Below are 115,552 nucleotides of genomic sequence, written 5' to 3'. Positions count from 1 at the left end.
GAGCAAAGCCTGACATAGAGATTCTTATCCAAATGACTTATTTTTGAGGGTGTGCTCTTAGAAGGAGTGAAGAAATCTGTATTAGTTTTCTAGATCTTCCTTAACCAAGTCCCACAATCTTTGTGGCTTAAAATAACAGACATTCTCCCACAGTTCTAGAGGCCAAATGTCCAAAATCAAGGTGTCAACAGGACTGTGCTCTAGGTGAGACTCTGTTCCGTGGCTTTTTCTTAGCTTCTAGTGTTTCTGGCAATCCTTGGTGCCCCTTGGCCTGCAGATGCATTGCTCCAATCTATGTCTATCATTACACCATGTTCTCCCTGTGTGTCTGTATCTTCATGTGGCTTTCCCCTCTCTGTGTGTCTGCCTCTGTCTCTTCTCACTTCTTATAAGCATGTCAGTCATACTGGATCAAGGGCCCACCATGACCTCATTTCATTTACATCTTAATTACATCTTCACAGACCCTACTTTCGGATAAGTTCACATTCCATGGGTACCAGGGCTTAGAACTTCATCTCTTTTTTGGGGGACACAACAGAAGCCTAGGGTAACCATTCTGGTTTGTGCATTGAAATTTGCCTCCTGGCAAACTCTTTAGTGTCAGGAAACTGAGATGGTTGGTCACCCTGAAAGCAGGACAGGGCAGGGTAAGGAATGGAGAGTGCTAAACAAGATAGTGGTCTTGGTTAGGGTCAGTTTCCTGTAATCCAGTAAGGAAGCACTGGGGGCTTCACAGATCTGAATTGCCTTGAGGCAAAGCAAGGGTCAGCCTTTTATACCCTATGCCAGTCAGTCTTTGGCTGAGCTCTGTCCCCAGCTGCTGTGTGGGAGGCTCCATCACCAAGGGTAGTGTTCCAAGATGGAGGCAGCTGTGCTCCATTAGCTGCCAATACTCAAAATGGCCGGACAAGTGGGCTGACCACCAAAGGGATCTGGACAGAGCCCCAGCTGCCTCCAGGATGCCACCCACAGGCGCACACACATCCACTTGTACCCTTGGTAGATGGTCCACCTTTCTACTTACCCACCTGGATAAATGCACATCTAGACACCAGTTCACCTTGGTAAATGCACACCTGTCCATTCAGGTTAAGTGGCCCAACCATCCACTTGTGCACCTTGTTAAATGTTCACCTACCACAGAGCCATCCAATCCTCAAAGTGAGTGAGCCTGGGCAGAGGCAGCAGTGATCTCTACAAACACAAATCCAATCATAGTGCGCCCTGGCTTCAAATCTCAGGATAAGAGGATCCTGATGATTAGTCCCCTGGTCTCTGTGGTCTTTCAGCCTCTGGACTCTGCCACTTCTGTCCATCTGCCCCATTGGCCTCTCCCTGCTCTCCTGCTGCCCAGGCTCCAGGTCAGCTCCTCCAACAAGCCGAGCACACAGCCAGCTTGGCCTCTCTCAGCTCCACCCTGGGGCTCAGAGGGGCCCTTCCTGCTCACCCCACCTGCAACACTGGAGACCTCAGGTCCCCTTCCTCTGCACATGCTCCATCAACAATCCTAGACGACACTGGATGCTCTCACTTCTGTTTTCCACACTGAAGAGCAGACCCGGCTGCTTCCAGGACTGGTCAAAGCTGGTCAGTGCAAAAAGAGAAGGGCAGTTGGGGGAGCAGGGCCTTTGGGGGGTCGGGAGGTGTTGAAGGAGTATCAGGGGCCATGGGAGGAATAGATCTGCAGATGAGCTGTGAGAGATCATTGGCCTTGGACAGTCAGAGACTGGAGTACAAACAGGCCTAGCAAGGTCCAGGGTGGGCTTGGGAGTTAGGTTTCAGCAAGTGCAAAGATGGTGTGGTGTCAGAGGGGAGGGAGTATGCGGTGGCTCAGCATCCAGCAGAGATGGCAGCCAGGGTGGAAGCAGGGAGGGGGTCCTCAGCACAGCTCAGGGCTGGGGAAGGCAGACTCAGAATGGAGGTCAGGAGTCTGGCTCCTTGAGGCAGTACCCCTCTCTCTTTCTCCAGCCTTTCCTCCTACCACCCCTCCCCTTCCAGGACCCCCTTTCTTGCCTCCCTCTCAGGCCAGGCAGACAAGGCCATCAGGATTCCCCTGATTGCTTTCTTTCATCCCGGTGCCTTTCTCTGCAGCAAACGCCGCTAATGCCTCCTTTATCACGGAATTAGGGGATTTAGGGCCGATGGCACAAAGAGGCCCTCGATAGCGGCCGTAATCAAACGCCAATCGGCCTGATCTTGAGCGGGATGGGGAAGAAAGCGAGCGCCGGGGATTAGCGCGGGACCGAGGCCGGGCCGGTTAAGATAGTATCGGCACGGCCACGGGGCTGAAGCCGCAGGGAGGGCCTGGCCGTGGCCGAGGAGAAAGGCCGGCTTAGCTGCTCCGCGCCAGGGATTCTGAAGCCATTAGCGGGGATTAGCGCCTGGGTTAATCTGCTTTGGCAGCTCAATTGTCAGCAGGGAGCGCGAGAGTGGTGGAGGACACCTTTGGCTGGAGTGGCCACGGGACCTCTGCAGTCCAGGCCCAGAGGCTGGTCTTGGTTTCCCCAGCTGACTGAGCTAAGCTTGGTTCTGAGGACCAGAGGGAAAGATGCACACCCCATCAGGACAAAGGGCTGATGCATGGACCTGGCTCACTTGGTGTAAGTGGAGCCAGGCTTTTGGCTCCAGCCTTTGCCTTTTCCAGGCCTCTTGGGAAACCAGGCGACACAGTCCCTGACCATCCTTTCCTCCCTGGCCACCCTTCCCTTCTGTCCTTCCATCTTGTTTGCTGCCTCCGCCATCCCTCAACCTCTGGCCTTGATCACCCCTTGGGAGCCCTGGGTGACAGCTTCCCCACTGAGTTTGGGTTCCTTAGAAAAGCACCCTACCCATCATGCATGGCCAGGAAGCAGGTCAGACTGTGCTGATGGAGACAGGTGAGGAGCCACTGCTTGCAGACCTTCCATCTTTCCTTTAGGGGTCCCTTCTCAAGGTATGGATCCCTGAGGGGCTTATTTGCTGATTTAGTCATGACTGATGTGATGCCACCTGCTGCCTCCCCACAGCTTATCTCCAGCCCCTTCTCACTAGCTGAGGCAGGGTGGGACTGTGTAGGCGTGGGCCTCCATAGATCAGTCCTTTGTCTCTGCTGGGGTTTTCCCCTCTGAGAAACAGGGCTGACTGAGAAGAGGAAAGGTCTGGCTAGGAGGCATCACTGTACAGTTGTGCAGCCTGTACTCACAGGTTCCTTCTGTGAGGAGCCCCCCCCCCCCCATGCCCCTTCCTGGGTTGCTAATGAACAGGCCCCTGGAGTGGGAGACTCAGAGGAGTGTCTCTGACCATAGGCCTCTTCCTCCTCCATGGGGATGCGGCAAGGACGCTGTCTTATAGGAGTCCATGGCTGGCAACAGATAGCTGGTCTGAAGCTGGCCAGGCAGGCAGGATGGGGAGGGAGGTAGCAGTGGAGAGGCTGGTGGAGCCCTCTTGGTCCCATCCCCTGACCCTATCCCCTTTCTCATGGCTGAGAATGGGGCATTGAAGTAAAAAGATGCAGAGGGAGGAAAACACAGTCGAAAGTCCTTTCTTCCTTCACTTGGCAGACATCTCACCAGCCCAGGCTGTGTGGAGTGGACACGGGTGAGCCACATGGGACTTCCTCACGCGCTACTATGTCAGCAGCCCTGGGCAGCGTCCAGCGTGGGCAGTCGGTGGTGGCCGGGTCTGGCGCTTCAGTGACTCGGGAGTGGACGACGGTGGTTGGGCTATTCTCACGCCTAGTGTTGGGGGGCTGCAGGAGAGGTTAGGGCAATGGCAGTGAAATACAAGGGCCAGGGACTGGTGGCAGTGACCTCGATCCGCCTCCCGATCCGCCACCCTGGCGGCTCAGACAGCACAGCCGACAGAAGCCGCTGGCACGTGCCGCGCCCCCCCGGGGAACGCGTGCGCGAGCCTACGCCAGCAGGGAGTGCGCCCGTGACGCCATCAGTAAGAGCCGCACTGATTTCCGGACGCGGGTGTTCCCGGCCTCCGGCAGCCTCGGCTCCTCTTTGGGCGCGTGTGGCGTACCCTGCTCTCACTGCCTGTCCTCGGGAAACCTCCTGGGTACTTTTTGCGCCCAGAGGCCCCTGTTCCCGGACCTCCCAATGAGGAGTGCTGAGAGAGGCCCTGATGGGTCTGCGGCCTTTAGCAGCCTGCCCGGGACGCAAACGAGTGGCCATGAGTGTGGACCTTCCTCTCGGCCCTGGCAAGCACAGCCGCTTTCCCGTGACCTGGTCTGACCGGCCAGATAAGCCTCCGAGTCACAATTGTGGGCAGTTTATTTACCTTGACCCCATCACAGCCCTGGGGCGGGGCGGGGCGGGGGTGGGCAGGTCCTCGCCAGGTCACGGCGGCGTGGGTGGGAAAGGCGCTGCGGGCTTCGGTCAGCCTGTGTAAGGGTACCCAGGGACAGACAAACAGACTGGCCAGAGAGCTTCGGCGACCCCAACCCGATCAGCGTGGGAAAACTGCCCAAAGCCCCAGTGTCTTCAGTGCTTTTCAGCCAGGGGTTGGGTGGCAGGCTACATTTGAGCACCGCTTAGGAGCAGAGGGGGTGGGATGGCTTATCCCTTGAAGTCATTTCAAGGAGAAGACACCCCTGTGGCCGAGCCTCCCAGGTCAGGCCTACTTAGTGTAGGATTAAGTGGGAGGTGGGTGTGGCCTGCCGGGAGACAAAAGTGACAGCGGTTGGGGAGGGTCAGGGCCTGACCCAATCTGAGCCGGGAAGTTTGCCCTCAGGGATATTTGCCAGATAGGAGGGGAGATACAAGGCCACACCAGGGGCCACCAGGTTTTCCTTGGGTCACGCACATTGTTGGTCTAGGTCGAATTCATTTACAGTCCTGAGTGTCGTCTGTGGCCCTCCCATTGTTCTTTCAGGCATTTCTTCATTGTGCATGCATCTCTGTCCTTGTCCCTGGGGTGTTCAGTCCCTGTTCCCAGATTTTGATGTGGCAGGAGCTTCTTAGACCCCCTGATTCTGTGCCCCTTACCAAAGACCCTCGTCCAAGGAATCTGCAAATATGTAGGAAGTAAAAGGACAAGAAAATACTCTGGCATCCTCAACTGAGATTGTGTTTGCTAAAAAGGCTAAGGGCACACCCTGAAAAAACAGAATTCTCTTTGTTGGGTAAAAGGAGACAGACCTATTTGTCAGTAGTGACTGGCTTTTTTTGTGTACTAAACTCTGATTGCCATTCATCACCTACACAAGGACATGGAAAAATCCAGGGGATGCCTGTGCAGTAGTGGCAGGGGTGGCTGGTGGGTTCAAGGAAGCAGGGAGCAGGGAAGACAGCTGCTTGAGGGCCTCTGACTAAAGGGTGCAGAACACCCATCTTCAGTCTCACAGTGGTGAGGACAGTGCTAGAGGTTGGCCAAACCTTGCCCCAGGAGTAGCCACCACCTCAACCTCTTGCTCCCTTGCCTGGTCTCTGAGGCCATTGTCCCTCCTGGACACATTACATTATGATCCCAGGCTTGAGGCCATTGTAGATGGTGAAGGCTGCCTGTGGCTTCCAGCCAGGCACAGAGGCTCTGGCTGTGGATGGGATATGGAGGAGTCTCCACACTCCTCAGCTTATCTCTCTGATATGCAGACCCAGCCACCTCCTGGGGTTCCCTCCCCCCCACACCGCTGGTCTGTGCGTCTATGTTTGTGGAGGGCCAGGCTGGAAGTTGAGTCTGTTCTACCTCCCAGTTACTTGGAAGATCTGTACACATCTCTGCCCCTTTGCCCCCATTACCACAAGGGCAAGGGGCAGCTGCCATCAGCCTCCTCTCTGCAACTTATGAGGTCTTGGTTAAATGCAGCTGGGCTCCTTCCAGGTCCCTGCCTGCCTATTCAGCTGCTCTCTGCCTGCTCACTTCCCTCTAGCCTTGCTGGCCTTCTCTCAGCCTGGACACCACAAGCACTTTCCTGCACACAGGATACCCCTCCCCTCCTGTTCCCCTTCCCTCAGGTCTTTGCTCCAAGAACTGAGGCTGCCTACTAATTCAGGTGATAAATGAAGGGGGTGGGGTTGCCTCCACCAGGGTGGGTGGCTCTTTTGTAATCACAGCCCCTGGGGACTCAGATCCAGTTTAGTCTTTTCTGGCTGGGCTACCTGCTGTCCATGTAGTGCTGTGTGACACAGGAGAGGAGACTTGGACGATTGTTCATGGGTGGGAGTCCACATGCCCTACTGTCAGTGCAGCCTCAGCCCCATCCTCTCCGTGAAGGGTGAAGGGGACAGGCCTCTGGGATGCTGGTGTGCAGTCAGTGAATGGATACCATTCCTGGAGGTCACTATTGAGGTCACCGAGTCCCCTCAGGGCTCAGCTGCTGGGCTTGGCCTGCTCTAGAAACTCCTGGAACTTCTGCAAATAACTTCCTGTAACCCCAAGAAAAAAAAGCTACATGTTCAAGGGTTTACGGTGTTAGACATTGTTCTAAGCACCTTATGGGGATAGGGTGGGTTCTTCTGTCAACCCAGTTCATATTAGGAAACTGAGGTTAGGTGACTTGCCCAAAGTCGCATAGTGACGAAATGAGAAGCCAGGGGTCTTTCTGTTCCCTACCACTGCCCAAAGATGCTGCCTGCTGTATATCTTCCTAGCCTTGGTGGCCTGTGCCACAGGCCAGCACTACCCATCACAACAGCAAAGTTCCTGAGGCCAAGAGCCAGTGGCTTATGGCTGAGCTTGCATGCCCTGTGTGTAGGGGAGACAGCCTGTGGCCCCCGTGGGCAGGCAAGCTTTGCTGTGGGGCCCTTTCTCCTCAGTGGCGGCCAAGATTGGTTTCTCCTGAGAGCATTGAGTGTGCACAGCCAGTCCTTCAAAACTGTTTCCCTTGTGCCCCCTAAGCCCACAACTGGCCCTCAATCTGTCCCAGATCTCCTGTATCCCCAGAGTCCAGGGATCTGGGTGTTGTGTAGATTGTGGGGGTGGGACACTCTCCCCTTAAAGGAGCAGCTCTAGAGACCAGACCTGCTTACTGACAGTCTCTGTTGGCAAGTTATTTCCCAGTCTGAGCCAAACCCTTGAATGACTCTTACCCATGGATCATTTGGACAGGAAAGTGCCTTCTACCCCCACACAGCCAGGGGCCCTGGTTTATCCCATCCTACTGTAGGGTCAGCCAGGGTAAAGGAGTGAGGAAAGGCCCCCTGCTCAGAGACTCAGGGGACCAGAAATTGGATGCCCCAAGCACTTCCCCAGAAACAGACCACTTCACAGAGAAACCATGGCGGGGGTGGGGGGTGGGGCGGGGGTGGGGTGGGGTAGCGCGCCTAGCAGCACTCTCTCCCAGACTCAAACCCTGGTGTGGGGCAGTTCACTCTGCCCACTCAGTGCTGCCTTCCAGGTGACCCTGAGGGCATGCCCACCTGCTGACCCTGCAGGACCTAGCTCACAGGCCACAAACATGGCCTGGACAGAGTCTAAATGTTTCTTGGTTTGATGGTGCCAGGTCTCTTGGGGGCTAACACTGGCCATAGCTGGCTTACCCACCGGCCTGCCTGCTGCCCTGCTTCCTTGTCAGTGTCCTCAGGTGAGGGGGTATGCCTGCTCTTTGCAGAGGCAAGGCCGTCATTATTCACCTGTGCACAGATGGGCCCACACAGGGACAGGAAGCTACAACAGGATCCGGTTTATTCGGCCTTGGGAGGGTGGTCCTGAGAGTGGCGGGTGCCACCCTGTCCCGGGCAGAGGGAGGGCCCAAGGGCCAGTTAAGGCCAGTGGCGGGAGAAGCAGGGGGCACATAGCCCCTGGAATGCGGCGAGGCCAGGCTGAGGCCCGGAGGCAGCTGTGGTAGGCCGGGACAGGTGCCCCTGCTGCCCAGGGTGGAAGGCACCGGGCTGGGACCGGGCCATGGCTACAGGGCCGTGGACCCAAGCCACATGGGCACCCCGGGGAAGCGGGGCACAGGGTCACATGACACAGAACATGAAACACAGGCACACGGCTCATGAGTAAGCACATGGACAAGTGGGCACAGATTCACAGGCCAGAGGGTCACCCAGCCTTGGCCAGACACATGGACTCAATGGTGGTGTCATACACACCACAGGGGACACACGGCACTAAGGGACATGTGGACTCAATGGCTACAGGGTACAGACCCAGGCCACGGAGTGCAAGGAATAGGGAAAAGGGGCCTTTTGGCACGACTGCACTGGAATCGTGAGACGAGGGCAGTGGGGACTGGTCTGGAGGTGCCTGGGGGCAACCCCCATGCAGACCCCCTAAGGGACTCAGTCTGTCTTCCACACTTTGTTGAGAAGCTTCACCACTTCATCATAGATGACAAACACGATGGCCACATCCAGGCAGACCCGGCCCAGGCGGGGGATGGTGCCCTTGTAGAATCTGGGGTTGGGGGGAGGTAGGAGGTGAGGAGGCAGAGGAAGTACAGCGTGCCCGGCCAGTGAGGGTGGGTCCTGACATTGGAGGGACAAGGGCAGGTGCCTAAAGGTAAGGAGCCCTAGGGGATAGCCTGGGGCTAGCAGCAGGAATGGGGTGAGGCCCGCTTAGAAGGCCAGGGAGGGTCTGGGGTGGGGACCACAGCCCTGCCCCTCCCCCACTCACGCCTTGAGCCCCTCATTCCTCAGGATCTGCAAGCCACAGTCCCATGTGTTCCGGTATTTGTGTGCCTCCAGGCCCTGCAGGACAGTAGCACAGCACAGGGCTCAGTGGCTAGCCCAGCCCCTCGTAGCAAACCCTCCACCCCCTTCGTGGTCCCACCCCCACCTGCATCCGGGTCTTGATCACATCCAGAGGAGTGTTCCCGAAGACACTGGCTGCGCCAGCAACAGCTCCAAACACTCCGGTGATCAGTGGGTTCATGGGCTTGTTGGGGTTGTCCCCTGGATGTGGGTGGGGGTTGCAATCAGAAAATGATGGGAGGGCAAAAGGGAGGGTTCTTCAGGGCTGGGAGGAGCATGGACCAGAGCCAATGAACATGGGCGCCCCAGGAGGCAGGGTCCTGGCAGAGAGGACTGAAGAGGAAGAGCCTAATTCAGAGTGGTTGGAGGTGGAGTCTTGGGGCAGCGGACCCAACAGATACATACCTCTGTACCAGTTGCGCAGGGAGGTCATGACGAAGAAGCGGATGGCCTGGTTAGACCCCTGCTTCAGCACAGTGGCTGTGAGGCCCTGGTAGGTCCCCTTCAGCCCTAGGGGCAGGTAGGCATGGGAGTCACACTGGGGCCTTCGTGGGGGAGTGGCACACCAGAGCACCAAAGCAGGAAGGGGAAGTGCAGGCTGGCCTGGCCAAGGTACCTGACCCTACCTGAGGAGGAAGACATTACAGCTCACCTTGTTCCCGAATAATCTCCCTGACCCCATGGAAGAATCCTCTGTACTTAGGGTTTGGGGAGGTCTGGTCGTGGATGAACTTCACCTGTGAGAGGGAAGCAAAGGCACTGGCTTCTAGGACGCCACTGAAGGGCATACCTGGCCCATTGGCTTGTGGGCCCAGGGCCCCCAGAGATCAGACCAGGGCTGGCGATGCAGCTCTTCACCTGGAGAGAGCCACCCAAAGCCACCGAGGGACACAAGGCCCCAGGAAACAAGAGGGTTGGCCTTACTAAAGAGTCTCTGCAGTTATGTTTGCTGGTATTTGCCACAGCTTAGGCAGTAAACATGTGTTATCTTATGCTTTCTGTTTATAAAAGCTTTTTAAAAACCCTAACGTCAGTTGTCCCATTGCCTTCAGGACAGAGTCCAGTCTCCACAGGAGGCCCTTCCTGCACACTCTGCCCAGCTTCTGCAGGGCACTCTCTACCTCGATGGTCTTCATGGAGGACTAGGGCAGGATGGTCCCCGCCACCCCATCACCCCTCTGCACACCTTATCACCTGCTGAGACCCTCCCCACCTTGATGGTCTCCATAGGGCACACGACCACCACGGCTTCAGCCACACCGGCACCCAGGCCGCACAGCAGCCCCCGTGTGCTGTCCAGGCGTCCCTGGGGATCTCGCATGTGGTTGCTGAGGAACTCAAACATCCCGAACCTGGGAATGGGAGGCAGTGGGATGAGAAGGGCCGCAGTCGCCGGGATGCCCTCCCTCGGCCACCGGAGACCACCTCACCTGACGGCCGCTTTGGGGATGGAGCCGTAGAGCAGGGAGCTGAGGCCTCGGTACAGGCCCAGGACGCCATGGCTGCGGACCGTCTGCCGCACGCAGTCCCCTGGAGGAGGGGGCATTCAGCGACCCTCTACCGCCCTAGAGACAACCTTTCGCACCTCCCCACAGCCCGCCTCGTTTGCCCCCCGAGCGCAGGGCCTGGCCGTGCCCTCCGGGTGCCAGCCCTCTCGGTGCCGTCCCCTGCCAGCAGCCCTCTACTCACCGATGCCCCGGTACCTCGGCGGGTGCGAGCGCTCGTCCAGCTGCAGCTGTGTCTTTACATATTCGGTGGGGAAGGTGATGCAAATCTCGATGCCGCCCGCCAGGCCGCCTGCGGGGACCAGAGACCCGGACCCTGAGACCACCGTCTGGCGGTCGGACTGCCCCGCCCACCGCTGCTGGCGCCTCGGCCCCTCCCCCGCCCCGGACTTTGTCCGGCTCCTCTGGTGTAGGGGAGGCCCGGCAGCCTCCCCCACCCCACCCACGTTGTCCTGGCTAGGCTCGGCGGGACGACCCGCAGGCTGAGTCCCCACGCTCTGGCTGAGGACCGGGGCCGCGCCCCCCGCCCGACCCGGAAGTGAGGCGGGGCCTCGGCGTCCAGGGCCCACCCGGAAGCGCGGCGGGGCCGATGGAGTGGGCAAGCCGGGGGTCCGCGTCCCGGAGGGGCCCACCTGCCAAGATCGCCTTCCCTGGGTGCGTCAGCTTGGCTTTCCCAGACGCGGGCGCGGCGGCCGCCAGAGCGCGGGGCGCGGCCATGGCAGGCGGGGAGGCGGGGCGCCCGGCGTCGGCTTCGGGTCCGAGCCTCCGGCTCCCGGCGTTCGGTCGGCGGCGGCGGCGACGACGACGACAAACGGTTATGGCCCGGGGGGCGGGGCGGTCGCGTCAGCTCCCGGGCTCCGCCTCGCGTGGTCCGAGCCGGGCCCCGCCTCCAGCCCGCCCCGTTTTGCCGGCCGGGAAACTGAGGCCGGGGCGGGGCAAGCGAGGCAGGCGCCTGGGCGGGGTTGACAGCCCAGCCAATAGCGGAGCCCAGGGTCCTTGGGAGGCGGTGCTGTGCCGGGCCTGGAGCTGTGGGTCAAGGTGCAGTTTCTAAAACCCGCCCCGGCATCAGGCAGAATCCGGCACGAGAGGGAGCAGGTCTCATTGCATCTGCCTGAACGACCGGATCCCCAGTTGGGGGTGGAGAGAAGGGCCGACCCACCCCCGGGGACACAAGGAGCTAGCCCCATCCCTGAAGTTTGGCATTCCCACACCCGACGGTCTGTGAGGCTACCACTCCCGCTACGGGATTTGGAGCTCCGTGCAGAGCTCGCAGGAAAAGACCCCCAATATACCCTGGCTATCTCCCCCTGGGCAGACGCAGGTTCTCATCCCCAAAGAGGCCCAGCCAATCTTTTGTCCCCTGCTACCCACACCAGCACCAAGCAGGGAAGCTTTGCCTTGATAAACCGACTTTAATATTCATGATCAGTAGGAGGCTCAGAGCTAGTTAGAAGGTTCGTTCAGTTGGGTCTGCAGAGTGGCCTGGAGGGGGCAATTCTGCCAGTGCTGAGTGAAGACCAGGTGTCCCTCCCACCAAGGGCAAGAAATCCTCGGGGAGAACGCCCCAGGAATGCCTGGCTCCAGCCAGAGGACCTGGAGGCAGAAGTCCACCCAAGTTGGTCTTCTTGGGCAGTGTCTCCCCTGGCCTCCTCAGGGTATTCCGGATGGCTCAGAGGCGGCCATCCCTGGGCCTCAGCAAAAATAAATAACTTCCAGGTGTCCCTGCCTCCCATCAGGGTCCTCTGTGCTTCTGCAGTGACATGCTCCTTGAGGTTAATAACCCCATAGAGGCATGTTGCCGCTGAGCGCCCACTACACGCTGAAGCCGTACACAGGAGGCTGGGCGAAGGCAGGTGCAGCAGCATATCCATAGGGGAAGCCAGCAGGGGCAGGGCCTGCAGCAGGGCCTGCTGTCAGCATCAGCTGCTGGCCTGCAGAGGGAGAAGCAGAGGGTGAGCAGAGCTCCTGCTGCCCAGGAGAGGACAGGGGCCCAAGGAGCAGCGTGGCAGACCAGCCCTGACCACCCAAGGTTCAGGCACTGGAGAACAGGTGCCTGGGGGCAAGGACAGTGGGAGTTGCTGTTGTGGGGCCAGCCACAGAGGCTGGCCAGGCTAGAGGGTAAGCTAGTCCCAAAATGGGACACTTACTTAGCTCAACTGGCTGGGTCTCAATCATGCCCATCAAAATCTAAAAAAACCAGATTGACATTAATGGTGGTGGTGATAGGGGCACAATGACCCTGAAGAAGACACAGTTGGCAGGAGACTTAGAGACCAGGCTCACATGCTGTGTGCTCACCACACCCTCAGGCCTTTGTTAGTCCTGCAATGCACTCCAGAACCCAAAGCGCCTTGGTGCAGTGGACACCAACCAATTTGTCTGCTCAACAGCCAGGGCATCCAGGCAGGCTCTCAAGTCAAAGCCACCAGCAGCCTTGCTGCCTGGGACCAGGCAGAGCAGCACACAGCAGCGGCTCAGAGTTGGGCAGTTGCTAGGCACAAGGAACAGGCAAGGGCACCCTCACAGAAGGCAGGTGCCCTCAGAAAATGGAGGACAATGGCCATGCTTCTTCAACATTCCTGGATACACTGACCTTCCCCACACCCAGCAGCCATGTGGTCCTTCTATCCCCCACCCTGTCCATCCCCTCTCTGATCTGAAGCCCAGTCAGGGAATCACTTTCCCTACTCTTCCCTCCCTAGGAACAGGGGACTAGGGGCAATGGGGTGCTACCTACCAAACAAGAGAGGGGCGGGCTCCACCACATGTTCCTCTTGCTTGCGTAGGCTCTCCGAGGCATCCAGTCTGTCTACCTGCAAAGAGGCAAGAGCACTCGAGTGCCTGCCTGACAGGCTGCCTGCAGTCTGGGCCAGGAGGTGAATGTGGGGCCGGGAGGCAAATACACAGCCTCCAGGAAAGTCAGAGCTGAGGGTGGTTACAGGGCAGATGCTCTATCTGCAGTGACCCCTGATCCACAGGGTGAAGCCTCTGTAACTGGGTAGACATGGAGTGCCCACTGGGGCCCTGGTGACCCCTAACTGCTATTCCAGCCCAGTGCTTTCCAAGTGGGCACCTGGCTGCTTGGTGCACCAGAGCAATGGCCAGTGACTGCAGGCTGCACATGCAGCACAGCTCACAGGGCTAGGTTCTCCTCTGGATACAGGGGCACTGCCAAGACAATGTAGCACTTCTTACATCCAGCTAGTCCAGGCTGCCCACCCCTTCAGAGGAGACCAGTCACCTGATATCTGGGACATCCCACCTGGCAGGGAGGATGTGTCACCTTAGAGGTGGGGGCAGGGACAGCCATCAGAGATCAGGCTGCCTCCCTGCTCTTCCTCAAGGCTTCACAAGGGGCTGTCCTACGTGGTACCCACAGGCTGAAGCAGACACATGGATGGAGAGGGAACAGAGCAAAGTGGTGCCAGGGACCTGAGGAGCAAACAGCACTATGTGAGTGGGGGCAACAGCAACTGTGTGTCTGGGACTCCCCTAAACAAGCACTCAAGTCAGAAAGAAGAAAAAAATTATGTGCCCTGTGTACACTCAGGCCTGGGAGAGATCAGGCTAGGCACCAGAACCCTAACAGAACAGCCCTGTCACTGGCCCTGTGCGCTCCCTTTCCCTCCCTTTCCCTCCTTGGGACCAGAGCTGAGGTGAGGAAGGAACAAGACAGTGCAATGGACTTGCAATCTATACTCTCTGCCTTCAGTTGGCTGACACTCAGGCTGAGGTCTAAGCTAGGCCTGTACCCTCCACTGGGAGAGCCAGGGGGTTTGGGCATGTGAGTTTTTCTCAGACGGATGGCCCTCAAGCTTCCCAAATGAATCAAGAGGCCCTGGGTGAAGTTTTCCAGTCAGGAAGGGGTGTGGTCTTCTTGTCTGGGCCCTTCCACCTCCGAGCAGTCTAGTCTGTCGGGCCCCAGCCCAGATCCCAGAGCTGCCTAAGAAACCCATATTGAGCCCATCCTATCCCCAACATGATAGGCACCAAGCCTGGTGCTGGTCGAGAGGCATGTGGGGCAGCAGTGAGACCAAGCGCCACAGTAGCTCTTGCCTTCAAGGACTAGGGGATATGTCTGGGGACCCTGGGCCAGGGAGCAGGTCCTTCCAGCAGGAAGGCAGCTTTAGACCAAATACACTGTCCCATTCTGAATTAGCTATGCAGTCACAGTGTTGACCAAGGTGACACGGTTGCCAGGATGACCTCCATCACTACAGAGAGGGAGTGTGTTCCCCCCAAGTCCTTGGGGCTCCCTGGAGGTCCCAACCCCTGCAGCAATGAAGGTCTGAGTGGCACAAGTTCCTCTTATGTTAACTCATGGGCCTTGACTCTAGGAAGAGACTCAAGCCATACGCATCCTTCTTTATTCTGGAGCACAGCAGACAAACTGCTTCCAGGTTAAGACAACTTCTGGATGGGAAAAGCAGAAACCATGCAGCACTTTCTGAAGGCAAGCTCCAACACAGCACAGACACTTCCTTTAAGGAGCTGCCATCCACTGTAGTTGAGGAACGAGGGACTCTTGTAAATCCAACCAGTCTATGTCCCCTAGTAGCCTGAAGATGGTCAGCACATGGTCAGCACTATCTCTCCCCATCCCCTGAAGAGTCCTGGGAGACCTCCCACTCAGATGTGCTGTGTAAATGGGACTAGGACACACTCTGGCATTCCCTCCTCCAGCAGCAGGGAGATGGCCTTGCATCCCTTGACAGGGGCTGGGCAGCTCCCAGGAGGCTCTGCAGGTGGCAGACAGAGTAAGCCCTTATAGGCCAAAGCTGGCAGCCAGACCCCACCACCACCCCACACCTGTGCTTCTTGTTTCTTCCATAAACCCCACACTAACTCCTAGAGGCCACTCCCCTCCCTCACACTACTGAAAGAGGCCCTAGCCTAGTGGCTTCTTGGCATCGTGGGGTGTTCTTGTGGCTAGAAGGAGGATAGGTGTATGGCTGCATGGGCCAGTAGGTGCTGCTGAGTGTCAGCTTTTCTGCAGCCTTAGAAACAAACCAGATTAGGTGACAAGGGTCTCTGGACAGTGCCTCAGCTAGGTCCCAGACAAGGACCTAGGGCTTCAACACACAGGGAGAGTTAAAATCAGATACTCTCATCTTGTTAAACAGCTCATCAACCTGCAAAGAAAGCCAGAGTGGGCCACCAAGGCCACCAACTGACATCTAGAGTGGCAGAAGCAACAAAGTAAGACATGAATATGGCCTCAGGACCAGGGAGACGTGGGTATAAGCCCATGTCTTCATCTATCAGCTTTGGATCCGAACCCACATCTGCAGTCATAGAGGGGATGACTACCTACCCGTCAAGGTGTTAACATTCCTACTAAGTGCTTGGCAAAAGGGGGGTTACCACGACAGGTCTGCCAATGAATGCACCCCAAACTCCACTGGAGGCATGCTGAGAGGTAAACAGACCACACAGAGCCCATGGACCGTGTGCTGGAGCTCTGCCAGCTGGTGCCTCACTGTTCTCACCCCACAGAGCCCTGGTCTGTGGGCGAACACACCCACTGTGTGCCCTGGCAGTGTGCGGGAGACCTGATGCAAGTCCCCTGTGGGGAGGGGCTCAGTTCTACCCAGAGCCCCCAAGGTGATTTTCTAGAAGAGGTTAATATTAGGCACAAAACACTCAACTGTGAAGGCACGAGGCATCTCTCAAAGGTGGACAGGGCTGGTTGGACAACCTGGACTGGTCCCCCAGAGGCCACGGGCCATCAGAGGACCTCTATAGACCTGAGCTAGAGTCATAGCTGTGCCACATGGTGGCAAGGGAGCCACAGCAGAGCCCACACTTACTTTGCTAAGGTACTCTCTCATCACCTGGATGAAGTAGGGCATGGCCAGGTCAACGAGGTTGTGTCTCCAGGCCAGCTCCAGCACCACATCCGGAGGAAGCAGGTCGTAGCAGGTGAAGAGAGAGGCCGCGAAGCACTCCCGCTTGCCCTCTTCCAGGAACCACTGCAGCAACTTCTCGGCCAGCTCGGCATCTCTAGACTCTGCAGCATGCTGCATGGCATCCTGCAACCAAGGCAGACGCACAGCTCAGGTCCACTCTGCCTTGTGCTACCTGAGGCACTTTCTGAGTTGGTAGGACACGGAATGGTGCCAGGCCCCACAAAGGACATCCTCGCCTGCAGAGGGGTCCCTGTGCTTCGGCTGCCCTCTGGTAGGCTGGAGTACCAGCTCCAGGAGAGCCATGGAGGGCACCAAGTGTACTCCTGGCAGCAGACTCTCACAGACCTGCCGAAATACCAAGAGGGAGGTGGCACACACGGGTGCAGGTGCCCTGGGAGACAGGTTCTGGCCTTGCAGCCCTACTGGCATGCAGAGGGGGTGCATGGGGTTGCCCATTGAAAGGGGATGGTAACAGAGCTAGCAAGGCTTCCAGTAAAGGCCGGGGTTATTATGCTTGGGTCAACAACTAGCGCTACCCTTCTGGACTCAACATGCAGCAGCTACAAGGGATAAAGCCAGTGCTCAAGAAATAGCAATTTTCCCTTTCTTCCTGACATAAAAAAAGTACCTTCAAAAGTCCCTAATCGCTTTCACATTTGCAGATTTGTCTAAAACATAATCATACCGCCTAGTGATAGCCATCAGTAAATTAGTAATTTCTATTTTCTAGCCACAATGGTGAGAAATCAATGACCTAAACTCTGCCAGTGCACGCGTTAGCTCTCTACCTCATCTCCATCCCTCAACCTCCTTCCCAAACCACTGGCAGCACTTGCCAGGGCTCTGCTCCAGGTCCTTGCCCTGCCCTTCACTATCCCTAGCCTGTGACTATACCTCTGCAGAGTGTTCTTCACTCATGGGCATGAGGGCCCCCTAACCCTCACTTTCCCATGTCCTGATATGTTCCCTCATGCCCCTCTAGTCTTGTGGCTCCTCAACAGTCCCAGCCTCCCACATGCAGTTACTCTGCCAGCTCCTCAGGTAGAGTGCACACTCTCCAAGGTGGCTGCCCTGATGGCTGAGTGACCACTGGGCTTTTACACCCAACCTCTGCAATCTGGAAAGCATGCTTATTGTCTTACAGCTGTCCTAGAAGCCAGCACCGGCCACTCACTAACCCCCCAGGTGGCACACTGTGAACCACCCATCCTCCCAGGACTTCCATGCAGGGTGGGCTCTGCTGCCAAGGCATGGCTGACACTTGTGTGTAGGGTCGGGGCCTGTGCATCATAGGCTCTGTAGCACCACCTTGGCCTCCACCTACTAGATGTAGTACCACACCCTCACATGTGACAACCAATCCCCTGGGGGTCAGAGTCACCCTTGCTGAGAACAAGGGTATTGGAATGTATGCTAACATTTTTCTGCCTGTGGCTTTGTCCTTGTGGATTCTCTTCGTGGCACACGTTGCTCGGAGTGGGACTGGTTTGGAAGAGGACAAATGCCCTTTTGGCAGTTCTCACACACTGCTCACTTGCTCATTGTCCGATTGATAGGGGTCATGCACTCAAGATGCTGGCGTGCACACTGGCAGGTTGGGGCAGCTGGGACCCCCTACCTGGGGGCAGCTTCCCTCTGGTGTGTTGGAGCCCTGCTGCCACCTCCCAGAGTCAGCGTCTGAGTACCCTGATGAGCTGTCTGTGAGCTCCCTCTGCAGGGTCCTGTAAGCACCCCACGAAGGACCACGAGCACTGTCACGAAAAGTGAAGAGACGTTACCTAACAGTCCCAAACTGGAGGTAACAACTTGGGATGAAGCCTGACATGCCCCTGATGTCCAGAGTTCTCTGGCCTCAGCCCATGTGCTATGAGAGAGAGATGCATGCCCACATCCTAGGAAGGTACTCAGGGATGCCAAGGACAGTTCTGGGATTAACACCTTTAGGTGAAGCTCGTGGCCTTGAGAAAAGGCTTCGCAGGGGAAACAGCACATGGAACCCTTGGAAATCAGCTTAGCCGCACAGCACATTACAACAATGGCCCTCTTGTGCAACTGCACTTTACCCCACTGGGGAGATGTTGAGGTCAGGTGGAACGAAGGTAATGCCTTCAAGGGCCTGGGATCTCTCCAAGCAGCCCACCCTGGCTTTCAGATGCCCAGATCCAGATCCAGACCTGAGGATGGTACTTAGCCACTGCTTAAGGGCAGACACAAGTATTTTGAATTTGATTTTCACTTTGGTGTTTTTATTCCCCACATATGGATTGATCAAAAACAAAATAGGTGCCAAGGGAATGCTGCCACACTGTTTGGGACAGAGAAACTCACAAACAACTGCCAGGAAAGATTCAACTCCATGGGAGCTATTCTTTTGATCCAAATACCATTTTTAAAAAATGTTATTTATTTTTAGAGACAGTGAGCAAGAGAGAGCACATGTGCATCCGTATACACAAGCAGTGGAGGGGTACAGAGAGAGGGATGAGAGAATTCCAAGCAGGCTCTGCGCTGACACGGGGCTCGAACTCAAGAACCATGAAATCATGACCTGAGCCAAAAACCAAGAGATGGAAGCTTAACCAGTGGAGCCACCTGGGCGCTCCTTAATCCAAATAACTTTAAAGAAGCTCTATATTAATGACAGATAAGGATCCTTAGTCTGTGTTCTAAAAACACTTCCTCCTTAACATAATCCTCCCTGTCGCCCCACAAATGTCTCCTGGTAGGGGGCTGTGACCATATCACACCCCCCAAAACATCAGGAAGCACACAGGGTGGGGAGGTCATTGGGACACCAACCTTGTAGAGATGGTCCTTCTTGCAGAGCTCCACGCTCTGGGCCCACCGGTTGTTGCCCTTGTATAGATAAGCTGCAATGCGCCTGAACTCAATCAGCTGGTGCTTCTCCAACCTCTGTGCCAGGGCAATGTTGTCAAAGTTGTCGTAGGCATCGATAGATGCCCTCAAACCCTAGAAAGATGTGGCCTTTCCGTGGGTGAGGGACATAGTGGAACAGGCAACCAGGAATTACTCACTGGCCTCAGCAAGGCCCCTCCCCATCCATCCGTGGGGCCTATGGGGCCCACAACCCTTCCTCTGCAAGGTCAGCCCTCTGAGAAGAGGGCTGGTACAGAGAAGGGCTCTCTAGTCCCCGAGTGCCCAACACTAGCTGCATGGGTCCCTGAGGCACAGGAGGAGCTGCAACTTCCCTCTGATAGAACACACACCCCACACCCACCTGGTAATCCTCCTCTTCTGTCAGTAGGTGGTTGAGGGCCTCATTCACACTCTTGTTGTTGTGGCTCTGGACTGACCGCAGGTAAGGCTTCACTAGGGGCAACTGGCCTGCCTGACGAGTCAGGAGAATGGTTAGGGCACTTGGGTAAGTCATCAGGGCACTAAGCTTGGGGCCCCAAGGCACACTGATGGACCAGTGTGTACAGCCCAGTTCCAGGTCTCCTGGACACCTACAACTGGCATGCTCTACACACACTAACACATGAAGAGCTGCCTGGGTTACTGAGTAAATTTCAATTTCATTTATGAACATTTTGGCTGAAATACAAAGCTAGATCTGAAACCTAAAAGCAATTTGATACATTTAATATTTACATTTGCTGGGGACTGATTTAAAAAATTGATTATTAAGGTACTATCATTCACATGACCTTGGCCCAACACACCCTTCTCTGGCCCTGGGATGCTGGCTGACTCACCTTTGAAAAGAAGCCAACAGTCCGGGTATGGTCCAGCCGGGGTGCAAGCACAAGCAACAGGTCATTTATGAGCAGAGGTTTGTAATCCAAATAGAACTGCAGGGCTTTATAGTAGAGCTCCACATTAGCAACCTGCAGGTCAGGGAAGAGCTGAGGGTCAGCCCATGTCAATCCCCAGGTTGCCCCACTCACCTAAGATGCCGTACAATCCACCAGAACTGGTTTTTGCCCAGGTGCACTTTATTAGTGAGGCTGGACTGCCCCTTTTAAGACCAAATGTGCCCCTTTTCCCATCTCTGTGACATTTTTCTCCTCAGCACTTGCATCTCAATGACCTAAGAGGCTGGCCTTTGTTTCCTGATTCATTGCAGTATCTGACGTGGGGTTGATGCTCAGCTAGTATCTGATGAGTGAATGCATGAGGGGTAACAAGCCAGGATAAACCCAAACACCAAAACATGGTTTTATCCAAGCAAGATTCCCCCAGTCCTCCCTGGGAAGCTCAGGCTGAGCAGCAGCAAATCCTGTTATGTTTCCACTGTTCTCAGACAAGACACCACGATGTTCAGACCAGATACCCTGGTAGGCAGAGGAGGGCTGAGTCTCTCCAGGCTGACCCTGTGCCCCCAGGAAGGCCACCCTCCCAGGCTTGCTGACTGTAGGGCCTTGTGTTCAGAGGAGAGCAAGTGACTCCTGCCTCCAGAAGGACTGTGCCAGGTTAGTGGTGATGAGCATGTCCAAAGGAACATACAAAGGTGCAGGGGTACACACAGGGCATGGCAACACTAGAGCCATACTGGGTGGAGGGGGTGGGCGCATGGGAGCTCTCTAGCAATACCAGGTCCAGGTGAGCTAGCAGCAATGTGGGCCCGTGACATCTGCAGACCAAATGGTGGAGGAAGATGACTGTCCATAGCTCTGCCCATTACTGGTACTCTTGCTGGTTACTGACTTTACCCTCCTCTCCCCTCAGAGCAGAGCAGTCACTGTCACTACAGATTCTGACCTAGAATGGCCTCAGGGTCCCTGGTGCTGCCCTTGTGGGTGCAAAGGAGAGCAGTGCCCCCCACCCCCTCCCCTGGGCATACTGCATCAGAGCTCTCGAACTGCTAATCTTCCGGCCAGGCCCTTTTACTCAGTGGTATCTGGACCCGATCAATGGTCGCCAGCCAGACTAAATGTCTAATAAGCAGAAAGGACCGTGGGGACATAAGGTGGGGTGGATGGGCAAGGGCACACTGGATAACTTTCCTTGACTTTTGATCAAGTCCTTGCAGCCTTCATTAAAGCATGACCAGAGTGTCCCATATCGTTCTGGTTGGATGGCTTAAGACAGAGCACAATTGGCCATGCTCTTCCCCCACTGCAGTGACTGTGAAGCTGGACAAGAGCCGGCCCCACCACTCTGGGTGTGGATCAATGGACATGTGTTGTGTTGGACCGAACTGCTGATCTGGAGGCATCTGGCACCCTCTAAAGAATCCACTGCTCCCATCTAGGGCACTGGCATCTGCATGGCACCCTCCTGTGGAGCCATGTACCAGGATGAGAGCACCAACACAGCCATACCCACTTGTGCAGTTTGTAAGGATGGCTACTACTACCCAAGGCCTAGGGACAGGGCATTATTCCTATTTTGAAGAAAAGAAAACTGAGGCTCAAGGGTGACCAGCTAGGGTGCGCTGGTTCCTGACACTGCGCTACCTGTGAGAGGCACCTGCTGTTGGCTGGGCACTTGCCACTGAACACTTGGCAGGCAGGAAACATGTCCATTTTATGGATGGAGTCACCGAGGTTGATAGTGATGACACCAGCTCAAAGTGACAGAGATAGCAAATGGCTGAGCCGGGATGTAACCCTGGTCTATGTCACCCCTGCTTGGCCCTCCACCACTCAGTCCTGTGGCCAGGCTATTCTAAAGCTCTCCTGTTGTGTACCCACAGTACCAACAATGTCCTCTCTGGCAGGCCACCATGCCTGCTGGTGTCCTCCACCTCCTTTCTCTCCTCCACATGTTGAGCTCATAGGAGTCTCCCACATGGCAGACAGGCAGAGGCACTGGTATTGTACTAAGAACAGAACTCAGCTGTCACCTGCATGAACACCGTTTTCCCACAAGACACAGTCTTGTCCATCAGCATGTGACCTGGGACCCAAGACGCCATGCTGACCTCCATCTCTCTTTAGGAATCTGCTGATCCTGACCACCATCAGGGTAGATTGCACTTGGGTCATGGGCCACATCAGCTGCCTGGACAACTCCAACACTCCAGACACCACTAAGAAACAAAAAGCACTGCCACCTCAACCATGGCACATCATCAACTTTAAAATGCACCCTGATAGCATTCAAGTTATGTGAGAAAAGCACACCTAGAACTGATCAGGTATGTGTTTTCCAGCATGTTATTCATGTGTGCTAGGGCCTTCTCTTCTATTAGCCTGCCCTTCCATTAGCAACCTGCAGACCCTGTACAGGGTAGGATGTGTGTCAAGTGGCCAGTGATCTCACTGATTATGCTGAATAGCACTGATGTGTGTGACCTCAGATGCTAAGACCTGGGTAGGTACCCCACCTGTCACCCACACCTCCACTCAGAAGTCATATGTGGAACAGAAGACAGATGGCCCTCTGATCCAGATGTAAGGAGCCGTGCCCCCACCTTGGGAGCAACACGACAGAGACATGGTCAGAATGCTGTCTTTCACTGACAGCAAACGGGAGACCTGTGGGCAAGTTATTCATGAAAAGCCACTGGAACAAAATGAGAACACTCAAAGCAAAAGACCCAGAGACTGATGACAGAAAGCTTCACCTCCTAGGCTTCTAATATACACACAGAGCTCACAAAGAAGGAGAGGCTTGGAGGCAAGGCCCACTCTGATCCCAGAAACAAAACAGCAGAGGCCCGCTTGGTGCATGTCCCCAGACCTGACCTCTTCCAACAGTATCTGGCAGCTAGTGAAATAGCTTGGCAAGCACCCTGGTTTAGCATGACTAGACTATGGGAGGATAGAGGCTCCTAGGAAGAGTGGGGACCCAGAGGCCAGTAGATCTGGGCTCATGACTCCACCTCTGTCAGGAGCCTGTGTTCTCTGGAGCTGGAAGTTTTGGAGGGGGAGATATAAAGAAAAAATAGGCCATAAGGTAGAAAATATGAAACAATATGATAGGAAATGATACAGACCGGGTCTCGAGGTGGGAGTCCCTCCAGAGGGCAGAAGGAAGAGCAAACGCCAGGGTCTGGCTGTCCAGGACCCTGTGTGAGAGCAGGGTGGGGAGAATGGTCCTGGACCTCACCCCCTGCCTGTTGCCTAGCTGTGGGGCCCTAGGCCAGTCACTACCCACCCTAAGCATCTGTTCCCTGTTCCCTTTGTGCAGATGGAATCACCACCACCTGCACAGAGGGCAGTGAGACTCTGACAAGATGATGGCAACATGCCCTGAGGCACACACACTGGCATTTGGCCCACCCGCCCCCAGGACAGGCTGGGCAACAGCAGGCAGGAGCTGATGCTTGGGCACTCTCTTACCTTGGCAATGACATCCTTGAATTGCCCTTCCCTCCAGGCATCAGTAGGGTGATTGATCATGGTAAGGACGGCATTATCGTACTCTTCGTACTTGTCATAGAGGAACACCAGCTCTGCCCAGAGGTGCGCCTGCTCTGCAGCTCTCAGCACCTGCAGGGACAGCCATGGGTTGGGCTTGTGCCACACATGCACATGGCAGCTAGAACCCCGAGGATGGCTAGATTACCTTTGGGATGTTGACTCGGGACCAGAAGAGCTCCAGGTGCTCTGGCATCTTCTGAGGCTTGAATTTGGAGTAGAGGATGGCCAGTTCTGTGAACATGCCCATGTGGGCCCGCTCCAAGCCCAGGGCTGCCTCCAGCAGGGAGATCAGTTCCTCAAAGTAGCCCCGATCCTGACAGACCAACAGATATGCTTGGGGTAGGGGTAAATGCACCTGGGGTGGCCAGCCTTGCTCCCTCTCAGTTATACACTCTGGTTCCAGCCTGCCAACATGCCTGAGCTCAGTCTGGCTGGTTCCCATCACATTAATGCCGGAAAACCTCAAGGGTCATCCCCAGAGGGCTATTTCACACCCTCCTCACTCCCTGTCTTCACTCTGTGGATAACCTTGTTCCTGCTTCACTGAGAAATGGAAGCCATCAGAAGCAAAAGCCTATGTTGACCCTATTAGCATCTGCACCTGTTTGTGTTCCTGCTTAGGATCCAGCCAGCCTGGAACCCAGGCCCCAGCTCCTGCCACCTACTGGGGCTGCTAGGCCAGCAATGGTCTTCTTTTCCTCTTGGCATCAGCTTCTCCCTCCACAGCTTGCCTTTAGCAAACATCCTGCTAATTCTCCCATCCAGAAATAATCTTTTTTAACCCCATGGTCCCTACCAGTGCCATCCCATTTTTCTACTCCCTTTTGTAGCAAGTTCCTCAGCAGGACCCTGTCTGGCTAACTGTCCCTCCCTCCTGTGCACAGCTACTCAGATGCCTTGTTCTCTGGATCTTCTTCTTACTTTATCCCAACCCATGCTGGAGGGCCCTGGACTCGCTTTCTGCTATTCTTTATCTGCTATCACCCCTCATGACCTCACTTAGTTGTGTGTCTTTATGTCCCATTTGTGTGTCCTATTTCATTTCTCTAGCTGGGTTTCTTCTCTAAATACCAGGCCCTGTTTCCATCTCCCACCTCTGGCACCTCTATATGAACATCCAATTGGCAGTTCAAACTTGGTATGTCCAAAACTTAATCCCTGTCCTTCCCTTCCACCAGCCTCTGCCTTTAGTCTTCCCCATGTCCACTGGTGAGAACTCTATCTCTAGTTGTTCAGGCCCGAAATAAATGGAGTCATCCTGGACTTTTCTCTCTCACCCACACACAATCCACTAACATATCAACTTGGCTGCACACTTAAAACACCCCCCAAACCTGATCGCCTGAGCACTTCTAACCCCACATCACCTGCCCCAGTGTTCTCCCGGCTGCCACCTGCCCCCTCCCCCTTTCTCCCTGCCCCAGGAAAAGTCTATTCTCAACATGCAAGCCAGAATGGCCCCTTACCTTCAGGTCCTATGTCCTGCTGTGAGTCCTTCATGATGATCTGTGTCCCCCAGGGCCCTTCCTCAAATACCTGGCACATTCCTGCCTCTGGACAATAAGGACTGGAGGGAACTTAGTGAGTCACAGGGTTCAAGGGGCCTGTGAGCTTGTGAGCGTGGGTACCACTGGAGTCTAAAATGCCAAGCTAGGGACGCCTGGGTGAGTCCTGCTGTGAGTCCTTCATGATGATCTGTGTCCCCCAGGGCCCTTCCTCAAATACCTGGCACATTCCTGCCTCTGTACTCTGCCCTGGCTGCTGACCCTTCCGCTCAAATATCCCCATGACCAGACCCCTCAATTTCTCCAGGTCTCTGTTCAGTTTTGGCCTCTCAGTTAGTATGACCTTGACGGCCCCTTCATGAAGTTCTACCCAGGCACTCCACTGTCGCTGTTACTCATCACTTCCAAACATGACGTTTGTTGCCTGTCAACCTCACTGAATGTAAATTCAACTGAATGTGGGTTTTTCTGTTATGTACACTGATACCATTATCTAGAATAATGCCCAGCACATGGCAGGTACTCCACCATTTGCTGAACAAATCAAGTATTCTGTAAGCCACCAAACTGCTTTATTACTTTCTCTGTTTATAGTTTTACTTCTCTAACTTCTGTGGAATAGGAAAGCATATGTCACTAAGAAGTCATCAAGCTTAGCTTGGCATTTTATTTTATTTTATTTCTTTTTTTTTTTTTTTTAATTTTTTTTTCAACGTTTATTTATTTTCGGGACAGAGAGAGACAGAGCATGAACGGGGGAGGGGCAGAGAGAGAGGGAGACACAGAATCGGAAACAGGCTCCAGGCTCTGAGCCATCAGCCCAGAGCCCGACGCGGGGCTCGAACTCCCAGACCGCGAGATCGTGACCTGGCTGAAGTCGGACGCTTAACCGACTGCGCCACCCAGGCGCCCCTCTTATTTTTTTTTTTTAGTTTATTTATTTTTGAGACAGAGAGAGACAGAGCATGAATGGGGGAGGGGCAGAGAGAGTGGGAGACACAGAATCGGAAGCAGGCTCCAGGCTCCGAGCCATCAGCCCAGAGCCCGACGCGGGGCTCGAACTCACGGACTGCGAGATCGTGACCTGAGCTGAAGTCGGACGCTTAACCGACTGAGCCACCCAGGCGCCCCCAGCTTGGCATTTTAGACTCCAGTGGTACCCATGCTCACAAGCTCACAGGCCCCTTGAACCCTGTGACTCACTAAGTTCCCTCCAGTCCTTATTGTCCACTCAGTGAGAGAGGCTGGGGCTTGAGTTCCATGGGAACAGCACTGCTGAGCAAAATCAAACCTTTAGTCTGCTATGCTGACTCCACCAGGTATGACCACACAGTTCCAGGACTCCCATAAGCAGAGGCCCAGGCCCCAAACACACTGATGTGTGTCAACCATTTGACAGTGAAACTTAACTATGACACTGACACGGACAGCTTCCACCCTTCAAAGTTCTCCTGGGGTTCCCTCCCCTGGACTGTCACATGTCCTCTGTCTCTATGGCACCTGATAATCATACCCTCTGTGGGCCACACACTCTGGGCGACTGGGGTATAGGCTGTGGCTCTGCCATGACTGGGTCACAGTGTTCCCAGCAAGTTACCCAATGGTTATCCACATGTGCAAGCCACTGTCTGGGCTTCTGAAGGTCCAAGGACACCAGAGAAGGGGGCGTACTCCTTTTGTGTTAAAACTCCATTTGTGTTAAAAACACAAATACCAGCCAGCAGTGAGGTCCAAGAGATCTAACATACTAATGTGATTTATGGACAGCATATGGATTTATGTCTAGCACATGAAAAGGCTTTCCCATAGAGACAGTGCTTCGTATGCCTACCCATGGATGTGATAAGGGAATGAGTGTCTCTTTATTTGGAGCATTTAAGTCTCACTAATCATCTCCACTGCCAGTAGAGATCACTTCTGGCCAGAGACTAATTACCTGGTAATAGCGTATCAGCTCCTCCAGCTCATCTGCGTGAATGACAATGTGAAGACCACACAGTTGTGCAAGGCGGAACTCCTGCCCATCCACGCACGCAAAGCATACCTATGGGAAGGAAGGCCAGACAGCATGAGTGTTCCCAAGACAGGGCACAGTGCCACAACAGCTGGCTTCCAGGGATGCAACTACAAATGAAGAAATAGCAGCAAACAGGGTTTTGAAAGTTAGATTCTGAGTAAGTAAATAACTGAAAGGTGAGCTGTGTGAGACTGGGAGGAACAATAATGACATTTCTAATCTGCAGGCCAAGGGGGTGTTTGAGACCAGAGAGAAGAGGGATCATGAATTACTTTTATACCCTGAGATGTGGAGGTCTCTCTGGGTGACAGGGAAGCAAAGCTGGAATTTCAGGTTTGGGACTTGAAAACAGTTTTACAAAGCTCAAGAATAACTGTCAATGGAGCACAGTAGATCTGAGTACTGTTTATACAGGAGGAGCTTTCATAAATATTTTTTAAACTGAACTTTTGTTTTAGGCATTCTGCAGTATGGGCACTTAATGACAACAAGCTCTGAGAAGTGGAAGAACCTCTTGGGCTTCTGCTCAAAAGGACTCAGAAAGGGCCGTTAAGCTGCTCTTCTTTCAAGGCCTAAAGAGAGACCTCATACCTATAGGCAGAAAAAAAAAAAAAAACCCCACATAACCCAGTGAAAACTGGTCATTACCCTGAGACACAATTGTTACTCACTATTTTTCTTGTTATATAGCAACCACCAGATCTCTCTCTCACATACTCACAGAATGGAATTACACTTGACATTCTACTTACTACACATTTCTCACAGAATACTTGAAACCTCTTCTTCTGTAACCTCCTGTTCATTTTGGTAGCATTGCAATATGTACACTATTTAGCCATGCCCTTGATATTGGACATTTAGGTGGGTTTTAATCTTTTATTAAATAATACTTCAGAGATTCATTGAAGCTAAATCTTTTGCACTTCTCTTTAAACATTTTTCTACTCTCAGAAGATTCTGATATCATCAGAGAGCTCGCTATAAGACAACATGCCCTACCAATTTACTACAAGAGACCAAAATGCCAACTTACATTGATTATACCACTAATAAGGTCATACTATTTTAAAAAATATTTTAAATTATGATATGACTTCTCATACTGATAATTCCATGCTATTAAGACAACTTCTGGGAGATGATTGGTCGAACACAGGGTTCTCTAGGGCCTTTGCCTCAACCACAAATGCTAGCTTATGAGGGTCTCTGAGCCTTCCTGAAGACTCAGAATCCTGCCTGGACAAGGCAGGCATCCAGACACATCCCAGCTGGCACAAGGGTGTGGAGGAAGGAAGGATAAGGCAAGAAGGCCTGGGAGACTAGTGGTCTCCTGGAGACTTCCTATGCTTACCTCCTTCCACGTCCGGGTGCTGTTGGCTTTGCGGCTGCTGTCCACGGCTGCCTGATACTCTCCAAGGTGGACCAGGGTGGAAGCCAGGCGGGCAAAGTTAGAAACACTGCTGTAGAGCAGCTTGGCAGCCTCATACATTCCCTCCTCGTAACAGCGGTCTCCAACCTATGAACAACCGAGTAGCTTTCTGAGCCCTTCTTAAATGGTAAGATTCTCTAGAGTTGGTTTAAAGTTTCTAAGTGACAGGGGTGTTCTCAAAGAACATGGGTGTTCTGTTTTCAAAGAAGATGAGTATCTTTCTGATTACACAGCAGCCTGGGCCACCACAGAACTTCTTTAGAAGGAAGTGTGCCACTGAGCCTGTGGTCTCCACCTACCTGCTCCTGTGTATACTGGCTGTCATCTCCCACATCTGTACCCCAGTAGGCCTGGCCTCAGAGCTGTGCTCCTTGCTGCTTCAAGGCCAGTCCCCTCCTCCCCACTAACAGCTGCCCACCAGAGAATAGCCTGCCAGGGATCACACACCAGCCCTCGTTCTTGCTGTCATCCACAGATCTCCCTCATTTCGAGACAGCTTTAGCTTTCTTTGACTACCTCTGCTTTGAGGACCTGTGTTCCTCATGGCAACAGGGGGTTACTATCAGGTGCCACCCCTAGGAAGCCTAGCACAAGAACCCATTCTCTGCCTGCCACCTCCCTTCCTTTCCAGCTTACCGCCTCCAGCACCCCACCACTCCCATCTATACCCTGCCAACTCTCCTCCCAGCTTGCCAGCTATTGGCAAGCCATGTGACTCTCCCCTCACTCCCTTGGTTATACTTGGCTTTGCTCACTCAGTCAAACCCCAGTCCTATTCAGAGTGGTTCTCTGTCAACTCCACACCTGGGACTGCAGAGCTAAATTCAAACAACTGAACCCCAAAGTGCTGCCCAGGCTCTCTTCAATTTATGACAGTGATCCCAGAGGAGCTCCCAACACTAGCAATTCTCAACCCAGGTACTTACTCCTTGTACACCATTTCCTATCTCCCCTCCCCAACTCCAGCAGCTCAAGCTGAGTGCCTGGCTTCCCAGCCTGTGAGGAGACAGACACAACCAGAAGAACCCTTCCATAAGCACTAGGACTGAGCCTTTCCCCTAGCTGCATCTGTGGCCCTCACCTGGCCACTAAATCCAACTCCATTGTGCACATGACCCCAGCCCCTCTCCTCTGTAAGCCCTGGCAGAGATTTCTCCCTCTGTACTAAATCACTCCTACAAGCTTAAGGAATCACTGTTGTTTTCCCCAGCTCCAAACCAAACCAACCAATCTTCACTGAGATCTGAGTCCAGCTATCAGCTACCATTCTGCTTCTACTCTTTCCTTCTGAGCCACATTTCTTAGAAGAGATGTTTCTTAAGAGTTGTTCCCAGTTTCATTCTGTCCTCTTGGGCTTCTGCAATTAGGCTCTTGCCGACTCCCTAACAGGGTCACCGCTGCTGCATCTCCAGCTCAGGATGCACAGCATCTGGCTTACCCATCACTCTCCCTGACAGACCCCTACTTGCTTCCCTGTACAACCCCTTGCTTTTGTGTCCCCACTCCCAGCCACTTTCCAGCTCAATTTTTCCCTGTTGGGGTGCCTGGTCTCAGGCCTCAGCCTCTCCCCACTGCACAGTGTCAACTGCACACTGAAGGCTGCTACATTTATAGCTCTTGTCCCAAATTCTCCTTGGAAATTGTACTCCTGTACCCAGTTGGACAGATGCCCATGGAAGCCGAGATCGAACTTGTCTGCATGAGTCCTGACTGCCCCCAAGGCAGGCTCCTACATGGCCCCCACCTCAGTAGGCACAAGTCCATCTGTCCAGGACTGTCTTATGCCCCACATGGCATAGTTGCCTCACTCCCCCTTCTCACTCACACTCCACCAGCAACCCAAGCTTACCACCAGCTCTCTGTCACTCACCTTAACTCATTTCTCTGAGTGGCCATTGATTTTGGCCTGGGCTACTGAACAGCCTCTTATCTCTCTCACTGCTTCTGCCTCTGTGCTTCAGTCTGTTTTCAGGACAGCAACCAGAGGAGTTCTATTAACCCTTAAGACCAGATCATGGTCTCCTCTGCTCAGAGTCCTCTGGTCTCACCCAGAGTGGAATCCAGAATCCTGCTGGTGGCCCACAAGTCCCGACGCGCCGTGCCAAAAAAACCACCTCTCCCCTCTTTGGCTTGAACTGTGAGCCCGTGTTTGACTGTACTGCCTCAGTCACCTGGACTACCTCTGCTCCTGCAACACACGCAAACACGCCTCAAGGCACCCCTGCACAGGCCGTTCTCTCTGCACTCAGGCCTCCTCCCCCAGAGGGATGCAGACTCAAGAATTCACCTGCAGGACACCTTCCTAGCCACCTGTCTAGAAGGGCATCGCCCACCTTACCACATCACCTGTTCTACACTGCCCCACCTCCCTGCTGCACTTTTCTTCTAAACACATACCATTTAACACATCACAAATTTCTCAAATGGATCTTAAGATCCACAAAGGGAGAAATCTGACTACTATTGTCACACCTGCATCCACAGTCCCTACCCTGGCATATGGCAGATGCTCAAGAAAAGTTTGTTGAATGGATGGATTAATGAAGTATTGTGTCAAAGTTTATGATCCTTTAAGACTGTTGTTACTACCAATTTATAGACAATCCAGGGAAAATGAGTTAATTGACATCATGGGAATGTAGTCAGCAGAACCCAGACTGTGGGAAACATAAAAACAGGCGGTGGGCTGGATCTGGCTGAAGTGTACTGACCCCACCTTGGAGGACTGTGGAAGGCAGGGAACAGGGCCTTAGGGCCGCCATGTACAGAGGCGAAGAACAAAAAAAAGCCATCTGGGCTTCCCAGTCTGGCCAGCTTCCAGTGGGAAATACCTTCTGTGTGACCCAGGGCAGCATCTCTGGCTATGATATATAATAGGCTCACTAGCCAGGAGAATTCTATTATGAATTCAGAGGGAGATTCTGGACAAGGTTTCATTTTTCCTTTTTTTTTAATGAATATAATTTATTGTCAAATTGGCTTCCAAACAACACCCAGTGCTCATCCCAACAAATGCCCTCCTCAATGCCCATCAGCCATTTTCCCTCTCCCCAAATCCCTCATCCACCCATCCACGCCACTCTCTGTATTTAATAGTCTCCTGTGGTTTGCCTCCCTCCCTTTCTGTTTGTATTTATTTTTTTCCCCTTCCCTTCCCCCATGGTTTTCTGTTCATTTTCTCAAGATCCACGTATCAGTGAAAACATATGATATCTATCCTTCTCTGACTGACTTATTTCACTCAGCATAATACCTTCCAGTTCCATCCATGTTGCTGGGGACAAGGTATCATTTTCTAATACCTTTATTAATTTTCTGATCATAAAGGTAATTATAAAAGTTATGGTCACCGATTAAAACAAGACTTGGCAAACACAGGCAAGTGAAAGGAAATGGAATAGTACTGCCCAATCCGTAACCCTGAGTTCTTCACTATCACCACCTGGGACATTTTTCTAGGCAGGTAGATACGTTCATCATATTGTACATGCAGGATTTCACTCAGCTGGAACTTACTTTGAAAGGTTTTTCTATCACAAACAAGGCTCTAAATACTTGTAATGGCTGTATTATATTCCATTGGTGGATGTTGTTTACTTATTTCTTTTTTCAGACACTGGCTTTTAATTGTTAATAGTATAAATCATTCTGCAATAATTAAGTATTTATATGTAAGGCTCTGTGGGCCTTTTCTTCTTTCTTCGGATTTATTTTTACATCTAGACCTATGAGGCCCATGATTAGGAATATACATATATTTAAAACTTTTATGCATTAGATGAACTGATACTTTCCTTTGTGCTTTCTTCCACTGCTTATATTCTTTTTTTTTTTTTAATTTTTTTTAACATTTATTTATTTTTGAGACAGCATGAACGGGGGAGGGGCAGAGAGAGACGGAGACAGAATCGGAAGCAGGCTCCAGGCTCTGGGCCATCAGTCCAGAGCCTGACGCGGGGCTCGAACTCACGGACCGCAAGATTGTGACCTGAGCTGAAGTTGGACGCTCAACCGACTGAGCCACCCAGGCGCCCCCCACTGCTTATATTCTTAAAAATTCCTTCCTTACACAAAGATTCAAATAAATATTTAAAACTTTTTTTAAGGAAAAACTTCTCAACTTTTTTTTTTAACATTTTTATTTATTTTTGAGACAGAGAGACAGAGCGTGAGTCAGGGAGGGACAGAGAGAGAGAGAGGGAGAGGGAGACACAGAATCCAAAGCAGGCTCCAGGCTCTGAGCTGTCAGCACAGACCTTGATGTGGAGCTCGAACCCACAAACCGTGAGATCATGACCTGAGCTGAAGTTGGATGCTTAACCGACTGAGCCACCCAGGTGCCCCCAAACTTCTCAACTTTTACCTTTCATCTGGAATTTTAATTATAAAATTACATGATGAACTTTTAAGCCCTTTTAAAACCCCAACCTAGGGGCGCCTGGGTGGCTCAGTCGGTTAAGCGGCCGACTTCGGCTCAGGTCATGATCTCACGGTCCGTGAGTTCGAGCCCCGCGTCGGGCTCTGTGCTAATAGCTCAAAGCCTGGAGCCTGTTTCAGATTCTGTGTCTCCCTCTCTCTGACCCTCCCCCGTTCATGCTCTGTCTCTGTCTCAAAAATAAATAAACGTTAAAATTTTTTTTTTTAAATAAAACCCCAACCTAATTTCCAGTTAATTGGTTCTTACTCTGAATTAAAGAATCAAAAGTCCACTTTTGTGTTATTTCAGTAAAGTGTGTGTTTTCTTTTAAGAGGGGTTAGAATACATTCCATTATCCCTTCATCTCTATCACTTTTTCTAGGGGTAACACTTTACCTGAGGAAATAGCAGACTTTACAGTTCTTTAGATCTTTTTTTATTTAACATTTTTCCTTAAGTTTAGTTTAAACATTTTTGTGTTATTCATTTTTTTTTAAAGTTTATTTATTTTGAAAGAGAGACAGAAAGGGAGAGAGAAAGGACGAGTAGGGAAGGGGCAGAGACAGAAGGAGAGAGAATCCCAAGTAGGTTCTCTGCTGCTCTCACAAACCATGAAATCGTGACCTGAGCTGAAATCAAGAGTCAGATGCTTAACCGACCGAGCCACCCAGGCTCCCTGATGTTACTCCTACTTTAAAAAATATTTTTGGGGTGCCTGGGGGGTTGCTTAGTCAGTTAAGCATCTGACTTCAGCTCAGGTCATGATTTCAAGGTTTGTGGGTTTGAGCCCCGTCGGGCTCTGTGCTGACACCTCAGCAGTCCTGACACTGCTTTGGATCCTGCATTTCCCTCTCTCTCTGCCCCTCCCTTGCTCATGCTCTATCTCAAAAAAATAAACATTAAAAAAAATTTTTTTTTTTAAATTTTTTAAGTTTATTTAGTTTTGAGGCAGAGAGAGACAGAGCATGAACGGGGGAGGGTCAGAGAGAGAGGGAGACACAGAATCGGAAGCAGGCTCCAGGCTCTGAGCCATCAGCCCAGAGCCCGACGCGGGGCTTGAACCCACAGACTGCGAGATCGTGACCTGAGCCGAAGTCGGACGCTTAACCGACTGAGCTACCCAGGCGTCCCTAAAAATTTTTTTTAAAATATCTTTGGGGTGCCTGCGTGGCTCAGTTGGTTAAATGGCCAACTTTCGTTCAGGTCATGATCTCACGGTTTGTGAATTCGACCCCCACATCAGGTTCTGCACTGTCAGTGCCTGATTGGGATTCTCCCTCTCTGCCCCTCCCTGACTTGTGCTCTCTCTCTCTCTTAAAATAAATAGACTTTAAAAAATATTTTTCCCATTATGTTATTTGATAATTGCTGACATATGGAAAAGCTATTAATTTCCAACATATCTGTTTTACCTGGCCAATTGCTCAGTTCAATTTGCTCTCCAGCAATAATAGCTAGAACACTGGCACATAGTCCTGACACTTTCTTCTCTAGGAGAATCATTCTGATGTGCACAGCCAGTGGCCTTAACTCCCATACCAGTGACAGTAATAGAGGACTTAATTCACTGTGTGGCATATTTGAGCCACTCTAGGGAGAAATCCCTGAACCTATGTGCAGCAGTTCATGGTCCCCAGGGCATGACCTACCTGTTGGATGTGGGCATTGTTGGGTCCATTAATACAATCTTCTAACTCAGACAGGCGACCAGTTTTAGCCAGGGCAAAAATAAGTTCAGTCTCTATATAGGATTCACGGCCCTTTTTCCTGGCCATCTGTAGGAATTTCACCAGATCTTCCCAATTGTCTAAAGACAGAAAACAAAAATAGGTTAATTCAGAGCTGCTAAATTTAAACAGGAGGCTCAATTCATCCCATTCTGTCCTCAGCTAAGACGTGTAAACATCTTTGTTTGCCTGATAAGTAGAACTCCATCCCAGGTGGGAGAAACAGAAAGGGCAGAACCACATGGGGGCTAACCCTGAGGATGGGAACTTCCATTTCACCAAGTAAAGACCTCACCAGGAAACAGGATGCTTATTCCAGCCCCTGGAGAAGTGAGCACCACAGTCAACTGGAAAGGCCAGAAGAAGCTCTGGGTCTAAGTTTCTGACCTTAAGATTACCACAATAATGCTATCCATTGTGCTTAAACTGTCTAGTCAACCAAAGAGCTAGTATCTAGTTAACATTCAACTGAAGAGCTAGTGTCATTAACAGAGTTTAACAGTTATTTCAGGTTCTTTCGAAAAATTTTCATTCAGCAGTGTCTCCAGTATCTCTAGATGTATTATATGTGCAGATTCCTGGGAGGGTGACATCCTTGTCTTGCCAGGCTTCACACCAGTGAGAAGCAGAGCCCTGGGGAGAGGTTAACTTACTGCTCCTACTGGCTGCCTGAACAACTTCCAAGTAAGAGGAAGGGTCGTCAGCTCTGATGTAGGAGTCGATGGCTTCCTTCACCAAGTCTTTCTGGAGCTGGGCGCAGGCCAGCTGACTCCACACAGCAGGTTCATTGCATCTCTCCGCAAACTCGTATGCTCGGTCTAGGTTTCCAATGTGCTCAATCAGGACCTAGGGGTTACACAAGAGGGTTCTCGTTCTCCACAACACACAGTCAGCTCCATGGAGCAGATGGATTTTTGTTCAGTTCTACATTTTGCCTAAAGCTGCCTGACCATTTCAATTCAGTCCAAAGCAACTGGGCATTAAGTATTTCTTAGATGATGAATGGAGGGAAAGGACAAGATCTATTATATAGGAGGAATATGCCATGCAGAGAAGAGACACTCCAACGAAAAGGCATAAAGAAATGGACAGCCAAGCTAAGCTTTTTGGGCCAGGAAGAGGACATGGAAGTTGCCTCCTGATCCTGGTAAGATAGTACAATGGGGCATATAGGGCGGAAAAAGGCTCAAAGAGCTACTATAGGGAGTGAGATAGCTCATCAGGCAGAAAACAGGCTTCAAAAATGAACTATTGGGACCTCATTAAGATAAAAATCTTCTGCAGAGCAAAGGAAACAATCAACAAAACTAAAAGGCAACTGGCCCAATGGGAGAAGATATCTGCAAATGACATATCAGATAAAGGGGTAGTATCCAAAATCTATAAATAACTTATCAAACTCAACACCCAAAAAACAATTCAGGGAAGAAACGGGTAAAAGATATGAATAGATACCTTTCCAAAGAAGATATCCAGATGGCTAACAGACATGTGAAAAGATGCTCAACATCACTCATCAACAGAGAAATACAAATCAAAACCACGATGAGAGACCACTTCACACCATCAGAATGGCTAAAATTAACAACTCAGGCAATGACAGATGTTGGCAAGGATGCAGAGAAAGAGATAACCTTTTGTACTGCTGGTGGGAATGCAAACTGGTGCAGTCACCCTGGAGAAAAGTACGGAAGTTCCTCAAAATATTAAAAATAGAACTACCCTACAACCCACCAATTGCACCACTAACTAGGTATTTATCCAAGGGATACAGGTATGCTGTTTCAAAGGGGCACATGCACCCCAATGTTTATAGCAGCACTACTGACAATAGCCAAAGTAGGGAAAGAGACCAAATGTCCATTGACTAATGAATGGATAAAGAAGTTGTGGTATACACATACATACAATGGAATATTACTTGGTGATCAAAAAAATGAAATCTTGCCATTTGCAACAGCGTGTGTAAAGCTAGAGTATATTATGCTAAGTGAAATAAGTCAGAGAAAGACAAATATCATATGATTTTACTCATATGGAATTTAAGATACAAAACAGATGAACAAAAGGGAAGGGAAGCAAAAATAATATAAAAACAGAGAGGGAGACAGACTGTAAGATTCTTAAATACAGAAAACAAACTGAGGGTTGCTCAGTTGTGTTGGGTGGGCACAAGGCTAAAGGGGTGAGGGGCATTAAGAAGGACACTTGTTGGGATGAACATGGGTTGTTACATGTAAGTGGTGAACCACTAAATTCTATTCCTGAAATTATTATTACACTATATGTTAACTAACTTGCACTTAAATGAAAAAACAAACAAACAAACAAACAAGAGAACACAGGCTTGAAGGACAGTCTGGAGGGCTGGGGTACAGCAGTTGCCCCTCCCCACCCCATATAGTTTTGATCTCACAGCAAGGCCACAGACCATGTATGAACCAAAAAGGGGGGCTTATAGATCTGAGATTTCATAAGGAGATACAGAAAAATGGTAAGGGAAGAGGCAAGGACATAGAGAATTTTGGTAAGACAGCAACTAAAGTGATCTGTCCTGTGGTTTACAATCCATTTGGAAATAAAACCAGAAAAGGCCAACAGACTGGAGGAAAGGGAGGAGGGTTAAGGGAAGGGCTCTTCGTGGGGTTGAAAACGGGCAGGAGGGCTGGCAGGACTGCTCTAGGGAGTTGAGGCAGCAGAGGGTGAAGGACTGCAGCAGTCACATGTGAGGGCCCCTGACAATCAGAACACCTCAGTCACCAGGGCTGACCACACAACCTTGCATCAGGTACCCAAGTCTAGGGGAATGACCAGGAAGCGGGGATAACTGCCAGACAGCAGAAGCACCCAACAGAGAAGAAGCCAACAGGCTGGGAAGATGGGTTACTGTTGAGGAGCAGAAAAGAGCACAAGAATCTGAGAGACATATCGGACAACCAGAAGGCACTAGGGTTTAACATGAAAGCACTGAGCAGCTCACCTGGATTGCTGATGCATTCACATCAAACTTGCGAAAGATGGTGAAGGCCTCCTCATACAGTGCGCTACTAACGGCGATGTTTGCAATGTCTGGGGCATCGTAGTTGTCCAGGCGGCTGATGTATTCCATGACCCGCGTGCGGTCTGCCTTGATGGCAGTCAGGATCAGCAAATTCTGGAGATTCCTGAGAAGAAGGGGTGGTCAGCACAGTATCACAGGAATGAAAGCTGTACACAACACTCTTTCGAAGGTTGACCAGCCCAAGACCTCCAATTTAAAAATATTTAAGGGGTGTCTGTGTGGCTCAGTTGGTTAAGTGTCCGACTTCAGCTCAGGTCATGATCTTGCAATTTGTGAGTTTGAGCCTTGTGTCAGGCTCTGGACAGCTCAGAGCCTGGGGCCTCCTTCGAATTCTGTGTCTCCCTCTCTCTCTGCTCCTCCCCCATTCACACTCTGTCTCTGTTTCTCAAAAATGAATAAATGTTAAAAATAAATTTAAAAAAATATTTAAAATACACACACATTATTGGTGAATAGATACAATAGAATATTTATGAAGTATATGTGGTCCAAAGTCTTGAGAAAGCACCAGCTAGGAGAAATCAGAGCACCCCAATCACTGGAGGGCGGCTGTGGGTTCTCTAGGAGCTGCCTCTGCTCCCACTTCACAGATGCCTATTTTCCTGAACTGTGCCTCTATTAGTTCTTTGTGGTTCTTTATAGTTCTACCATATAAATTGTGTATATAAACAATATAGGTGGTTTTTCATGTTTTTGAACTTTAATCATACTAAATACATTCTTATAAAACTTGTTTTCTTTTGCCTTATTAAAAAATGTGGGAAAAAATGAATGTAATGCATATTAAGAATCATAAAAAGAAAAATAGCATGATCATCATTAATTGATTCAGAAAAAGCATGTGACAAAATCCAACACCCAGTAATGATAAAGACTCTCAGCAAACTAGAAATATAAGGAAACATCTTCAATCTGATGAAGGCCATCTACAAAATATCCACAGCTCTCAATAGTGAGAGACCAAATGCTTCCCCCTAGGATCAGGAAGAAGACAAGGATATCCACTCTCCCCTCTTTTATTCAACATTCTACTGGAGGCTCTAGTCAAGGCAGTTTGGCAAGCAAAATAAATAAAAAGCATCTAGATTAGAAAGGAAGAAATACAACTGTCCCTATTTGCAGGCAACATGATTGATAGAAAATTCCAAGGAATCTATAAAGAAAAAAAATTCTAGGACAAATAAGTAAGCTTAGCAACATATCAGGATACAAGGTTAACCATTAAATTAATTGGGGTTCTATATACCAGCAATGTACAACTGTAAACAAAAAAAACCCTGTACCTATTTACAATAGCTCCCAAAGCATGAAATATTTAGGTATGAATCTAATAAAACATGTACATGATCTAGATACTAAAAAATATAAAATGCTGATGAGAAAAGTTAAAGATCTAATGGAAAGACATACTGTATTCACACTAAACATAGTAAAAATAGCAACTGTCCAACCCCAAACTGGTCTACAGATCTCATGCAATTCCAATAAAAATTCCAGGAGGTTTCCCTGTCAATAACAGATAAGGCTAATTCTGAATTTTGAACAAGAATAAAGTTGGGTCTTTGACAAAGCAGGAAAGAATATCCAATGGAAAAAAGACAGTCTTTTCAACAAATGGTGTTGGGAAAACTGGATGGCAACATGCAGAAGAATGAAACCGGACCACTTTCTTATGCTGTACATAAACACAAATTCAAAATGGATGAAAGACCTAAATGTGAGACAGGAAACCATCAAAATCTTAGAGGAGAATACAGGCAGCAACCTCTTTGACCTCGGCTAGAGCAACTTATTACTAGACACATCACTGAAGGCAAGGGAAACAAAAGCGAACATGAACTATTGGGACTTTATCAAGTTAAAAAGCTTCTGCACAGTGAAGGAAACAATCAACAAAACTAAAAGGCAGCCTACAAAATGGGAGGAGATATCAGGAAGTGACATATCTGATAAAAGGTTAGTATTCAAAATCTATAAAGAATTCATCAAACTCAACACCCAAAAAACAAATAACCCAGTTAAAAAAATGGGTAGAAGACATGAATAGACACCTTTCTAAAGAAGACATCCAGATGGCTAACAGACACATGAAAAGATGCTCAACATCACTCATCAACAGGGAAACACAAATTAAAACCACAATGAGACACTACTTTACACCTGTCAGAATGGCTAAAATTAACAACACAAGAAACAACGGGTGTTGGCAAGGATGTAGAAAAAGGGGAACCCTCTTGCACTGTTGGTGAGAATGCAAACTGGTGCAGGCACTCTGGAGAATAGCATGGAGGTTCTTCAAGAAACTAAAAATATAATTACATTATGATTTAGCAATTATACCAGTTGGTATGTACCCAAAGGATACAAAAATACACATTCAAAAGGGGTACATGCACCCCAATGTTCATAGCAGCATTATCAACAATAGCCAAACTAGCAGATGTGGAGTGATGGGCATTGAGGAGGGGCACCTGTTGGGAGGAGCCCTGGGTGTTGTATGGAAACCAATTTGACAAATTCATAAAAAAAAAAAACAAAAACCAAGAGCCAAACTAGGAAGAGAGCCCAAATGTCCACTGACTGATGAATGGATAAAGAAGATGTACTATGTGTGTGTGTGTGTGTGTGTGTGTGTATGCGTATATCTTTTATATACACATGCGTGTGCACGTGCGCGTGCGCACGCACACACACACACACACACACACACACACAGGAATGTTACTCAGGAATCAAAAAGAATGAAATCTTGCTACTTGCAATGATATGGATGGAGCTAGAATGTATTATGCTAAGTGAAATAAGTGAATCAGAGAAAGACAAATACCATATGATTTCACTCATATGTGGAATCAAAGAAACAAAACAGATGAACGTATGGCAAGTGAGGGGAAAAGAGAAGAGAGGGAAACAAACCACAAGAGACTCTTAATGATAGAGAACAAACTATGGGTTGATGGAGGGAGGTTGGTGGGAGATAGGCTAGAAGGGTGATGGGTACTAAGGAGGGCACCTGTTGTGAGGAGCACTGGGTTTTATATGTAAGTGATGAATCACTGAATTATACTCCTGAAACCAATACTGCACTGTATGTTAACTAAAATTTAAATTAAAAAAAAAGAATAAAGTTGGAGGAATCACACTACACGGCCAAGTGATTTTTGGCAAAGATGCAAAAGGAATTCAATGCAGAAAGGACCCAACAAATAATGCTGGAATGACTGGATATCCACATGTAAAAAAATGAACCTCAAGCTTAACTTCATACATTGTTGGATGCCGGACCATAGATTTAAAGGTAAAATGTAAAACTATAAAACTTTTAGAAGGAATCCAGAAAGAATCTTTGACCTAGGATTAGGCACAGAGTTCTAAACACCAAAACACAATCCATAAGAGAAAAGTTTATGACGTGGACTTGATCAAAATGAAAACTTTTAATCTGCAAATGGTGCTATTAGGAGAATAAAAAGACAAGCTCCACACTGGGAAAATATACTTGCAAATCCCATATAAAACAAAGGGCTTGAATTCAGACTGTTTAAAGAACAAAACTTGGGCACCTGGGTGGCTCAGTCGGTTGAGCAGCCGACTTCAGCTCAGGTCACGATCTCGTGGTCTGTGAGTTCGAGCCCCGCGTCAGGCTCTGTGCTGACAGCTCAGAGCCTGAGCCTGCTTTGGATTCTGTTTCCCTCTCTCTCCCTGCCCCTTCCCTGCTTACACTCTGTCTCTCTCGAAAATAAATAAACATTAAAAAAAATAAAGAACAAAACTTAACACTGAAAAACCAAATAACCCAAATAAAAAAGAGGTGAAAGATTTAGAGACTCTTCACCAAAGAGGATATATGGATGGCAGGTAAGCACAAGAAAAGTTGTTTAACATCATTACCCATCAGGGAAATGCAAATTAAAACCACAAGGAGATCCTGCTATACACTTATTAGAATGGCTAAAATTAAAAATACCATTAATACCAAGTGCTACTGAAGATGTAGAGCAACTAGGATTCTCTCACACTGCTGGTAGGAATGCAAAATGGTACAGCCACTCTGGAAAACAAAGTTTAGCAGCTTCTTAAACAGTTAAACATACATATAACAAATGGTTCAGCAACTGCTAGGTATGTTCAAACAAAAATCTGGTCACAAACGTTTATAGCAGCTATATTCATAGGCACCCCAAACTGAAAGCAATCCAAATGTCCTTCGATCTGCATATCCAAGCAGATATGCAAACTGTTGTACACTCATACAACAGAGCACTATTCAGCAATAAAAGAGAACAAACTATTGATGCACACAACAACTTGGATAAATCTCAAAGGTGTGAAAGAAGCCAGGTCTCAAAAGATTACACAGTATGTGATACCTTTTACATGACATTCTTGGAAAGGCAAAACTAGAATGATAGTGATAAATGACAGATGGTGACTGTCAGGGGTACAGGAGCTACAAATGTAAAGGGCAGCTTGCACAAGTCAGTTTCACAGAGTCAGGGAACTGTTCTGTACCCCAACTATGGTGGTTACTTACATGAATCTAGGCATGTGTGAAATTCCTAGTACTGTACATCCTCACAAAAGGCCAATTTTACTGTATAATAATTAAAAAGAAGGGGGGAAGAAGGGAAAAAAAGTATTAAAAATTAGGTCCAAGATTCACCCATGCTGTTGGATAAGCATTAATTTCCACTGTGACAAGGTACTCCACTGTACGACAGTACCACAGACCTTTTACTGATGGGTGTCTGGACTGCTCTGAGATCTTTGCTACTGGAAACTGTGCTGTTTTGTGCATTCTTGCATATGTCTCCTGATATATGTGAGCTGAGTTTCTTCAGGGTTCAGAACCAGGAGTGGAAACACCTTCTAACACGTACTGCTTTCCAAGAGGAACAAAACATTCCCAACAGGGCATATAAGAGGCCCAGCTGCTCGACATTCTCATCAAGGCTGATTAGGAGAGCTAGATCCCCACTGCTCTGCAGGAGGAAAGGGGCAGTACACAGCGGCCAGACTGTGCTTCCTTGATGATTGATGAGGCTGCAATCCTGCCTTAGACTCACGGGGCTATCTCTCCTCTTGCTGAAGGACCATTCAAGTGCTTTGCTGAGTTTTCTATCAGGTTGTTATCAGGAGTTTTTCTTTTATTGTATGTTCTCCATGCTAGTTTCTGTTGGTTCTGTATGTTGCAAATGTCATCTCTGCTTGTAGCTTCCCTTTTTCTCATCTTAGTATGATAAAGTTCTTAAGTTTAACATAGTCCTATTTTGCAAGTTTTTCACAAATGGTCTATATATTTTTGCAACTGACTTAAGCATTCACAAATATATTCTTTTAAACGTAAACTCTAAAAACATTATAGTTTTAACTTTTGTATTTAAATCTTTACAGAGTATAGGATAGGGGTCCAATTTTAACTTTCACCCACATGGGTAATCAATTGTCCCAACATTATTTACTGAAAAGTCTATTACTTCCATCTGCACAGCCAGATGTTACAAGTTAAGTTTTTTACATATGTGTGGGCATATTTTAGGGTTCTTTGCTCTACTGTTATGGTCCGTTTTTCTATTCCTTGCACAAACCACCATGTCTTAATTTAATTTTATAATTATTCTAGATCAGAGTAAGTACCTTGTCATCCCAAAACCTACTCTCACATCTTGGGTGATCTATTATTTGTGTTAGCAGCATCTTCACTATTCTTGGCCTTTTATCTTTTTGATTTAAAATTTATTCTTTTTGGGGGCGCCTGGGTGGCGCAGTCGGTTAAGCGTCCGACTTCAGCCAGGTCACGATCTCGCGGTCCGCGAGTTCGAGCCCCGCGTCAGGCTCTGGGCTGATGGCTCAGAGCCTGGAGCCTGTTTCCGATTCTGTGTCTCCCTCTCTCTCTGCCCCTCCCCTGCTCATGCTCTGTCTCTCTCTGTCCCAAAAATAAATGTTGAAAAAAAATTAAAATTTATTCTTTTTGAAAAATTTTAAATGTTATTTACTTAATTTTGAGAGGGAGAGTGAGAGACAGAGAGAGAGAGAGAGGAAGGGGCAGAGAGAGAAGGAGATAGAGAATTCCAAGCAGGCTCCGCACTGTCAACACAGAGCCTGATACAGGGCTCAAACTCAGGAAATGCGAGGTCATGAACTGAGCTGAAACCAAGAGTTGGATGCTTAACTGACTGAGCCATCCAGGCACCCCTGATTTAAAATTTAAAATCTTCCTGTCAAGTTTCATAAGTAAACAAATAGAGTGTTTTAGGGTATTGCAATGAATTTGAGTGATGTGGGTAAAACTAATGTCTTTCAAGATGATGTGATCATTCATGAATTTACATCAAGTTGTTTATAATGGTTGAGTGGACAGATTGTAGAAGTTTGCTCTTTCATTTATTTGTCTTCTGATTTTCTTTAGTAACCATGTCTACTTGTTGAATATATGTAAATTCATTCCAGTAAGCGTATAATTCATATTTTTATTTTATTTTTAATTTTTTGATTAAAAAAAATTTTTTTTAATGTTTATTTATTTTTCAGAGACAGAGACAGAGACAGAGCACAAGCAGGGGAGGGGCTGAGAGAGAGGGAGACACAGAGCTCAGGCTCCAGGCTCTGAGCTGTCAGCGCAGAGCCTGACACGGGGCTCAAACCCACGAACCGTGAGATCATGACCTAAGCCAAAGTCAGACGCTTAACCACTGAGCCACCCAGGCGCTCCAATAATTCACATTTAGAAAAAAAGTTTATTTATTTGAGAGAGAGAATGAGCAGGGGAGGGACAGAGAGAGAGGGGGACAGGGGATACAAAGCAGCTTCTGTGCTAACAGCAGAAAGCCCAATGCATGGCTCAAACTCGAGCCATGAGAGATTATGACCTGGGCAAAAATTAGATGCTTTAACCAACTGAGTCACCCCGGTGCCCCAAGCTTATAATTCACATTAACTGTCACTAGTTATATTGTTTTTATTTACTTTAAGAAATATATTTAGTATTGTCTTTATACTTTTTAAAAAACAATTTTTTTTAACATTTCTTTATTATTGAGAGACAGAGAAAGAGCACGAGCAGGGGAGGGGCAGAGAAAGAGGGAGACACAGAATCTGAAGCAGGCTCCAGGCTCTGAGCTGTCGGCACAGAGCCTGACGCGGGGCTCGGACTCACAAACTGCGAGATCATGACCTGAGCTGAAGTTGGACGCTTAACCGACTGAGCCACCCGGGTGCCCCTATACTTTTTAATACACTCATTTTTTCTATATACTTAAAAAAACCTTTTTTCAAGTTAATTTATTTTGAAAGAGAGACCAAGCAGGGTAGAGACAGAGAGAAAGATGGGAGAGAGAATCCCAAGCAGGCTCCACACTGCCAGAGCAGAGCCCTGACCTGAGCCGAAATCAAGAGTTGGATGATTAACCAACTGAGCCACCCAGGAACCCCTTATGTATACTTCTTAATATACTCATTTTTTAAAAAAGCTTGGCCCCTCAACGCAGGGCCCAAACTCACAATCCTGAGATCAAGACCTGAGCTGAGATCAAGAGTCAGATGCTTAATGACTGAGCTATCCAGGCACCCCTTGTATATTCATTTTTTAAGCTAATTGTTCTATTAATTACCTGGAGAGGTATGTTAAGATCTCCCCATATGGTGAATTTGCCTGGGTCTTCTTGCAGATTTGTCACTTTTTGCCTGACATATTTTGAAGCTCTATTATTAGGTATATACAAGTTCAGAATTATCTTTCTGGTGAACTGAGTATTTCATCATTCTATACAGTAGTCCCCCACATCTGTGGGTAATACATTCTAAGATCCCCCCGTAGGGGTTTGAAACCACAAACAGTACCAAATCCTATTTTTTGTTATTTTTTCCTGCACATACATACCTATGATAAACTTTATTTTTTTTCATTAAAAAAATTTTTTTTAATGTTTATTTATTATTGAGAAACACAGAGATGAGCAGGGGAGGGGGCAGAGAAAGGGGGAGACACAGAATCCGAAGCAGGCTCCAGGCTCTGAGCTGTCAGCACAGAGCGCAACGCAGGGCTCGAACCCACAAACTGTGAGATCATGACCTGAACCGAAGTCGGTCACCTAATCAACTGAGCTACCCAGGTGCCCCTGATAAACTTTATTTTATAAACCCCAGGCACACTAAGAGATTAACAACAAAAACTAATAATAACATAGAACAATTATATCATAAATGAAAGTTAGTGAATGAGGTTTCTCACTCTCAAAATATCTTGTTGTACTGGACTCAGCCTTCATCTTGTGATGAAGTAAGATGATAAAATGCCTAGGTGATGAAATGAAGTGAGGTGAATGATGTAGGCATTGTGACACAGTGTTAAGCTACTACTCTACTTCTGACACACTGTCTGCTTTCAGACGGACCATGGTTAACCATGATCACTGAAACCATAGGACATGACATCACAGGTAAGTGGGGAACTACTGTACCGGCTCTTTTTACTTCAACAATGGTTTTTACCTTAAAGTCTATTTTGTATGATACAAATAAAGACCTTATAGTATATACATATAAACATAAAATGTCATATTATATTAACATACAATGTCAGTATAATACCAGAATTCTTAGGTTTGCATTTGCCTACCTTTATTTTTTTATTTCCAACTTCTCATTAACCTTATGTTATACACTCTGAGTCGTATCATCCCATATCCTTTGGCTTCTACTGAAGCTGCTCAGAAGTCTGCTAATTATATTTCTTTATAGGTAATCTATCTTCTCTCTGGGTGCTTAAAAAAGTTTTTGTTTTTGTTTTTTGATGTCCCACAGTTTTGCTATAATGTGTGTAACGGTGGTTTTAAAAAATTAATCCTCCTAGGGTGCCTGGGTGGCTCAGTTGGTCGAGCTTCCAACTCTTGGTTTCAGCTCAGGTCAAGATCTTGCAGTTCATGGATTTGAGCCACACACTAGGCTCTGTGCTGACAGCATGGAGCCTTCTTGGGATTCTCTCTCTCCCTACCTCTCTGCCCCTACCCTGCTCACACACTCTCTCTCAAAACAATAACTTTAAAAAAAAAACCCTTAAAAAAATTAATCCTCCTTGGGATTTGCTGGTCTCCTGAATTTGAGAACTAAACTATCAGTTCTGTTAAAATCTCCATCATTTTCCCTCCAAACAGTGTCTCATTCCCTGTTCTCTCTGAGGCTCTGATTAGGTCTTCCTTGAACCTGTGCACCTCTTAAACTCTTTCACATTTTCCATCTGTGTGTCTTGGCTACATTCTTACAATTTCTTCACATCTATATTTCCACTCATTTATTCTCTAATGCCACTAAACCCATTTAGAGTTTACTTCAAATCCAACTATGTAAATTTATTTTTATTTATCAAAGTTATCTGGCATTTTAAAAAATCTTCTTGATATTGTTTTTGGTACTTAAACACATTACATTCAATTTTATATTCTGTGCCTGATAATTTCAATACCCATAGTCCCTTTAGGCAGATCTGAGTCTACCCTGTTTTATTGCTAGTTCTTACTAATAGAACCTTGTTTCCTTATGCATTTTGTCAATATTTTTACTATTAGCTCATTATTTCTTGGAATGTTATCTCAGAATTCTCTGAAGCCTTGCTACAAGGCAGGCTCTTCTTCCTCCTTTTTTTTTTTTTAATGTTTACTTATTTTTGAGAGAGAGAGAGAGAGAGAGCATGAGCAGAGGAGGGACAGAGAAAGAGGGAGACACAGAATCCAAAGCAGGCTCCAGGCTCTGAGCTGTCAGCACAGAGCCCTACGCAGGGCTTGAACTCACGAACTGTGAGATCATGACCTGAGCCGAACTTGGACGCTCAACCAACTGAGCCGTCCAGACACCCCTGATAATGAATTTTAAAATGGAGATAAATGCTGGATGTGACCATACTGAAGCACATTTTATTACTTCCAAGGTGTCTGTCCTTGCTGTTGTTTCTGCCTAGAATGTTCTTCCTACCCAAGCTCCTACTCTTCATACTTCTACATTACATCTCCAGCAAATCTTCCCTAATACATGCCCAGATTTAATTTTCTTGACATTTGCTTTCAAACTTTTGTTCATGATTTCAAGAGTTTAACATACTTGGGACATAGTAGCCCCTAATGAATATTAGTTCCCTTTCTTAGCAGTGAGGTTAAAGAACAATGCAGGCCAGAGCAGCAAGAGGAAGGATAGTGTCCTGGAAAAAGCAGGATTTAGGTTGGGTTAGAAGATACAGGTAGGTCTGAAGATACAGAACACAGTGAGAAGACTGGCTACATGTCTGAGGAGCAGCCAATAAGGCTGGGCAGATAAGGTGAGACAAAACTGTAATGAAAAGTGAACATCAGGCAGGTGCTTGAATCTGACTGAGTTAGCAGCTACCCTCAGCATACCCTCACCTGTGCTCACTAAAGACTGAGTTATCCAGAACAATCTTCTCCAGCAGCTCAATCAGTTCATTAGGCAGATCAGCTGTCATGAAGGCCTTGACAGTGACTGAGACCTCTTCAGGATCCTGGGTTTCTGACAATGCTGTCTGTACCACCTGGTTTTAAAAATCATTTGAAAGAACTTGGTTAGTTAAGTCAATTCAACACTATCCTTGAAGTTAAACAGAAGAGAAGGATACCTCCATGGTAGTCTGAAACAGACATAGGAGAACATAGGAGATTTCTCAAGGCAAAAAGAGAAGATTGTCTAAAGGCATTAGTTTCAGGGATTCTGTTTGCTTTATTTTGACAATTAGTTTTTCTCTAATTGGGGTTAGACTCATCTCTGCCCCAATGACCATACTGTAAATTTACTCCAAAGCCAGTAAGAGTGCACTAAATAGGTAGCTGAAATGCATGTTTGCTTTCATCTTTGTTTGTTTGTTTGTTTGTTTTTGGTCACTATTCATAGCAAAATGGCTTCCATTTCTGTAATGAAGACACCACTCTTTTTTTTTAAATGTACTTTTTTTTCTTTTTTAAATGTTTGTTTATTTTTGAGAGGGAGAGAGTGCAAACGAGGGAGGGGCAGAGAGAGGGGGACAGAGAGCCAGAAGCAGACTCTGCACTGACAGCAGTGAGCCCTACGAAGGGCTTGAATTCCCAAACCACAGGATCATAACCTCCTAAGTCTGATGCTCAACTGACTGAGCCATGAGCCACCCAGGCACCCGTGAAGACACCATTCTAATGAAGGTCTTGCTAGCCTAGAGCACCACACTGCTGAGGTCCAGCCCACTTCCAGGCATGAAGTAGAATGTACCCTGCACTACAGAGCCCTCAGAAACACGCCCTTAGAGAAAGACTGACAAAAGCCTGGCCATACACCCCTCATCCAATTATGGGTGTCTCACCTACAAGAAAACTCACAACTGGGGGAAAAGACGTTTCTTTCTTTCTTTTTTTCCTTTTAATGTTTATGTATTTATTTTGAGGGAGAGAGAGCATGAGCAGGGGAAGGGCAGAGAGAGGGGTTGTGAAAGAATCCTAAGCAGGCTCCACGCTCTTAGCACAGAGCCCGATGTGGGGCTCCAACTCATGAACGATGAGATCATGACCTGAGCTGAAATCTAGTCAGACGCTTAAATGACTGAGCCACCAAGGTGCCCTGAAAAGACATTTTTCTAAAAAGTACACTTCCCAAATAACAGCAGGCTAGATGGCCAGCTTGTTCTCCTTGTGTTTTGTGCCAGGGGCCTTTGGTGACTTCGGGATCAGTTTTGCCAAGTTTCTGGTGTTCATCAGGGGTAGGGAATAGCAATGCATTAATGAGAGAGAACAGACAACTCAGAGAAGGTATGACATAGCTAATATGACATCTCTGGCCACAAACTTTCACCCTGCAAACAGGAGGGCTGCAATGGAACCAGAATCAAAGTCAGCCCAGTTCACCTTGCAAGTGGCCACTGTATACTAAATGGCACCATAAAATACAAAAGTTCTTCTGAGGAGTTTATAACAATCCTAACAGTTATGCAGAGGAGTCTGAGAAAAGGGGCTATCAGAGAGATAATTAAAAGGGTATACTTGAGGGAAAGGAGCAGTGTGACAGCACACAGAATTCATCCAGAGTAGGAAGTACCATTTCCTGCCATCATGGTATCTGCCCATTCTTAAAAACCTTAAGAGTACTTTAAATACACACTGGTTGTTTTAAGGGCAAAATATATTTTTACCACCTATTTGAGTCAACAGGATGCCTAACCTAAGTTACCTCAGGAAGTTGCTTTTTCTAAGTAAACTTTCCATAATAAGCTTCTACTACAGACCAAAAAGCAGTCTGCCACTGCCATCATGTGGTCCCTCTAATTAGAGAGGCACAGTAGGTGAATGCCTCCAGGAGGCGGCTATGAATATTCAGTCACAGCAGATATAATGAGAGCACCAGCAGCTTCACAGACACAGGGAGACCAAAAGGTACCTGCTGGCTTCAGTTCAGTGCAGTGTTAAAGCTGCTCATCCCTGTGCCAATGCAACATGACTTACAAGACATGCCAGGTCAACACCTGGAGAAACACCTGTTGTCTGTGAATTTGTAGATCTCTAGCAGAACCTAAACCTACTCTGTCCCAGGCCCTTTGCTGCTCAATGTCTTTGTCAAGTCTCAATGAATCTGAGAGATGGGTAAGTCCAAAGTTGATATAATAAGATCCAAAATCACACAGGCTTCTATCCATCTAAAAGTGTTCCAAAATAAAGTTAATTAAGAAAAGGATAATGGCACAGACATGAGGAACAGTGGACAGAAAACAAGAAGGTGAATTCAGTGGAGATACAGGTGAAGCCCAACAAGTGCACCTAGTGGTTGGTAATGCATACAAAGGAGTTGGGGCACTTTAGCTGATCCACTCAGGACTGGAGCCCACTTGTTGGGGCCAGGATATTGTTCCTACTTTGATCTTAGCCCACTTCCAAATAGTGTGCCCAGCAGACGGTGAGGATGGTGAAGCACCATCTGCTACCCGAAGCTTCAGGAAGCCCAGTGAAGCCTGCCAGGCTGCAACCAGGAAGAGCCCTGGCCTTGGCATTGTGCCCCAGCTCCGAGAAGGTGCTGGATGGTCACAAGGGTGCAGGGGTTCCTCAACAAAGGCAGATCTAGCTGAGACAACCTTGAGAGCCACTTACCTTGTGTCAATGGGGACTGAGCTAAAAAAATACTAAGGATCCAGCATGCAGTCATGCCATTAGATATTCCTTTTACTGGGGTAGCACATTCCCACTTTGGAGATCAGGGCCAACTCTACTCTAATCAATGAACAACTCCAGAGAAGATTCACAAGATTGTCTGGTCATGCATCTAAAGATGTTTCAGACATAACGTCACAACTAGTCACTTTGGCCACATGATAATGAGAAGGCAAAACACATGCATGCATATATACACTCCCATTTCCATTCCTCACCTGGTCAATCAGCTGTCGCCTGGAAGGGTTGGTCTCCTCAAGGACATGAGCCCAGAGCTCTGGATCTTTCCTGCGCACCAGGTAACGGGCCTCACTTTTGAACAGAGAATTCTCATTGCAAACCTGAAATGAGCATACTAGTGTGTGTAACTCAAACAGCCAACCAATGGACATTATGTGAGGGACCCACTCCAGTCAGTTCCCTCTGTCCCTGACACTTGTTTGGTGTCAGTTGGAACCCAAGCGAGTAATAGGACTTCGACACAGGATGAGCAGCATCCCAAAGGGGTGACAATGAACTCCTCAGAGCAATATGTTACCTCAAAACATGAGTTTCTCAGTTTACAACAACTTAAGAGTGGGTATGGGTGTGTGGCAGCTCCTCTCAACATCAACCTGTTGCCCTAAAGTGGTGCTGCCCAGAACTTTGTGAGACAATAAAAATGTTCTAGGTCTATGCTATGGAATGCAGTGTAGGAAAGAGAAACTAAGTTTTTAATTTTTAGCTAATTTAAATTTAAATAGTCACCATCTCTAAAGTGTTATCAGAATAGCCCAGAACTGGTATAAAACAGCATATATGCTACAGTATTTCAAGGCCTATAAACTTTCTTTTTTTATTTTTAGAGGGAGAGGGAGAGGGCGAGAGAGAGAGTGCACACATGCACAAGTTGGGGAGAGGGGTAGAGGGAGAGAGATAATCCTAAGCAGACTCCACACTTAGCACAGAGTCTGACATGGGGCTTCATCTCACAACCCTGGGATCATGACCTGAGCCAAAATCATGAGTTGGATACTTAACCGACTGAGCCACTCAGGCATCCCAAGGCCTATAAACTTTAAAATATGCTTTCATTGATCGAACTTGAGACCCTTTTTTTAGTGCTCTAATACATCTCCAAGAAACCAAACACCCACTTGGACATTTCAATGTGTGAGACACTTGCTAAGGCCTGGTGGGAATCAGACTGGCTGGGTACCAGATGCCAGGCACAAGGCTAAGTACTGCGTGTGTGTCCACGGGCTATTCACACATGCATGGCATGAGGCCAAGAGCAGGCCTACTCTGGCCTGCACTAAAATCTTACTTCTCCTTCTGACACATCAGACCTTAATGAACATTTTTTTTCTTGTCTGAATTCTGCCTTGATAAAAGGCGATGTCTACTGTGTATCACCAGATAGGACAGATGGGTGCAAAGATCCCTGAGAGGTCACTGAACTGAGCTTTAATAAAAAGGTGGTAAATTCCGCCAAAATGTGGCTTATGGTATCAAACTAAAGTCCCAACTTCACACAAACCTGCTCCCTCGAGGCAGGTGCTATGTCAACCCAGCCTGCCACTTGCATGGCCAGTGTCAAAAGCCAGAGCAGGATGAGAAACTGTTGCACTGCTCTTGAGTTTTGGCTCTGTATGCTTGACTCTCCTTCCCTGGTTGCTGAGTTTCTACCATGTTGTCAGATATTCTGAGATGCTCAGGGCAAACAGACCAACTGCCTATGGATCTTACAGTCAAACAAACATTGGGTACACCTACATGAGATTTCTGGAGTTTTAGGTCACTATTTGATACTTAACTAACTGAATACATGTAGATGCAAGCCAGGACTGAGGAAAGTAGACCTGGGGGGTTGTTCCAAAGAGGGGCCAGAAAGAGCTCTGAGGTTGGGAAGAGTTGGTGAGGGCACGTGTAAGAAGCTGCCCTAAAAAGAAGAGCAGGTAGTGCAAGGGCAAATGGGACAGAGGCATCCAGGATAGAAAGGCAAGAGGGGAGGCAGTCAGACTGGCGAGGACAGGGTTGCAGTTCACAGAGGACCTCCTGAGTCAGGCTAACAGGTTGAATTCTGCCCTCAGGACATTAGGTAACAAGGAGGACTGCAGCAGAAGGCTGACAGGTCAGACTCAGGGCCAGCCACACCTATAAGTACAATATATAAACAGGGCATAAGCAGGTAGCAAACAAGGCATCTGAATTAAAAAGAAACCAAGTTGTTCATGGAAATGTAACAAATGACCTGCAATTGTGGGGCTCAGAGGAAGCCCTCATCAGCCCCCACAGAGCCTGCATTTGAAGCCAGAGCAAAACCTGGCAGTTAAGTCTATCTGCTGCCTACCTTGATGAGCTCAAGGTCACACTGCCCCCGCTCATAGGCAACGCAGGCCAGATGTGGGTCCCGCTTCTCACAGTAGCGGCCCACCATGCGGCTGTCATAGTAAGCATTTTCTCTCAGGAAGCGCTCGGGGCTGTTGTTGCTGTCAATGTAGATCTTGGCAAGAGCATTGTGAGTGGCAGGCTCTTCACAGCCTTCGTGACTCCGGGACTCCAGCCAGGGAAGAAGCAGCTTTAGCCTTTGAAAGAAGGAAGAACACCTTAAGCCTTAAGCGTCTCAAAACTAACATTCAAAACCTCCAGGGCAGACCCTGAACTGTGAAGGTTGCTTCTAGAAACAAACAAAAATCTCATTCCATTAACCTCAGGTTGTTCTAGGGACCAAAACAGACTTGAGTTCCAAACTGATTTCAATTGTTAAGTTTTTCCCAAAGATCTGCAATACCAATAGCAAGTAACTCACTACTGGATCTAAGATTTGTTACAAGAAAGACCAGCTACAGAGACAGTCAGTCTTGGGGCCTGGAGGCTAACTGAAAAGGGCTCTCAGGAAATTAGTCATAGGCTTAACCACAAACACTAGAACCCAGGGGCAAGAGAAGATACCGAGCTAGGATCCCTTACCTGTTTCTTTTTTCTACTTCAGCCACCAGCTCATCAGTGGAGAACTGTCCTCTCACAACCATGATTAAGTTTTTAATTACTTCCTCAGAACAGTCCACATCAAGCAGCCCTCCAACCACAGCAGGGATCCGGCTAGGGTTGACCTAGAATGGTCAAGGTGGTGACTTCAGTGCTGCAGGCACAGGTCACTGATACAAGTCCCCAAAGATTTGGACAATGTGGCTGTCTGAAAGGGCTCCTGTGGTAGATGGAATGCAAACTGTGAAGCTCTAGTCCCTAATGTGACTGTATTGGAAGAATGGCCTGGAAGGAGATAATTATGGTTCAGTAAGGTCAAAACGGTAGGGCCCTAATCAGAGAAAAGGCCATATAAAAAACACAGTGAGAAGCTGGCCATTTGTAAGCCAAGGAGAGTAGTCTCAGGAAGAACCAACCCAAGGTGGTAGGGTCAGCACTTTGATCTTGGATGTCTATATTCTAGAATTGTTAGCAATAAATATCTATTGCTTAATCCACCCAGTCTGTGGTATTCTGCTATGGCAGCCCAAGCTTAGATACCACCAGTCTCAGATACATTCAGGGGTCAGAGGCAGCCTCTCAGGTATAGACTATTACCAGCAACCAAGGCACAAAGGCAGCCGGGTGTCACCTGGGAGCCGGCAGTGATGGTCTCAGCAGTACCTTCTGAACGTAGATTTCGATGTACTTCTGCAGGTTGTTGCGGTATAAGTACAGGACGAGGTCATGTACAAAGTCAAACCGATCACACACGATGATGAGAGGAAGCTGGTCTGTGAGCTTGGCCTCCTGTGTAATGGAAAGCACAGAACAAGGCAGGCAGTGAAGACCCCACAGAGCTAGATTGCAGGGACCATGAATCAGCACAGAGATGGCACTGCTTCTGTTAGCAGAGTGGCCCCAAGGAGACTCAAGGGTGAGACTTTGTTCTAGACATGCTGTTGTTTTAAGGTACATGTATTTGCTTTTGGGGATAAGGTGTTTGTCTTGGGAAACAAGTAACAGAAAGACAGTACTATTTGGTTAAAGAAGAAAAGAGCTCTGCTAAATTTGGCAATAACATTCCAAATTAGTCCAAAAGCCATTATCTTTTGGGTTAAGACAAGCAGCTCACTCATTATGTATAAATCTGACCCAGACCAGGCACCAGAAAGAGGACCACTTTTGAGAACACTTGCCGGTAAGGGCTGCCTTTCAGGACAAGCTGCCATACTCTATGGAACATCGCTGCTGCCTACCCTGCAGTCCACCACAATAATGCCTCCCCTCATTTGGCCATACCTACATGACACTTCTCAGGTTCTCTTGCACCCTTGCAGTTCTGGGCGTGGCCATGTGTTTCCTCCAGTGGAATGAGAATTGAAATGGCACATGCCACCTGCAGCCTCACCCATAAAAACCACCTATGCCAGGGGCGCCTGGGTGGCTCACTCAGTTGAGCATCGGACTTCGGCTCAGGTCATGATCTCACGGTCTGTGAGTTCAAGCCCCGTGTCTGGCTGTGCGGACAGCTCCGAGCCTGGAGCCTGCTTTGGATTCTGTGTTTCCCTCTCTCTCTGACCCTCTCCCATTCGTGCTCTGTCTCTCTCTGTCTCAAAAATAAACATTAAAATTTTTTTTTAAAAAACCACCTATACCAGCTTCTCTGAATTTTCCTTCCTTCCAGTTGACTAGGAAGGCAACACTCAAGGTGGTAGGCTGAAGACAGCAAAATAGCCATCAGCCTAGTCCTTGAAAGATGGTGGGAAAGCCACCCACTTACCTCTACATCCACCCTAATCTGTGCATCAGGAAGAAATACACTTCTTGCTTTTTATGCCACTAGCACTGAGTAGCTTATTTGTTTCTGTAGACTTTCCCAAACTAATTAACAGGGGCACAGTTGGGATGTTGCTGAAACATAATGCATCGATAAACTAACTCCCTCTATTCACACAACAGATAATTAAGAGTACAGCCTCAAGGGCTGTAAAATGAGCAGTGGACTCCTATAAGAATTTTAGGCCAAAGTAGAGTTCTGCACTAAGGATCCAGGGAACACTGGTAGAGACAAAGCCAGCTTTCCAACTCTTGGGCAGCTGGCTGATGGTTTGCTCAAGGAAGGAGGCGATGCCAGGACACACTCACCTTCAGAAAATTCTTCACCCGCTCTGGGTTGTAGCAATTACTCTCCCGGCATATCCTCTCCACCTCCTTGATCTGTCCCGTCTTACAGGCAGCCTGAATGTATTTCAAGTGCACATCTGGATCTTGGCTGAAGTTCACAATTGAGCCCAGGAAGTAGAAGAGGCCTACAAAGAGAGACTGTTCCATCTTATGCCCTCATAATATCCACCTGCTTTCTCCACAGTCACAGGCCACTTGCCCTTGGCAGCCCAGCCCACAACAACAGTGCTTCAGTCTCCCAGCACCCATTACCCACTCACAACTTACAAAATCTATGTGAAGTTCTTTTGCTTTGGCATCTCCTCCAAATAGCTGGTCAGATTTCCATCAAATTTGGGAGGGATGTTCTTGTGTGAAATACTGTGTGCATATGGAATCCATCTGGGGGGGGGGGGGCGCCAGGCATACCCTAGGTGGTTATCTTCAAGAATAATTCAAATAGGCAACTTAAGAGGGCTGTGTGACTGCTGCTCTAAAAATAAATGCCAGGGACAGGAAAGCAGAGGCTTCCAATGGAAGCCTCCAAACAGAGTCTGCTCCCTGACATTGAGCTAATGGCACACATGGAGCCACTGCAGACTGGGGTGCATGGTGAGTCACAGAGCAACACTGTTCATCAGAAGCTAACCATCTCCTAACTGTCACAGGAGCTGGCCAGGAGGTACTGGTGACAACAGCAGGACAAGATACACCAGAGAAGACCACTTTCCCTGAGGAGGAGGTCATCGGTTATAACCTGAGGAAGGAACCAGAACCCTGAAGGCAGACAGTTCCCACTAACCTTACTCTATTGCCATCTCCCCGCCCAGTGCAACCTAATTCCTGCTGCAGCCTTTCCTGCAATGGTGTCTTGTGACAAGGGCAGCTCCCTGAAGGCAGCTCTTGCCTTCACTCCTCTAACATCCCAACCTCACTGGGCACAGGGCAGTGGCTTAACACCTCACTGGACAAATGCTCTGCTTCTATCGCTGCCCCAGCCTGTCCCCAACAGACCCTCATCTGGGAAAGCCATCCTCCTACCAGCAAATTCTTGGTGTGATGCCCACAAGAGGGCAGGAAGCCAACCACAATCAGGCCAGCCAGCCTAGCAGCCACGCATTGCTCAGTCACCATGGGACTGTTACTCAGGGGAAGCCAAAGGGGCCACCCCTCAGAACCATGCATTCTAGTGCCACTGGCTCAGGCTTATTGGTGAACTCTACAGCAGACTGTGTGACAGATGCTCAGTTCTACAGAGGCTCCAGGGACACATGGGGGATTCTAAGTGTCCCCACCCCAATGCCAACCAACTAAATGCTTCCTTTGCAAATGCCAAAAAAGCTACCTAAGCTGGGTAACACACTAGACAGCAGAAATCTTCTGCCATTGACCAACACATTGGCTTGGCTTGAAGGAAGTCTGTGAGGTTGGGCAGGCAGACACCAACACCTGAGCAGAAGGTGCAGTCGGCTGGAGGGTGTGAAGTTTACCTTCGTAACTCTTGAAGGATTCAAAGAGCTCCACCAGGGACTGTGTGCCCAGCTGCTCATGGTACTTGGAGGCTACCTGCACACACAGCTGAAGGTTCTGTCTGATGCTGGCAGACAGCAAAGCATGAAGACACGCCAAAGAATCCTCCACTGACAAGGAGCCAAAGAAGCTGACGAGCCACTAGGAAGCAAGGAAGAGTTAATCCACAACTAAGTACCATCCTAGATGTTTCCAACACTGGCAAAATAACTGGATCAATTTTTCCCACTGAATGTCAAAAATATAAAGAATTTTCACTTAAAAGGACTGTGGTAAAAAAGTAAGAGCTGGGAGTAAACTCAGGATAACTAACCTTAATAGTCATCAAGCTGTCACACACCCTGCAAAACCCCACAGGTGATACTAAAACTTATTCTGTAAATGTAAATGCAATACCTATTAGCTTCTGCTAAGTTTCAGACAATCCTGCTAGAGCTGTCAATGTTAATAGGTTTTCTCTGTTAGTCTAAGTCAAAGGTAGAAAATGGAAAGAAAGAGGTAACGTGGGTCCAGATGCATGGGTGAGCAAGTGAAGCTTGTGTGTGGGTTGAATGAAAACTGTGTATAGTAGTGATGAGGCTCGTGCACAGGGCATACACATGCCACAGTCCCACAACCATGGACACAGGAAATTTCAGGAGCATGTGACCCTAATGACAGGTGTGTGCCAATCACAACAGGAGTGCCCCAAGGGTGCACCATACCTCGGGATTGAGGAGGTGAGTGTGGACCACAGCCCTCTTGATGTCATACAGGTCAGTGTAGTGCTCCAGCGCACGCTGCAGGAGGCCTGCCTTTTCACAGAGCTGGGCGATGTGGGCCCGATCATAATGGGTAAACATCTGATTTCCAAGAATGGCATCTGCAACCTATGAAATGGTGACATCAGGAAGAAAAACTGAACAGTGGCAATAACTTTTTAAGAACAGCTGCTCAACACCCCCACAACACAGCTCCAGAACAGTGTTCATGAAACAGAAGGGCTTCAAAAGGTCTAGATCCTTGCCCACCTCTGAGCAGAGCCCTAGCCATCTTCCAAGTCACCTGGGCCTCTTCGAACAAGGCTCTGTCCTCCTAGGTGCAGAGTCAGATGTGTATAATAAGGCTGAGGCCTTGCCCTAAAGCATGTTACCGGGATCAGTCCAGGCTATTGTTCCGACTTTTCAGCCATCACATTTGTACAGTTTTCTGTGGCAAGGTCATGGTCAATGTGAGGGCGTGAGTCTATGAAGGCCTCCTTCTTTAATGAGCTCAATCCTTGGACTAGCAACAGTCACGATTAGACCTGGAAGCAATAAATCCTACTGGTGTTCACAAAATTTCTCCACTTGGTTAAAGGCAGAATTAGGTGTGAGTGGGGATGTCTGAAAAACAACTAACCCTCCTGGAAAGAATTTTGATGAGGCTTAATATCATCTTTAAATAAGCAACCTCTGGATTAAGAATGAGTGGGTCAACAACCAAACTTGACTCTCAGTATCTAATAAGTAGCTAGTCTTGATAAGACACACACTCTTTCCCATTTCTTCCAGGATATGGAGCACAAACCAAGTACATGGTGACCACAGACCTAGCCTAATACCATGTTGTTCCAGGATAATGTACATTCTGGGCTCTCTGCAGAGGAAATCCACACCAACTGCTGAGAGCAAGGTTTTGTAATATCTGATGCTTATCTGATGTCCCCACCCTTTGTTTCCTTAAGACTTGTCCTTACTACCCTCTTTTTAAAAAAAGGTTCCCCCTTATTATAGTAATAGTGCAATTTAGAGAACTCAAAAAACACGGAAGGGCCAAGAAAGAAAATATCATCCAGCCTCTGAGATCCAGAGAGAACTGCCCCAATGTTTTGGGCATTGTGCCCATTTAGCCTACCCCGCTTTAGGGTTTGGGCTCTTCTTAGGGTCTATCTGCTCAGTTCCTGAATGGTGCTTAGTTTCTGTTTCAAAGCTTGCTAATTAACTAATTAAAGTTTATTTATCTTGAGAGAAGGGAGAGAGGGAATCCCAAGCAAGCTTTGTGCTCCAGCAGAGAGCCCAATGTGGGGGCTCGAACTCACCATGAGATCATAACCTGAGCTGAAATCAAGAGTCAGACAGTTGGGGTGCCTGGGTGGCTCAGTCGGTTAAGCATCCGACTTCGGCTCAAGTCATGATCTCACAGTTTGTGAGTTTGAGGCCCACATTGGGCTCTGTGCTGACAGCTTAGAGCCTAGAGTCTGCTTGAAATTCTATGTCTCCCTCTTTCTCTGCTCCTCCCCCACTCATGCTCTCTCTCTCCTTCAAAAATAAATAAAAACATTAAAAAAAAAAAAGAGTCAGACACTTAACCAACTGAGCCACCCAGGCACCCCTTTCCAAGCTCATTTATTAAAAACTATCATCACACATAATCATCTGGTCATAAGAGTTCAACAGAACAGCAAACAGCAAATTAATAACACTTTTGTTTCCTAGAGGTGGGATATGACCCACACAACAGCAGCTAACTTGTGGATTTGAATAACCTGAAATCACAGAACAATATAATTAACAATTATTGTTTCCTAATCAAAAAACAATATATGATTATAAACAAAAAGAAATCGGAAGACAAGTGAGAAAAGAACAAAGTGAATGACAATCCTGTCCACTCAGACAACTGTGGTTAACAGCTTGATGTGAATTTTTCAAACTCCTTTCCTGCATACATATCCAAAATTAACCAAAAAAAGAAAAGGCATATACATGTGATTTAAATCACAGCCCTCCCGCCAATTTTCAGGTCAAGAAATGCACTGCCACAATGAGATACCACTTCACACTCATTTAGGATAGCTATTTTTTTCCAACTTATTTATTTTTGAGAGAGGGAAAGAGCTAGACTGGAGGAGGGACAGAGGGAGGGGGACAGATGATCTGAAGCTGGCTCTGCGCTGACAACAGAGAGCCTGATGTGGGGCTTGAACTCTCAAGCCACGAGATCATGACCTGAGCCAAAGTTACATGCTTAACTGACTGAGCCACCCAGGTGCCCCATATAGCTATTATTATTATTTTTTTAATGTTTATTTATTTTTGAGAGAGAGAGACAGAGCATGAGCAGGGAAGGGGCAGAAAGGGGGACACAGAATCTAAAGCAGGATTTAGGCTCTGAGCTGTCAGCAGAAAGCCCAACATGGGGCTCAAACCCATGAACCATGAGATAATGATCTGAGCTGAAGTCAGATGCTAAACCTACTGAGCCACCTAGGTGCCCCTAGATATTATTATTTTTTAAACATACACAGAAAATAACAAGTGTTGGCAAGGATATGAAGAAATTGGAATACTCATATATTGTGGTGGGAATATAAAATGGTGTAATGCTTGAAATATAGTATGGTGGTACTGCAACAAGTTACATACAGAATTACCATATAATTTGGCAATTCCACTTCTGGATGTATGCCCCAAAGAGCTGAACACAGGAACTCAAACTGATACCTGTACACCAATACTCCTAGCAGCTCTATCTGCAACAGTTACAGGGTGAAAGCAACCCAGTGTCATCAACAAATAAACAGGTACAGAAAATGTGGCATACACATATGATGGAATATTATTTAGACATAAAAAGGAATGAAATTCTGATGTATGTCACAATATGGATGAATCCTGAAGACCATATACTAAGTGAACAAGCCAGAAAAAAGGACAAATATCATATGATTCTACTTATATGAAGTATCTAAAATAGGCAAATTCATAGAAACAGTAAGTGAAACAGGAGTTACCAAGGGCTGAGGGAGGGAATGGGGAGTTACTGCTTAATGGATACAGATTTTCTGTTCATGATTATAAAAAGTTCTGGAAATATACAGTGGTAATGGTTGCACAATATTGTGAATGTACTTAAGGCCACTAAATCATGCACTTAAAAATGGTTAAAATGGTAGGGGTCCCTGGGTGGCTCAGTTGGTTAAGCATCTGACTCTTGATTTTGGCTCAGGTCATGATCTCACAGTTAGTGGGATCAAGTCCCACGTCGGGCTCTGAGCTGATAGCGTGGAATCTGCTTGGGATTCTCTCTCCTGCTCACGTTCTCACTCTTTCACTCTCTCAAAATAAATAAACATTTTTAAAAAACTTCAAAAAAATGGCTAAAATGGTAAATTTTGTTATGTGCACTTTACCACAATGAAGAAAAGAAAAATGAAAAGAAAAGATGTCCCAGGTGCAAAAGTCTCTATGAAAGTTTTGCACCATGGATTCTAGAACTTTCTTGCAGGAAAGTCTTAGAGAGTGCCCCCTGAGGCATGAGCACATCCCAGCCCAAAGCCACTGTGTTCAGGTGTGCAAGTCCCACAGAGAAATAAAACAGGCGCTCTGTCCTATGGTTAGAGCCTAGAAATGTCACTTGCCTGGGGTGCGTGAATCAGGTTCATCTCCAACAGGCGCGTCTGGAGGTGCCCCTCAGCTGGGCGATTATTTTTCAAGGCATCCAACAAGAAGGAGGTACACTGCTGAATTAAACTGTTTTCCATGAAAACGTCTACAATCTGAAACAGATTGAAAGCCACATATTTACCCAAAGGAAACTATTTTATTTTCCTATTCAGATAGCTCCTGAAATTGAATCTCATTTAGAAATTCAATCATTAGTTCCTTCCTTTGCATTTTCTCTCTCTTTTTTTTTTTTTTAGTTTTTATTTTAGTTTTTTAGTAATCTCTACACCCAATGTGAGGCTCAAACTCACAACCCCGAGATCAGGAGTCGCATGCTCTGCTGACTGAGCCAGCCAGTTGTCCTGCATTTTCTCATATTATCAAAATTCAAGTAATTCATAGCCATTACTTTTTAGGTAATTTTGTGAAATTATTATCACCCATATCATCCTCACCAACAGGGCATTTTTACTCAAGTAAATCAAAGGAAGTACTTTGAAGGGATTCAAGCAATCTTAACAATCTGTTACTTAATCAAATCCTAGAGGCAGTCAATACCTGGTGTCTAGCCCTTATACTCTCATTATTCAGGCACAGTTAGGAAATTGCAAACACTGACTTAGACATCGATCATTAAAGTTAAATAGAAGTTAAAGAATAAGACTTAGTAAGAAGTGATATATAGGTAATGAAGTTACTGATTGTGTAACTGTTTCCATATTTAAAGTACAGGAGAAAGTTTTTATTAAAAATACTTTAGAAATATGAAATATAAACCAGATGTAATCTGGAGTCTTCTTTCCCCTTGGTATCTATGTAAATTTGGCTCAAACCCTTTCAACATGATCTCCAAACTACCTGCAAATTCCACTATGTATCAACCCAGTATGAATGCACTTATATCTATACAAGCTGTCGGTTTTGCCTTGCTTCAAACTTTGTTACATATCTCTCTGTATTACCCAGAGCCCATTGTACCCAGTTTACTGAAGGTAACTTGACATGTGTTTACGTCTACACACTAAGTGTGTTATGCTAAAATAATGGTCTCATGTTCACCTAACTCCAGGTGAGCCAAACACCCACAGGATGAAAGTCTACAGACCTGAGAGCACTTACCGTAACCAGTACACAGAGAGAGTTCAGGTGGCCTTAGTCAGCAGAGGATAATGAAGTGGGGCTACCGTTTTAATTTTTTTTTTCAACGTTTATTTATTTTTGGGACAGAGAGAGACAGAGCATGAACGGGGGAGGGGCAGAGAGAGAGAGGGAGACACAGAATCGGAAACAGGCTCCAGGCTCTGAGCCATCACCCCAGAGCCCGACGCGGGGCTCCAACTCACGGACCGCGAGATCGTGACCTGGCTGAAGTCGGATGCTTAACCGACTGCGCCACCCAGGCGCCCCTGAAGTGGGGCTACCGTTTTAAAATGACATCCTTGCTCCCCGCCACCAACCACCACACAAAAGAAATAACATTCTCACAACCTGACAGATGAATCCTCTAAAATACTTCAAAACAAAGGTAAGTGACAGTATTCAAATAATAAAAGAATAGAAGACAAAATACATCAGATTTTTTAGACTGGAAGACACTGGTAAGAGAAAAACAAATAAAAAGGCATCTTCTTGACAATTATACAAAGCCATAAAAAGCTATCCCAAACAACTCATGCTCACCTGGTCAATATTGGCCAATGGCTCCTCATCTCGCACTAGCATTTGAGAAAACTGCAGGCCCTGGTCTGGACTGATTCTCATCACACTCCTCAGTAAAAAGATCCAGTCTGGGGTATAGCCAACCTAGAGGCAAGGGAACACCCATCAAAAAAATAAACAAAACACCTTGAGTATTTAAGAAAAAAAGCTCCCATCCTTTGTTTTAAACCTGTGTTTACAAAGAAATGAGGAGCAATATTAGCATGCGTATGTGCAGGATCTCTGCCAAATACAACATCCACTTCAAGGCGCTGCCATGTATGCAGAGACACAATCAACTACACAAACAGCCTGGACCGTAAAGAAATCATCCAAACCAGTGTGCAAGCTCTAACTAAACCCAGCACGTCGTCCAGTGAGCTTTGGGCACAAGCTGCAGTGGAAGCCCGCCAAAACATGGATTTAACACACAGACGGTGCTGAGGGGCACGAGGGAGAAGGGAGAAAAAGAAAAAAATTACAGGAAAATCCCCAAGTGGAAGGGAACTGGAAGGACTGTAAAAATAAGACAGGAAAATAAAAAACTGAAGAGAATAGAATCATTATCACCGAATGACAGATGCTAGCAGCAACACCGACAACTCACACCAAAGCACTTCCAGAGAAGGAAGGGTATTTTATAAACTTCAGAATCAGCAACCACCTACTACAAATTAATTATCTGTGAAATGCTAATGGTTAGGCATGTATTACCTTTTTGGCATAGAGGACAATTTTCTGGAATTGGCCTGTTTCTGCAAAACACTGGATAACCTTGCTCGGCACATTTGCCCGAAGATACACACTCAGAGCAAGTGTAGGGTCAGCAGTTTTGACCAAATCTCCAAGTTCTTCTGAACACTCCAGCTGTGGTGTGCCAGAGAGAGAGGGCAAGATTAGGACCAGAGGAACCTGTGATCTAGTTTAATAATTGTGCTGAGGCTGTGATTTCATAAGTGTTTGTACCTTATCTTCTTTCAGCCACTTTTCTAAGAGTTGCTTGCGACCCTGCTGAAGCACTGGACGGCAAAGTTCTAAGGATTCAAGTTTATTGAGCTGACCCTGGTCAAGGAGGATTCCAAAGTACTGGAGCAAAGGAGAGGCCTGCCCAGGCTGGGCGGGAATACTTTGGAACTTCCGAACTGTGTCACTGGTACGCAGGACTCCCTATGACAAATGGAAATGTAGGTTGTTATGCTGTACTCAAAGGCTGTCCCTTTACTTAACTCCCTTGTATTAAAAAAAAAAAAAATTGCTGGGGTGCCTGGTTGGCTCAGCTGGTTCAGCAGCCAACTTCACAGTTTGTGGGTTCGAGCCCTATGTCAGGCTCTGTGCTGACAGCTTGGAGCCTGGAGCCTGCTTCGGATTCTGTGTCTCCCTCTCTTTCTGCCCCTCCCCAACTCACCCACAGTCTCTCGCTCTCTCTCTCAAAAATAAATAAATATTAAAAAAAAATTTGCCGATGGAAATTCCACACAGAATTGTCAGGGACAGAAAGTCCTCTACCAAGGCAATGGCTTCCACCTTCAGCAAAAACCACAAGCACACCGAGTCTCAGTCTCACAGGTGATTTCTAGGAAGAAACTTCCTCCCTAGCATGCTGCAGTGAGAATTAGGCTTTTAAATCAGCCTGGCAATAGTGAAGTTCTACCATTATTATGTTCTAATTCAAAATACTCAAAAGTCATACGTGAAGACTAGAAATGGTTTGTTCGTAAGTATCCCTTGAAAGAAGAAATCGTTTCAACGAAAAGCAACTTAAAACCCTTTATTTACTTAGGAGCAGATCTAGGCCTGGACAATTTATCCTAATGAAATAAACAGAAAAAAATGCCCTAAGCAGTACTGTTACACTCTAGATGAGCAGAGAAAGTCGAGAGCAGAACATGACTAAATAAAACAGGGTACAACTACTTGATGTATAATACAGCTCTGTATTTCCTAAGCTAAGAAGCTGCATGAGAAATATGTATGTATGTACGTAGATGAGAACTGGAAGAGAATAAAAAAATGTTGTTGCAGCAGCAGGATTGTGCTTTTTGTTGATTTCTCATTGTTGTCATGCCATTGGCACAAATTTTAAAGCTAAAACAACTAACAAAACAGCAAGACACTCCAACATCAGTAGTGGAATGCTTTTATAATTTATTTTACACTCAGATTGGTACACAGTGTTGTAGGGCCATTACCTTTGGTGCAGATGCTGCTACTTTGGCGGCTTCAGCATAGCTCCCCTGTGCAAAGAGGGTAGTGAATTTTCTCACGAATAACTCCTCCGCCCCAGCCAAGTTACTACGAATGGCCAAGCGCAGACCAAGGTCTGGATTTTGAAGCACACTGGTTGCATAATTCACAATGTTATCTTCCTCGACACAAACTGACAGCACCTATAAAGACCCAACAAGTGAGACTGGCCTAGCCTAGAAAAGTGCTCCATATACACATACTACTACATCCTGCTCTCAGGTACTGCAGTATCAGCAAAATTCTAAAGCTCAGGCTGAGTATGCCTAGAATGTTGGTTCTAACAGTGACAGAATGCACAGGAGCCAAACACCTAATGGCAACACAACAGAATATCATGGTAGAGACACAGCATGGGATTCCATGTAGTTATTTTAAAAGACTATAAAAATACCAAGTGAGAAAAAAAAATAAAGTTGCATGGACATTGACCAGTGATGTGTTCAAGATGATCCACTCTGCCAAAATGACCTATTTGGGGGTGTGGAACCGACAGTTTTTCTTCTTAAATGTTCTTTTTTTTAAAGCACAGATTTTCAGGGCGTCTGGGTGGCTTGGTCGGTTGAGCGTTTGACTTTGGCTCAGGTCATGATCTCGCGGTTTGTGAGTTTGAGCCCCGCATCCGGCTCTGTGCTGACAGCTCAGAGTCTGGAGCCTGCTTCAGATTCTGTGTCTCCCTCTCTCTCTGCCCCTCTCCTGCTCGCACTCTGTCTCTCTCCCTCAAATAAACACTAAAAATAAAAAAAATTTAAAAAAAGCACAGATTTTCTTCTATTAACTGCTTTTTTTTTAACTTTAGTTGAGAGGGGTGCCTGGGTGGCTCAGTCAGTTGAGCATCCAACCTCAGCTCAGGTCATGATCTCGCCGTCTGTGAGTTCAAGCCCCATGTTGGACTCTGCTGACAGCTTGGAGCCTGGAGCCTGTTTCAGATTCTGTATCTCCCTCTCTCTCTGCCCCTCCCCTACTCATGCTCTGTCTCTCTCTCTCTCTCTCTCTGTCAAAAATAAAACAAACATTAAAAAAAATTTAACTTTAGTTGAGAGAGGTAATTTAGGTAGCATAGTACTTGCTTTTCAACCCTCCCCAATCAGTATGTGTCTGGCCTGGTGTGTATCAGAACTGCTTGCTGCTTCACTGAGAGAAGCTTCATGCAGTAAGGGAGCTACTCTCTTCTCAGAATCGATCCTGTGTTAGGAGTGATATAAAGTAATGGCAAGAAGTAGAAGGGAGACATGGGTATAAGTTGAATAACAGGAGGTAACTATACTTGACCACTGTCTTGGAGGAGTAAAAGTTAAGCTCTAGTCCCTAGTGAATGGAAAAGGTGGGAGATGAACCCTCCAAGTTCCATACCTGTCCCTTTTTGTTGACACCAATAATTCCAGAAGTAGATTCATGTGGAGCAGTGACAAATATCGTGTCAGCACTGATACGGTTCATGTAGATGCACACGCCAGACTCTAGGTCATACATGTGAAGATAGCCATATTTCGTGATCAAGTAAATAACACCATGTTTAGCTCCAATCTATAGGAAGATACAGAACAGATAGAAAGAAGCCAAATAGGGCAAAAGAGCTCACAAATGATGAAAGATCTTGAGTTATTAAGCCCAAGAGATCACTTACTATTGGTGGGGAGCATTATGCTGCTGAGATGTAGATCCCAAGTTGATTCCAGTCAAGTCCTACCCACTTGAGAATAGTTTTATCTTTTTTTATTTTATTTTTTTAATATGAAATTTATTGTCAAATTGGTTTTCATACAACATCCAGTGCTCATCCCAACAGGTGCCCTCCTCAATGCCCGTCACCCACTTTTCCCTCCCTCCCACCCCCCATCAACCCTCAGTTTATTCACTTGAGAATAGTTTTAAAGCCAATACTTTGGCCAACTCTTCTCAAATAAAGGTCCAATAAATTAGGCTATTCATTTATCCTTCAGGTATAACTATCCTCTCCTTACTTCCTTACCAAATCCTTTTAGAAGAAGCTGCAAGTTCATAAAATCAGGGGAAAGTTCTGGAAAAAGACCTCATACACTGTGTTCACATTTCAGCTTGCCCTCCACCACCATTTAATAACCTTTGACCTTTGCCAAGTTGTATTAACTCCTACAGAAGATTTAACACATGAGAAATTCTGAAGGGGTGGGAGAAAGACTGATTAACTTGCCAAATTAAATTATTGTATGGGGCGCCTAGCTGGCTCAGTTGGAAAAACATGTGACTCTTGATCTCAGGGCTCTAGTTCATGAGTTCAAGCCCCACGTGGGGTATAGAGATTACTAAAAACAAAATAAACTTTAAAAAGTTATTATAAGGGGGCTGCCTGTGTGGCTCAGTTGGTTAGGCATCCAACTTCAGCTCATGATCTCACAGCTCGTGAGTTCAAGCCCCATATTGGGCTCTGTGCTGACAGCTCAGAGCCTGGAGCCTGCTAAGGATTCTGTGTCTCCCTCTCTCTCTGCCCCTCCCCCACTTGCACGCTTGCTCACTCGCTCTCTCTCTCCCAAAAATAAATAAATGTTAACAAAAAAGTTATTATAGGGGTGCCTGGGTGGTTCAGTTGGTTAAGCATCTGACTCTTGATTCTTGCAGTCGTTAGATCAAGTGCCCCACTGGGCTCCACACTGAGTGTGACCCCTGCTTGGGATTCTCTTTCTCTCTTTCTTTCTCTTTCTCTCTCCCTCTTGCTCCCTCCCTCTGCCCCTCTGCTCCCCCTTGCTCCTCTGATTGTGCTATCGTTCTCTCTCTCTCTCTCTCTAAAAAAAAATTATTATGAAACCTACAGTAATTTTATTTGTTTATTTAAAAAATTAAAAGATCTCGGGGCACCTGAGTGGCTCAATTGGTTAAGCATCCAACTTCAGCTCAGGTCATGATCTTGTGGTTCATGAGTTCGAGCTCCATGTTGGGCTCTGTGCTGACAGCTCAGAGCCTGGAGCCTGCTTCAGATTCTGTGTCTTCCTCTCTCTCTCTGCCACTTGCTGCTCACACTCTGTCTCTCTCTCTCAAAAATAAATAAACATCAAAAAAATTTTTTTTTAATTTAAAGATCTCCACTGCAAGATCAAGAGTCACAGCCAGCAACTGAGCCAGCCAGGCGCCCAAAACCTATCATTATGTTACTTTATTTTATTATTTTACTCTATTTTTTTTTTCATTTTTTTTTCAATGTTTATTTATTTTTGGGACAGAGAGAGACAGAGCATGAACGGGGGAGGGGCAGAGAGAGAGGGAGACACAGAATCGGAAACAGGCTCCAGGCTCTGAGCCATTAGCCCAGAGCCTGACGCGGGGCTCGAACTCGCGGACCGCGAGATCGTGACCTGGCTGAAGTCGGATGCTTAACCGACTGCGCCACCCAGGCGCCCCTACTCTATTATTTTTTTTAATGTTTATTCACTTTTGAGAGAGAGAGACAGAGAGTGAGAGGGAGAAGGGCAGAGAGAGGGAGACACAGAATCTGAAGCTGGCTCCAGGCTCTGAGCTGTCAGCACAGAGCCTGACATAGGCCTGAACCCACAAACCATGAGATCATGACCTGAGATGAAGTTGGAGGCTTAGCCAACCAAGCCATCCAGGCACCCCTCAAAATTATAGTAATTTTAAAAGTATGGTAGGGGTGCCTGGGTGGCTCAGTCAGTTGAGCGTCCAACTTCAGCTCAGGTCATGATCTCGCAGTTTGTGAGTTCGAGCCCCACGTTGGGCTGCGTGCTGACAGCTCAGAACCTGGAGCCTGCTTTGGATTCTGTGTCTCCTACTCTCTCTGCCCCTCCCATGCTCATGTAGTGTCTCTCTGTGTCTCTCAATAATAAATAAACATTAAAAAAATTTTAAAAATCAAAGTATGGTAGTAAAAAATAAAGTGGGGTACTAGCATAGGAAGAAATAAAAACAAACAGAACTGAGAATCTTGAAGTAGAATCAAACATATAAGAATTTAACATGAATGAGTAGGTATTTCATATCACAATGTTAATATAACCAGCTGGCTATATGGGGATACAGGATGAGGGTAAAGAATTGACTCTCCATCCTGTTCTTTATCAATGTAAATCCCAGATGAGTCAAAGATTTTTACATAACAAGCAAATAAAACTGGGGTTCCTGGGTAGCTCAGTCGGTTAAGCATCCAACTTTGGCTCAGGTCATGATCTGGCAGTCTGTGAGTTTGAACCCCATGTTGGGGTCTGTGCTTACAGCTCAGAGCCTGGAGCCTGCTACGGATTCTGTGTCTCCATCACTATCTGCCCCAACCCCACTCACACTCTGTCTCTGTCTCTCAAAAATAAACATTAAAAATAATTTTTTAAAAAGCAAATAAAACTAAGAAAGTAATAGAAGAAAATATGGTGAATATTTTCTTCACCTTGGGGTGTAGCATTCTTTTTAAAACATGACACCAAAGCCACATAAAAATGCAAAACTTCTACAAGGTGGAACACACTCAAATAAACTTCTGTTATGACTATGAAAAAATATTTATTTGAAATACATCAGGCATTAGTATCCAAAAACTACAGAGCTCTTACAAGTAAGATAAAGACCCCCCAAGAGAAAAACTGCCAAGATCAGGAAGAGGTAATTAACAAGATGCATATGAGTGGTAAACTCATTCCACCTCGACATTAACCACAGGAAGGACATGAAGCTCATTGGACACTGTCCAGCTATCAGGGAGGTGGTGGCAGGAGTAGGAACTGGCCAGTGTGGTTGTACACATGCCCCTGACGCAGCAATTTCACATGTGGCAGTTTATCCTTGGACTGATGCACAAAGATATATGGAAAATAATGCTCCTAGAAGCATTCACTATAAATACCCAATGGGGGATTGTCTAAATCAATTAGGGCACATCTACAGAAAAGATAATATAGACATTAAAATATTACATGCATTTTATTGGAGTGGTGTTGGTCTGCAACATAGTGAGAAAAGGTCATAAAGCCCAAGGCCAGTGCCAAGCCATTTCATAAGACTCTATTTGCATATATGTTTGTAAATGTATGCATACAAAGATACTTCCAAAGGGGGCAGTCACAGTTATCAGTGGGGTAGGATTTCAGTGGATATTTAATTCTACTATTATGTTTATTGATATTATTGGAAATTAATGGACAATATGTATTTTTGTAAGATAGAGAAAAGGTCAATTTCACTTTGTGGAAAAAAAAACTGCATTTGATCACATACTATTTCTAGAAATCTAGCTTAAAAATATTAAAAAATTAAAAAAGAAAGCATCATTAAGTATTGTCAAATATTTGAGAACAGAAAAAAGCAAATAACTAAACTATCCTACAATTATACTACATCCCTAAAAATAAATGTTTATTTCCCAAGGTATTAACAAAGAATAGCATACCTTATAGAAATGTCTATGATGTACTGAGCAAAAATGGGGGGGGGGTATACTGTATGATCTTACATATATAATGTGATTCCAATTTTGTTCAGAAAAGATGTATCTAACTTTTTAAATATAATAAATAGTGAAATCTTTGATATATTTTACAGCCAATTGGTTCAGCTAGAGAAGACTGTTTTCTTCTTTATATTTTTGTACTACAGTGAACATTTAATCTTTCATAATAAAAAGGGAAAGGTCTGGGACTTCGGTATGTGTCAGACAAAGTCCTGTTTGTAGAAAAGAGTGCTCTTTCCAGACGGTTGTTAAGGCAGCATGAGTTAAAACATGAACACTGACATTATCTTCTCTGTGTTCTAATGTATCTATTTGGGATTCTTCTGAAGCACAGGAACCTATTATCTGCTGTTCCCCTCCACCCAAGATCTGTGATTTGTTCTAACTCACGTAGCAGGCAGCACATTCATACCTGCATAGCCACTGGGAAATCAGTCTGAGCCTCTGGAGGGAAAAACACATCCACAGCTTTCTTTACAAAAGGCTGGTTTCCTGCTGCAGGCTGTCCGACTTCGATTATGTGCAACTAGATAAGAGATTTAGGTCAATCCAAGGAAACATATTGGTGGCAGACTAATGCTAACTAATGTACAGTTAAGTACAGCCATAGTCCATGCTCTGTAAGACTAATGATAAAAGTTACATTCAAACAAGACAAGAGAATCTCTTGGTTGGAGTGCTCATGCTATTCACTAACCTACTGCCCGCTACCAAGGACAATAGGAAAAACCAATGCCAGGAAACCTGAGCAAAGTTTAGTTCTAGCATGTTGACTGAGTCACTTGCCCCCTCTCTGGCCATTAGTGTGAATGCCCATGAAACAAGGGGCTCTCCTGGACATGGGCTCAGGCTAACACACATCAACTGACAAGATCATGTAACTGAATGCCAAACTCACAAGACAGTTGATCGTGCCAAAGGCCTGAGAGTTTTTTTAAGGTTATTCTGGGGGGCATAAAAATCCTTGGAGAATCGGAAAGAATGACAGTGGACAAGGAGTTCTGTCCCTGCTTTTATCAGAACAGCTTCAAGTTCCTCTCATCTAATAAAAAGGTACCACAGCTAGAAACAAGTCTGGGGAAAAAATCATGAGTGGAGGTGGATCAGAGACGTGAAACAGTGAGGGTTGGTGGGGGTGTCCAGTAGAGGAAACTTATGAGTATACACTTAGTTTGGATTTGGCCTAGCAGAGAGGGAGAAGGGAAACACCAAGGAGGCTTGAGGCAAGCAGAGAGATGGGCTAGAAGGGGAGGGCTGATGTAGCAAATGAGCAGGGGCCACTGTGAGTTAAGATGCAGGGAGACTGGAACTCCTAGCATACAGTTTAAGAGAAACGGTAGTTTGGGGAAATGCTTTTTGATGGGTGGAGTGGGTCTGAGGACCTATTCTCTAACCCAAATATGGGTAACAAGAGACTCATGTGCTACAGATGTGAGACTTGCTAGAGGCTGGACAGTGGCAACACAAACAGAATGGAGCTTGAGAACTCTGCTTTCTTGCTTAAGAGCTGGGAAGGATGGTGGCACTGCCAACAGAAGTGGGGGCCTGGGTAAAGAAGCCAGGCTTCTTTGGGAGGTGGTGAGAGAAGGGCGAGACTATGGACAAGTGGTAACTGCCTGTGAGAAAGGAACAAGTAACTGGAGTGCAGACAAAACTGGGATCCATATGAGACTAGAGAGCCATAAGTGCAGCTGGGCTGGATTAGAAGGAAGGCCTGTGCAAAGGGCACAGGCTGAGGAAATCACTGAAGGGACCCCCCACCTGCCACTAGGGCAGGGGAGGGGAGATTCAACCACAGAATATAGGTGGCTCTTGGGACAGCTGCTGTGGGGGTCTCTGCCATGAAGACTGCCCTGAGGGGACCAGCCTGCCTGACAGCTGAGTGCAGGAGATAAGCAGGCACACCTGTCTTACAGGGGTGCTTGTTCTGTGCTCTTCTTCACAGGCAGCTCGGCCAGGAAGGGTTCTGTTCTTTCAAGGGTGACTGTGGCTGCCCGGCTGTCTGTGACGAGGTAGAACTCCTCAGTCTAAGGTGACAGAGTAGGCTGATATTTTTGCCTGACTCCTATTTTTCTATTGGTTCTCAATTAAGGAGGGCATATTTATTACATGAGAGACAATTAGCCATATTCAAGATGAGGAAGTCTAGGAAGCCACATACTGATCCAGTGCTCTTCTTTGGGGAATACTTCAGGGCTAGTGACCAACCCAAAATAATGAGTTCAGGAAGTATGATAAGAGTATACTGAGATAAGGACCATGTTTTCAGGCCACTTTCCAAGTGAGTGATGCAACCCTGGAATCGCAGGTCTCACTGACATCATGAACTCTTAGACCTCACAGCTCTGCCCATGGCACTCCTGCCAAACAGATGCTAGCCATGCACTCGAGCCGAATAAAACTCAACTTGCTCCCAGAGCATGGCCTTCTCCTTGCAGCTCCTACCCCAACCCCAGCACCTAGGGAGAACCACATAGGACCTGTGCCTTTCATTAGGATGGCATACAGTGGTTCTTTCACAGCTGTTGCCTCCATGAGACTGCTGTGTGAGAGCAGAAACCATGTGTGCCTAGCCCATGCTCAGTAGACTTTGTCAAAGAGGATTTTTAGGGCAAAGGGACCAATTAATTGATAGGTGACTTCACGTCACTGACTTTACAAAGATTGGCTGTGAAACCACCAACATGTACAATAGATGAGTTGTTCTAAATACTGTAAAAGCCTTCATTTATACGAAGCACCTGCAGACTATTCCCCACTCCCAATTATAAACTGGTTTTGGATCGCTGGCTAAGTGGCTACCAATTTACACTGTACAGACTCTTAACAGTGACTCAGGACACTTTTCTAAGGGAGAAAAGAAAGTGGAGATCTTACCTTGCCCCCTGTGGGACTACGTACAGCAAAGCAGAAAAGGGTGGCAGGCTTGGCATTCCCTTCGCTCTTGAACTCTGCAAAAGCAGCAGCATGGCCTTCTATGGGTTGTGAAACTTTCCTATCCACAGAGTAGAGCTGCATTGCCCCAACTACACGGTTTTGCTAAGAAAAGACATTTTGCAATGAAAGAGAGAGAAAAGAGAAGATATAAATTGTTAAATGTTCCTAAAATGAAAGTTTCACATGTTGACCTAGTTTCTCTAATAAAAAATAAGCCTATTAGATATTAAAAGACATGATAGAACTCTAAATTTGATGTGTAAAGACGGCTGCAAACACCAGGGAAAAAATATGACTTCAAAACACTAAGATAGATGGTCCCAATTTGTTAAATGCAAAATGTGTGTATACACACAGGTATGCATATATGTATGTTTGTGTATATTTGAGTGCACATACAAGGTTTGTATATGTAAATAAATACATAAATATATAAATACACACACACACATTCTACACACACACATGTAAATATTCATTTAAAGTAAGTCTTGGGAGGGGCGCCTGGGTGGCTTAGTCGGTTGAGCATCCGACTTCGGCTCAGGTCATGATCTTGCGGTCTGTGAGTTTGAGCCCCGTGATGGGCTCTGTGCTGCCAGCTCAGAGCCTGGAGTCTGCTTCGGATTCTGTGTCTCCCTCTCTCTCTCTCTGCCCCTCCCCTGCTCATGCTTTGTCTTTCTGTCAAAAATAAATAAAACATTAAAAAAATTAAAAAAAAAATAAAGTAAGTCTTGGGAGGGGCACCTGGGTGGCTCAGTCAGTTGAGCCTCCCACTTTGGCTCAGGTCATGATCTCGCAGTTCATGGGTTCGAGCCCCATGTTGGGCTCTGTGCTGACAGGTCAGAGCCTGGGGCCTGTGTCTTCCTCTCTCTGCCCCTCCCCCCATTTGCACTCTGCCTCTCTCTCTCTCTCTCTCTCTCTCAAAAAAAAAAAAAATTAAAGTAAGTCTTGGGAGGACAAACTCTAAAGTATAAAGAGTAATTAAATCAGGAGATTATTGGCTAATTTTGAAAATTGGGTTTTCTGAAATTTATAAATAGCAAAAATAGTATTTAATAAAACCCAATAAAGCTAATATCTTTCATAAAACTTAGAACTTACATTTTCTAGCAAAGAATTTCAATACATTTGTACCCAATGTCAAGTGCTCAAAAAGCTAAGTAAATGAGACATGACAGCACCACAGCTCAAGCTCTTAGACCTCAACATTCAAATAACCACCCCAGCCAAATGAGCCCTATGCAATCTGGGTAAAATTCAGATCCTTAGTGTATCTGCCACCTACCTCCATGCCTTAAAAAGGGAAACAAAGGCAAAAAGGTGGGGGGGGACAAAGGCTTCAACTTTTTTCTTTTTAAAGATCCATTCCTTTGTACTTTTTTTGTTTTTTAATTTTTTTTTAACGTTTATTTTTGAGACAGAGAGAGACAGAGCATGAACAGGGGAGGGGCAGAGAGAGAGGGAAACACAGAATCTGAAACAGGCTCCAGGCTCTGAGCCATCAGCACAGAGCCTGACACGGGGCTTGAACTCAGGAACCGCAAGATCGTGACCTGAGCCGAAGTTGGACACTTAACCGACTGAGCCACCCAGACGCCCCTCCTTTGTACTTTTCTACTGGAAGACTTGTGTGAAAGTACTACACAAAATACCAATTCATGCTACAACATGGATAAACCTTGAAAACATGAAAAGTGAAAGAAGCCACTCACTAAGGCCACATATTATGATTTCCATATATGAAATATCCAGAGACAGAGTGGACCAGTGGTTGCCAAGGGCTGGGAAGGGGGAGAAGTAGGGGAGCAACTTGTAGATAAATACAAATGTGTACACTCTAACAACAGAATGAACAAGACAATTTTTAAAAGAGAGTAAGTATAGGATAAGACTCACCCTCCCAGGGGAGGGTGGGAAGATTGGAGATGATATAGAGATAATGCCTTTGAGTCCCAATGCTAGAGAAGACTAAACTAAAGCGAAGAAGAAAAGAAGCAGCAGAGAGAACACCTCAGATCAAGACAGACCTGGATTCTTTCACTGCCTGTCCTCATGGACCCACTCAGAGGCGACAGGTGTAGCCTTGGGTCTGTGACCTGCTTCTGAGCCTTAGGCTCCTGCCTGGTAAAGTCTACTTCATGGGGGTGCTGAGTATTATGTGTGCTTTGGGAAAGGCATGTTGAGGATCGTAGCTGACAAAGATTGAATGCAAAAATGCTTTCTTTTGTGCCAGGCACCATGTGAAGGGCTAAGGATAAGAAAGTGAATATGGGTGCCTGGGTGGCTCAGTTGGTTAAGTGTTGGACTTTGGCTCAGGTCATGATCTCATGGTTTGTGGGTTCAGGCCCTACATTGGGCTCTGTGCTGATAGCTCAGAGCCTGGAGCCTGCTTTGGATTCTGTGTCTCCCTCTCTCTCTCTGCTCCTTCCCAGCTTGTACACTCTCTCTCTCTCAAAAATAAACATTAAAAAGTTAAAAAAAGGAAAAAAAAAGAAGAAAAAAAAGGAAAGTATGACCCAGACCCTTCCCTTAAGGACACATGATAAGAGTTTCTAGCAAGGAAGCAAGCAATACAGGGTGCTGACTGCTATGAGCCAGGATAGAGTGAAATGCTGTGACCTCACACAGTCTGTTGGGTCAGGGAAGGCTTCCTAGTGACACCTAGGCTGGAGTAAGAGGTCACAAGGTGAAGAGAAAAGCTCTAACAAAGGGAAGTATTTGCAAATGCTTAGACAGGGGTAGGCAAACAATGGCATGTGGGCCAAAATCCACCCTCCTATCTCCTCCTGTCTCCTTACAATTGAGATTAAATTCACATAACATAAAATTACCCATTTTAAAGAGTTCAATTCAGAGACACTTAGTACATTCACAATATTGTGCAACCACCACCTCTATATGGGTTCAAAACATTTCCACTATTCAAAAAATCCCTGTGTATATTAAAAGTTAGGGACCATCTCCCCTCCCCCCAGCCCTTGACAACCACTAATCTTTTGTCTTGTAGATACCTAAATATTTCATATAAATGGAATCATAAAATATGTGACCTTTTGTGTCTGACTTATTTCACTTCAGTGAGGTTTTCAAGGTTTATCCATGTTGTAGCCTGTATCAGTACTTCATTCCTTTTTAGGGTTGAGTGATATTCCATTTCTGTATAGATTTTGGTTTATCCATTCATCCCATGGTGAACTTTTGGGTTGTTTGTATCTTTTAGCTATTACAAATAATGCTGCTATGAATATCTGTGTATGGACATGCTTTTGCATGGACATGTTTTCATTATTTTTCCTGGGTACATGCCTAGGTGTGGAATTGCTAGGTCAAAAGGTAACTTTATGTTAAATTTTTTGAGGAACCATCAATCTGTATTCCACAGGAGCTGAATCACTTTACATTTCCACTACTGATGTACAAGGATTCCAATACTCCACATCCTTGCCAATACTTGTTATTTCCCATTAAAAAAAATTACAACCATCCCAATGGGTGGTACCTCACTGTGGTCTTGATTTGCAATTCCCTAGTGACTATTGATGTTGAACATCTTTTCGTGTGCTTGTCAGCTATTTGTGTATCTCTGGATAAATGTCTGTTGAACTCTTTTTGCCCATTTTAATATTGGGACATCTTATTGTTGAGTTACAAGTGTTCTCTATATTTTCCAGATACTACACTCTTCTCAGATATATGATTTACAAATATTTTCTTCCATTCTGTAGGTTTGTCTTTTCACTTTGACAATTTTGATTAAGTCCAATTTACCTATTTTTTCTTTCGTTGATTACGCTTTTGGTGGTATACTTAAGAATCCATTGTCAAATACAAAGTCATGAACATTTCCCATGTCTTCTTCTCAAGGGTTTACAGTTTTGCCTTTTATATTAGATCTTTGATCCATGTTGAATTTTTATATATGGTATTTGGTAGGAGTCCAACTCCATTCTTTTGCATGTGAATATCCTGGTATCCTAGCACCATTTATTGAAGAGGACAGTCTTTCCCCACTGACTGGTCTTGCCACCTCTGTCAAAAATCAATTGGCCATAAATGTATGGGTTTATTCCTGGACTCTCAGTTCTATTCCACTGGTCTATATGTCTATCCTTGTGCCCACAGGTTTGTTGTTGTTGTTGAATGCTTGTGTGAGTAGTAGTATAAGAAATACATATTTAGTCCTTGTCCCTGGCTCCTGACACAACTTCTAAAACCCTTGTAATTTCCTAAGTGATATGAGTGATAGGTGGATCTTTGTCAGAAAAAAAGCTTCTAAGAACCTTGGAATCTCCGGAGTGATTAGAAGTGTTTTTTGTAGGCTAATGAGAATGACTGGTGGCTGGGGGGTCTTAGATAGCTTCAGGATGGGGTCTCGTCACCAGAAGGACCAAGGCATACTTAACAGTTTTTTCAGCCTCACCCCACCCTGACCTCCAGGAAAGGGAATGGGTCTGGAGACAGAGTTAATCACCAATGAGCAATGAAAATCTCCATAAAAACCCCTAGAGTTCAGAGAGTTCCTTTTTAATATACATCCTTTTTAATGAACCAGTAATAGTAAAGTAACTTCCTGGGCTATATGAGCCATTCTAGCAAATTAGGAACCCCTGATTTACAGCTTGTTGGTCAGAGGTACTGGTGGCCTGGGCTTGAGGCTGGCATCTGAAGACATGGGGGCAGTCTTATGAGATTGAACCCTTAAACTGTGGAGTCTGTACTAATTCTTGGACCTCCAGCTGATGTACACAGAGAATTAGAGAATTAGAGAACTGTTTGGTGTAGAAAAGCTAGCATCTTTGGTGTCAGAAGTATAGTGAGAGTAGCAGCTTGGATTTTTTTATTTGTTGGTTTTTATTTTTGTCAGTAAAACACAAATAAGTAACATTGTGATTTATAATCTTTTATTTATTTATTTTTAAATGTTTATTTTGAGGGAGATACAGAGCATGAGTGGGGGAGAGGCAGAGAGAGAGGGAGAATCCCAAGCAGGGTCTGCACTGCCAGTGCAGAACCCCATATGGGGTTTGATCTCACAAACTGAGAGATCATGACCTGAGCCAAAATCAAGAGTCAGACGATTAACTGACTAGGCCACCCAGGTGCCCCACAATCTTTTCTTTTAAAATATTTCTCAAACATGATGGTCTCCTTATAAATAAGTATGATTCCTAAAGGTATTTTTAACAACTTTATTGAGATATAATTCATATATCACATAATTCATTCATTTGAAGCATACTATCCAATGTTTTTCAGTTTATTTACAAGATTGTACAACCGTCGCTAAAATGTAATTTGTAGTACTTTCATCCCTTAACAGAAACCTCATTTAGCAGTCAATCCCCATTCCTACCTCCCACATTCCACCCCCAGTTAAAGCAACTACCTACCCATTTTTGATCTCCGTAAATATTCTGAATGTCTCATAAAATGGAATCATACAATATGTGTTTTTTTTTGTGCTGGTATCTTTCACTTAGCTTAATATTTCCAAGGTTAAACATGGTATAGCACATATTAGTAGAGTTGACACTTGAGCAATGTGAGGGTTAGGGTCATGGACCCCTGACACAGTCAAAAACCTATAACTTTTGACTCTCCAAAAACTTAACTACTAATAACTGTTGACTAGAAGCCTTAGCAACAACATAGTCAAAGAGCATACATTTTGTATGTTATATGTATTATATACTGCATTCATTACAATAAAGTAAGCTAGAGAAAAGAAAATGTTAAGAAAATCATAAGAGAAAATACATTTACAGTACTATATTGTATTTACTAAAAAAGATCCACGTATAGGTGGACCCTTGTAGTTCAAACCCATGTTGTTCAACAGTCAACTGTACTTCATTTCTTTTTATTGTTAAATAAATATCACACTGTATGGAATATACATTTTATTTATGCATTTATCAGTTGATGAACATCTGGGCTGTTTCCACCTTTTGGCTAAAATAAATAATGTTGTAACTGATGGCTACCAGAGGGGAGGTGGGAGGGTGGTGGGAGAGTAAAATGGGTGATGGGGATTAAGGAGTGCACTTGCTATGGGCACCAAGTGTTGTACTGCAAGTACCCCTGAAACTAATATAACACTGTTTGTTAACTGGAATTTAAATATAAACTTAATAAAATAAATAATGTTGCTATGAACATTTGTATATTAGATTTTAGTAACAATTTTTATCCTAAAGTCTATTTTATCTGATATTAAGATAGCCATTCAGCTTCTTTTGGGTACAATTTACATGGTGTATCTTTCCCATTCTTCTTTCAACCCATTGTATCTTTGAATTTAAACTGTGTCTCTTGTAGACAGCATAAATAGTTGGATCATGGGTTATTGTTTTATTAATTTTTTTAATATTCTGCCAATCTCTGGGGAGCCTGGGCGGTTCAGTCAGTTAGGCGTCTGATTTGTGGTTTTGGCCCAGTTCATGATCTCACAGCTTGTAAGTTTAAGCCCTGCATCAGGCTTTGCGCTGACAGTGCAGAACCTGCTTGGGATTCTCTCTCTCTCTCTCTCTCTCTCTCTCTCTCTCTCTCTCTCTCTGTCCCTCCCCTGCTTGCATGCTCTGTCTCTTTCTCCCTCTCAAAATAAATAAACTTAAAAAAAAACCATTAAATATTCTGCCAATCTCTGCCCTGTAAGTGTTAAATCCATTTAATGCAATTACTGATAAGGTAAGATTTACTTCTGACAGTTTGCTATTTGTTTTCTGTCTTAGGTCTTCTTTGTTTCTCTATTACTTTATTACTACCTTCTTCTGTGTTAAATAGAGATTTTCTAGTGGGTCATTTTGATTATCTCATTATTTCTTTTACGATTTTTATAGGTCACTTTTTAGTGGTTGCCTCAGGATTATAATTAACCTCTTAATTTATAACAATCTAATTTGGATTAATATCAATATAATATCTATAGTATACAAAAACTTTGCATCTTTATAGCTCCATTCCTCCTTCTTAGTTTTGTCATACAAAGTACATTATTCATATATTTTATCTACCTACTAACACAGATTTATAGTCATTGCTTTAGTAGTCTTTTAACTCACAAGAAAAAAAAAGTCAAAATCAAAAACTATACTTATGCAATCTTTTATATTTTCCTATATAGTTATTCATACCAGTGCTCTTTATTTATTCATGGGTTTGCATTACTGACTTGGATCCTTTCACTTCGACCTGAAAGATTCTCTTTAGTATTTTTTATAGGACAGATCTATTAGAGACAAATTCTCTCAGTTTTTGTTTACTTGGAAATGCCTTAATTTCCCCTCCATTATTTGAAGAATAATTTTGCTAGATATAGAATCCTTGGTGGACAATCTTTCGTTGTTTTTTTTAAAGCACTTTGATTATATCATACCACTGCCTTCTGGCCTGGATAGTTTCTGATGAGAAATCAGTTGTTAATCTTATTGAGAGTCCATTGTACAAGATTAGTTTACTTCTTTATAACGGCTGTCAAGATTCTTTGTCTTTTGATAGTTTAGTTATGATATATCTGGGTGTGGATCTCTCTGAGCTTCCTCAATGCATAGATTAATGGTTTTCATCAAATTTGCTAAGTATGGGGCCATTATTTCTTCAAATACTCTTTCTTCCCCTTTCTTTCTCTCCTTGTGGGACTCCCAGTATGTTTATGTTAGCCTACTCAGTGGTATTCCACAAATCTATGTGCCTTTTTTTTTTTAAAGCAGGCTTTATGTCCTACATGGGGCTTGAACTCACAAATCTGAGATCAAGAGTTGTATGCTTTACTGACTGAGTCAGCCAGGCAACCTCTAGGCTGTTTTTTTTTATTATATAGTATTTTTTGTAATTTTATTTTAGAGAGAGAGCACGCAAAAGCTCACATATTCATTTTAGATTCATTCTTATTTAAAATTTTTGATGCAATTGTAAAACTCACTTTTTTTGAATACAGTGTTATTGATGAATACACAATAATGAATATACAATGTGGATACACAATGTTACATTACTTTCAGGTGTACAACATAGTAACTGAACAAGTCTGTATGCTATGTGTTTTTCCTAGTTATTTATTGTTATGATTTATGTGGGGAGACACTGTTCTCACATTTTCCTTTAGTTCTTTGGGTATGCTTTCCATTAGTTCTCTGAACATATTTAAAACAGCTGACATAAAGTCTTTTTGAAAGTAACTCCAAGCCTGGGCTTCCTCAAAAACAGTCTCTATTGACTACTTTGAGTATGGGTTATACTTTGTTTCTTTGCACATTTCATTTTTGCTGTTGTTGTTACAAGCCAGGTATTTAAAAAAATTTTTTTTTAAATGTTTATTTTTATTTTTGACAGAGAGAGAGACAGAGCATGAGCAGGGGAGGGGCAGAGAGAGAGGGAGACACAGAATCTGAAGCAGGCTCTAGGCTCTGAGCTGTCAGCACAGAGCCTGACGCGGGGCTCAAACTCACACTGTGAGATCATGACCCGAGCTGAAGTCGGACGCCCAACCGACCGAGCCACCCAGGCGCCCCGCAAGCTGGGTATTTTAAATAACATAAAGTAACAATTCTGGAAATCAGAGATTCCCCCTTTGCTGGGCTTACTGTAGTTGTGTGCTCAGCACATTTTCTGAACTGATTCTGTAAAGCTTGTATTCTTTGTCATATGTGGTCACTGCAGTCTCTACTCAGTTTACTGGCCAGTTAATAATTTGAAAGAGATTCCTTAAATAAATGCCTTGAGTCTCAGCCTTTGCTGAGATTGTGTGTGTGGGTTGAGACATGTCTTCAATATTCTGACAGGCAGCTTACAATATTACTTTAGCCTTTACATCCTGCCTGTACAGAGCCTCGGGATCAACCAGAGGTGAGAACTTAGGCCCTTGTCAATTCTTTCTTGGGAAGGTGCACAGCCCTATGCATGTACATGGTCTTCCAGATTCCCAAGAATATATGCTGCAGCTTTTGAAAGCCCCCTATAAACACCTCATTCCACAGCCTTCTTTCTTTTTAATTTTTTAGTCAGCTTCTTATTTGCCTCAACTACTATCATTCCCACAGGCAGCTGGATGTTAAACAATTGCTACTGATGGTGTATGGTAAGTGTCCCAGGAGATAAGGCTGTTTGCACGGAGTAAGAAATAAAAGACAAGGTCTGTGAATGGAGATTTCCAAGAAATTGCTAGACATGTCAAATAAGGACATTTATCTGGGAAAGGTGCTTTTGGGGGAGCTCTAAACCATTCTTGCCTCCTTTAGAAGCTACTGCTGTATTTCACCAATTTGTGGAGCTATTGGTTCTCAAGGCTATCAACAGAAAGCTGTACGGAGGGGAATGGGAATAGCACAAGATAAAATGTCACTACACTTGCTGTTCTGAGATACAGCAAATGTTCTGAAATAAAAGTTCTCTGGATTTTTTTAAGCCTGTGGTTAACTTCCAGAACTCTGAAAAAGTTGACTTGAGAATTTTTGCCAGTGTTCTCACTGCTTTTATGGAGCAGATTTTCAAAGGTCCTTTCTCCACCAATCCTGATGTTCTGTGTATAATACTTTGTGTGGATGTATATCTCATTTCTCTTGGGTATATAACTAGGAGTGGAATTCCTAGGTCACATGTTAACTCTACATTTAACTTTTTGAGGAACTGCCAAACTATGCTGTGCATTTTACACTTACATTAGTAATGTTATGAGGGTTTTGATTTCTCTACATCCTTGGAAACATTTGTTATTGTCGATCTTTTTTATTACAGCCATCCTAGTAGGTATGAAGTGATACCACATTTTATGTTTGTTTTGCTTTTTAAAGTAAGCTCTACCCCCAATGTGGAGCTTGAAATCATGACCCTGAGATCAAGAGTTGCATGTTTTAGTGACTGGGCCAGCCAGGCACCCCTCACATTGTGGTTTTGATTTGTATTTCCACAATGACTAATGATGTTGAACATCTCTTCATGTGTTACTGGCCATGTAGATAGCATGTTGGAGAAATACCTGTTCAAAGCATTTATCCATTTGTAAAACGAATTATCTGCCTTTTTATTATTGAGTTGTAAGAGTTCTTTATATATTCTGGATACAAGTCCCTTGTTAGATATCTGATTTTGAAATATTTTCTCCAAATGGTTATTTTTTCACTTTATTGATGGTACCATTTGTAGCACAAAAGATTTTGTTTTATCTGTTTTTCTTTTGCTGCTTATGCTTTTGATGTTGTATCTACAAAGGTTCTGCTTAACTCAAGGTCACTAAGATTGGCTCCTATGTTTTCTTCTAAGAGTTTTATAGCTTCAGCTCTTACATTTGCGTCTGATCCTCTCTCAGTTAGAGGTAGGAGTTCAATTTCATGCTTTTGTACATACAGATATCCAGAGTTGCCAAACCATTTGTTGAACAGACTATTCTTTTCTTCACTGAATTGTCTTGGCATCCTCACCAAAACAATCAACTGACCATAAATGTAAAGGTATGTTTCTGGACTCTCAATTCTTTCTCACTGATCTAATATGTCTATTATTATCTTTGTACTGTACTATCTTGATTACTGTGTGTAGCAAGCCTTGAAATTGAGAAGTATGCCTCCTCTTACTTTGTTTTGTTTTCATCAAGACTGTTTTTGGCTGTTCTGAGTTCCTTGCAATTCCATATGAATTTTAGGGTCAGCTTGTATCAATTTCTACAAAGAAGTTAGCTGGTATTCTGATAGGGATTACACTGAACCTTCAGATCAATTTGGGGAGTATTAACATCTTAAAAATATTAACTACTATGATCATGAACATGAGGTGTTTTCCCATTTATTTAGATCTTCTTTAATTACTTTCAACATTGTTTTATAATTTTAATATAAGTTATACATATCTTTTGTTAAACTTATTCCTAAGTATTTTATTCTTTTTGATGCTATTATAAATGGAATTTCATTTTTTAATGGCTCATTGCAAGTGTATAAAAACACAATTGATTTCTGTATATTGATCTCGCTTTCTGTAACCTTACTGTACTTGTTACTTCTAGAGTTTTTTTATTGGATACCTTGGGATTTTCAACATACAAAATCATGTCATCTGCAAACAGAGATAGTTTCAATTATTCCTTTCAAATCATAATGCCTTTTATTTTTTTTCTAATTGCTCTGGCTACTTCCTAGTCCAATGTTGAACAGAAGTGGCAAAAGCGGACATCTCTGTCTTGTTCTGATCTTAGGGGAAAACTTTCAGTCTTTCACTATTAAGTAAGATGTTAGCTGTGTGCTTTTCTCAGATGCCCTTTATCAGGTTAAGGAAGTTCCTTTTTATTCCTAGTTTGTTGAACATTTTTATCAAGAAAGGTGTTAGATTTTATCATATGCCTTTTCTGTGTCTGCTGAGATGACCATATGGTTTTTGTCTTTTATTCTATTAATATTATGCATTATTTTAATTGATTTTTGGATATTAAACCTTACCTTGTGTTCTTAGACAAATCCCACTTGGTCATGACATATAATTCTTTTTATATGTTGCTGGATTCAGTTTATTAGTATATTGTTGAAGATTTTTACATCTATATTCAAAGGAGATAACAGTCTGCAGTTTTCTTTCCTTGTGATGTCTTTGTTTTTTTATCTGGGTACTACTGGCCTCACAGGATGAACTGAGAGGTGTTCCCTCTTCTTCTACATTTTGGAAAACTTTGTGAAGGATTAGTACTAATTTTTCTTTGAATATTTGGTAGAATTAACCAGTGAAACCATCTGGGTCAGAGTTGTTCTTTGTGGGTAGTTTTTTCATTACTAGTTGACTGTCTTAACTTGTTGTATAGGCTTATTCAGATTTTCTATTTCTTCCTGAGTCAATGTCAGTAATCTGTCTTCCTGGAATTAGTCCTTTCATCTAAGTTATCAAATTTATTTGTATACAATATTCTTAGTATTCCTCACTAATCCTTTTTTTTTCCTCACTAATCCTTTTTATTTCTGTATGGTTTGTCCCACCTGTTTTTGTAAATAAAATTGTACTGGCATGAAGTCATGCTCATTTACATACTGTCTATGGCTGCCTGTACTAAAACTTCACAGTTGAACAGCTGTGACAAAGATGGTATTTTTTTGGCCCCAAAAGCAAAACACGTTTACTATCTGGGCCTTTATAGAAAAAAATATGCTGACCTCTGGCTAAAAGAATAAAGTAACACTTGAAGTACTCTGGTCAAACTGGAGCAAAAGGCTTTTGAGAAAGTATTAGAGGCAGGTATAAAGTGTGGAATGAACGAACTGTGATCTAGTTTTATAAGTCTTAGCTCAAAGCTTCATTCCAACCCCTCAGACATCATCATTTCTGGGGAAACAAACACATTTCCAGATCAGATTCAGTACAAAGATTGAGCTTCATGGAATAAAAAGGAAATTCGAAAACAAAAAGTATTTTGGGCAACTAGGGGAAGAGTAACAAAGGCTATACTGTGAATAATTTTGTTTCTGGTTGAGGTCCTATAATTCTAGGGTACTCTTTCTGAAAGCAACATAAAGGTTCAAAATGCGTAACTTTCCCCCTGACTCTTGAATAGCATGAAAGGCTATCGAAGAGAGATCTTCCAGCTCCCCTCCTGTCTTCACAAAGGGAGAGTAAATCAATTCTTTCTTCCTTCCTTCCTTCCTTTCTTTCTTTCTTTTCTTTCTTTCTTTCTTTCTTTCTTTCTTTCTTTCTTTCTTTCTTTCTTTCTTTCTTCTTTTTTCTTTCTCTTCTCTTCTCTCTTCTTTTCAAGGGTGAGGAGGGGCAGAAGGAGAGGAAGGGAGAGAATTCCAACCAGGCTCTACACCCAGCATGGAGCCCAAAGCAGGGCTTGATCCCATGGCATGAAATCATGATCTGAGCCAAAATCAAGAGGCAGATGCTTAACTGACTGAGCCACCAAGGTACCCCCAATTCTTTTTTTTTAATTTTATTTTTTAAAAGTTATATCCAAATTAGTTAGCATATAGTGAAACAATGATTTCAGGAGTAGGTTCCTTAATGCCCCTTACCCATTTAGCCCATCCCCCCTCCCACAACCCCTCCAGCAACCCTCAGTTTGTTCTCCATATTTATGAGTCTCTTCTGTTTTGTCCCCCTCTGTTTTTATATTCTTTTTGTTTCCCTTCCCTTATGTTCATCTGTTTTGTCTCTTAAAGTCTTCATATGAGTGAAGTCATATGATTTTTGTCTTTCTCTGACTAATTTCACTTAGCATAATACCCTCCAGTTCCATCCATGTAATTGCAAATGGCAAGATTTCATTCTTTTTGATTGCCAAGTAATACTCCATTGTGTGTGTGTGTGTGTGTGTGTGTATATATATATATATATATATATATATATATATATACACACACACCACATTTTCTATATCCATTCATCCACCGATGGAAATTTGGGCTCTTTCCATACTTTGGCTATTGTTGATAGTGCTGCTGTAAACATGGGGTGCATGTGTCCCTTTGAAACAGCATACCTGTATCCCGTGGATAAATGCCTAGTAGTGCAATTGCTGGGTCATAGGGTAGTTCTATTTTCAGTTTTTTGAGGAACCTCCATACTGTTTTCCAGAGTGGCTGCACCAGCTTGCACTGCCACCAACAATGCAAAAGAGATCCTCTTTCTCTGCATCCTCGCCAACATCTGTTGCCTGAGTTGTTAATGTTAGCCATTCTGACAGGTGTGAGGTGGTATCTCATTGTGGTTTTGATATGTATTTCCCTGATGATGAGTGATGTGGAGCATTTTTTCATGTGTTGGTTGGCCATCTGGATGTCTTCTTTGGAGAAGTGTCTATTCATGTCTTTTGCCCATTTCTTCACTGGATTATTTGCTTTTTGGGTATGGAGTTTGATAAGTTCTTTATAGATTTTAGATACTAACCCTTTATATGATATGTCATTTGCAAATATCTTCTCCCATTCTGTCAGTTGCCTTTTAGTTTTGCTGATTGTTTCCTTCGCTGTGCAGAAGCTTTTTATTTTGATGAGGTCCCAGTAGTTCATTTTTGCTTTTGTTTTCCTTGCCTCTGGAGACATGTTGAGTAAGAAGTTGTGGCCAAGATCAAAGAGGTTTTTGCCTGCTTTCTCCTCAAGGATTTTGATGGCTTCCTGTCTTACATTGAGGTCTTTCATCCATTTTGAGTTTATTTTTGTGTATGGTGTAAGAAAGTGGTCCAGGTTCATTCTTCTGCATCTCGTTGTCCAGTTTTCCCAGCACCACTTGCTGAAGAGACTGTCTTTATTCCATTGGATATTCTTTCCTGCTTTGTCAAAGACTAGTTGGCCATACATTTGTGGGTCCATTTATGGGTTCTCCATTCTGTTCCATTGATCTGAGTGTCTGTTCTTGTGCCAGTACCATACTGTTTTGATGATTACAGCTTTGTAGTATAGCTTCAAGTCTGGGATTGTGATGCCTCCTGCTTTGGTTTTCTTTTTCAAAATTGCTTTGGCTATTCGCGGTCTTTTCTGGTTCCATACAAATTTTAGGATTATTTGTTCTAGCTCTGTGAAGAATGCTGGTGTTACTTTGATAGGGATTGCATTGAATATGTAGACTGCCAATTCTTTATTTTCATGCCAATACCATCTTGGAAATTTACCATGACAGCATGTGTCATATAGGTTTTACCTGTCTGTGACTCTCTCACAATTCATCTCAGCATCTGCAGGCTCTGTGTAAGGTACACTCCTCACCCCTCACATCACAAACATTAGCAACACCTGAGCTGTCTGCAACCTCTGCCCACCATAAGGGTCAGCAACATCCAAATCCTTTCAGTGGAAAGCCAAAGGCAGAGTTTCCAGAAAGGAGAAAAACTCCATAAACAGCATCTAATCTAGGGTTAGTAAAATTCCCAAGAGGCAATAATTCCAGCTAATAGATGATACACCACAGAAAATGGCCTACATGTAAAATTACTCCTTTTATGGAATCTGGGCAATTAGACCCAAACAAACTGTTATGGGTGAACTATTATAATGTTATGTCACATGTAGAAGCAATGGGAATATCTATTATTCCAGATGTGATGTGACGTTTCCTACCAATAATATTGTCATTCCAGCTTAACTCTCAGCCCTGACAACCAGAAGTAACTGGGGCTGAATGGAAGCCATGGGCCTATCACGGAAAGGCTCTGTGGCTAAGCAAGTCCCTTAAATTACACCAAAGAACCCCCAGATCATCTGAGGAGACAAACCTGTCAGTGTAATACAAAGATGAAGGGTTAGAGCAGAGGTTCAACTCTCCCTCATCTATGCCTCATTCTGAGACAAATGCTAGGCCATCATCCAACTCTCCTCTCCCTGAGAGGCATCTCATGCACCTCCAGGTTCTAGCCATTTTATCTCTAAAATCTCAAGCTTTGCCTCAGGATACCTGGCTGGCTCAGTCAATTAGGGCATGCAACTCTTGATCTCAGGGTTGTGAGTTCAAGCCCAACGTTGGGCATAGAGGTTACTTAGCAAAATAATAAACAAACAAATGAAAATAAAATCTCAGCCCTTGCATCTCCAGTTCATCTCTAGGCTCACTTCTTCTGGGCGTTGCAGAGTGGAGGAGACTTCCAAAGTGGAGAGAAGTACTCCTTCCAGCTTTGCTCACTCTTCACCCTTCTCATACATGTCTTTACTCCAGAACACACTATATGGCTTTATTCCTGTATCTGCCTGTCAACTAGCTTCCCAGCCTCCAGTCTTCATGGTGGTCCCTCCTCAATATCACTGACAGCATTGTTTCTATCCCAACACGCTGCAGAGAAGGAAAATAAATCATATCACTCTCACTTTAAAACCTGTTGCACAATTCCCACTGCCAGTAGCATGTACCTCAGTCTTGCCCCCACCCATCTCTCAGCCTTGCCCCTCTAGCTGTCTCTTATGCATCCCATAGGTATCAGCCAAGGTGGATGACCCCGGACTCACAGAAAGAGCCATTCTCTTCCACTTCCATGCCTTTGCACACACTTTCCTTCTCAAGTGCACTTTTATAGCCGCCAAAATGCAGCTTAGAGGCCCCCTCTGTTATGAGCTCTTTCTGACTTAAGGTATTCTCTTACAGCTCCCACAGCACTTTCTTCGAATGTCTGACAGTTCTCTAAGTGCTAGAATTCCACATTTATACTTTCCCCACTAGGCTAAGGAAGACCATTCAATGGCTAGAATTAGCTAATAAAGATCTAAGACCAACATCCTATAGTACCAAGTATCTGGTAACTGAATTAGCCCCCGGGAATGAAAAAAGGAAGCACAGCAGAAAGTTACTGCTTTCATTATAAAAGTATATGAATTAGTAACATTCCATTAAAGCCCTAAAAAAGCCCCAAAACTACTTCCCATAAATCTATAAATTCCAAGTGCCTCTACAAAATTCCTCAACAATTCACTTCTCAAAACTGTGCCAGAAATAGTTTATGGAATGAATATCAGTAACCCAATGGAATACAGAATAGTTAATGGGCCAAAGTTAAATTACAATTCTTATATGACCCAAAGTTTGGATTTCTTGTTAATTTCTAATTCTTTTAGGCTGGGACCTATTTCTTCTGCCTCACACCTATACCAATTTTAATATTACACCTTTACACTCCATCAGACCAGTCCCTGAAGGCAGCCAAAAGCTTACCTGAGCTGATATGCCAACGAGGAGCAGCCACTTCTGATACTCATCAGTCCGGTAGTGGATCATCTGGCACCCTGCCAGGCTGGCATGTCTATCAAACATCTTCACAGGCTGAGAGTCACCTTCCATGCTCCAGTGGTAGACTGTTGTCTCAGTCACAAGGGCAACAGTATTCACAGAGACCCATTTCCAGAAAATCACCTCTTCTGCCATGGTATGAGACTTCATTTTACTCTTCATTTCAATATTAAAGATTTGAAGTGTCTTTCCAGCTAGTATTTGATGTGATGGAGATTAGAGAAAGATAAATTGAAAATGTGAAAGACAAATTCTTACACTCTTATTTATTTATTCATTTATTTTTATTTAAAGTTTATTTTACTTATTTTGAGAGAGAGAGAGAGAGAGAGAGAGAGAGAGCGAGCACAGGAGGGGCAGAGAGAGAAGGAGGGAAAGCAAACCCCAAGCACTATAAGCATGGAGCCAGATATGGGGCTCAAACCCACGAACAGTGAGATCATGACCTGAGCTGAAACCAAGAGTTGGATGCTGAACCAACTGAGCCACCCAGGAGCCCCCATATTCTTATACTCTTAATTCTGAATCCTTTTAATATTATTTTAAGTTGTAAAACTTACAGCTAATCTGATTAAGAGGGGAAAGAAAGTTGCCTGAGTAGTAATTAACCACACTTGATGTCTCAATATTGAGAAGAGCCTCCTTCAGAAGAATGTAAAAGTGTGTAAATGTAGAATATATGAATAACAATCATAAATCAGTGCTTTTGTTTTTTATTTTTAATATTTATTTATATTTGAGAGAGAGAGAGGCAGAGCGCAAGTGGAGACAGGGCAGAGAGAGAGGGAGACAGACTCTGAAGCAGGCTCCAGGCTCTGAGCTGTCAGCACACAGCCCAATGCAAGGCTTAAACTCAAAAGCCATGAGATCATAACCTGAACCAAAGTCAGACACTTAACTCACTGAGCCACCCAAGGTGCCCCAGAAATTAGTTCTTTTGAAGCAACTATCAAGTGAATCAGTTTTAAATTGATTTTTTTCTAGTTTTAAAATATTTTTTCAGGATAAGGCAACAACAATAAGACAATCTTTCTTTGGCATCTCCAACTTTCAGGAAAGAATACTATCATCCCTTCAAATTAAACAACTTGTCCACATAACAGGGTCATTTAATCTTAAATTCTAGACCAGTGCTGTTAAACAGAATTTTCTACAATGTTGGAAATGTTCTGTACCAGCACTACCCAGTACAGAAGACACTAGCTACATGTGGCTATTAGGCATTTGAAATGTGTCTGGTAAGACACATTTAAGGAAAATGAATTTTTACTTTCATTTAACTTTAATTAATTTAAATTTAAACAACCTCATGTGAGTAGCACCCAACAGGGCAACTAGGTTCTAGACAACAGGCTTTAGTATCCATCCTCTGGTAAGAGATTCATATTGTTTCCACCTCTGATAAAAAGCGGAGTTTTGATCTTTGTATCTATGCAAAACTTAGAACTAACATGAAATACTCTTTCCCCCCAAATTAGGACCAATGCAAGGATTATTTGACCACTTTTTTTTGGCACTGAACAGGATATCCTAGCTAATGCAATAAGGCAAGAAAAGTAAAAGGCATAAAAACAAACAAAAAAAAAGAAGTAAAACTGCCTTCATTCACAGACAACATAACTGTTTACAAAGAAAGTCCTAAGGAATCTACCAATCTACAAAGCATTATCAGCACTAATAGGTGAATATAACAATACTGCAGGATATGAGGTCAATATACAAAAATACCACCAGAATTTCTGGATGCCAGCAGCAAACAATTTGGAAATAAAATTTTAAACAGAACTGTAGTACCACTAAAAAGGAAAAAAAATCCCTCTCAATCAAGAAATCTATATCCAGAAAAACTGTCCTTCAAATATGAGGAAGAAATTAAAACATTCCAAGATAAACAAAAGCTAAGGGAGTCAGGTACCACTAGCACTCTTATAAGAAACGCTAAAGGGATTCCTGCAGGTTAAAAGGACATTAGATAGTAACTCAAAGCCATCTGAAGAAATAAAGATCTCAATAAAGGTAAATACATGGGTAATTATAAAAGCTAGTATTATTGTAACTTTGGTTTGTAACTTCGTCTTTTGTTTTCAACATGATTTAATAGACTCCAATATTAAAAAATCAATGAGTAGTCTAAAAACTAGTATTATTGTAACTAGTCTGTAACTATACTTTTTGTTTTCTACATAACTCAAGAGATGAATGCATAGAAAATAATAATTAGGGGCGCCTGGGTGGCGCAGTCGGTTAAGCGTCCGACTTCAGCCAGGTCACGATCTCGCGGTCCAGGAGTTCGAGCCCCGTGTCGGGCTCTGGGCTGATGGCTCAGAGCCTGGAGCCTGTTTCCGATTCTGTGTCTCCCTCTCTCTCTGCCCCTCCCCCATTCATGCTCTGTCTCTCTCTGTCCCAAAAATAAATAAACGTTGAAAAAAAAAAAAGAAAATAATAATTAGTTTATGTTTTTGGATACACAATGTATAAAGATGTAATTCTGCGACAATAAAAGAAGTGGGAATGGAGATGTAAACGAACAGAGTTTCTGTATGTTATCAATAGATACAAACAGAGAGGGAGGGAGGCAAACCATAAGAGACTCTTGAACAGAGAGAACAAACTGAGGGTAGATGGGGGGTGGAGGAGAGGGGAAAAGGGTGATGGGCATTGAGGAGGGCACTTGTTGGGAGGAGCAATGGGTGTTGTATGTAAGTGATGAACCATGGGAATCTACCCCAAAAATCAAGAGCACACTTTACACACTGTAGGTCAGCCTATTTGACAATATGTTATATTAAAAAGATAAAGAATAAAAATTTTGCATAAAAAATGTTAAGCCAGTATAATTTCAAATTAGATTGTTATAACTTCAGAATGTTAAATATAGTCTCCATAGAAAACACAAAGAAAATAGCTGTAGAATATACACAAAAGAAACAAGAAAGGAGTTTAAATGTTTTCACACAAAACAAAAACAAAAACAAAAAACACCAAGTAAACATAAGGAAAAGATAGTAATGTAAGAAATGAAGGACAAAAAAGCCATAGAGTATGTAGAAAAAAAATAGTAAAATGACAGAAGTCCTTCATCAGCACACATTAAATGTAAATGGATTAAACTCTCCAATCAAAAGACATAGACTGACAAAACAGATAAAAAACGTGATCCAACTATATGCTATCTAGCAAGACTCATTTTAGATCCAAAGACACAAAGAGGTCAAAAGTGAAAGGATGAAAAAAGATACTCCATGCAAACTGAAAGAGAGCAGGATGGTTAATTTCAGACAAAATAAACTTTAAATAAAAAAAATTGCAAAGAAACACATCATGCTAAGTGAAATAACCCAGTCAAAAAAAGACAAATATTGTATGATTCTACATATATTAGGCATCTAGAGTAGTCAAAATTGTAGAGACAGAAAATATAATGGTATATGCCAGGGACTGAGAGAGGAAGTTCCTCATTCCTTCCTCTCCCAGTTATTGTTTAATGGGTCCAGAGTTTCAGTTTTGCAAAAGGAAAATAGTTCTGAAGGGGGATGGTAGTGATGGGTATACAACAATATGAATGTGCTTACACTAAAAAATGGTTAATATAATAAGTTTCATTATATGTATTTAGCCACAATTTTTAAATATTGAAAAAAAAGTTGGAGATTTCAATACCCCACTCTCAATAATTAGACAACTAAACAGAAAAATATATTTGAATACTGCTGTCCAATTCAACCTGACATCTTTAGAACACATCACCCAACAAGAAAATATGTTCTTTCCAAGTATACCTGGAACATATTTGAGGACAGATCATATGCTGGCTATAAAAAAGTCTTAAGAAAGTTTAAAATTTGAAATCATATAAAATAAATTATCTGATTATAATAGAATTATTAGAAATCAATAATAAAAAAGTGGGATATTTCCAAATTTTGGAAATTCAACAACACAAATGTAAATAACCCTTAGGGCAAAAATACTGTTTTAAATGTCAAGATCTTAAAAGAAGATCTCAGCGGCTCCTGGCTAGCTCAGCATGCAACTCTTAATCTCAGGGTTGTGAGTTTGAGCTTCATGTTGGGTGTACAGATTACTTAAATACTTTTTAAAAATGTACTTACAAAAGAAGATCTCAAATCAAGTAAGTTTCCACCTTAATAAACTACAGAAAGAGCCAACAAAACCCAAAGGAACAAAAATATAGAGATTAAGAGTAGAGCAAAACTCAAGGAAAAATAACAGGAAAGTAATACAGAAAAATCGATAAAACAAAAAGTTGGCTTTTCACAACAATCAAGAAAACTGACAAACCTTAGACTGATCAAGAAAAAAAGACAAACCCAAATTACCAAAATCAGGAATAAAAGAGAGGACACCATTGGTGATCTTGAAGAAATTAAAAGGATTACAAGAAGAGTATGAACAATTTTATGCCAACACATTAGAAGACTTAGATGACTTGTATATAAATTCCTAGTAAGATAAATTACCAAAACTGACACAAGGAAGAAAATCTGAACAGATTTACAACAAGTGAAGAAGTTGAGTTCTTAGTTTAAAATTATCTCATAAAGAAAAACACAAACTCAGAAGGCTTTAACTGTTAAAGTTTATCAAATATTCAAAGACAATAGAAATATGAAGTCTCTCACAAACTCAGAAAGCAGAAGAGGGACCACTTCCCACGTCATTCTGTAAGGGAATACTAACCAAAGACAAAGTCATCACGAGAAAAGAAACCACAGACACTTATCACAAAAATGGAAGAGTCCTTAAAATATGAGTGAACCAAATCTAGCTATACATAAAAACAATTATACCCTATTACCAAGAGGGATTCATTCTAGGAATGCAAGGTTGGTTTGTCAATTCACATAATATATTACACTCTAAGGGCCCAAAACCATATGATCATCTCAACAGATGCATCAAATGCATTTGAAAAAGTCAACCGCTTCTCATGATAGAAGCTCTAAACAAAATAAAAATATAAGGGAACTTCTTCAACTTAATAAAGGGTTCATCTATCCAAAACCTACTGCTAACATCATATTCAATGATGAAAGACTAAATTATTTCCCCAATTTCAGAAATAAGTCAAGGATGTCTGTTCTTGCCACTTCTTTTTTAATTTTTATTTTGACAGAGAAAAAGAGAGAAAGAGAGAAAGAGAGAAAGAGAGAGAGAGAGAGAGAGAGAGAGAGAGACAGAGGGAGGGAGGGAGGACAAGAATGCACACATGCAGGGTAGGGGCAGAGAGAGAGGGAAAGAGAAAATCCCAAGCAGACTCCTTGCTGTCAGCACAGAGCACAATGTGGGGCTTTATCTCACCACCACAAGATCATGACCTGAGCCCATATCAAGAGTCGGACACTCAACCTCTGAGCCACCCAGACACTCATGTTCTTGCCACTTCTATTCTGCCAATGCAATGTTGAAATAAACTGAATAGAATCCAGATGAGAAAGGAAGATGTAAAACTCTCTATATGCAGATAACCATGATGTGGTATATCAAAAATTTGAAGAAACGCACTAAAAACTCTAAGAATAAAGAAGTTTAGCAATTGTACAGAATACAGATGTGTATATAAAAATCAGTTTTGGGGCGCCTGGGTGGCGCAGTCGGTTGAGCGTCCGACTTCAGCCAGGTCACGATCTCGCGGTCCGTGAGTTCGAGCCCCGCGTCGGGCTCTGGGCTGATGGCTCAGAGCCTGGAGCCTGTTTCTGATTCTGTGTCTCCCTCTCTCTCTGCCCCCTCCCCCGTTCATGCTCTGTCTCTCTCTGTCCCAAAAATAAATAAACGTTGAAAAAAAAATTAAAAAAAAAATCAGTTTTAAAAATGGGTGAAGGGGAATAGAAGATACAGATTTCCAGCTATGAAAGATATAAGTCCCAGGGATAAAAGGTACAGCATAGGGAATACAGTCAATGATATAATAGCACTATATGGTAACAGGTGGTAGCTATACTTGTGGTGAGCACAACATAATGTACAGACTTGTGGAATCACACTAAGTTATACACTTGAAACTAATGTAATGTGTATCAACTATGTGTATCATACTATATCAGGATTTGTACACTAACAGTGTAAAACAGGAACATCTGGGTGGCTCAGTCAGTTGAGTGTTCAACTCTTGATTTTGGCTCAAGTCATGATCTCAGAATTGTGAGATAGAGCCCCATGGCTGAGCATGGAGCCTGCTTAGGATTCTCTCTCTCTCCTCTCTCTCTCTGCCCCTCCCCTGTGTCCTCTCTCACTCTCTCTCTAAAATAAAATAAAAATTTGGGGCACCTGGGTGGCTCAGTCGGTTGGGTGTCCGACTTCAGCCCAGGTCATGATCTCACAGTTCATGAGTTTGAGCTCCACATCGGGCTCCGTGCTGGTAGAGCCTGGAGCCTGCTTCGGATTCTGTGCGTCTGTCTCTCTGTCTCTCTGTCTCTCTCTCTCTCTCCCCCCCTACCCCTGCTCATGCTCTGTCTCTTTCTCTCTCAAAAATAAATAAATGTTAAAAAAATGTTTTTAAATAAAATAAAAATTTAAAAAAAAGAAAGTATAAAACATCATTGAAAAAATTGAATATCTAAATAAACAGACATTCCATGTTGAATGACTAGAAAACTCAATATTGTCAGATGGCAATTCTTGCCAAATTGATTAATAAATTCAATGCAATCCCTATCAAAATCCTATCAGGCTATTTGTAGAAACTGATCCTAAAACTTAAGTGGAAATTAAAAGGACCTAGTTTCATAGTTTCAAAAACTATTTTGAAAAATATGAAGTTGGAATACCAACACTATCTCATTTAAAACTTTCTACAAAGCCATAGGGGCACCTGGGTGGCTCAGTTGAGCATCCGGACTTTGGCTAGGCTCATGATTTCGCGGTTCATGAGTTCAAACCCCACAATGGGCTTGCTGCTGTCAGCACAGAGCCAGCTTCAGATCCTCTGTCCCCCTCTCCCTCTGCCCCTTCCCTGCTTGTGCTCTCTCTCAAAGATAAATAAACATAAAAAAAAAAACTTACTATAAAACCATAGTAATCAAGTATTTGGCACAAGGTTGGGCATATGGATCAATGAAATAGAACTGAGTCCAGAAACAGGTCTATTTATATGGTTAACTTATTTTTACCAAAGTTGCCTAGATAATTCAATGGGGAAGAAGAGTCTTTTCAACAAATGGTGCTGGGACAACTGAATGCCCTTACCCCACTGAAAAAAGAAAAAGAAAAGGAAAAAAGAAAAAGAAACAAGAAAGAAGAAGAAAGAAGAGGAGGAAATGAAGAAAAACCTAACATTTGCCATACACAAAAAGCAACTTAAATCAGACTATGGACCTACATGTAAGCGTTAAAGCCATAAAACCATTAGAAGAAAATATAGAAAATCATCATGACCTTGCACTCCTAGGCTAAGCATTCCTAGGTAAGACTCCAAAATCAAGATCCATTAAAGAAAAAAAGTGGTAATCCGGACTTTATCAAAAATAAAAAATGTTTTCTTCAAAAGATATATTAGGAAAATAAAAAGAAGAGCTACAAATTAGGAGAAAATATATGCAGATCACACAGTTGATAAATGATTTATAACCAGAATATACAAAGCACTCTTAAAATTCAATAATAAGACAAATAAGCCTATTAAGAAATGGGCAGGGCCACCTGGGTGGCTTAGCCAGTTTAAACATTCCACTCTTGATTTGGGTGAGCCCAATAAGTGAGTCATGATCTCACAGTTGGTGAGAATGAGTCCCGAGTTGGTCTCTGTGCTGACAGAGCAGAACCTTCTTGGAATTCTCTCTCTCCCTCTCTTTCTCTCTGCCCCTCCCTCGCTTGTGCTCACATTGTCTCTCTAAATAAGTAAACAAACTTTAAAAAAAAAAAAACCTTTAAAAACTGGGCAAAAGATTTGAAGACATTTCTCTAACAAGATACATGAATGGCAAAAAAAAAAAAAAGACATATAAATGACAAATAACAACATGAAAAGAAAAGACACTTAACATCCTTAGGCATTACAGAAATGCAAATTAAAACCACCATGAGGTATCCATAGGTAGCCTCTGGAATTACTTTAATAAAAAAGACAGTATCAAGGGTTGCATACATGTTACAAAAACTAGACTCCTCATACACTGTTGGCAGAAATGTAAAATGGTACAGTCACTCTAGAAAACAGTTTGGTAGTGCCTTAAAGAACTAAAAAAATTTACTGTATGATCCAGCAATTCTACTCCTAGGTATTTACCCAAGAAAAATGGAAATATACATCTACAAAGACTTGTAGGAAAGTGTTCACAGCAGCGATATTCTTAATGGCCAAAAACTAGCACCAATGCAAATGTCTATAAACGGATAAATGAATAAACAAAATGCGATATATCCATGGAATAATAAAGTTGGAATTTTACTCAACCATAAAAAGGTTGATACTGATACAAGTTACAATGTAGATGAACCTGAAACATACTATGCTAATTGAAGGAAGCCAGATGTAAAAGACTGTATATTGTATGATTCCTTTATTTGTAATGTCCAGAAATGGCAACTCTACAGAGTCAGAAAACAGATCAGTAGCTGCCTAGGGCTAAGGATAGAAGTGAAGAATGACTGCAGACAGGAACAAAGGAACTTTTTGGGATAGCAGAAATTTTCTAAAACCAGAGCATGGTGATAGTTCCACAACTCAATAAATTTTTTAACACTGACTTTTATTTTTTATTTATTTTTAACTTTTATTTATTTATTTGAGAGAGAGAGAACGTGTGCAGGCACTTGGGGGAAAGGCAGAGAGAGACGGAGAGAGAGAATCTTAAACAGGCTCCATGCTCAGTGCAGAGCCCAACTCAGGGCTTGATCTCACAACCATGAGATTTTGACCTGAGCTGAAATCAAAAGTCAGGCGCTTAACCAATTGAGCCACCCAGGCACCCTGACAACTCAATAAGTCTACTAAAAGTCACTGAGCTGTACACTTATAATAAATTAATTTCCTGGCATGTAAATTATACCTGAAAAAAATGGTTAAGAAAGAAAAAAGTGACTGGATTAGAAGTTCAACTATAGGATAGAGGTACCTTTTAGTTTCAAATAGCCTGGGATCATATAAGAAATTTCCTCTAATTCAAAAACTTGTCAAGTTGTCACTAGACTGGTTAAAAAGGACTTGTTTTACATGAGGTACAAAATATTTAGTGACACAAAAAGAATTAAAAAAAAAAAATAAAAGAGACCAACCTCCTTTGGGAATCAATCCTCTGTCAGATTCCAATTGTCAGGGTGAAGGATGTGCTACCGCAAGGGGGTACCATCCCACCACCTCTCCCCTCCCCACCTGGGTCAAGTGCTAACTGCTAGGCTGGCACTGTATAGCCTATACTCAATCTACCTCTAAAAATTAAGGGGAAAAGGTAGAGTTTGTAAAAAGAAACACAAATGACTACTCAAAGTGCTATGTTTCATAATAACAGTAAGAAATATACTCGGGCCAATAATGCAAGTAGTCAGGAAACTTTTTCTTTATAGGGGCATACAAGATCTCTGTCACATATTTGTCTGTTTTTACAACTTTTTAAAAATATATAAACCATTCTTAGCTTGGGGCTGTACAAAAACAACAGGTTACCTATCCCTCACTTAGAGTATTAATGTTTCATTAAGATGATGAGCAACAGATGAGGAATTCTACCCCCATTTCCCGTCAAGGGTAAGAATGTATCTCCGGTTTTAAAATATTCACTACAAAGGCATCAGTAGAGACAGTCTGAAGAAAGTGTGGTAAGTGAATCTGCTCCAGGCTTCTCCAGAAGGATGGGCAGTGGCATGGGCTGAGGACCTCAGGAGCTCTCAGCCAGATAAAAGGACAGACTGCAAGGCAGACCTTTTTAAAAAAGAGGTACATCTCATGAAGAGCCCTTTTCCCATCACAAGACTTCACCAGCCAAAATGGGTAGTCTGTGAGATTTAAGACCAGGACCCTTGACTTCACTTTCATGCTTTCACACTGGCCCCTATGGAACTAAGTCATGTGAAACAATAAAATTATAATTAAATCATCTCTGTAATTTAGCCACTGTACAAATATCTTTTTTTTTTTAAAGATACTTTTGCTTATTTTGGTCTAGGGTCTTTGAAACACACCACCACCACTTGCCAAAAAATTGTACTACAAGGGTCCAAGGTTATCCTAACAGCCACAAGATTGTAATAAAAACAGAATACTTAAAATTATATAACTTTGGTTCCACAGCTCACACTTCCTCATGCAAAAGAAAATAGCAGTCAACTGCCATAGATAAAGCAATTCATATGAACACTGAGAATGAAAAAAAAAAAAAAAAAAAAAGAGCAGCGCCTGCCATCAGGAAGCTGGCCAGACCTCACAGTCAAACCATACTGCTCTCCTAGTGGACATAAACCATCTCAGAGGACACCAACCTCAGACAAGTCCCTCTGAGACCATGATAAAGTGAGACAAAGCAAGGCTGCTTCAGAATCTTATCTAAGTACAGACAAAAACAAGGTAACTGGGAAACCCACAAAATACCAAACAGCCATTCTCTTGGCTGAAATGCATGACTGCTACTTCTTTAACCAATTCCAGCTTTATCCTCACTCTAGTCTGCCCTTCCCCTATAGGTAAGATTTACTGAGACACCTAATCATAAAATTACCCCCACTTTCTAACAGCATCCAATCTTTCTTTTTTAATGTTTGTTTATTTTTGAGAGAGAGAGAGAGAGAGAGAGAGAGAGAGAGAGAGAGAGAGAGAGAGAATGGGGGAGGGGCAGAGAGAGGGAGACACAGAATCTGAAGCAGGCTTCAGGCTCTGAGTTATCAGCACAGAGCTCAATTCGGGACTCAAACTCACGAACCATGAGATCATGACCTGAGCTGAAGTCAGACATTTAACTGACTGAGCCACCTAGGTGACCCTAACAACATCCAATCTATAGCAAACTCCTGTTTCCTTAGACCATCCCCCAAATCACCCAACTGAAGCCCAAATCCTACAAAAGTTTTTTTCTAACACTCTCTATTAATACTGTGACACCTCCCAGCTCCCCATGGTGTGATTTCTCTCTCACTTAAACAAGTAGTAAACCCAACTTGTTCAACTTCGGGTGTGTTGCCACTTTGGTTGGAGGGATTGAGAGCATGTAAATACCGAGTTCTCTCCACTCTCCTACCACACTCCAACAACTCCCTCTAGGAGATCCACAGTGCACACCGGTATAGAGAATCATATTAGAGGACCAGGAAGACTAAATTGCTGGTTGTCTCTCAGACCCGCTTAGAATACCAAACAGCAAACACCACAACAGATAAGGTCTCTCAAAAGTATTGCAAAATAGGGGTACCTGGCTGGCTCATTTGGTAGAACATGTGACTCTCAATCTCAAGAGTCATGAGTTCAAGCCTGACATTAGGCATGGAGCCTACTTTTAAAAAATTAATTAACTAAAAAAAAAAAAAAAAAAAGTACTGCAAAACAGAAAATGCAGAAGAACCAAAACAATCATGAAGAATCCATAGGGGTGCCTGGGTAGCTCAATCTGTTAAGCATCCGACTCCTGATTTTGACTCAGGTCATGATGCCACAGTTCAGGGATCAAGCCCCACACTGGGCTCTGCTTTGAATTCTTTCTCTCCGTCTCTCTCTGTCCCTCCACCAGGGGCACTCTTGCTCTCTCTCTCCAAATAAATAAACTTTTTAAAAATAAATAAATAAATAAATCCATAAAAGTTAGCAATTTCTTCAATTAAAATTAGTTTACATCGTTTACACTATATGTTCAAAAAATACTTTGATAAGAAATAGAGTTCACAGAAAAAAAGTCATTTGAATAAAAAAATTTAGCTATTTTTTTTTAAATAGAAAGGTTATAACTCCCATATGTCCATTTACCTACTGAAAGGACAAAGTAGACCCTATTTCTGTAACAAAACAGAAGCACAGGCAAAGCTAATATTTGGCATTCACAAATTTTAGCTCCAGAAAGAGTTTTCACTTTTCAAGGTGAGTGATAATACATTTTGCATTAAATATTAACAAGTCCACTATATACATAATCCTTTCAATTTCCCAAATCATAGATTCTTTTTCTCAAAGTAACTAGAAGATTTCAAGCATCCAACATCCCCCTGAGTTCAGGGGAAGTAAAATTCTATTAATCAACAACTATACTGTCCTCAATGTGTTTCACAAGAGAAGCAGTACCTTGGCATACTCTAGGATCCCTGGAGCGCCACTGTAAAGCATCCCATTATGAGCTCAAGGGCACCACATAGCCCAACTGGTAAACATGTGCAGAGTAGTATTGGCCTTTCCAGATGTAGCAGCCATGAGGATGAGACACTGGGCATGCACTCCCTCACGTATGGAGCAGTATGCATGATGTCACAAAAAGCCCAGGTGCTCATGGGCCTCTCATTAAATAAGGTATGCAAAACAGCCTTGGCTAAAACTTTTGTAATTAAGTTTAGTATTATTGATGACACTTAGCTGTAAATTTATTGACAGCTGTCTGATATGTAAGGTAACAAATCAGATAAAGTGAGGTAAAATTCCTTTCTGAAAATACTATCAGGCTTACCTTTCAAAGCTATCACCTTAGAGGCTGGATTCATGATGGCACTTTCTGCAGAGATGGGCCGTCTGATTGGTGCCATTGGATCACTCATGTCAACAATCACTACCTGTGCCTGCTCACCAACCTTTTCTCGGACACATATAAACTTATCAGATTCCATGGTCAGTGTGCTGAATCCAATGTTGGCTGGATTAATTCCCAGGTTTTGGAGCTAAAGAGAAAAAGAAAACATTTGATTAAAATTAAGTTTTTCCTCTCTGAAACACAGTATATCTAATCCATTATTTAGCAAAGTCTAACAGAAGGAAGAAAAGTAAAACAAGAGTTTAGAAAACCTTGGGGGCACCTGGGTGGCTCAGTCGGTTGAGTGTCCAATTCTTGGTTTCCGCTCAGATCATGATCTCATGGTTCATGAGTTCGAGCTCTGTGTTAGGTTCTGCACTGACACCACAGAGTCTGCTTGGGATTTTCTCTCTCCCTCTCTTTCTCTGCCCCTCCCTTGTGCTCACTCTCTTTCTCTCTCAAAATAAATAAACTTTTTAAGGAAAAGGAGTTTAGAAAAAACTTGGCATTAAATAACTGAGGCAAACATTGACTTGTGTTTCTATACCTTTAATAGGTACAGGCAATGCATCAACAGTAGGCTGTAAGTCAAATCTCAAGGGGCTTATAATCATACAGACTGATGAAAACACACAAGAATAAGGATAATGCCAGGAGAGGGAAGGATGCCTTGAGCAATACAGACAGGTAGACATCAGCTGGGAGGGGGTGGAGGAGCCCACAAAGAATAACTCACAGATAAACCCACAGTTGAGGAGAGCCTCAACAAGAAGGTGGTCTTGGAGAGGTGAAGGCAGGGGAAAAGAGGGGAAAGGAAGAAAACAAAAACCAGTTTCTCCAAAAGCAAACAGTAACAAAGATCTAGCCAAGAGTTTTTCTTTTCCTTAAAGCAACCCCACATATCATATTTGATTTAATTTCTCAGTCAGTTTAAATATTTCTTGGCATGCCCAAGGAAAAGTCAACAGGTCTGGTACATCTTTGGAGGTAGATGGATTGCTTGACCTTGTGTAAAACTTAAATCAGGAACCTTTCTTCAAAGGTCACTTTTATACATAGTGCTTGGTTTAAATAAGAACCAAGTTTATTAATGAGATAAACTTCAATGAAAAACCCTGGGAAAACACACACTCAAGAGAAACATGCTTATATCTATAAAATTCCCCTGCCCCAATTTACCTTACAAGGCACCTTTGTTTCTTTTTTTTTTTTTTTTTCAACGTTTATTTATTTTTCGGACAGAGAGAGACAGAGCATGAACGGGGGAGGGGCAGAGAGAGAGGGAGACACAGAATCGGAAACAGGCTCCAGGCTCTGAGCCATCAGCCCAGAGCCTGACGCGGGGCTCGAACTCCTGGACCGCGAGATCGTGACCTGGCTGAAGTCGGACGCTTAACCGACTGCGCCACCCAGGCGCCCCGGCACCTTTGTTTCTAAACATTTTTCTGCTCAACCCAAACCTTACTGATATTGACTAGACTCTTTAGTTACCTTGTGTGATCTTGTATAAAAGTTTACACTAACAGCAAAGATTGGGAACCACTTGTTAAAAATAATGATCAGTCTTTTTTTTTTTTTTTTTTTTTTTTTTCAGTTTGAATACAGCTTTTATTTTTTTTTTTCTGAAATTTATTGACAAATTGGTTTCCATACAACACCCAGTGCTCATCCCAAAAGGTGCCCTCCTCAATACCCATCACCCACCCTCTCCTCCCTCCCACCCCCCATCAACCCTCAGTTTGTTCTCAGTTTTTAACAGTCTCTTATAGAATAGAAACCCCAGAACTAGACCCACAAACGTATGGCCAACTCATCTTTGACAAAGCAGGAAAGAACATCCAATGGAAAAAAGACAGCCTCTTTAACAAATGGTGCTGGGAGAACTGGACAGCAACATGCAGAAGGTTGAAACTAGACCACTTTCTCACACCATTCACAAAAATAAACTCAAAATGGATAAAGGACCTAAATGTGAGACAGGAAACCATCAAAACCTTAGAGGAGAAAGCAGGAAAAGACCTCTCTGACCTCAGCCGTAGCAATCTCTTACTCGACATGATCAGTCTTTAGAAGAAGCACAGATGAGGCTATTCATACTGCCAGTATAATTTTTTATTCTATCATTTTATTCCCCAATGAACTCCTTAAAAGCAAGGATTATATCTTATTTGTCTCTTGTGGTACAGATTCTAGCACATATTTAATACTCCAGCTGCTGAGCAGGCTGCAGGACAACAGGTCACCTTATCTGACCTTTCTGCTAACCCAGGAGGGAAGTATGCTATGCACAACTTACACTAGTACAACACAAGACTTTTAGGTTAAGAAATCTTCCCAAAGCCACAATGCTGATTAATGATGGATACAGGTGTGAATAAAGCTTGTATTCTAAACCACAATACTGTCTTGTTTGAAATTCCCATTTTATTTTCACACATCTGAAGTAGGAGCTTAATGTAGTAAATGCAGTAGTATAGTGAATCAAAGTTGAGACTTTCTCACAGCAAGTAATTTTCATACATTAATTTCATGAGTACTGAACACATGCTACCTGCTAATCACTAACTCTGAAAACAGTAAGATATATAAGATATAGTCACACCATCCAGAGCCCACAGACCATGGAGACTAACAATTATCAGTAGGTTGAACTATATGAAGTTGCTGATAGGGAGACAATGAAAAGTTCCTTTGGGGGCAGAGAGAGGGAGAGAAACAACAGGGTGAAAGAATGTTCCCAGGAGACCTACCTAGTCTTCCTTTTTTTTTTTTTTTTAAATTAAATAAGCATTATACTATATAAGCATATAGTAACATTTGGAGAGCCCCCTAACACTCAAGCACCCAACACTGTTAAATCTTTACATTTCAAAAAAAAAAAATCTTTACATTTCAGAGCCATACACTTAAGTGGGCCTACATTTTCTAAATTTTCACTTTATTCTTAGTTTGGGGATGTTGGGTTAATATGGCAACATTCTGATTTCAACTCCAAAATCATCAAGAATTTGTACCCAATCTCTTGAGTACAGTAAGTTCTTAAATATTAATGATTATGTCCAGTTCCTTACACAAAAGCATATACACACATTCAAGGTACTTGGAAAAGGTAAAAGTACCTCACAAAGGAAGACGCTGTTTTAACAGCTGAGAACAGTGTACCCAAAAATAAGTCAGAGACTATTAGAACTAGAAGGAAGAAGGTGGTTCTCAACCAGGGGTAGTATCCTGCAGTCTCTGGAAACAATCAGGGGCAATCTGAATTGTACAATGACTATAGAACACTACTAGTATTTAGTGGGCTGGGGCCAGGCATGCCAAACACAGGACAATCCCACAAAAAAGAACTTTTAGATATAAAATAGCAAATACCACTGAGTTTTACTCTATATGCAGAAACAGAGTCCCAGAGAAGTGGTGTGCCCAAAGTCATGTTTTCTCATTAGTTAATAGCTACAACTAAGGACTCCTGATTCCTATAATAATTATTCTGAAAGGCAACACAGCTACACATTTAAAACAACGTATATACAAGTTAAGCAAAAGTACACAAGATATTATTTAATAATCTTTTTCAGTACTTAAGACCTGCAATTAAATGAATCCAAATTCAAATCTGACACTGGGGAAAACATAAAAAGAAATTACTCATCCGACAACTCTGTGGTTTCTATATTTAAGGGGCTTAGGGACAGCAGTATGACTGGGAAGGCTGCAGCTGTGTTTATACAGGGCTGTTGGTGAAAACACCAACTGACCATACCAAAGAGCCAGAATGTTCAGTTGCAATAATATCCCAGGTTTTCATGTCTCTTGTCTCTGAAGATGCTAGTCCTTTCTCCTTCTGTATATGTCTCCTCAGGCTCATTCACTGCCTTATCACAGTGCCCATCAGGTGGACATTCAATAATTAATTAGTAAAGAAGTTACTAGTTTTAGGCAGTCAAGAAAATAATTTAATTTTTAAAAATAGATTTTGTATGTCAAACTTACCACAAGCTTTCTCTTAGCTTAAAGAGGAAGCCTTGTAAATGAGGACCTATGAAGAATGAGGACCTATGAAGAATGAGGACACAGAGGTCTTTCCTAGAACTATCCTAAAATTCTAAGACTAGATTAGTTCAGAACAGTTTAAAAACTACATCTGTGTAGTGCTTTACAGAACCTCTCTCAAATTACACCAATGTAGGTTTTCTGTATTTTAAAACCAACACATAAGACCCTATATTTATACGTGTTAAATGTCAACTAGTTGGATGCCTGCCTGTCAAGATCTCCTTGAATACTAATTTTGTCACTGAACTTTGCTAGCCCAGCTCTGCGGCATCCTTCTTCAGCCAGCCAAGAGTTATGGTAATCTCTCCCTGGCATGGAGGCCACCAGCAGGCCTTAAGCAAGAGAAGCAAAAGAAGAAAATATGGAATAGACTGAAAGCAACAGATTCAACAAAGAAAGCAATGAAATACAGGATGGGGGGCGGGGGGGGGGACAGGGTGTCAACAACTACTGCCCCAGAAGAATATCAGTAAGCAATACTGTCAAATATATGCTGCAATCTTTATATAATCTTAAAAGAAAGATCTTCAAATTCTGTTAAGTTACAAAAGTAAAAGGAGGGAATTTCATAGCAGGATTGAAAGAGATATGGTTTCCTTAATAGTGGTTTCTTCTGGGAAAAGGGACCCAAAGTTTGAACAGAAAGGTTTAATTTTCATTTATACTATTCTTCCTATGTGTATGTATTACTTTAAAACTTGTTCCAAGCAGACTTTGCCCCAGCTACAGAATGTTTAAGAAACTGGTGGAGAGGGACCTTGACTAAGATCTTAGTACATAGTAACTCTTTTAATCCAATAAACTCAAAAAGTACTGAGAATCTTGTGCAGTTTAAGGATTTTGAACACTTAAATATGTTCTATGATCATAATTTATTCTTCCAAAGAGGACTTGCCCAAATTCATTTTATTCATTCATTCATATATAAAATACATATATATGTGTGTGTGTGTGTGTGTATACACCTACACACACACACATACATACATACATACAGGGAGAGAGAGAGAGACAGCACACGAGCAGGGAGAGGAGCAGAGGAAAACAGACTCTTAAGCAGGCTCTACGCTCAGCATGGAGCTCAACACAGGGCTTGATCCCATGTCCCTGGGATCATGACCTGAGCTAAAAGCAAGAGTCAGACGCTCAACTGACTGAGCCACCCAGGCACCCCTTGCCCAAATTCATTTAATATTTGCTCACTTACCATACCACTGTTGTGGACAATCTCACAAAGGCTGACCCTTCCACACACCCTGGGTGACCACTTTGTAAATAAGGAAGTCAGAAGGTAAATGATTGGTCTAGTATCTACTTCCAACACAAGGATCATCAGTATACCAACATGCAAAATTTAACAGCTTACACAAGACCTTAAAAACATTTATATGGGTGCACAACAATTTCAGTACACAAAGAGCCTACTGTTGTTTGCCTTAGTGTACCAAAAACCGTTTCACAAAATGGCAACCTAAACCAAACATGTAGTAGGCTGTGAGTACACTGTCACCTTTCAGAGTGACTCCCCAGGGTCTCTCCAGCAGACGCAGGTGCTCATGAACTGTTTTCAGTTCAAGTTCAATCTACTCTTTAGAGTGCTGCCTTTCCTACTCACATGTAAAAGGCTTCAAACAACAAACTCTTTCTTTAATTATGAATGACTAAAAGATTGATTCAATCCAGCTGCGTGTGAGACTCATCTGGAAAGAAAGGCCAAAGTCCTCACTTCTCAGAGATTCTGATTTAGTGTTTAAGGTAGGCACCTACAGAGATGGGCTGGGAAGCACTGATTAAGACTAGTGACCACCTTGCTCCTATAAGTAAATTATATGTAAAATAGACCACCTCGGCAGACTCTGTATCTGTTTTTTGTTGTTTTTTTATTTTTATTTAGACTCTGTATCGTTAAGAATATCACCTCAGAGATATGCTACATAATTGAAATCTTGAGGGAACATGTTTATATGTTCTCTGTTTATTGAGCTGTGCCACATTTCAAAACTCTTACAGCCATTCCTCTTCTGAATCAAGGTGTCATTAGTTCCTAGTCCTGTCTCTATTTTCAGCACAAACAGCAACAACCTTCAAACTTAGATATCCGAATATAAAAAAAGTTCAAACAGTACAGGGGCGCCTGGGTGGCTCAGTCAGTTGAGCAGTCCACTTCAGCTTAGGTCATGATCTCACCGTTTGTGGGTTTGAGCCCTGCATCGGGCTCTGTGCTGACAGCTCAGAGCCTAGAGCCTGCTTCAGATTCTATGTCTCCCCTCTCTCTCTGCTCCTCCCTTGTTTGTGCTCTGTCTCTCTCTCTCTCTCTCTCTCAAAAATAAATAAACATTAAAAAAAAGTTCAAACAGTACATATAATACAAGAAAAATATTTCTGCAGAACTAGTCTTCCTCTCAAAACCAGGGTGACAGGATAAATAAAGCTAAATAAATTGCTGCAATCTTAAGCTGAAGTGGAAGGAATGCTTTATTACAATGCATTAGATATAAAAGTACAGCTTCTGCTTTGGGCACACTCCTGAAAAATTGACTGTAGAATAAAAGTTCCTATACACTGATTTCTACTTTCCCACTGACCATTAGAAAACTATTGTTTTTCCTCTGGGGAAAATCTGGCCCAAGAATTTTCTTTAACTATAGTTTTACAAACAAAACACAAAAATAATTCTTTTATGAGGGACACCTAAGTACCTCAGTCAGTTAAGTGTCTGACTCTTGATTTCAGCTCAGTTCATGATCTCGCAGTTTGTGAGATGGAGCCCCATGTCAGGCTCTATGCTGACAGCATGGAACCTGCATGGGATTTTCTCTCTCCCTCACTCACTGCCCCAATTCCACTATCTCTCTCTCAAAAATAAATAAACTTAAAAAAAAAAAAAGAAAAGAAAAGGATTTCCAGGGGCTCCTGGGTAGCTCAGTCAGTTAAGCATCTGACTTCGGCTCAGGTCACGACTCACAGTTTGTGGGTTTGAGCCCCACGTTGGGCTCTGTGCTGACACCTCAGAGCCTGGAGCCTGCTTCAGATTCTGTGTCTTCCCCTCTCTCTGTTCCTCCTCTGCTTGCTCTCGCTCTCTCTCTCTCTCTCAGAAATAAACGTTAAAAAAATTTTTTTTAAAGAATTTTCATATGAAACAAACCAAAATTAAAAACAGGAAAAAACCCAATTGAGTCACAAATATTAAGTGATGTGATAGACAGAAACCATATTACTTAATGGGGCAGAAACAAAACGTCAGTGTGACAGGCAGGAGTACTCTCAACAAAGTAGACTTACAGTAAATTGTCACAGGTGAGCCATACGGAGTGTCTAGAAAGGCCTACCAACTTTGTCATTAGACAATCTACATTTTAACTAATCAGTCATCAGCTATACAAACATTTTAGTATGAAATTGACTTCATTCCTTCAAAGATCTCAGGGCCTATTATGTACCAGGCAGTGACAATACAACTGCAGATAGAAGGAGATCCTGAGCCTGCAGTCCAGTAAGGAAAGTGACCACTTATACACCATACAGTTACCTCCATCATGAAGGAAGCCCCAAAGCCATGGGGGCACACAGGAAGGGCTCCTAATTCTGACAAATCAGGGACAGCTTTCTGTCATCAAGCAGATAGATACCAGAGGGCTAAGTAGGACTTGGCTGGGTAATGTCTGAGGGGAAGAATGTTCTGGAAAGAGGCAACAGCATGTGCAAAAGCCCACAGGTAAGAATACTGGGCTCCAGAGAAGGCCCTGGAGGACAAGATGGGGGAGCAGCAAGAGAGCTGAGCAGGTGCTGGATTAGGCAGGGCTTTACAGGACATTTGGGAGTCTGGCATTTTCATCCTGGAAGAAGGAAGCGTTCATTGATGAACTTTAAGCAGATGTTTAACCTCTGCGATCTCTTTGCCTGTGTGCTAGAAAACAGAGGGCAAGACTTGAGGTAGGTGACCAGAGACAAAGTTAGTGCAGTCATCTAGGTGAGGAATGGTGGCATAGTCCGGGGTCATATCAGTTATGATGAGAATGGCAGAATGATGCCCAAAATAAACAGAAGAACCAAAAGGTTAGGAAGAAGTCATGGCTGTCTCCTAGGTTCATGGCTGGACACTGGAGAAGATACATGTTTGGTGAGAAAGAAGAACCCTATTTTGGAACATGTTATGTTTGAAGAACCTACGGATCATGCAATGGCCTTATCTAACAGACAGCTGTCATAATGCCAATAACTGACAAGAACAGAACATTTTATTATGTACTGACACTGTCCCACACCTTATTTTATCACATTTATTAACTCAAAACCTCACAATAACTCTATGAGGTAAAAACTATACCTTTTATCTCTATATTACAATTACAGAGATGGAGGCACAAAATGGTTACAAAATTTCCCTAATTCACTTGACCAGTAAGGGCCTGAGTCCAGATTCAAATCCTTACATTTGGCTTCAGTCTGTGCTTTTCACCAAAGGCTGCTATTGTCTCTCCCACATGCATCTCTGAGGCTCAGCAAAAAATATGCAGCCTGCATGGAAACACTGAGCATATGGGAATACATACAAATCACCCAGTAGAGCATACAGAGTGAAAAGATAAAGGGGCTCAAGAAAGACCCCAGGCATATGCCTAAGAAGAGCCCACAAAGGAAACTGGGGAGTGGGCACAGAGGTAGGAGAAACCTTTGGGACACTGTGGTATAACCAAAAGCAATACAGAAAGGGACATGAGGAGGCAGTAAAGCACAGTGTCAGATGCATCAGATGTCTGTGATGCTGGGGTTGGAGTTTATTATTTTTTTGTAGCAGGGATTGGCAAACTACAGACTGTTTTTGCATGGCCCAACTAAAAATGGGTTTTACATTTTTTAGATGGTTTAAAAAAAAAGGAGGAAGGGGGTGCCTGGGTGGCTCAGTCAGTTAAGTGTCTAACTTTGGCTTGGGTCATGATCTCACAGTTCATGGGTTCGAGCCCTGCATCGGGCTCTGCTGGCAGTGCACAGCCTGCTTGGGATTCTCTCTACTTCCCTCTATTTCTGCTCCTCCCCAACTCATGCTTTCTCTCTCTCTCAAATAAATAAATTAAAAAAATGTTTCTTATTTTTAAAAAAAGGGAAAAATATGTGACAAGAGACAATATGTGGCCCTCAAAGGCCTAACATACCTACTATCTGGTCCTTTACAAAAAAGTTTGCATGACGACTTGTGACCTTGGCAAGAACAGGTGCAGGGGAACAGTGGAGGCAAAAATCAGACTGCAGGTTACTGAGGAATATAAGGGAAGTGATGGAAGGATAAAGTAATTCTTCCATGATGTCTAGCTGTGAGGTAAGAGCGTCAAGGAGATAGGAGAGAGGGAGAAGTTTGTTTGCTGTAAAGATGGAGGTGATACCAGGGAAGAAGCCACCACAAGGGAATGGATGAAAACATAGGAAAGGGAAGATGCTACTGAGCAAGGCCCTCCTAAAAGGGGGAGGATGTAGGATCTACAACACAGAAAAGAGGAGGAACCCCACTTTTGAGATAAAAGGAAGGCAGAAAAGAGTGACTGCAGATAAGTTTGTAAGGCTGCAGGCATGAAGGTGAGGAATATCTCAGTTTATGACTTTTGTTTCTCCAATCATCTGCTGCCAGCAAGGGGGAGTAACAGGATCAGGGATTTAAGGAACAAGCGGAAATTTTGAAATGTCTGCAGCTACAGAGTGTACAGTCTAGAAAAACAAGGAATGCAGAGCAACCTCAACACCCGGTTAATGCTGGAGACCACAAGCCACATTTACATGACCTGTATGCTGCAAGCCACAACTATTTTCCAGATAACAAAATGTATTGCTTCAAGAAATGAACTTCGATAGGAATTTAAATGCCTTGCAGCTTACTTGCCTTTCGAAGAGAACATATTTATGTGGCTAAAGCACAGGCTTTGGAATCAGAGATCAGGGTTAGAACCCAAACTGTCACTTATTAGTTGTGTAATTTTACTTGAATTACTTAACCTCTCTGTGCCTCAGTTATGAGAAAGATTAAATGAGATTTATAAAATACATTAGTATAGTGATTTACAAAAGAAATGGCTCAATAAATGATCATATTATTATATCGTTATGATGAGCAGCAATGATAGTATTTTGATATTTCACATTACTGTCAGGAGATGGGTATTCAGGAGACTTCTACCTCCACACAACTGCAGCTATATCACTAACCAAGTGACCGCAGCAGGATACTCTGGTTATCAAGTTTCCAATCTGCATAATAAGAGGATCTGACTGTCACTATCAGGGCCTTTCCCATTTGGATAGAGTTAGAAGTGCTCTGTGCTGTGAAAACATGACCTTCCAATCCACCCCATTCCTTGGAATATCACTGTGTAGTACAAAGACCTGAGTCTGAATCCCTCTCTTGTTTGCTGAATGACTGGACCACTTATTTGACATCTTTGTGCCTTGATTTCCTCACCTAGAAAATAAAATAAATCATATGGGTCTTATGGGATTGTGATGATTTAACAAAAAGCATAGAGACAATGGAAACTATTCATCTAGCCCCCACCTCCTCATCTATAAAATAAGAATCATATCAGCCTTCACAGGTGTGACATGTGCGTGTGATGTGAGTGAAACTGTGCACTGTGCCAGTACAGAACCCTTGGTCAAACACAGGCAGCCAATCTTTATTTTCGTGAGGCACAACTCTATTAGGAGAACTTAAGATACAACAAACTGGGACCTCATTAAAAAGCTAAACTTGGGGAGGGGGTATCGCATTAAAAGGTGTTATGAAAACACACCATGCTCCCTTTTCCTCTTTGGTCACACGATTTGACCATCCTTCCCCACGAGACCACCCCAGTGGCTGGGGTAGTCAACAGACGCAAACTCAGGTGTTAAGGGTCGAGAGATGCAAAAACGGGGAAATTAGGCTCAGACACAGATTTTAGTGGTATAAAGCTTGCGACTAGAATCCGTGTGCACCGCTCGTCAGTCTGGTTAAAGCTCCCATAGGCACTGAAAGGGGACATTTCGGCAGATCTTCGGTTCCCATCACCCGGCGCTCTCAGCCTGCATGCCATCGAGGTCGGAGCCACCCAGAATGGACTATCGTCGCTACCGGATAACGGGTTTCTGCGACCAGCACACCTGGCGGGGCCGCACGTGCGGGCCACCGCGCCCTCCCACTGCACCGGCCGGCGCGCCTCGACACCGACCAGCACTCCCGCCCCACCACCCGCACCCCCCCCCAGCCGGCCCGAGTCTGTGCGCTGCGTCGCCTCCACCCGAGTAGGGGTCGAGGGCCAGGGGCTGGAGGTCTGGGCAGCCGGCCAGTCAGCGGCTCCTGCCGGGTCCCTGGAGAGCTGGGGTGGCGGGGGGCGCGGCTGACATACGGAGCGCTCGACCCGCAATGGAGTCTGCCCGGCCTCGGTGTCAAGAGCCCAGGCCTCACCTGGAAGTGCTCCTGGAAGCGGATGGGGAGGATCTGCGCCATGGCGGGCGCGGTGCCGAAGCGGCGGCGGAGACAGAAGCGACGGTGGCGGCGGCTGCGGTGGCGGCAGCTCCCCTCACACTCTCAGACAAGCGGCGGCGGCAGCGGCCGCGCAGGCGCATTACCCCAGCCCGCGTCCGGCACGGGATCCCTACCGCATAGCCCCTGCGCGGAATCACTCCGCCCGCTGCCTGAGGGTCCGCGAAAAGTAGTTCCGCGCGTAGCCGCACTTCCGGCACCTGGGAGTAAGACCGGGTATTCCCTTCCCTAGGGTGGTGGTCACGGCTGGTGTGTGCGGGAGAGTGGAGGGGTAGTAAACTAACGCCTGGCCGATGGCCTGGGCAGGTGTGCGCGGGAAAGTGGAGGGGTTTCGGGCTAACCCCTAGCTAGTGCCCAGGAGGGTGTGCGCGGGAAGATCGACTAAGTCTCTGGCTGCCGCAAGCCAGTGCTTAGGACAGGTGTGCGCGAACGGGGACTAGGCGTGGGATGCCCTCAGCAAATTTCCTGTGGGATAGAGTTTTCAAACAGGTAAACCAAGACTCGGGACTGCCCTTGCCTAGAGCCTTCCATATGTAGGGGGTGGCGGGCAATGGGGGAAGTTCTACCTCAAACTCTGGACAGTTAAGAGACACCCTTTTATTCA

At 44.5% G+C, this 115,552-nt stretch overlaps 2 protein-coding genes across 3 annotated transcripts; both read right to left on the bottom strand.

Annotated features, from left to right (window-relative positions):
* Positions 1 to 7,594: 7,594 nt before the first annotated feature.
* On the bottom strand, positions 7,595 to 11,078 carry SLC25A1 (solute carrier family 25 member 1). The gene is made up of 9 exons (XM_043558100.1): positions 10,762 to 11,078; positions 10,314 to 10,421; positions 10,055 to 10,154; positions 9,838 to 9,976; positions 9,277 to 9,361; positions 9,030 to 9,134; positions 8,710 to 8,825; positions 8,548 to 8,621; positions 7,595 to 8,328 (listed from the first exon to the last, which is right to left on the bottom strand). The coding sequence occupies exons 1-9, from the start codon at positions 10,844 to 10,846 to the stop codon at positions 8,214 to 8,216; spliced, it is 927 nt and encodes a 308-aa protein (XP_043414035.1). The 5' UTR covers positions 10,847 to 11,078; the 3' UTR covers positions 7,595 to 8,213.
* A 443-nt stretch (positions 11,079 to 11,521) lies between these two features.
* On the bottom strand, positions 11,522 to 115,066 carry CLTCL1 (clathrin heavy chain like 1). Of its 2 annotated transcripts, XM_043558099.1 has the most exons (33): positions 114,871 to 115,066; positions 103,323 to 103,530; positions 90,655 to 90,923; positions 73,993 to 74,154; positions 71,528 to 71,641; positions 67,041 to 67,214; positions 65,633 to 65,830; positions 64,410 to 64,610; positions 64,158 to 64,310; positions 63,426 to 63,548; positions 61,721 to 61,858; positions 58,044 to 58,208; positions 57,300 to 57,480; positions 55,792 to 55,955; positions 54,328 to 54,453; positions 53,647 to 53,789; positions 53,027 to 53,261; positions 50,913 to 51,035; positions 47,920 to 48,065; positions 37,448 to 37,631; positions 35,121 to 35,313; positions 34,390 to 34,547; positions 28,246 to 28,410; positions 26,811 to 26,918; positions 23,515 to 23,682; positions 23,289 to 23,438; positions 19,755 to 19,886; positions 19,277 to 19,387; positions 18,838 to 19,008; positions 15,940 to 16,161; positions 12,867 to 12,942; positions 12,277 to 12,316; positions 11,946 to 12,060 (listed from the first exon to the last, which is right to left on the bottom strand). In XM_043558099.1, the coding sequence occupies exons 1-32, from the start codon at positions 114,910 to 114,912 to the stop codon at positions 12,297 to 12,299; spliced, it is 4,923 nt and encodes a 1,640-aa protein (XP_043414034.1). In that variant the 5' UTR covers positions 114,913 to 115,066; the 3' UTR covers positions 11,946 to 12,060; positions 12,277 to 12,296. The 2 variants fall into 2 exon arrangements, with proteins under 2 accessions (XP_043414033.1, XP_043414034.1); XM_043558098.1 differs by lacking the exon at positions 12,277 to 12,316 and having other exon boundaries at positions 11,522 to 12,060.
* Positions 115,067 to 115,552: the final 486 nt, after the last annotated feature.

The sequence above is a fragment of the Prionailurus bengalensis genome, chromosome D3, assembly GCF_016509475.1.
Source record: "Prionailurus bengalensis isolate Pbe53 chromosome D3, Fcat_Pben_1.1_paternal_pri, whole genome shotgun sequence".
Classification (NCBI taxonomy): domain Eukaryota; kingdom Metazoa; phylum Chordata; class Mammalia; order Carnivora; family Felidae; genus Prionailurus; species Prionailurus bengalensis.
Note: the sequence above shows the minus strand (reverse complement) of the source record. Positions and strands in the feature narration are given on the sequence as shown.

Excerpts from the sequence above, each read along its gene's own strand:
- SLC25A1 (XM_043558100.1), bottom strand. The coding sequence starts at position 10,846 with ATGGCCGCGCCCCGCGCTCTGGCGGCCGCCGCGCCCGCGTCTGGGAAA. Across the intron at positions 10,422-10,761 it reads AGGGAAGGCGATCTTGGCAG|GCGGCCTGGCGGGCGGCATC; the intron begins GTGGGCCCCTCC and ends TGGTCCCCGCAG. Across the intron at positions 9,135-9,276 it reads GGAGATTATTCGGGAACAAG|GGCTGAAGGGGACCTACCAG; the intron begins GTGAGCTGTAAT and ends ACCTGCCCCTAG.
- CLTCL1 (XM_043558098.1), bottom strand. The coding sequence starts at position 114,912 with ATGGCGCAGATCCTCCCCATCCGCTTCCAGGAGCACTTCCAG. Across the intron at positions 90,924-103,322 it reads TAAGGTGATAGCTTTGAAAG|CTGGAAAGACACTTCAAATC; the intron begins GTAAGCCTGATA and ends ATCAAATACTAG. Across the intron at positions 64,611-65,632 it reads TAGCAGCATCTGCACCAAAG|GGAGTCCTGCGTACCAGTGA; the intron begins GTAATGGCCCTA and ends CATTTGTCATAG.